The following is a 144,179-nucleotide window of genomic DNA, read 5'->3' as shown; positions in this document are numbered from 1 at the left end:
CTCATTATTCCTTCTATTCTTTCATCCGTTAAATTAAAATCCTTACTCCATTTATTCTTAATTTGATTCAGCATTTATTCCTTATCATCTGTCATTAATTTATATATCACCTTTACTCCTCTTATTGTTGGCTATAAGGCATTTTATTGAAAACTGGAATTAAACGCCAACTTTGTGAAAAACTGAATTGTAAATTGTAGTCACAGGAGACTGAAAATGACCAAAAATCCAGTGCCAAAATGGTTCTAGGGACTTTGGAATTGGGCTATATCTTTAGGGGAGATCCGTTATAAATCGGAATAATTGCTAATCAACTGGTAAAATATTAAGAGGTACTTGTATTTTATATATTTTGTTTCTCAATATTTTTGATATTTACAGAAGATAAACGAGTACTGTTAGATTCTCTACAATCTGTGAAAATATTATTTATTTTATTTTATTTATTTATTTATTAGATTTGTATGCCGCCCCTCTCCGCATGTCACTTATGTCACTTATGATAAGTCTCCATGAAGGAAAAGTAATGCTTCTCCCCACCCCAGCCAAATTTAATTTGTACTGTAAGCATTTTTGGACCACAAGTCTTTATCACTTTTACATAATTGTAAATTACATAATTGTGTGTAATGTTGAAGAATATTGTACTGCACTAAAATTGTAAAGTGTAGCTATTACATACTAAACTGAGGTGTTCAGTATTTTGATTTTTTCCCCCCATTACATGAACTCCATGAACTTCAGTGTTTTGAACTTTTATCCATTATAATTTGCCAGTCCCTGAAGGGCTTGGGTATGTCCTGAAACCAATTGGATATCAATAATTCCCAGAATCCTCAGCAAAGTTCAAGGACAAAGGAATCCCTGAAATTTAAAACAGCTGAATACAACAGCATCATACTCACCTAACTCCCCACCCCAAACCCCCCCAGTTGTAGACACAATTAAAGTTGTTTTAATTATATCAGCAGAAAGGATAATTAGTACGTTCAGCATTAAAAGTTTTTAAAGTTATTGGCCACATGATGCAGGACAATGCAGTAGTATACCACGCAATGTCTTATCAGGAACAAAACAATTCTACCATTAAATACCATCACAATATTTAGAATTTGAAAGACACTATCATGCCTGGACAAGATAAAACATCCTACTTTCCCAACCTTCAAGTAAATTGGTAGATCTCTGTCCAACTGATCCAGTAAACAGTGCCACGAAAGCTTTCTGCTAGAAGACTGCCGAAACCTAAAACAAAATTGTGTGTTTCCAAGGCAACCTATGCCAAAAAGGAAAGAGGAGAAAAACAGCAAAGGACTATACTGAGTCAAGAACATTTTAAAAAGAGTACATGTAACTAGCAGGTGCTAGTTACTATTATTATTACTAATATTAATTTTTTAAAATGCTCCTTTAATGCCAAGCACAATTCTAGGCAACTCCATGCGTAGAAACCAAACCTACACTATTTAAAAGGCCAAAGAAGCAGACAGTGGTATTTTTCCTAGAAGACTCTCTACTTGACAAAGTCCAAGTATGATGATGTCCTCTCTTGTTGAATAACACAAATACTATGGTTGCTGCAGATTGTACCTCTTTTTTCCTGCCAATAAGGGGTGTCCACAGATTATAGTAAAATAAAGTCTAGTGTGATCAAAGCTTGTCTGTTTTTAGGTGCAACCTACATTTTTTAAAAAGTTGTAGATATCCTTGCTACCAAGAAAATACAGGTATGTACCTTTAGGCTGTGACTACTTCACACTCTTCTGGTTTTCTATAGAGTAGTGAGGGCGAATCCATGGCATGCTGAGCCATATCTGAGGTCCCACAGAGTTGGCCTTCTCCGGGTCCCGTCGACTAAACAATGTCGGTTGGCGGGACCCAGGGGAAGAACCTGGTTATTTGATATTAATGTTTTTAATTGACTTTTAAATTTTATTATTAGATTTGTAATGTATTGTATTATTGCTATGTTGTGAGCCGCCCTGAGTCTTCGGAGAAAGGCAGCATACAAATCTAATAAATTATTATTAATTATTATTATGCTAAGGCATTGCCTTATGTCAGCTCTAGTGTGCATGTGCATGCTGGTCAGCTGATTTTCGGCCTTCTTTTCATCAATTTTCATTCGATAACAGAGCTACAGATCGATGCAGAGTTCTGTTATTGGCTACAGAGGCCTTCAGGAAAGCTTTGCCGGCTGAAGAAGAAATGGGCCAATGTGTGCGAGGCCTGGTTGCGACTATCTGAAAGTAAGTAGTAGGGCAGCTCCATTTCTGTTTCCAAACTTCTAGTTGGCCCATTGGGCCATTTTTCAGCCTCCCCAGGCTTTAAGAGGCTTTCTTGAATCCTGGGGAGAGGAAAAAACAGCCCAATGGGCCTATCGGAAGTCCAGAAACTTCAGTGAGGCCTATGCACATGTGCGAGGAAGAGTGCAGAGGGGGGTTGAGCGCATGCGTGGAGAAGGGCATTGCATTACGGGCGTGGGCATGCACATGCATAATATCATGCATGTGTGCACCCTTTTCGCACCCGAGCCAAAAAAGGTTTGCCCTCACTGTTACAGACATAGTTGGACATAGTTAGCATGTAAAGGAGGCCCGACTAAATTGGTGGAAAGAGAGCAAACGCCTAAATGACAATAATCAGTGCTACTGCTCTAATTCCGACTGCTTTTAAGTTCTAAGCCTTTTCCTTTGAGGTTCTACTAATGTTTTCCCAATAATGGTAATGAAGATCACTATTATTTTTGAAAAATTAAAAATAGCCTAAAATATTTACCAAATTGCTGGCAAAAAAAAGAAACCCTGTACAGTGTTCACTCGATTTTCGCGGGGGGATGCGTTCCGAGACTGCCCGCAAAAATCGAATTTCCGCGAAGTAGAGATGCGGAAGTAAATACACCATTTTTGGCTATGAACAGTATCACAAGCCATCCCTTAACACTTTAAACCCCTAAATTACCATTTCCCATTCCCTTAAAAACCATTTAGTCACCATTATTACTGGTACTCATAATTGAATAAGACACTTAGTGATTCTGATATTTATAAACATAATTATTTATTAACAATATTTCTTTTTTTGTTATTTATTTGCAAAAATTAGCTTGGCAATGACGTATGACTGTGCTGTAGAAAAAAAACCGTGAAGTATTTTTAATTAATATTTTTTGAAAAACCGTGGTATATTTCAAACCCACGAAAATCGAGGGAACACTGTAATCTATATTCCAGGAAAACATCCAAAGCATTTGTAACAACTGACAAGTATTTTACATTTATTTTAAAACAGTTTAATAATGCATTAATTTATAAACAGATTTATTTAAGTAACCCTATGCAGTCTTATGGTTAGGTCCCAATTTAAACTACTGCTCTAGGCTAGGGATTAATCTGAATCTTTTGAATATTATAAAATATTCTTAGCCACTGGTATCCACAGTTAACTATGATTATGCCAAAATGACACAGGTGCTTGATCTAATGACTCACGGCATTTGAGTGATTGCAAACATGTAATTTGCTTCTTCCCATTTGTTTCCTATGGATGTCCACATTCTTAATTATCATTTGTAACATTATGTGTTACCCTCAAAACAGTATAATTACCTTAATACAAACTCTACATAGTTTGAATATATATAAAATTTCGAAAATGAAAATTAAGAATTTTATCATACAAAATATTGAATAATCTCAGCGTTAAAAATCTGTAATTAGTTAGAGCAGTGGTTCTCAACTTGGGGATCAGGACACTTTTGGGGGTCGAAGGACCGTTTCACAGAGGTCGCCTAAGATCATGATTAAAGACAAATTTCCCATGGGGTTAGGAACTAAAGCTTTTGTTCTGGCCCTTTGGAACGTATTTTTATAATCCGACCGATCAGGCGTTTACAGTAGGGGTGTCCCTCTGACTTTCCTGCCAACCAGCTTAAAACTCTGTTGGGAGAATTGGCGCTAAACTTGTGGTTGGGGGTCACCACAACATGAATAACTCTATTTAAAAACAGTTTAATAATTCATTAATTATTAAATACATCACAGCATTAGAAAGATTAGAAAGAAACACTGAGTTAGAGCCAACAACTACAATTCCTTATGTAAAATTCCAGTTTTAACCACTACAAATAACTTCAAAAGTGGTTTTTCACGTGCACTACAAACATGTAAATTTTAAGCTATTGCTAAGTGATTTCTAATCATTAAGATATCTGCAAAAACTCTTACTCAGTGTAAACTGGAATTATTTTATTGAATGGACATAAGAAGTTTCTCCCGTACTGTATTGTGTCCATTATTTAGGAGCAGATCTCACGGATTTCAATAGGACTTGCTTCTGAATAGGTACACACAGGATTGTACATGCAATCTTTATTTCTAGGACATCTGCAGTGTATGTATTGGAGAGGAGGTATCAAAGAAATCAAAATGACAGGTGCAAAAGTGTAGTTGAAGCCACACCACTTTTGATCCTTTTGACATATGTTGTACATATAAAATACATTAAGAAGGAGTAAGGCTTTGATTGCCACATTGTCCCCACCATTTTGATACTACTGATCCTCCTCTGGATGCTTCTTTTTGCAGCTCTGCATTGGTATGGTTGAGTTTATACTCAATGCTAAGTTATGGTTAAAATAAAAAAAAATATATAAAAAAAAATAGTTACTGCACAGTTCTAGCTGAACATAAATATTTTATACAAATATATATGTAAGTAACACACATAATTGATTACCTGAATTGGAATCTGGGAAAGACAAATAGCAAATATTGGTTTTCTAGGGGAGAAAAATAAAAGTTACATTTTGAAGGGGAAGATATATTTTATAAATCTTTTCTTAGTGGTTTTACTCACCTCTTTATCAGTAAGTTTTGAATGCTGTGGATATAAAACCTGTAAAAGAGAATTTTCATCAGTTAAGAAAAAGCATTCTATTACTTTATCACAGCACCAAGTATCAATATGACTGGGCCCTGGTTATTACCAAAAAGTAGCACAGAGTTGCTAACCCATATTCCTAATTCTAACCAAATGCATCCAATAACTTTTCCAAATTAATATTTTCCAAATTAATATTTTCCCAAGAAAATTCAACAATCATGTCAAATTTCCAAGGGCTTCCTAACAGAGATTAATACTTCCCCTTAATTATTATAGTATTTTTTTTAAACTGCCATGCTTTTTATATTAAACCTATTGTATTATTTTGATTTATAAAAATGGCTTTTACTTTGATTTATAAAAATGGCTTCAACCAGTTTATTTGCTTTTTTAATTGGGGAAGAGGGAACAAGCTGGAGAAGTGCTCTTTTTAAGCCATCTTGACCTTAAGAAAAGCAAAAACAAGCTGCGGAAATTAAAGAGAATTAGGGGAATGGCTGGATCAATTTAACCAATTAGACTTCTGGAACTGATTATATATATGGGGAATTCCAAATCTGTTATCCAATCCAAAAGCTCATCAATTTGAGTCCTAGGCTACTGAATGCCCAGAAACTGGGTTAATAAATGCTGTTGAAACAAAAAGGCTGTTATGATCTTGTGACTTGTAATCACAAAATGCTTATAATTTCATTAAACTCAAATTTAAGACTTATTGAGTAAATACATGTCATAAGTCCCTTTTCATGTAACAGATCTCAGAGCTAATACTTTTAGTGGGTTGGGATTTGTTTAAACAAAAACAAATAATACAAAACAAATTTAAAAAGGGGCTAACTAATTTATTTACTGTGTGGTTGAAAATTATAGCCATTGAAATCTTGAAAGGGTATCATGTTAGGAAACATACTATAAAAATGATACGTGTGAGAAAATTGTATACAGTTTTTAATTTGTAACACAGATCTATGGGGACATTTTATAAGTAGAGACCAGGGCAAATAAGAATAAGTTTAACAATATATTAAATGTCAGCCTAAATTTATCAACACTATGATGCATTGAATTAAATTACTCTTCATCCTTATTCTTTTTCAACAACAAAAAGTGTACTTTTATTTCCAGCTAGGCCAGTCCAGAGCAAACTCATGTTTAGTAAACTAAGTATTGAAATTAACTCGCCTGATTAAAGCGAATTCATATTTAACTCCTGCCACAAGCTCAATTATTCCTATTTGAAATGCAAAATCTATCCAGTATAAATCACAAATGTTAGTTTTAAACACAAGTAGCAGCATATGGAACATTATTTATTTATTTATTTATTAGATTTGTATGCTGCCCCTCTCCATAGACTCGGGGCGGCTAACAACAATAATGAAACAACATGTAACAAATCTAATATTTAAAATAATTTTAAAACCCCTTATGCTTTCAATGTGGTTTCTAGACAATCCATTTGCAACCGCATATTCATGCACATCCCAGATTATCTTCTATTTTCCCCTCAAACTCTGTTCCATTCATTTGGCTATTCTTATCCCTTAACCTAAACTATGGTATGAAGGCTCGAAGGCACCGTGCAGTCATGAACAAAAGAATTTAATTTATTAGACTTATAAGAAGAAGAGCAAGACCTGCAAATTGCTGCCCGTGACTGCAACTGCTTGTCCTGGGAATTTAATTAAACACACACATATCTTCATAGCTGGAAGGCTTACCAAGCAAGCCTTCATTGTGGAATAACCATCAGCAATGAAATGTGTTCAGTGTGTTACTGTGTTCAGTTCTGGAGTTCTGGAGACCTCACTTACAAAAAGATATTGATAAAATTGAACGGGTCCAAAGAGGGGCTACAAAAATGGTGGAAGGTCTTAAGTATAAAACGTATCAGGAAAGACTTAATGAACTAAATCTGTATAGTCTGGAGGACAGAAGGAAAAGGGGGGACATGATCGAAACATTTATTATTATTATTATTATTATTATTATTATTATTATTATTATTTATTGGATTTGTATGCCGTCCCTCTCCGCAGACTCGGGGCGGCTAACAACAGTGGTAAAACAACATGAACAATCCAATTAATAAAAACAACTAAAAAACCCTTATTATAAAAAACCAAACATACACACAAACATACCATGCATAACTTGTAATAGCCTAGGGGGAAAGGATAACTTAACTCTCCCATGCCTGGCGACAAAGGTGGGTCTTAAGTAATTTGCGAAAGACAAGGAGGGTGGGGGCCGTTCTAATCTCTGGGGGGAGTTGGTTCCAGAGGGCCGGGGCCGCCACAGAGAAGGCTCTTCCCCTGGGGCCCGCCAAATGACATTGTTTGGTCGACCGGACCCGGAGAAGGCCAAATCTGTGGGGCCTTATCGGCCGCTGGAATTCGTGCGGTAGAAGAATATGTTAAAGGGTTAAATAAGGTCCAGGAGGGAATTGTTTTTAATAAGAAAGTGAACACAAGAACAAGGGGGCACAATCTGAGGTTAGTTGGGGGAAAGATCAGAAGCAACGTGAGAAAATATTATTTTACTGTAAGAGTAGTAGATGCTTGGAACAAACTTCCAGCAGACTTGGTTGGTAAATCCACAGTAACTGAATTTCAACATGCCTGGGATAAACATATATCCATCCTAAGATAAAATACATGAAATAGTATAAGGGCAGACTAGATGGACCATGAGGTCTTTTTCTCCCAGTCAATCTTCTATGTCTCTAAATGCGACGTGTGGGATTTTCACCCATGTTCCCAATTTTTTTCAGGGAGGTCTCTAAAATTTAAAGCCATTCTGAATACATTTGGACAAAAATAACCCCCTATCAATAAATCATTACCTAAATTGCTATAAGCAACCTAGCCTTGTTTAGAAGGGGAGAAATTTAAACCAAAAGGCAAATTGTTGTGAGTCTTCGGAGAGGGGCGACATACAAATCTAATTAATAATAATAATAATAATAATAATAATAATAATAATAATAATAATAATAAATCTATTATAGTAATAATAATAATAAATCTATTTGAGGTTTTTTTCTTTTTCCGAAGTAGCAATAGCATTTAGAGACATATATATATATATATGTCTAAATGCTATTGCTACTTCGGAAAAAGAAAAAAACCTCAAATATATATGTATGTATATATATATATGTATGTATTGCCCCCCAACAATGTGGATCCTCATGTACCGGTACGTATGTTTATTTCTCAGGCTGTGTGAAAACAACACCCGCTTGTATTAAAAAGACCTGCGACTCCAGGACAAGAAGGGTTCGTTATCGTTCAACGGCAGGCATTCTTCTCCACCCACCCACCCACCCATCCGTCCGGCTTAGCTCCACACGAAGGGGCGGCGGGCGGCCCTGTGGCTGCTATTTTCAGTGTTGCAGACTTGGCCAAACGCTGCGGAATTCCTGCGCTAGAGGAGTTCGGTGCGCGCCAAAGGGGGAGAAGGAAGAGCCTCCCTTCGCTTTCGGGATGCCCGGCCTCTGCAACGCGCGGTGCTGCCTCAGCGGTCCGGCATTTAATAAAAGCAGACCAGGGCTTCCCCTTCTCCTAGGGTTCTTCCCCGCGGCCACCTTCGTGTAGCAAAGCCGGCGCCGCTTCTCCGCAGAACGAGACATCCGTCCTGCTACCGAGGCCGGCCGGCAGACCGGAGAGCGAGCCCTCGCCGGGTGTCACCCACCTCCACGGCTTGGCCGAGCTCCAGATCAAAGCCCACCACGCACACGCAGTGCAGCCAGGCCGAGAAGCGGTCCCAGGGCAAGACCGGCGGCGGCAAGGACGGGCTGGGCGAGCCGTCTTCGGCTTCCTCCGCCCCCGGGGAATCCGCCAATCCTCCGCTTCCGCCCTCGGCCGGCTTCTGCAGCGACATGGCGCCCGGCGGGGTTGCACCGGCGGCTCCGACACCACCGCCGCCGTCTCTGCACTACAACCGGCCGAGGTCCTCTCGCCCTCGATTTAAAGACGCGGCGGCGCCGTCGCTCCCTAGCCCCGGCTCCAGACGAAGGAAGACCGCATGACGCACGTCTCTTCGGGGCCACCGCCTCCCCTCCCCACGCACTCTCGGTGGGAAAATCCACCGCGGCTCGAAAGGAGGGAAATGGAAGAGTCCAAGTTTAAACAATGAGAGGGGGGGATGGAGCGAAGGGTGTGAACTGAGTTAAAAGTCGTGCGATGGAAAGGGAGTTTCTTAAATCAGTGTGGTACAAAGGAAAGACTTTGAAAGGGTCTCTCCTTTGGAGGGAATGAAAGATTCTTGGGAAACACCCAGGGTGCTTATGGATGCAGCGGAAAGGCCTTTTGTTTTCCAGCATTTCGTTTCAGTTCAATCCAGAACGTGTGGGCTTAAGAATTTTTTTCTTAAATCTGATCTATTGGTACTCCAGCTTGGATAAGATAATTCGCCAGAAAAAACAATTGAAAATTAAGGGAGACTACAGTATGTATGTATGTATGTATGTATGTATGTATGTATGTATGTACACACACATACAACATAATACATACATACATACATACATACATACATACATACATACATACATATATTCTAGTCTCCCTTAATTTTCAAATTCAGCAAAAACATGTGACATGTAGATTGTTGTGAGTTCGGGTTTTTCCCCCATGTAATATTTTCAGTGTCTGCGACGTTACGGCGAAATCACATTCGCCATCCTCAGGCTGAAAATCTACGAAAACAAACATATATATATATAAACATATAAACTATATTTACAGCAGCATGAAGCTTACAACTTCAGCCTGATGATGATGAATGTGATTTCACCGAAACGTCGCATAGTCATGCAAAATATTACACGGGGCAAAACCCGAACTCAGAACAATCTACATACATACATACATACATACATACATACATACATACATACATACATACATACATATATATATATATAAAACTCAGAACAATCTACATATATATATAAATATATATATATATAAAGGAGCTGTGATGTTCCTTCAATATACCAGGGTGATTCGACACAAAATGTAACCCTTCCCTGGTACAGAGCTGAAGGGATTGGATACTGTAGCCTAGAGGATAATTCTCTGCCTTACAAGGCAAAGGTTGCAGGTTCAAGTCCCAGTGGGTATGGCTAGCTGATGAGGCCAAAATAAGGCCGAAATAGATCTATCCTAGTCTCCCTTAATTTTCAAATTCAGCTTAAACATGTGACACATACAGATAGAATTGTCAGCTATCAATAAAATTAACTGCCTTGGAAATGGCCCTGGGTTGGGCCGAGAGGCAAAAAAGGAGCTGTGATGTTCCTTCAATATACCAGGGTGATTCGACACAAAATGTAACCCTTCCCTGGTACAGAGCTGAAGGGATTGGATACTGTAGCCTAGAGGATAATTCTCTGCCTTACAAGGCAAAGGTTGCAGGTTCAAGTCCCAGTGGGTATGGCTAGCTGATGAGGCCAAAATAAGGCCGAAATAGATCTATCCTAGTCTCCCTTAATTTTCAAATTCCATACAAGGCAGAAGCCCCAGGATTAAATCCCAGTAAGGGTATGGCTAGCTGATGAGGCCAGAACAAGCCTGAAATAGCGCTATCCTGGTCTCCCTGAATTTTAAAAATTCAGCAAAAACATGTATATATGAAGGTCTTGGCATATTTGGGTTTCTTCCCATGTAGGAAGAAACCCGAATATGCCAAGACCTTCATACCTGTACCCATTAAAATCTATGAAAACAAATATATATGTGTAATATATATGTGTGTGTGTGTGTGTGTGTGTGTGTGTGTGACATGGTTTTTTTGTTGAATTTGAAAATTAAGGGAGACTAGGATAGATCTATTTCGGCCTTATTTTGACTTCATCAGCTAGCCATACCCTCACTGGGACTTGAATATATATTTGTTTTCATAGATTTTCACATACATACATACGCGCGCACACATACACAGCTTTCTTCTCCAGAGCATGAAGCCAAAAGCATCAGCCTGAAGATGATGAGTGGGACCTATTTACTTACCTCTGAGCCCTTTCCTGGTAAATGTTCCACTGTGGGTGTATCTTGGCTCAGGAAAAATTACCATTCCATGGTATCATAATTTGAAATTCCCCACTTGTGTTGATCAAAATGAAGCTTCTTTCAGAATACAGAAGAACAGACCTGGAAGGGACTTTGGAGGTCTTTTAATTCAACCCACTGCTCAAGCAGGAAACCCTATTTCAGAGTTCCCCAATCTTTCCAACTTTGCGGTCAGGTGGGGGTGGGAAGAGAGTATATGCACGCACTTGAGCACTACTCATAAGTGGGGTTGCGCATATGCACATTTGCCCGCCACTTCCAAGTCCAGGGTCCAAATGGTTCAAGGCCTGGTAGTGACCTCGGGGGTTGGGGACCCCGGAGAAATGATTGTCCTTAAAAACCTCCAATGATGCTACACCCAAAACTTCTGGAGGCAAGCCGTTCCACTAATTAATTTCTTTCTCATATAAATAACTGCAATTTTGGAATTCTTGAGAATAAACGTGGTACTGGATCTACTTGTGCTTTTTGCACTGCTGTGCTGTCTGACAAGTTTTCCTTCCCTTTTGTAATACAAATGAGGGTTTTTTTGAAAAGCAAAATTATTTTTTAAAAAACCAAGAAGTGTTGGTCAGTACAATTAGATACCACAAAGGTGCTAGGATACTATATAAAACAGAGGTGGGATTCAGCCGGTTCAGACCAGTTTGGGTGAATTGGTAGTAGCGACTTGTGGGTGGGCCCAGTGGCTCACTTCCTGCCCAAAGGCAATCCCATCCTATATCATTATGGTTTTGATGCTGCATACATGCACGGATGTCATATGTGAGCAAATTGCCATGTTGTTTCACATTGCACATGTGTGGACAGCAGCACACATGAGCAAATTGCCGTGTTTTGTGATGCTGCACGCATGCGCGGATGGTGAGTACATGCTCACATTTCCGGTGCTGTGTGAAACAGTTGTTACACTATGTGAAGCCCACCTCTGATCTAAAATAACAAGTCAGCAGCAAACCAGATCTGATTTTAGTTTCTGCATCATCTGACATTATTTAAATGGGTAAATGACTTACCCATTGCTGGCACCAGATGGAGCTTAATGTTTACTATCAATGTGAAATGTCAGAGGATAAAAAGACTAAGGCTTCTTAATAGTGCAATCCAGTGATGAATGAGGACATAGGTTAAGCCAGGGGTTGTTTGCTAAGCCCTAAATATTGGATTCAGAAAACACACTAAGCTAAAGGCACGTAATAAGGTGGAGTGTAATGTGTGAATCCAGAAAAAAAATAAGTGTTTTCCCCCAAATAAGACATCCCGCCAAAATAAGACATTCCTAAAAATATTTAAACGCATGCACAGCTGTTCCCTGCCATTTTCTCTAATTAGGGTTAGGGAGACAGAACTGGAAATCAGGTAAGACAGCAAGAGGAGCCCTGTCTTGCTCCATGCACTCCAAATTAACAAGACCTCCCCCAAAATAAGGTCAAGTGCTTATTTAGGGGTTCAAAAAATACAAGACAGGATCTTATTTTGGGGGAAAACACTGGACTAAATTATAAAATAAATTATAAAATAATTATCATCCAGCATACACATTGAATTAAATAAATCTGAACAAATAAAAGGACTATAATAAGATGAAATGTATATTCCCGATATTCTTGTTTCTGATAATCCTTCTAAAATTGCATTCATGATACATTATCAATTTTTGCTGTTGTTTACTCAATGTATTTTTTATTGTTATTGTGCCAGGTTGTTAGAATGGAGTTCAGTAGAAAGGAATTCTTCCAGCAATAATAATAATAATAATAATAATAATAATTATTATTATTATTATTATTATTATTATTATTATTATTATTATTTATTAGATTTGTATGCCGCCCCTCTCCGCAGACTCGGGGCGGCTCACAGCAATGATAAAAACAACATATAGTAACAAATCTAATATTAAAGTTTAAAATAACAATTTTACATTAAAAAGCCTAAAAAAAACCCCAATATATAAAAAAGCATACACACAAGCCTATCATACATACAGCTACATAGGCAAGGGTGCAAATAATAGTGCAAATAATAGTGCATAGTGCATATTGCAAATAATAATTTATATTTCTATATTTCAATCTACTCTTTCAAGTACAAGGTTTTTTTTAAATCCATTTATAAATGTTGCATTGTTCAAGGACTGAAATCATTAAATATTTGACACTTTAAAAGCAACTTACAATCAACAGTCCAAACTTTACAATTTTAAACATATGGCTGAGACCCACTACATGTACTGTTACACCTTTCACAGGGAGAATAGGGATGGGCAATGCCATGGACTGTAGTTGCTAAGGGCATACTATACTCCAAAACATAGACAGGCCTGGGAGGAAGACACGGGCAGAGTCAGAAAGCTAACAAAATTTGGATTGCTTTCAAGTTTGATTTTAAAATGATTATAATTTAATGTAATTAAATGCAATTAAACTTATTACTCTTCATGTTCTGTAATTATCACCATACAGCATTTATTTATTTATTTATTTATTTATTTATTTATTTATTTTAATTTGTATGCCACCCAACTCCCTAAAGACTCTGGACGGCTCACAACAACAAAGAACCCCCTACAAAACAAAACAGTACAAACAAATTGAATTTTTTAAAAAAATATACAGTATTTTATTGGTTTTTGCACACACATAACACAATACAAACAACATACAACAGTGCATGTGTCCCATCACCCGACTAAACATACATTCCCCACCACCAATTGGGGGGGGGTCAATTATTTACGAGTATATATTCTGTTATTTCCTCAGCTCTGATATGCATTTATTTACAATTCAAAGAGTGATTTGAGTTTATTTTTCACCTTTTGGTCGCAAATTTTACTCAACATATAATCCCTCACCTTGTCCCATCGTTCCATCAGTTTCTCCAGTTTGTTTTTATTAAAGTTGTTTAATCTTATTTCCATAATTAAAAAGTGAATGTGATCCACCATGTACCAGTACCAATTCTGTAATGTCCATTTTTTAGCCTCTTTCCAACCCAATACCACTACTGCTTGAGCGCTTTCCAGTGCTGCAGTTTCAATTTCTTTAAAATCTCTCAGTTCTCTTTGTATAACAAACAAATTGAATTTAAAATGATCCCCTCCCACAGTGATGGGCTACCAAAATTTTTACTACCACACTGTGGATGTGGCTTATGAAGGACGCCTTGCATTTTCTTTCAACATCTTTCAGTGCAAATTGGATGCTCTGGGGTGGAGCTCCATTTTCGCTACCCCACTGCGTTCCTGCCCATCCGGGCAGTAGCCCACCCCTGATTATTTACTATATAAAGTGTATGTACACACAGCTCTTCTAAAATTATACACAGCCTCATTTACTATGATAGGAAAAACATACCCAGAGCCCAGAAGGAAAAAAAAGAAAAATATCAAAATTTTGCTACCGGTACTGCATACCTGACCCTACCCGTAGGAGTCCACCACTGCCCTCCCACCTGGAATAAAGATCCCGTGCAAAGTTCAACTTTTAAATTCTAGCTGAAACCAATTCTAGAGATTCCACACACACTGCCCGGTGGATGTATGTAAAAAGTATATTAACTAAGCTAATAACTATGCCCCACATTGGTAATTGCTTGAAGAGAAACGTTTCCACAATTATTTTCATCTTTCATGTATTTACAAGTTCTGGCTGGGCCTGGTGAGAGGGAGCCCTCTTGGAAATATGCCCAAGTAGATTTAAAGTTTGGCATGAGCTGAGACCCCAGAACAGGGGAGGAAGGGTAGCGATTGTAATCCAGGAATCTCTAGTAGACATCAGGGCCCTACTCAAGAAGTTGCTAGTTGGAGACCCTGTCCCTGAAGTTAGGCTCTTGGGAGCAGTTGGGGTTGTTGCTACTGTACCAGCCTTTCTGCTGCAGAAAGGGGCGTGCATAAGTTCACTTTTGTGCCTAATGTCCCTGTCCTACTGTCTTATTATCCTTTCTATTACTACGTTCTACTTATGTTAATGTTATGTTATGTTAATATGTACTATAATACTATACTTGTTTGACAAAATAAATAAATAAAATAAAACTTCCATGCCTAAACTCCTTTTGGGCCATCTCAGGACTGTCTGTGGTGTTCTTTAGGCTTACAGTTCTGGGAGACTTCATTTTGCCATCCCTGGGGCAGATGTGTGAAGCTGCCCAGGAGTTCATGGCTTCTATGATGGTCGTGGGTCTTTCCCAAGTCATTCTTGGCCTGAATGGAGACAATGGCCTCATCCTTGGCTTGATTTTCTTGTCAGAGTAATGTCAGATCCAGTAGCGTTAAATTGTCCAAATCTTTTTCCATCTCTCTGTTTATCAACCTCTGCTTATTTTCCAAAATTTCCACTGGGACAATAATTTGTTTTAAATTTGTAGCTTCAGTCTTCTTAATTTCTTTCAAATCTTTTTTTATTCCTACAAGTCCTTCTTCCACTTCCTTTTTAACCACTGCAGTCATTTTTTTTGCCAAATTCTTCAAACCTTTTTTGAAATAAATCTGATGAAATGACCTCCTCTGCAAGTTGTCCTACTGAACCCTTGCCTCCTTCTCCTAATTTAGCAGCTTTTCTTGCAATTGTTACTGTGGAAAGCAAAAGTGTGTTGATTTTTAAAGTCTTGTTTTGTTTATCAAAATTTTAATGATTGACTGGCCTTGTACAATGCCTTAAACTATAATTAATTGTCATCGTGGGTGGGTTTGTATAACTTGCTAAATGAAAGCAAAACCACATTTTAAGTTACTGTGATATGCGAACCAGATCATAAATATGCACAAGAGTAAACTATTTTTTCTCTGGGTCTTCACATGCCCTATGTTCTTACTCTGAAACACAATAATATTTTGCCGACAAGTAAATTTTACTGCAGAACCACAGCTTATACTGTAATATATATTTTATTTTTAACCAAGATATATTGATTACTGTACTGTACAAGTCTAGTTTTAGTACTCTGAGATGCATTTAACCAACATATTTCAAAATACCTCTTTTCACTTTTCATAAGTCAGACTAATATAATTGTTTGAAAATCTGTAGCAGCATGATACGCCTAAATCATTTTAATATGTGTCTTATCTATTTTTTTTCTTTCTGAAAGTATAAAAATAGGTATCCCTTCAAAAATGCTGATAATTAATGGCATTGTGCCAGGCAGCAGCAAAGTCTAACTAGATTAGTGCAAGCAGATGTTTTAAAATAAATTATTGCCTAAATTCAATATTTCTTTCTGGAGCAATTGATTTGCCTTAAGTCATATGGCACATAATACCCTTTCTCCCACCAAAACAAGACATCCCCTGATAATAAGACCAATCGGGCTTTTGAGTGTTTGCTAATACGGGAAACACTTATTTCAGGGTTCAAAAAAATGTAAGACAGGGTTTTATTTTGGGGAAAACATGGTACTTTAAGAACTGATCTATTTTTGTACACAGCATTATGATTAATTTAGAATCTAAACACGGAGATATTCAATTATATATTTGTACATTTTAATCTACCCAACACACACACACACACACACACACACACATTTACACTGAATTTTCTTCATAGCTGACTACAGCTGAATATCAACTCTAGAACCTTTTTTGCGTGAAATGGCAATTCTCTTCTTTCTTTTATCATTTGTTTGTGCATATGGAGAGATGCTGTAATTAAAGAAGCAAACAGGAAATAACAAAAAATGTACTCAGATCAGCACATCTGGGAAACATCCATTCATCAAAATATACATTTGGTATAAATACAAACAACTGTGCATGTTTTGTATATGTCAAAGCGACTTTATTAATCTTTGTTAGAAACAAGCACATTTGTTCAACATTTCATTAAAAAGACACCAAAACAATCCAAATTCAAACTTTTTTTTAAACTACTGGCACATATTATAATATTTTAAAATGCACTGCTATCAGTAGGAAAATCTCATTTATACAAATATTGATATTAACATTTGAATTAAAATAAAATGAAATGTTTAATAAGGGAAAAACAGGAAACAGACTAATTTTTAATTTTCGCCTTAATCAAACATGATCAATTTCTCCAGAACAGAGGGACTTTTCATTTATACAAATATTGATATTAACATTTGAATTAAAATAAAATGAAATGTTTAATAAGGGAAAAACAGGAAACAGACTAATTTTTAATCTTCGCCTTAATCAAACATGATCAATTTCTCCAAAACAGAGGGACTTTGCAGAAAATGTGATTAGTATTTATTTAATTAATTAATTAATTAGATTTGTATCCCGAAGGACTGAGCGTGGCTCACAACAATAAAACCATAAAACAGTGTAAAAACAATTTATAACATTAAAAATAGTATAAAACGCTTAAACCCAGTCCATACAATCATACTATCCCACTTGTTTTGACCAGGGTTAAAAATTTGTCAATTCTCATGGCCCCCAGGCCTGCTAGCAAAGCCAGGTTTTCAAGGCTTTCCGGAAAGCCAGTAGGGTGGGGGAAGTATGGACCTCAGGAGGCAGTTGGTTGCAAACAGCCAGGCCCACCACAGAGAAGGCCCTCCCCCATGGGCCCACCAACTGCCACTGCTTAGAACCCAGGGAAGGCCAACCCTGTGGGATCTAATCGGTCGCTGGGAGGTATGCGGCAGGAATATCCCAATCCCATAAAGATGGGAATGTAACTTAGTTAAGAATAATATGCTTAATTTTATGTTCTTAAAGAGGTTTATTTTCAATTTCCAACTTTTCTGTGTGCCTGCTACACAGAACTATCAGAATTGGATCCTGATTTAGTCACTTGCTAAATATTTGTACAAGCTAGCGTATAATTTCCACAAAGCTATCTGTTTCACCCTATAAGGTTTAAAAACATTTTTGAACCCTCCTGCAAATGCCTTGTCTCACAGACCTGGGAACTTCTAATGGAATACCTTCTAACGGAAGGAATGCTACTGCAGGCAGCTGCCTAGTATTCCTTCCAGTTGAACAAAAAGGGAGTATAAGGATTAGTAGCCAGCCAGGGGCCCATACCAGCGGTGAGTTGCTCCTGGTTCAGCCTGGTTCTGTGAACTGGTTGCGGCAGCGGCGGGAGGCTCCGCCCACCCACCCACCCAGGACATTTCTGCACATGCACCAGTAACAATGGGTTTTAGAACCCACTACTGGCCCGTATTCTATTCTCCTCCTTGCTTTGCATTATTTATTTTTCATAGGATAATGATCAAATGTTGCTTAATCCATTTATCTGATTAGCTTCCTAAGAGCAGATGGAGAGGGGAACCAGGGAAAGCTGGTTTCCCACATTGAGAAATTACTCATTCCAAGTTCCAACCAAATTACATTATTTGAAACTGAGTAATTATGTTCTGTACAATTACTTATTGTGACCACCTTCACATCGCACACTTTGGCTCTCTGATGCCATCTGATGGTTGCCCTGATTTTTCCAACCTAATGTGATAGTCCTATATGGTACTTTATTGGCTCAACCTGAAAACAATGTTGAGATTTGCTTTCTCTTCCAGGGCTTGGAAACGATCATACACAGGGGTGGGCAGCAGGCAAGATGGGGTGGAACGCAGTTCTACCAGCAGAAATGCAGCTGCGTGCCCAGCTCCAGCTGACGGGTGGCAGTCACTTCCTGGATTATCAGTCTCAACTCAGTTCTTTTTCCCCCTGCTGCTGCACCTGTGCTCCTCGCTTTTTTCCTCTTTCCTTCCTGGCCTCAGATGAGATCCCCTCTCTCCTGCCTGGCTCCCCTCCAACCTTGCGCGCCACCTCCCAAGGCCAAGAAGGAGGAAAGAGGAAAAAAGCAGCAGCAGCAGGGGGGAAAAGGAGAGCTGAGCCAAGCTGAGCTGAGCTGTGCCCAAGCGGTCTGGGCTGTGGTCTTTTCCCCCTAGCGAAGCCCTCACTCTGCCTGCAGCTGAGATGAAAAGGTATTATGTGGCAATAATAACCTTGTAACTCTCCCTCAGCTTTCTAATATTTTTAAATTCCTCCATCCTCCTCCTCCTCCTCGGACAGTGGCAGGGAGACTAGCACTGGCAAGAGTTGCAGGGGGCCCTTTTCCCCCCACCTCTTTTCTCAATAGCTGATCGGCACTCATTTGCCTAGCTACCCAGCCTGAGGCAGGGAGCGACCCAGGAAGGAGAACGGAGGAAACGCAAAGCAAATTGTGACCCCAGCAAGCGACACTGGTGAGGTTGTAAGTTGAGGAGTTAACAGTTCACTTGAACGATGATGATTGTTCAAGCCACTCCCATATGGTCACATGGCCGACAAGCCACTCCTATCCAGTCACATGACCATCAGACAAGATGGAGTGGCTGTGGGTCTTGCCTCCCAAGGACAATTCCATCTGTCCGTCCTTTACCCTGGGCGGGGGAAACTACTGACCCCCTCAGAGAGGGTTCGCAACTTGGGCGTCCTCCTCAATCCACAGCTGACATTGGAACATCATCTTTCGGCTGTGGCGAGGAGGGCGTTTGCCCAGGTCCGCCTGGTGCACCAGTTGCGGCCCTACCTGGACCCGGAGTCATTGCTTACAGTCACTCATGCCCTCATCACCTCGAGGTTCGATTACTGCAATGCTCTCTACATGGGACTACCCTTGAAAAGTGTTTGGAAACTTCAGATCGTGCAGAACATGGCCGCGAGAGCCATCGTGGGGCTCCCTAGATTCGCCCACGTTTCTGCAACACTCCATGGCCTGCACTGGCTGCCGATCGGTTTCCAGTCACAATTCAAAGTGTTGGTAATGACCTTTAAAGCCCTACATGGCATTGGACCAGAATACATCCGGAACCGCCTTCTACCGCATGAATCCCAGCGGCTGATAAGGTCCCACAGAGTTGGCCTTCTCCGGGTCCTGTCGACCAAACAATGTCGTTTGGCGGGCCCAGGGGAAGAGCCTTCTCTGTGGTGGCCCTGGCCCTCTGGAATCAACTCCCCCCGGAGATTAGAACGGCCCCCACCCTCCTTGTCTTTCGCAAATTACTCAAGACCCACCTTTATCGCCAGACATGGGGGAACTGAGACATCCTCCCCCAGGCTTTTATATTTTATGTTTGGTATGTATGTGTTGTATGGTTTTAAATTGTTGGGGTTTTAGATATGTTTTATTTTAATATTAGATTTGTCTCACTGTTATATTGTTTTTGTATTACTGTTGGGAGCTGCTCCGAGTCTTTGGAGAGGGGCGGCATACAAATCTAATAAATAATAATAATAAATAATAATAATAATCAAGCCACACCCAGAAAATAAGCCACACCCACAGTGTGGCAGTAAAATGTTTGGCTGCCCATTACTGATCATACAGATGGATGCTCACAATGGCATCATAAAGGAGAACTGGTTCTGTAAAACTTTTTTTTTCACACATTGTATTTCATTATAATCCCAGTTATTTTAACCCCATTTGGACAACTATACTTTGAAAACTTTGACAAAATAATCAGAACCTTCATGATGTGTGATAGTGAACAACACAAGTTGGCTGTCTTTCTCTCCCATGGATTACCGGTAGCTGTTTTTAGCTAGTACATGAGGTAAATCTTTTATTTTACAATAATGGCAGATTCAATCAACTGCACTGTTTGAATTCAGCTAATATATAAACCTAATATAATTTTAAGTTACTGCTAGGAATCATAAGAAAATCCTAATTTGTAACTTTCTCTTTATCAGAGAAATGAATATTTTGCTAGCCAGTTACACATGATCTTGCAACAGGTATTATAGTAAACGGATGTCCAAGTGCCACCTCTATATTGGTTGAGGCAGGCAGGATTTCCTAGGGTACCATTTGTTGGGGGTCAAGGGAAAGGGAGGGTCTTGCCTTCTCGTTCTGCTCAAAATCCCCATGTGGGCCACTGTGTGACACAGAATGCTGGACTCGATGGGCTTTGGCCTGATTCAGCATGGCTCTTCTTATGTTCTTACTAAAACTACGGTAAATAGAGAGTTATTTTATTTTAGATATTTTTACGCTATCTCACTGTTCACAGATTGGCATATTTATCTCAAATTTAAAAATTGATATATTAAATTTCAAACTAAATATATTTTCTAAAGTTAGCTAATTATCTTGAGATTTTGAAATAATTTATGTCATTCAAATGTTCCTATTCTGTGACATACAATATATGGAGTCACCTTATCTTACTGAGCTGACTACTATGTTAATCTTATTAGCTTATAATTCTTGGAATGGGTGGCAAACTTCTCTATCTCTGTTTTGGCAGCTCCACCTGAATGAATGCGAACTAGCTATTTAATTATCGCAAATAGCTACTGAGATAGCAAATAAAAATCTGTTGAACAACATTTACCTGTTTTTCCACATTGGATATTATAATTATGTTCTACATGTGTTATAATTAGCTTCTTTAAATCATAGAATATGAAACTCCAAATTCTTAAGAATTTCCTTTATTTACATTTGTAATATTTTTATTTTACTTAAAACATACATTATGTTTTAGAATAGATAACTTTTTAAATAATGCTATTTCCCTGCATAGAGCCTGAGTATATATCTATATATTATCTATATCAAGGGATCATGTAGGTCCCTTGATATAGGCCTACTCACAACTCACTACTAGCGGTTCACCCAAACCGGTCTGAACCGGCTGAATCCCACCTCTGTTTTATATAATATCCTAGCGCCTTTGTGATGTCCAATTATGCTGATCAACACTTCTTGGGGTTTTTTTTAAATTAATTTTGCTTTTTTTTTAAAAAAAACCTCATTTTTATTACAAAAGGGAAGGAAAACTTGTTAGACAGCACAGCAGTACAAAAAGCATAAACTGCAAAAAGTACAAGTAGATCCAGTACCACTTTTATTCTCAAGAATTTTAAAATTGCAGTTATTTATATGAAAAAGAATAAAGGATCATGTAGGTGCCACAAAGTTTGATACAAGGTTTAACACAGGTATTCCTTTACTTTTGACCAATCACTTAATGACATTCAAAATTATGATGGTCTTACCTGGGGGCTATTTATGACCTGGATTCAAGGTTCCAATGATTGGGTTCCCCTTGTGGTCACATGATCAAACTTTGGCATGTGCAACAGCAAAAAAGGATGAAAATTGCTAAAATCTTGCCCACGTGAGCATTCTCACATGAGATTCTGCTTCAGGTGCATGCCTGCGCCGGCCTCGGCATCCTGGTACCATTAGGAAAAGGTAAGTGGAGCCCTTCACTGGTAATAGCTATCAGTGTAATCATAATTATCAAACTAACTATCATAATAATATTTGTGGTAATTTTCAATATATTCATCAGCATAGTCATTAATCTTCATTTCATTTCCAGTATTCTTTTCCTTTTCATTGCTGTGTATCTCAGTGTTATCATTAATAATCTCTTCTTCTACTGTCTCTTCCTCTACTTTTTATCCCTCTTGTGGTTCATCTTAACATCTTCCTTTACTTCAATTCCCCAGCTACCTCTCCAGTTATCAAGCAGATCTTTTAAAAATCCAACCAGTTCCGCATAATTAATTTCCTGCATATCTACAAGATCACAATAATCCAATCCCAAAGTTCAACAAACTTCAGTTATAGTAGAAAGTCTGTCTCCACCAAGTCCAAAAGCCTTTCTGTGTATGCCACCAGTCCTTAAGAGTCACTTACCTCCATTTCTCAAGGTTACACATCGTCCATTTTAAAAGCTGTCCAGCTGCTAAACACAAATGTATTTCACAGCCTTCTTGATTCTCCACACCAACAGATGGGGTTTAACCTTCTGACTCTATCTTTTTGATTTTTGGAATCAATTTCTACTTTTCAAAATATTCTCCTCGACTTATTATCTTCTCTATTTCTTGTATCTCCACCAGGACTTTTAAAACAAAACTCCTAAGTCCTTAGGCATTAGTTACAGTTCTTTTAAAGGTTTTTTTACTGTGGTGGTCTCCACTTGCTACACAGCCTCTCCTTAATTTCTGGTCTCTTTCTTTTTCCCCTTTTAACTGTTAAAATATTTTTCTAATATTTCTCAGCAAAGTCACTCACCAACTTCTGCTTTTTTCACACTCTCCAGCACTTTGCTTTAAAATCCTCTTCCCAGTTGATTCCAATCTTTCTATTTTAATCCTGCCATTTGTGGCCGCCGCAGCTAGGACAACAATTCACATCATCTTCTGTTTGCTGCAGGCCGAGAGGACAGAGCTGGTTCCCTGGGAGGATTGCCATCCCCAGCTTACCAACAGGTGCCTCTCTTTTCTCCCACCCTTGTAAGGTGGTTCTGGCCTAGTTCTAACAAAACTGGGTCTCTTGGCTGCGCTGATATTGGGGCACGGGGAACTCCGTAACGCCACGGCATTGGCCACACCCTTACTCGGGGATGAAGTGTTGCTCTATGTCAGTTTCAGCATGCATGCACTCACTAGCCAGCTGCTTTTCGGCTGTTTTTGCTCTCCCCAGGCTTCAGGAAAGCCTCCCGAAGCCTGGGGATGGCGAAATATGGCCCAACTGGAAGTTCACTTGTGTGCTCTCCCTCAACTTCCTTTTCATTGTCAGAGGCCTTCAGGAACTTCTTTGGCTTTGGACAGTTGTAGCCAGGCCTCGCACACATCGGCCCATTTCTTCTGCAGCTGACAAGGCTTTTCTGAAGTTCTCTGCAGCCGATAACAGAACTCCAGATCGATTCTGAGCTCTGTTATCAGCTAAAGAGGCCTTCAGGAAAGCCTTGCAGGCTGAAGGAGAAATGGGCTGAGGTGTGGTAGGCCTGGTTGCAACTATCTGAAAGTAAGTAGTAAGGCAGTCCACAGCTTCAGTGAGTTCTGTGCACATGGGTTGTGTGCATGTGTGGGGGGAAGGCATTGCATTATGGGTGTGGGCACCAGGGTGTACGCTATTGTGCATGCGCACCCTTTTGGCACCCAAGCCAAAAAATGTTCACCATCACTTCCTGGGATATTTCATTTTTCTAGGAAAAGGGTGGGTGCCAACTTCCTACAGCTGTGTGTTTTTGACTCACTTATTACTAGACAAGAATTTTAGGATTTGTGTGTAGAACAGATCGTGTTTTAGGTCATATTTATGCAAAAATATTGAACTTTTTAAAGTTTCACAAACTTTTAAGTACAATTGGCTGTTTAGCCTTTGAATAGGAGACTGAGATTATAACTGCCTGAAAATGTAGCCCGTGGAAGAATGCAGGACCTGTTTTTATTCTCCCAGAACCTGATTTAAGGTTAGGATAAAATTTCTGTACTCAAAGCAATAACCTAGAGAGGTGGAAATTTGGATGTATTCCAGGAAATTAATTTGGATTCCTGCACTGAGAAGGGTGTAGGAAATGCTGGCCTAAATTTTCTCTTCCAACGTTGTGATTCTTTGATAAGGGAAATTATACCTGTGGTATATTGTGCAATTAGTAGTGCGAATGTACTGCAACTGGGTTGCAGCTTCCCACACATAGAAAAGCATACTTATGGTAACATCTTTGAAACTACAAATGAATTTATAATGCAAAAGTGACATTTCAAATGCACAGTTCAAATATTGGAAAAAAACAAGTACAAGCACAATGCAGCCCAACATTTCTGTTGAGACATTTATTAAGTAAGTTTTCCTCCATTTTATGACCTTTCATGCCACATTCGTTAACTGAATCACTGGAGTTGCTAAGTTATTAATGTTGTTGTTAAATGAACTTGGCTTTCCCTTGACTTTGCTTGTCAGAAGGTCTCAAAAGGTGATGACATGATCCCAGGACACTGCAACTGCCATAAATATGAGTCCGTTGCCAAGCATTTGAATTTTCATCATGTGACCATGTGGATGCTGCAGTAGTTGTATGAAAACTTTTTTCAATGTTGTAAGTTTGAACGGTCATTAAATGAACTGTTGTAAGGCAAGGACTACCGGTATAATAAGTGCATGGTATATATGTGAAGACTAGGTTGAGATACCTTCAGCGATGGGTCAGAACGCTAAATGGCGCTCTCCACCGCATCTCGTAAGTGCTTGCGGGGCCAGAGTGACTTTGCTTCTTCACCTGTGGAGGTAGCAAAATCATACATGGAGCCACAGGTGTGCTCGTGTTTCGGCGAGGTTTTACCTGCAGCTCCATGGACGATTTTGCTACCTCCCCAGGTGCAGAAGGAAAATTGCAGTGGCCCCGCAAGCATTATGAGCCACGGCAGTGAGCGCAATTTAGCGTTCCATCTTGTAGCCCACCGCTGGATATCTTCCTCATACCTCGCTGTGGCCACTGAGGGTCCTCTAGGTCCTGTCCGGCAAACAATGTCGGTTGGCGGGACCTCAGGGAAGAGCCTTCTCTGTGGTGGCTCCGAGCCTATGGAATCAACTGCCGCCAGAGATTCGCATTATCTCCTCCTTACAGATTCTCTGGAAAGCTGTTAAAACCTGGCTTTTCCAGCAGGACTGGAATTAAGATTGATTGTTAGTATGCATGGTTTTTTAAAATTATATACATGATTTTAGTGATGTTTTTACTGTTTTTTACTTGTATTGTATTTATAACCGTTGTTAGCCACTCAGAGTCCATTTCAGAGTGAGTGGCATATAAATTAAATAAATAAATAAATAGTAACAGTTCATAGGATTTCTTAGGGGAGCACTTATCTTTACACAGTGTAGATCAATGAGTGAAGCTTGATAATTCATAGGAGACTACAATCCTACTGATACTGCTGATCAACTACTTATGACAGCCATCACTGCTAGCCATACTGGTTAGGAATGGGTGTTGTAGCTTGATAACACTTGATGTGACAACATTGCCTTATCTTTAGCCATGCTTTCATGTGTGTTACAGAATTATAAAGAGACAAACCAATGTTAGTTTATGATGGGGGGGGGGAATCAAAATTGTTTGGTACCACCTTTTCTAACACATTTTACTAAAGGGCAATTCTATCAGCAGGCATACAAATGTTTATGACTTTTAATAAGGCACAAATAGAAATGGTGCTACCAGACTCCTGATTTTAAGCGTAGCCTCAATGCAGCAGGGTAACAATCATAAACATGGAAGCAGAAATTAAGCAAAGTCATGGAGGCTATGGCTTTTAGACTACTAGCTGAAAATGTCTTGTTTTCAAAGGAAATATCTCTCGGTTAACATTTGTTATGAAACCTGCATTGTAGAGTGCTATTTATACCCTTATTTGTGCTTATGAGCTTTCAAGTTACAAATTCTGTGCTGTGCGAGTAAAACATTTGACTGGATCGACCTTTGCTTTGTGCCAACTTGGCTCTGGTAATAATGTGAGCTCATGAAGTGGCATGGATGTTGTCCAAAACATTCCCATTCTTTGGAGAGTAAAACAACCGGAATGTTTGCTAGGACTAACAGATCTGGGTAGGAAAAGTATGGATGATGCCTATGTGACAATGAAGAAACGAAAACAAACCCTATGTGCTATAATCTAGCAGTGCTGGGTCTTGCAGCTCAATTCTGCCAGCTATAATATTTGCAACGTGAAGGAAAAAAGTGGATTACTGGGTCAAAACCTCACATGGGATCTATAAGTAGTAGGCACTTGTTTCTTTTGCTGAAATTAGTGCATTCGTTTGCAGATTCCTTCCAGGTAGAATTCAAAGTTCTGGTACTGATTTTTAAGGTGCTGAATGACCAAGATATTAAGGGGTTGCTTTTTCTTGTATAAACTTGTTTGTTTATTGACATTACTGATGGATAAACATATTTAAAAACAACAGACAACCAATGTTTAAACCTTGACCACATGGTAAAAATAGGTCAATTGGACAATTGAATCACTATTAAAAAAATCATGGGTGAAGGTTATCACATCGCATATTATCAAGCCAGCATTTAAACTGGCTGTAATAAGACATTTTTCTTATCTTTGCTCTAAGTAGATCCAGTTTTTGATGAATGAATTCCAGATTTCCAGCATATAATTTAATGTATAATTCTACATTTTCTCTTTCTAGCAACATATGAATATTCATTAGAATATTTCAGAAATATGTCACAACTATAGAATAAATCCAAATTATATGTGTCATTAGATTAAATTTCCAACAAGCTGAAATTGTCATTTAGTCTTTTATAAATTTTCTTTAATTGATAAGCATCAACTAAACTTAAAATATTCTATTGAATTATTTTCATCTAAAAGTCATACACAGAAAGCCAGTTTGATCTAGTGCAGTGATGGTGAATCTATGGCATGGTGCCACAGGTGGCATGAAAGCCATATCTGCTGGCATGCGAGCTGCTGCCCTAGCTCAGCTTCAACATATATGTGTGTGCTGGCCAGCTAATTTTTGGCTCACACAGAGGCTCTGAGAGGGCATTTCTGGCTTCCAGAGAGCCTCCAGGGGGATGGGGGAGGCATTTTTACCCTCACCAGCACCAAGGAAGCCTTTGGAGCCTGGGGAGAGTGAAACACAAGGCTACTGGGAAGTTGGGAAACAAGTTGGTTCCGGCCTCCAGAGGGCTTCCGGGGGGTAGAGGAAGCTGTTTTTGCCCTCCCCAGGCATTGAATTATTGTTATTATTTTTATTATTTATTAGATTTGTATGCCGCCCCTCTCCGAAGACTCGAGGCGGCTCACAACAACATTGTGAATTGTGGGTGTGGGCACTCACGCATATGCAATAGCATGTGTGAATCCTCTTTTGGCACCTGGGGGGTGGAAGTTTGCCATCACTGATCTAGTGTCTAAGTCACCAGGCTACAAAGCAGGGGACCATGAGTTCAAGTCCTGCCCTAGCCATGAATGCCAGATATGTAACTTTAGGCTAGTCGCTCTCTTTTAGCCCAACTCACAGTAAAGGGCTGTTGTGGGGGAAAATAGGAGAGTAAGGTGTGTTGGATAGCTTCTCTACCTTATTTGTAAAAATAATAAAATGTGGGAAACAAATTAAATAAATATAGAAGAAGAGATACAGTTAGCTTTATTTAAAATTCTGTTTATTCATTTGTTAAAAGACAATATGTCAACTCTATACCAAATTTCTTGCAGATGTTCATTTTATCTTAATATTCCTCAATTGTCTTCAAAATATGGAGTTAGTTTGGTATAACTGAAAACTCTTAATATACGTTTTTGGTCATAAGGTATTTTTGTTGAATATAGCCTTTCAGCAATTTTAGGCAACCTAAAACAATATTTCTGTACTTTGCATGTCATTATGCCCCTCTCAAAAAAACCCACCCCACTTTTACCTGGATTTGGGAAGCATTGCTTAGAGCAGTGTTTCCCAACCTTGGCAACTTGAAGATATCTGGACTTCAACTCCCAGAATTCCCCAGCCAGCATTCGCTGGCTGGGGAATTCTGGGAGTTGAAGTCCAAATATCTTCAAGTTGCCAAGTTTGGGAAACACAGGCTTAGAGGATAGGTAGGATTTAAATGTTTTAATAAATTAATAAAAGACATAAAGCCAGAGTCAAGGGAACTGCAAGTTGAGCAACAGAGCATGAGTGAAAAGATCATGAAGGACATGAAAACAAAATGCCAGAAACAGTTAGACGTCAAGGAGAGGGGTAGAGAAGGCTTCATATATAGGTTAATAAAGCATAAGGAAAAGATAGGTAATTTGGTACTCTCTAGGTAGATATAGAGGGCACCAAGTTACCTATCCTTTCTCTATGCTTCCCTTTAAAACATCTGGCTCTATCTAGAGAAGATGTTTTAAAGGGGCTAATTTTCTCCAACATATCACAGCTATTTTATAACAATGCTTTATACCAATGACCAGCTTTTCTAGTGTTATATATCACAACACACCGTCAATTGACCTGTTCTGTCCTGCTGTCGGCCCGAATAATTAAATGTACACAGCTTGTCTAATTCATAACAGGATTTAATATGACCATCTCAGTTGACATTGCATAAAACACTTAACTGAAATGTAATTGCTTCAGAAATGATTAAAAAGAAGTGCTTTGGATCTCGAATGAGCACAACACCTTTCTGTAGCTCATTAAAATCTGAGTGTTGTTTTTCAGGGTTTTTTTTGTGGAAGTGTGACAATGATGTTGCTGCTCAAGAGCATCCAGAAGGAAAGACAAATGATGAAAATGGCCTTGCAGTGAGGCATTACAAGCTCTTCCAGTGAGGCATTACAAGCTTCTGTGCAAGCTGTGCCTGTTATAAACAAGCAGGCATGGAAGAGGTACAGGTTGCATTGCGATGATGGGATGGGATGTTCAACTTTTTGATAAAAGTGCTCAATCCTCAGGATGCCTTTGCTACTGCTGTAATGAAGTAAATTATTAAAGTGGTATATGTTTAATGCTATTTTTAAAAATAGCAGCATATTTCTCAGACTCTCATGGAAGCCAGAAAAAAAAGGCTCACGTGTTTTAATAAATCATGCAAAGATACTGTGGTTTGAGCAAAGTCCAAAGCAAAGCCTTGAGATGGAAAAGGGTGCAGCCGGCTTCCCTTGCCCTTCTGATCCACAGAGAAGCTGTTGCATAATGTGTGCATGGGCTCCTTGGCTCTGTCTCTGGAAAAAAAGTCTTCCACAAGATGGTGGTGTTCAGGTAGAAAGGTGAGGCTCTCGCTCTGATGCACCTACCGCATTGGATATGCAATAATCCGTATTGGATTATTTTGTATATTGTTTTATTATTGTTGTTAGCCGCCCTGAGTCTCCGGAGAGGGGCGGCATACAAATCCAATAAATAGAAATAGAAATAGAATAGAATCCCTATCTTGATAAGATTGTAGCGAAGCACCGTGAATCTCAAAAAGGTTCACTCACCATATCCCTACCTCAAGAGAGTCACCACAGAGCTCCGTAAGGCTTCGTGAGGCTTGAAAAACATCATTGGAAAGCTCCGGAGTGCTCAATCACCCGATGACTGGTGTGAGGTGAGATGGCGGCAGCCAGCTATGAAGGCGAAGCTGTATCCTGGCGAAGATTAAGCCATATCGCCAGACCACTGAGACAAGGATACTGCTACTCCCCACTGCCAAATCCCATCAAGCTCCCCGCTGCTATTATTTTGAATTCTCATCAAGTTTCCAGGGAAAGAGAGGCTGTATCTCAGAAGGTGAGGCCATAGCTCAGATCACTAAAACAACGCTACGGAGAGGGGCGGCATACAAATCTAATAAATAATTAATAATAATAATAATAACGCTTTACTGCTCCCCATCGCATAATTCCCACTGCCGAATCCACCATCAGTGCAAAGCTACTGTTAGAAATCCCGGCGAAGGTGAGAGACAATGGATCACTTACTCAAGGATACTGCTACCCACCACAGAATCCCCCTCAACCAAATCTCCCGCTGGAGCAAGGCTACCCAAGCACCCAGGCAAGCTTCCATCCACATCACCAAGGCTCTTCCTTAACATCAAGGCAAGTTTCCTGATCCCCATTTCTCAATTATCCTCAAAAACTCCACTAATATCCTCTATCGAACTAAGAAACAATCTAGCTAGAAATCAAACAAATAAGTAATCACATAAATCACAAAATTAAAGAAAACTCCAAAAGCCAAAACAAAAACCAAAGGAGTAGCCTTTCATTACTGACTCAGCCATGTTTACCGATCCGATCATGAAATTCTTAGAGGAGGTGGAGTGGCACTTTGTAACACTACCGACAATGCTGATACCCTTCAAAGAGACCTTCAAAAAGAAATTGTAAAAAATTGCATCATCAGTGGGTTCATACTAGTGCGGCGCTCTGGAATGCATCGGTAGAAACCCACTACTGATGCACTATATATTGGACATTAATACAATTGAGAATGTCCAAAGATATTCCACAAGAAGAGTCTTCTACTCCTCTGTTTGCAACAGAATACTATTCTGAACTAGGCTTCCTGATAAATCATACAGCACAAATGGCATCCAAAAAACCTTTTATTTTAACGGCTGTGAATTATGTTCATTCCCAGCTGTAATAAGTCCCAAACAATATAATGATTCTGAAGAAGGCAGATAAGCATACAAACCTTTATCTTTCTTGACACACTACCAAAGACCAGTTAGCAAGGAGCTTTGCAAGGCCAAACAGAAACATGGAGTGAGAACTGTAATTACACGAGTTGAACAAAGTTGCTTCCTGCAATGAGCACATCCATTTGCTCTACTTTTACAGCCTATGGGAGGGGCCAATCATCTTAAAGCTTTACTCCTGAATATTCCTTCTCCTCTGTTAACTGTTCTTGCCTTCTGGCAATTATGTGCATGCGCGCATTGGGAACAAGCTCTCCTTATTCCTCTGCCTCACTCATGTCAGCCTATGGAGGCTCTGGAATGAGTACAGACCTCCCAGATAGCCCTGGCTGGATCTCTAGAGAAGGCACAAAGCCTTCTCCAGACTCCAGGCCTGGCCCATGTTCCTCCCTAGCCTCCTGCTGCCATTTCTGCAGGCCACTGGTAGACCCCAACAAATGCCGCCAGACTGGAAATTTTGGGCTTAGACAATTTAGAACTACACTGCCTTAAGTCTAACCTAAGTGTTTTAAAATTATCTGCTACAATGTCTTACTCATCAATGACTATTTCAATGACTATTTCAGCTTCAACACAACAATACACAAGCACACAATAGATACAATTGAAGGTAAACCACTCCAAACTCGATTGCAGAAAATACGATTTGTGGTCAATGCCTAGAATGCACTACTTGATTGTGGTGTCTTCCCCAAATCCTCAAAATCTCCTTAGACTGTCTACTGCTGACCTCATCCCATTCCTAAGAAGGGGTGTGCATAGGCGCACCAACGTTCCTACTGTCCCTGTCCTAATGTTCCCATATACTCATAAACATCTCATGTACACATGTTTATACTTTTGCTATAATCTTATGTTTGACAAAAATAAAATTAAAAAAAAATTAAAAAAATTATTTTGAAACTGTGCATCAGTGTAATGCATTTAGTTAGTTTGTAGATTAATGCACTGGTATGAACACAGCTGGCTTGTTTATGTGACAAAGTAAGGCAAATTCAGCATTAATCATCATTAAGGGCCCCACCTAGAAAACTACAGACATGTTTTGACAATTTACTGTTTCACTTCGTAACCTAGTATATTTTGTTGCGCTTAGTAAGTCAATTATTAATTTTTATTTGTTTTTATTTACTGGAATTATTGAAACAAACAAATCATGATAGTTCAGTGAGGCAACATGCCTGCAAAACTAATTCACTCCCTAGCCTCTTTGTTTTGAAAATAGCTCCTTGTGCACCTGGGGATGGAAACAGCAGCGAAAAATAGACAGAGAAAATACTGCACAAAACCCACTCTGGATTGTGATTGTAATGATTTCTCCCTACTAAATTTTTCTGAAGAAATTAATTCTTAAATTGTAATTAAACCAACAGTCTAAGTCTAGTTGGCTTGCTATGCAACTAGCCTTCAATAAAATCATGATTATAAATTGTGATTAAGCTCTTCTTTTAGCACAATTTAACTTATAGTTTAGATTTGGATCCAATGGATTCAGAGAACATGCTAAGCCAAAAATGAAGTTGGCCTTTGATTTGATACAAGAAGTCCTCAACTTACAACCATTCGTTCAGCAACTATTAAAAGTTAAGACAGCACTGAAGAAAATGACTTACTACAACCAGTTCTTGCACTTAAAACTGTTGCAGCGTCCCCACAGTTATGTGATCAAAATTTGGACACTGGGCAACTGGCATGTGTTTAAGATACGTACTTGCATTGGCCAGAATCCCATGACTGCCATTGGCCACCTTGCCAGCTGGATTCCAACAAAGCAAAGCCAATGGGGTAATAATTCTCTTAATGACCATCTCACTTAGCCACAAAATTCCAGACCTAACTGTAGCCATAACTCATAATTGTATATGAATAGAAACTAGACAAATATGAATAGAGTCTAGACATTGTGATCAAATCATTTGGTATTCACACTAAACCATAGAAATACTGTAGATCAGTAAAGACCAATATGAATTCTTAATCATTTGGAGCTTTATCTGAGGCTTAATGCATTATATAATCTTAAATTTGTTACCATATTGTTGTTGTTTGACTTCTTTTTTTATCATTGTATTGTTTTTTATTGTTGTAAGCCGTCCTGAGTCCTACGGGATTAGGCGGCATAGAAATTAAATTAAATTAAATTAAATTAAATTAAATTAAATTAAATTAAATTAAATTAAATTAAATTAAATTAAATAAATTAAATTAAATTAAATTAAATAAATTAAATTAAATTAAATTAAATTAAATTAAATTAAATTAAATTAAATTAAATCTGTGATTTGGAAGTGAAAGTTTCAACTTGACTTTAAAGTCCAAAATTGGACTTGCTCAAGATTTAGATATATTAAATAAACTTCTATTGTTGTAAACAGTTACATATATCCCAGAAAGGGGAGAAGTAAGAAAATAGCATGCTTTGCATTTTGCTAAAGGATGTCTTACAAATGCAATTAGTCCCTGACATCAGGATTCTAATCTATATGGGAAAAATGGAAAGTGTTGGCAAGGAAATGAATTTTAGGAAGGACTGTGATTGAAAGAGGATGCTTAAATTTAAGGCCAGCTATTGTGATTTGAAAATACTTGAGCAACTGTAATTGGGATTTTATCATTGTTACAAAATTATATATATTTAAATAAGCGTGTTTACAACCATTATTACTTTATTGGATTCAAAGGATATGAACTATGTAATTACCCATTAGCAGAGCTCATATAATCTAGACAGATATTCCATATTCAATGTGTTCATGTCAACAGAGCCAGAGTTTAATTTTTTAATTAACTGGTTTGAATATTGAATATGAAAAAACAGTTTAATTGAAAAACAATTAATGCGATTAATAGTACCAAGTGACTATATTTGCATGAGTCATAAATTAGTTATTTTAGCCTAGCATGTTCTTTGAGCGCAGTTCCTTTTTGTTCAGTGGGACTTACTCTCCGTGAACAAAGCAGAATTGGAGTCTAGCCAGTGAAGGGCTACCAAAATTTTTACTACCACACTATGGACGTGGCTTATGCAGGACGCCTGCCCCCTTCTGACTAGCAAGACTTGAGTATGGTATGATTGTGTAATATCAATTGCTTTTTAAAGATAGTGGGCTTTTAATTTTAGTTTTAACTGATAGATTTGTACTGTATTGTTATTGTTGTTGTGAGCTGCCCCGAGTCCTCAGAGAGCGGCGACATACAAATCTAATAAATTATTATTATTATTATTATTAATAATAATAATAATTTTTTTTCTTTCAACATCTTTCAGTGCAAATTTGATGCCTTGGGGTGGAGCTCCATTTTCGCTACCCCACTGCGTTCCCCTCCGTCCAGGTAGTAGCCCACCACTGAGTCTAGCCCAACTAATTTAAATAATGTTCTTTAAAATAATATTTTTATTGTTTATTTATAAATATATTGAATACAGTGTAATTGTCCTGGCACTCCACCTTGAAAAAAGCAAAATAACACATATACTATTTTAGTGCTAGTGTTGTACAGTTATTTCTGACCATCATATTCTATGTCAACTTATCTACCATTTTAATATCCACATTTTAATACATACATAGCATCGGTGGGTTGTTCCCAGTTCTGTGAATCGCTAGCCGCAGGCGCAGCTGCAGGAGGCTCCACCCACAAGCTGGCACACGTTGCACTTGTGAACTGGTACCAAAGGGTTTTAGAAGCCACTACTGATATATAATATCTCTTTCCATGTCCACCAGTTCTTTTGCATTCCAACTTCTACCTTGTGCTTTCTAACCATTGATAGAATCTATTCCATGTGGCATACTATTCTGTATCTCTTTTCTCTTTTATTTTTAGCCTTATTACTTATCAACAAATACATGTTCTGTAACCAATTATCTCCTGCCCTTGTACAGTTGTTTCCTCAACATTTAAGTTTGACCTTGCTTTTGCTAATGTTGCTCTTGCTGATTTGTACTCAACCTCCCAGTTTGAGATAATTTTAAATACTGTTTTTGTTTGACATGTCTCCTCCTGGTATCATTGATGAAAATACAGGAAGCATTTGTGACAAAGGGAACGAAGGACTAGAGAACTATCTGCAAAACTGATCTGCACTTACACTGGAATAAATCTCAGTGAACGAATAAACTGCTTAATAAACAGATATACTGTATATATATCAGATCAGTTTTGCAGATAGTTCTCTAGTCCAATGTTTCCCAACCTTGGCAACTTGAAGATATCTGGACTTCAACTCCCAGAATTCCCCAGCCAGCATTCGCTGGCTGGGGAATTCTGGGAGTTGAAGTCCAGATATCTTCAAGTTGCCAAGGTTGGGAAACACTGATCTAGTCCTTCGTGTCCTTTGCCACAAATGCCTCCTGTATTTTCATCAATGATACCAGAAGACATGTCAAACAAAACAATATTTAAAATTATCTTGAACTGAAAATAATTGAACTGAATATATATACTGTATCTATAGTGTGCGTGTAATTACTCCCAGGTAAATGAATACTGTGCACGGTCTCCGCTTCCATTTCTTGCTGCAACAATTTCGCAATGCCTGTTTGGCATTTCCAAAGGTGTGAAATAAAACTTTTCGCACTCGTTCCTTGGAGTGACGGTTGGCTTTAGATTTCTAGTCTTCCTCAGGTAAAGCTATTGGCTGCCCGCTTTTCCACCCCTCACCATTCAAGGGTGACGCTTTCTCCCCTACCTCCCCTTCCTGGTATCTGCAAAACCTAAATTTCCTTTGAGGGGGAGCGAGGCCTTTCCATTTAGTCTTCCGTTGAGCTTTTACCCTTTTTTTAAACTACCCGGAAGCAGCGCTAGCAGCGCATTACGAGTCTACGGGCAAACCACGGCTTTGCCCTTCTCCAACCCAGAGCTTCAGCGGTTCCCTGTGCGCATGCTTGCTTGGCGCAGGTTCCCGGTTTGCGCCTGCGCGGAGCGCCTGGCTGGCCGTCAGCCTTTCTTTTGGTCAGGCCCATCGCAAGGCAGCTCCACCCCTCTCATTCCCCTTTTTCCCCTCCCCGGCAGCGCGGCGGCGGCGGCTGCTACACCGGGTAGGTTTCCAGTCAGTATGGCCGCTCCCGCTGTTGCTGCTCGGAAGGTAAGAGCAGGCGGGCGGGTGGCGGGCACCGAGGCTGGTGCGTTCCCCTGTCCTTTCCGCCCTGAGAGCTGAGAAACCCCCGGCGAGGGACGGCCGGGACGCGGCCCGCCTGCTGAGCCTCCGGAGGCTGACCGGGTTTGTTTTGATTTTACAGGTCGAGGGAAAGTTTTCGCGGACGGCGGCCGCTTGACACCGAGCTCGGAAGGCGCCCGGCCTCCAGGCCTCTCCCGGCGGCGGGAGCGGGACAGGCGAGCAAAAGGCGCCTCAGGAAAAGGAGTGAACCCCCCCCCCCCCCCGCTCTACTTTCGCAGCCACCTGCAGTCCCGACTCTTCGTCGCCCGCGGTTCCTCCACCGGCCTTCGCCCTCCCGGTTTCCTGAGGAGATTCCGCCGCCGTTTGCCCGGAGACCTCCACAGCGATAGCCGCCGGATGGCTTTCTCTCCTTTCCCCCCATAAGTTATCCGCGTTATCCGGTGGAAGGGACCCCAATAGAACGCTGCTTTCAACCGCCGTCCGAATCTCTCTCTCTCTGCTTGGGAAGCCCCGTGTGTAGCCAGGTGTATTGCGCTAAGATGTGTGGGGAAATACTTGCGTTTCCTTAACGATCGCACTGGGGTTTCCGTTGGCTCCTTGAAAATTGGAGTCTGGGCCTATGCTGTTTTAGAGAGGGGGGATAACTTGTTTTTTTGCGGGGTTTTTTAGCAAGGCGTCCTCCCTTTCCTGATCTTGCTAATGTGTGAAACGGATGAACCGCAGACTTATCCCTGGATCATTCTCCAGTGCTTAACTCCTGGCTTTGTAAACCTCTTCAGTCCGTTCTCTCTCTCGAAAAAAAATTGTTTTTTATTGTTCCTCTGGTGGTGAAGAAAAAGCTTGGGCAGTGATTACGGAAGAGCACATAAGAGTGCGTACATCCCAAACAAGTATTTTGTGTGTGAGTCATTCACTTTGGATTTATAACTATCTCCACCTTAATTTGAACGAGTTTGGTTTCTCTTTGGAGTGGGTCATATGCTTGTTCACATCATTGAGGGAGATGGATTGAAGTGGAACTTCTTAAACTTGCTACAAACCTTTTTTTTATAAAGAAAACAATGGGGCTTCTCTGTTGGATTATTGCCTGCCTTAGTTCACAGACAGGAGATATGAGTTGTTAGATCTTGATGGCAGGTAATGTTTGTCCTGCTTTAATGTGAGGTATAGGGGGAGCTTTGCTTATCAACTGTGGAAGGGGGCTTGGATCAAGAAGAGTTTCTCTTCTTTCCTGTTTGGTGTGGCACCACATATCTATCCTCAATGCCTTCAGCCTTGGCTATTTTTACTTGCCGCCCGAACTCTCATCCATTTCAAGAACGCCATGTCTACCTGGATGAGCCTGTCAAAATTGGACGATCAGTGGCTCGATGTCGACCAGCTCAAAATAATGCCACTTTTGACTGTAAAGTCCTGTCTAGGAATCATGCACTTGTCTGGTTTGACCACAAGACTGGAAAGGTAAGACATTTTAAATTTCTCAAGAAAAATTTATGAACATGGTAAACATTTGCCCAAGGCATTGGTTTTTAAGAAATTATTTATCAATAAATAGGCCACATTAGCTGGTAAAGTGTTTTTAAAAAATGTTGAATTTATACAACATTATATACTATATTATATACTGTACTTGAAACTGAGAAATGGCTTGTATGCAGATACTGGACATCCATCTCAAACAGTACTGTTGTCTTATTGTCTCCCAACATTGCTTTAGTACTATATAATTTGATATCTGAAGAATAGCAGATATTTCCATCCTGATCAGAAGTACTTTAGTCATTAGTTCTCTGATAAATCTTTTAATTTAAAAAAGAAATCAACTTTTGTCTCCACTATCTATGGTTAGATGGGTTTTTGGATTGTAATATGGCTTAAAATTGGATAAACGTCCCAGTTTTTTAAAAATTGAATGCTGTAGCTAATGATGCAGCTAGTTTTTTGCTTGTCATTCTGAGGAAAGCAATACTTAAGTGAAGCAATTTTTAGTATTCTTTTTTTGGGGAGGGGGATTTCCCCCCCTCTCCATGTGGTGTTCTGAAGCTATTATTTAAACCGCGACATGGCAAACAGATATACAGGTACATCTTATTGAAGAGTGCTTTAGGTAATTGTTATATTCTTCGTAAAATATAACTGATTGTATCTGAGCAATGTATCTTTATTCGCTTTGTATATAACAATAGAGGGACCATGGAGGTCTTCTAGTCCAACCCCTGCTTAGGCAGGAAACCCTTCACCACTTCAGATAAATGGTTATCCAACATCTTCTTGAAAACTTCCAGTGTTGGAGCATTCACAACTTCTGGGGGCAAGTTGTTGCACTGATTAATTGTTCTAACTGTCAGGAAATTTTTCCTTAGTTATAAGTTGCTTCTCCCCTTGATTAGTTTCCACCCATTGCTTCTTGTTCTATCCTCAAATAGTTTGACTCCCTCTTCTTTGTGGCAATCCCTAAGATATTGGAACACTGCTATCATGCCTCCCCTAGTTCTTCTTTTCATTAAACTAGACATACCCAGTTTCTGCAACGTTTATGCTCTTATCTGCACTCTCTCTAGAGTCTCAATATCCTTTTTATGGCGACAAAACCTGAATGCAGTATTTCAAGTGTGGCTTTACCAAGGCATTATAAAGTGGTATGAACACTTCACATGATCTTAATTCTAGTCTTCTGTTTATGCAGCCTAGAACTGTGTTGGCTTTTTTGGCAGCTGCTGCACACAGCTGGCTCATATTTAAATTGCTGTCCAATAGAACTCCCAAGATCCCTCTCACAGTTACTACTGTTGAACAATGTACCACATATAAGGAAGCCAGGGTGGCGCAGCAGGTAGAGTGCTGTACTAGAGGCCACTGAAACTGAATGTAGATCTGTAGGTCAGCGGTTCAAATCTCATCACCGGCTCAAGGTCGACTCAGCCTTCCATCCTTCCGAGGTGGATAAAATGAGGCCCTGAGTCTAAGGAGAAGGGTGGCATTAAAAAAATTGAATAAATAATACTGTACCTGTGCATTTTGTTTTTCTTGCCTAAACCTTACTTTTTTCACCATTGAATTTCATTTTGTTAGATAGCGCCCAATGTTCAAGTGAAGAGCCTTATGTATCTTATGCCTATTTTCTGGAGTGTTGGCTATTCCTGCCAGCTTAGTGTCATTTGCAAATTTGATGAGTTCCCCGTCCATCCCCTCATCCAAATCATTGATGAAGATGTTGAAAAGTACTGGGCCTAAAACAGAGCCTTAGGGTATTCCACTGCATACTTCCCTCCATGTAGATGCAGTTCCATTGAGGACTACATGTTGGTTGATCAGCCAGTTACAAATCCATCTGGTGGTGATTTAAAATGTATTTTAAAATATATTTAAGCAAGAAGGTTCCAGTTTTAAGTATACACAATTTAATATTAAGTATTTAACAAAAACGTGGAAATACCTATAGAGGTTTTGTAGTTTTATATTCCATTAGTACCACAATGGAATGGGTAGAGTGGTTGTATACAGATTAATCTTTTTAAATCAATGGTACCCAAGGTAAGTCATAACTAAGTTCTCAATTGATTGGCTTTAGTGTTACCAAGCCTGTGACTAATATCATCTAAAACACGTTAGTCATTTCCTGAAAGGTACAATGTGAAGTCTATGCTTCTTGTAAAAACTTCTGTTTTCAGTATAAGACTTAGGTTGCATAGGCATTCTATATTATTTTAGCTTTAGCTTATATTGGAAGTTTTTGTGGTATAAAAGCATAGACTTTAAATGATAAGCATGCCATAATACCTATTTTTCTCAATCAGAAACTAACATAAAAATATTCAGATGTTGTACTATGTTCACATCAATGCTTTAGCTATTCAAATTGTAATTACTGTATATTCATTAAAGTATGGATAGTCCTCAATTTACGATCACAGTTGACTCCAAAATTTCCCTTGCTTAAACAAGAAAGTTGTTACGTTTTGCCCCATTTAAAGACCTTTGTTGCCACTGTTGTTAAGTGAATCACTGTTAAGTTAGTAACATGGTTGTTAAGTGAATCTGACTTCCCCATTGATTTTTCTTGTCAGAAAGTTCCAAAAGGTGATCACATGACTCCAGGACACTGCAGTGGTCATAAATATATGTCAGGTGTCAAGCATCAAAATTTTGATCATCAAGTGACTGAAGATGCTACAATAGTCATAATATGTAAAAAATAATGAAGTTACTTTTTTTAGTGCTGTTTTAACTTTGAACAGTCATTTAGTGATTATAACCAGTCACTAAATGAATGATTGTAAGTTGAGGATTACCTGTAATATTTTTAGTGACTATAAAATAAGTTTTTAGTCAGGTATTAGTATATATTTATTATTTCAAAAACACTTTCACTCTTTTGGTTTATTTTAGTGAAGCCTATTAATATATTAGCAAAAATTACCACGTGGCACTGTGGCATGGACATGATAAGGATGTTTATTGTCCTGTACATTATGCAATAGGAAAAAGAAAACAAACAAACTGAAAGTTGAATAAGTTGTAACATGAATGTCATGTGACTTTAATGTAGAGTAACTTGTATTTAAGGTGCAAATTAACAGTTCAAAATATAGAATCCGGTCACATTTTTTGTAATATTTTGAATTATTTTTAATAGTGAAAATTAACATTAAATAAGGAACAAAGTATTAAAATAATACTGCTTAATTTGTCTGTATAGCCTGTCTTCAGCCATAAAATAAATCTTTCTAGTTAGACTGAATAGACTGAAATACTTTCTGCACAAGTGTGTCTAGATCTTTGTCATAATTTATTCTATACATTATTTTAAAACTATTCTACAGTATTGCATAGTAGATTGTTCAGCTGAAGTACAATTTCTAGTTTCAATATGGCTACTACAATCTTGGTACAAATAAGAGATTTTGCATATTCTGCTTTTATCTAGTCCGTTTTCACCTCAGACTCAAACGAATGCACTTACTTGACGTTATCTTCCTACAGGTTGTCACAGGTATTTATCTTGGTTCACAGTGAACTTCTGTGCTACATGTATCCTCCTTATCTTTGCCCTCTGAAACGTACCATATTTTCCACGCTATAAGATGCACTGGATCATAAGACGCACATTAGCTTTAGAGGAGGAAAACAAGAAAAAAAAATCTGCCTCTGTCTCCCAGCATCCATCTGGTATTCATCTGGCTAGCATCCTTGCAGCAAACAGCCTGGTCTGCTTCAGCACATTATTGCAGCCCCAGTATGTGGCTTGTCAGGGCTCTGCTCCGTTGCACTCATCACTGGTCAACAGAACTGCCGGCAAACACTGGAGCCTTTATTGCTGAGCAGCTGATTGGTGGTTGGTTCGGCCTGCAGGAATACCACCAATACCGCCAATTAGCTGTTGTAAGTGGGGATTGCCCCACCGCTTGCAGTCATCTGGTGGTGGCAATCAGCAGAAATCAGCCATGGTAGAACAGCTGATCAGTGGTATTACAGAAGATAGAGCCAACCGCCAATCAGCTGCTCGGCAGTGAAGGCTATAGCGTTCAGTGGCAGCAGCAATGGTGACCGGTGGCGGTGGTGACAGGCATCATGGAACGCCACCTCCGCACGCACACACTTCTGCAATATTCACTCTATAAGAGGCACAGACATTTCCACCCACATTTTGGGGTGGAAAAGTACAAAAAATATAGTAATTCAATATTATGAACTCTTGAAAATAGGAATGGAAAACAGTGGCGCTACCATATAGTTGTAAACAGTTAAATTTGGAAAGCATACATAATAGTTGAAATGAGACTCAAAGCTGTTTAATCTGAATTTAAACATTAGGCCTTTTAATGCTTTCATAGTTGGTATCTGCAGGATTGCTGTCCTCCATTATTGCCTTGAAAGATAATATGGCCACATTTGTTCTCTGTTCCATCTGGCATAGTCACAATAGTGATAAAGAATATTAGGTGCTAATCATAGTTTTAACTAGCAGAATCATCCTTGAGATTTTTGACCTTACACAAGGGTAAAAAGATTTTACATTATTATTTGGAGTCTCTGGCATGCTTTGGCTCAAGATATCCCATTGGCCTCTGTGAGTGCTGGCACTAGAATGATTTGTCTAATCTGTATTCTCTATTGTGTAGCAGAGATGTTGGCAGAAAGGTGATCCTTGCTATGCTTATGTTTACATACTTAGACTCAGAAAGCAGTCTGAGCAAATATATTGTACCTTGTGTAATTGTATTCTATGATCTATAGTCAGTTGCTCATTATCAAGACTGTAATAACCCTGGAATATCATTTGTCAGTTACTAAATACAGTATTCATATACTGTATTACATTTGAATACTTGTGCACAGTAGATTAACATCAGACAGAATCCAGGCTTTTGCCACATTTATACCAAATCTGATAAAACATTTTAAGAGTTGAATATGTCTGATTTAGTATTATTTTTGGGAACTCCTTACATGTAAAGCACTACAGTATCTTAAATAACCAAAATTTCATCAATAAAAAGTCAGTAAATATTCTGGGATAAAAAGTACAATATTTTGGTCAGATTTAATCTGTGTTCCTAAGTGTTGAAAGGGGTTTCTTTTTCCAGATATTGAATATTCTCAGAAGCAGTGTCCAGTTAGTAATTTACAGAGAAAGCATTAGTTACAAGAGGAGAAAATTGTCCCTCTTATATTAAATTAAAACAGCTTTACCGTTAATGGTATTTTATTTTAGAATTTGGAAGAGAAGTGACATTAGCAATTAATAGCTGGGAGATGTTACTGCCTACTGATCAGGATTTTCCTGCAGAGATACTAATGTAGTCATTGCTGCAGAGCTAATACTGTAATTGTTGGAGATGCTCCAGCATATTCACATAGCTTTAGTTTTCTTGAACCTGGACAGTTTAATGAAATTTTATATACTGTATCTCTCAAAAGGCCACCTTTTAGTTTTCCAGTGTTGATTTAAAGTTAACGTTAGCATTTTAATTAATGTCAATTCAAGTGTTGACTTACAGTAACTATTTATTGGAATAATAGAAGGCTATCAATTTTAATTGTTGAAATGCATGTGTTAATTTGCATATGCATACATTGACATTAGGAGAAGAGAATAATTTCAAATAACTAGTCAAGGCTATACACATTGTTCTTGAGACAACAGTGGACAGGTAAAACTGATAATATTTAGGCACCAAGTCATAAAAATTGCTACAAAAATATAATTAAAATAGTTTAAAGTAACAATGCTGTATGTGCATCTGGACATATCATCTCTACTGCACCATTTAATACTAGAAGTAGAACAAAATCTTATTAATATGTATGGTTTTTTTCTACATATAGTATTCTGTGGGGTAGCCTTTGCTAGTTTATGCTAAAACCTGTGAAGAGACTGTTTTAGTTTCAAACTATGATCAAGCACAATGAGTTGAGTTTTATAGTACAGCTTGAGACAATCCAATGAGTTCAGTGCAGAAATAGAATATACATAAATGTATATTTCTGGTGTTGTAGAACTAGAAATTGGTTCTTTTAGGTAAAAAGCATTAAAATGAGCTCTGTTTAGCTGCCTAGAGTAGAAATGCTTACATTTAAAGAAAAAAATATTATTTTTTTATATACTGCCTTTATAAACAACTTAAGGTGGTGAACATATTTTACACTCCTTTTTCCTTCTATTATCATCACAACAAACCTGCGATTTTGGTCTCAGACAGAGTGACTGGTTCAGAGATAATGTTTTAGGGATGCATACTTCATTGTTTCTGAGATTGGTCATTTTTTAATATTAATCATAGTTACTTTAGTAATAAGTTTATTTATATACAATTTTTCCACAAATTGTTCAAAGCGGTTTTTATTAGGCAATTTAAATATAAAACTTGTTTCTCTTCATATGTATGATATAGTTACATACAAAATCTAAATATGCCCTTACCTCATTTTTCATTTAAAACATAATTGTATATAAATCAGAATTGCAGAAAGTAATAATTAGTAATATGGAATATTATTGATATTCAAATTAATTATTACTTTCTGTAATTCTCATTTGTACATATCATTACTGATGTTATCACAATTTATTACTAATACTAACAGCACCAATAATATGACAAAATATTTCATCCAACATTTTATATAACCTAACATTAAGATTCTGTGCCCAATCCAAACAGGAAGTGACAGTAAAATGAAGCTTAGTAACCACACGTAGTAATCCAGCCTAGCCTCATGCAACAGGAAGGGATTATTATGGAAGCTGTCAGTGCTTATTGTGGTGCAAGCAGTCAAGTTCTGAGAGAGCATCTCTTAAGAGCATTGTCCCTACCATCCTTAGTACAGTAGCTCAGCAAGCAACAAAATACGAGTACATTTGTAATTAAATTGTTGTCTAATGTTCTTGCTTATGTCTGTATACATATTGGAATATATTGAAGGTACCCAAAATGTTGAGGTCATATTATATTTAAATGGGAAAATTAAATGAAGGTAATAATTAACTACAGAGGTTTCCTTTAAAATTTTTTTTTTAAATTTTATTTTATAATACAAAAATTCTATTTTCAATTTACATAATGTGTTGTCAGAGTTCTTATACATACATACATCAATATTATACCTTCCGACTTCCCACCACCTTTCCTTCTCCTTTCTCTCTGCCATTTCCATCTTACCTTTCTTTCTTTCCTTCGCTTCTTTTCCCTCCCTACCCCCTTCTTCCTTCATTATCTCTTCTTTTTTCGGCTTTCTCTCCTTTCCCCTACTTCCCTCCAATCCCATCCACTCCTCCATTCTTCCCAATATTACTTTCAGTTATTTACCATCTACAATTTATTTCTCGATATATTACTAAAATTAAAACAAATTTAATATTATAAATTACATTGACAACATTAATCATCCTCATTTCTTTCAGTTTTATTTAATTTTATATTACCTTTCTCCAATGTTCCTCTTCTTTCCCTTTTCTTCATAACTTCATTGTGAACAAGATGTTGTCCAAGTCTCTTCTTTTCATTTCAACTGTACTTTTTATTTTCCTTATTTTTTATCTTTATTTTATTTTTATACAAACAATATCACTACAAATCCTTAAATTCTCATCTCTTACTATGTTAACCACTGGTAGAAACCTTATACATCTGCATTTCTAATTTAGTATACATTATATAATTTATATAAAAACATTTAAGTTAATTATTTAAACACAATAACATTAATACATTTAGTTTTTCTAATATCTATGTCCTACATCATATATTAAATCATCATGAAAAAGTAAGCCATATTACTAGTTTTCATCTTTCACATTTATATATTTTTAATCTTAATTTGAATATATATTTTATTCTATTTCTAAACATCATGATGTTATATGCCAATCTTATTTGAAAACCACTAAAAAAGATCAAATACAATTAATCACATTAATACAATTCACTCAACCAGAATGTCTCTTCAACCTTTTTCTTTTGGTCTTTCAAAAATTCCATCTCTCATAACTTCCTCTTTTATCCCCTTCTGTTGGTTTCTTTCTTTCTTTTTTCTTTCTGTTATTTCTGCATCTATACTTTCTTTTCTTTTTAATCCTTTTGTTACCTTTTAAGTATATTGTTTGATTAAGTTTCTTCCAACCTTGTAAGATCTTCCCACTATTACTTTGTAATATCCAACCTTGTAAGATCCTCCCACTATTACTTTATATGAGCCAGCAATGTGTAGTGGCTGCCAAAAAAGTCAACACACAGTTCTAGGTTGCATTAACAGAGGGACAGAATCAAGATCATGTGAAGTATAATGCCTTGGTAAGGACACATTTGGAATATTGCATTCAGTTCTAGTTGCCATGATGTAAAAAAGATGTTGATACTCTAAAAAGAGTACATAGAAGAGCACCAAAAATGATTAAGGGAATGGAGGCTAAAATATATGAAGAATAGTTGCAGGAAATGGGTTTGCCTAGTTTAATGAAAAGAAGGACTAGGGGAGATATGATAGCAATATCTCAGGGGCTGCCACAAAGAAGAGGGAGTCAAACTATTCTCCAAAGCACTTGAGAGTAGAACAAGAAGCAATGGGTGAAAACTAATCAAGGAGAGAAGCAATTTAGAACTATGGAGAAATTTCCTGGCAGAACCATTAATCAGTGCAACAACTTGCCTCTAGAAGTGGGTGCTCCAACACTGGCCGTTTTCAAGAAGATGTTGGATAAACAGGGTGTTGGACTAGAACACCCTCAAGGTCCCTTCCAACTCTTGTTGTTGTTAGAAACATAGAAACATAGAAGACTGACGGCAGAAAAAGATCTCATGGTCCATCTAGTCTGCCCTTATACTATTTCCTGTGTTTTATCTTAGGATGGATATATGTTTATCCCAGGCATGTTTAAATTCAGTTACTGTGGATTTACCAACCACGTCTGCTGGAAGTTTGTTCCAAGGATCTACTACTCTTTCAGTGAAATAATATTTCCTCACATTGCTTTTGATCTTTCCCCCAACTAACTTCAGATTGTGTCCCCTTGTTCTTGTGTTCACTTTCCTATTAAAAACACTTCCCTCCTGAACCTTATTTAACCCTTTAACATATTTAAACAACATTGTTGTTGTTGTTGTTGTTGTTGTTGTTGTTGTTATTATTATTATTATTATTATTATTATTATTTCTCAGTTGGTTTTTTGCAATATGTACATCCCCCTGTCTATACCACTGTAAATCCTAGTGAAATCATTTATTTGTTTTTTGCTTTCTATTTTTTGTCCTTCTGTTTTTTCTTGTTTCTCCAACACTATATTTTCTACATATTTTTTTTGTCATCCAACATTACTTCTAGTTTCTCATCACCTTTTACCTTTTAAAACTTCACACATAGTTTTTGAGATCTCTATAGATTCTTCATATATCCACAGTTACATTTTATCTATCTTAGTGTTTTTAGGATTTTGTTATTATAACTTTCTTGATCCAAACTTAATGTCCATATAGTCTCTTTAAATTTTCATTTTCTAATATCCAAATGTTCAGTTTTATTTGCTGCTTTCCAAGTCAAAGCGTTATATCTTCCACTAACATTGAAGTCAAGATCATATTCTATAGTTCAAAGCAATAAATCCTTGAAGATTTTCAGTTTCCAAAATATTTTTCTGTAAGCAAGGTCAGTCTAGAGCTGCACATCATTTTTCCTTTTTTCCCCTTTTTCCTCCTTTGTCTTCCATCAAATTATTATAATGTTCTCTTTCCACCAGCAGATGGCATCCTCAAATTCCCCATAGACATGGATCAGTTTTTTGTTAAAACTTCTCAAAATACTTTAAATCCAAATATAAAAATCGTATTCTTTATTTTCTTTTTGAATTATTCTCCTTATTTTCACCAAATCCAATTGTAGCAATCACAATCACAATGCTTTACATTTTATAATCTCTGTTTCCCCCATCTCCTTCCTAGTCAAATTAGCTGCTAATTTTCGCTCCAGGCTCTCTTACAGTCTCATTTTAAAGTTTCTTTGAATCTGTAAATTGGTTAATCACTCACACAGTGTCATCACCTTTTTCACTCACCACTCCTGCATAGTACTCAAAGCAATCTTCACACCCCAACTATCCATATTTTCTTCTTGCTTCTTTCAGTGTGGCTGCCCTGGCTTCATAGCAGCTCGTAATGGCTGCTTTCCTCAACTGCTGGTTTCTGAGGCTTCAGTCAACTCTCCAGGGAAATTGCCTTTTCCCTGTTTATGTCAGCTCATGTCTCTTTATCCACTGTTTCTCCAGACAGTTTAGATCAAATAAAGACCCTGAATCAGCTGGGATTCGACCTTTCTTCAGGAACCCCGAAGTATTCGTTGTGTTGCCATGACCGTGGCCACAAACCCCTCAACCATAGAGGTTTACTACAAATGTTGCTATAAGCTTTCAGAGGAGAGAAGAAAGATACATGCCTGCTCTGTATGATTATATTAATCAGATTGATATAACTGCTTTATAATTATGATGGAAATAGTACTTCTGTCAACATTGGAGTACTATAGGATTAGCTTCAGTGTGGTTGGAACAGCCTATTCTGAACTCAGAATCATGAAATGTTTAATATTTTTATTTTATTCAAAGTAAGGGAAAACAAATATCTTTTTAATTCTGATTGACATGTTGGCTAATGTTAGATATAGGGTATCCTCATATATTTAACATTTGGTATGCTGAGTTAACTTATCACCAGTGATGGGATACCAAAAGTTTTTCTATAACACTGTGGGCGTGGCTTATGCATTTTGTTTCAACGTCTTTCAGTGCAGATTGGGTGTTTTGGGTAGAGCTCCATTTTCGCTTCCCCACATCCGGGCAGCCCACCCCTGATTATCTACTATATAAAGTCTATGTACACACACACACACATGCACAGCTCTTCTAAAATTATACACATTCAACCTCATTTACTGTGATAGGAAAAATATACCCAGAGCCCTGAAGGGAAAAAAAAGAACCCCCCCCAAAATTTTTTGCTACCGGTACTGTGTACCAGACCAAACTTTTGCTACTGGTAATGCATACCTGACTCTACCCGTAGGAGCCCACCACTGCTTATCACACACAACTATATTGTGATATGTTTAAGTTCACACATTGTACTGCTAAACCTAACTGTATTATGAACACTAGGTTCATGATTTAGTGCTTTGCATATAATCCAACCAATTTTAGTCAACAGAATTAAACAAATTACTGTAGATTAGCTTTGTACATTGTACTAAGCTATGACTTTCAGCCATGATTTATTGAACAAACCGTAGTGGGTTTATTTGCACATAATGGTAAACTATAAGCTTTACCAAAAGCTGGTAGTATAAATTATCAACTTCAGTTACAAAATTTTGATGTTTCCAGATCTGGCTGTTATCAGTCAGCGATGAAGAAATGATAGCTGGTTAGGTCATTATGAAGTTATTTTTTTTAAAAAAAACATATTTATATATGTATAATATACAGTTATGGTTTTCAGATGCAGGTGTAACTAAGATATGCCTATTCTGAAGAATGATTTGCTAATGAACATTGGAATTGTGTAATTAAAGATATGTCTATATTGAATATAATAATTGAAAATTGTCCAAAGTACCTAATCCAAGAAGAACTTCAGATTTCACTTAGGATTGCAAACATGCAGCAGTTGGGATAGATTCAGGATGTGGTTCAAGAAATGTATCTCTTGTAGGATAGGAGAAGAGAAGACAGAGCTAATGAGCAGAGTTAAATATGTCATCTTTACAGATGCCACAAACTATTCAAGTCCACCCCCCCCCCCCACCTCTGAATTCTGCTGATCTTACTTAATGCCTATTTAGGGCTGACCATTAGTTGATGAGATTGAATAAATCTTTTGTACTTCAGTTTAACATATGGTCTTGATACTTCGGATCCAACACCTCTGGAGATAAGTTAGCATTGGATTCTTTCCTTTAATGTTGGCTAATTAAGTCTCCCATGGACAAAAATGTATGTTAGTAGCTTGAAGGTGAACAAAACAACAACAATCGTAGGACTGTAAAGCAGCGATCACCAACTGGTGGTCCGCCAAAAAATTATTTGCAATTTTAATATTCATTCATTCATTCATTCATTCATTCAATTTTTATGCCGCCCTTCTCCTTAGACTCAGGACGGCTTACAACATGTTAGCAATAACACTTCTTAACAGAGCCAGCATTTTGCCCCCACAATCCGGGACCTCAATTTGATATTGCACTATTATCAACAGTCCTCAAACTATAACCCCTGGGCCAGATATGTGCAATGAACGTTTGTGTTGCAGAGAGTCTCCCCCTTTGGGATCCTTTTGTATGGGTCGGAGGGGGACAGAAATTCTGACTTTAGTCTCCTGGTGTGGGGCTTTGGGCGAAGGCTGGAGGGAAGTGCAGCTGGTGATGAGAGCCGGAGGGTCTTGTTCCAGTGGGACTGCATCATGGCCTGGATCAGGCTGTCCATCTCAGCCTGCTGAACTTCCAGGCACTGGTACCTGGCCTTGCACTCCCACAGGTCTTCTCTCTGCTTGGAAAGCCTATGGTCCTCAGTGAGGTGCTTCTCCTGAGCCTCCTTCTCATTCAGATCCAATTTGAACTGAGCCAGCTGTTTTGTTGTGGTGGCTGCTTAGTTCCAACAATTGCTTCCTGTTGGGGCCCTAAGGACCGTGGGTGGCGAGGAGAGAATGGCTGGCAGGGGAAGTTTGAGTAGAAGCCGGCAAGGCGCCCCTTCATGTGAGTGACATCAAGTTGACCATGCCCACCCACCTAGCCACACCCACCCCGTGTTTAGGCAAATCATATAAGTGGTCCACGGGATTTAAAATTATTAATTTAGTGGTCCCTGAGATCTGAAAGATTGGTGACTCCTCAAAGGTCTTCTAGTCCAACCCCCTGCTCAAAGCAACTTTATACTATCTGGGTCAAATGGTTGTCCAGTTTATTTTTGAAAACTTTCAGTGACAGAACACCCACAACTCTGGGAGGGAAGCTATTCTATTCTCACTGTCAGAAAATTTCTCCTTCTATGTTGGATAGGGAATATTATTGTCATCATCATCATCATATCCTCAGAAAGACCTTGATTCTGAATCATAGTTAAACAAGTGATACGAGTTCAAAAATAATGCTTTAACATAAGGAGATCAAGTTCAAAACATCACTCACGATGCCTGAGCACTGGTTCATTAGTGTAAAGATAACATTGAAGCCTTTTTGTATGTTGATACAAAAGTCCTTACTAAGTCAAAATGAAGAAATATATATCAAATAGTCCATTAATCATAAATATAATAAATAAAGCCACATTTCCTATAAAAGAAGGTCATTTCATTTCGGCAATTTAGCTGGCAGCATTTTTAATTAACTACTAGAAGAACATTTGGTTTTATATCCTGAGATGACAGCATCCTTAGTCTCGCTTGCAATGTCAGCCATGACATCAACATTCATTTGTCATTTGTTAAACATATAGTTTCCAAACACTGCTAGTATTTTTTGCAGAAGTAGTATATCACTTGGCAACGTTTTCTGAAAAGAAAATTGTAGAAATCTGTCCGTCTATCTGTCTCTTTCTCTCTCACACCTCCCTTCTCCCTTTCCCTTGGAGAGTGAAAAAGTATGGACCATCTGAGGAGCTGCTGCCATGCTGCTTCCTTCTCCTTGCTATGACTTCAGAGAGGTGCAGCTCTGCATTGAGGCACTAGCACAGCCAGGGCTGGGGCGTGCTCCAATCTCCCTTGCCCCCTCTTGTGCAGCCAGGCCTGAACAGTATAGGCGTAGTGGTGGTCCACTATAATTAGAAAACTAGATTTCTGATTCACAGCAAGTTAATAGAGAAGACAAATCTTTTTTGGAAAATAGTTTGAAATTGCACAGAGGGTTCTTACTTGCCCTGGGAAATATCAGTAGGAGAATGATTAACACATTATAACCCTCAGAAGCAAAAAAGAAAAAAGAAATTAATGCAGTGTCTAACTAGAGAAGCTATCTGTTTCTTAATTCAGTTAAGCTGAGTTATGTAGTCCTTTGTCCCTAGGCTTACCCTGTGTACTTGGGATCCTCCAATCATTTATCAACCCGCTGAAGAGACATTGCATTCTTCCTGCTTTCTCAACTCAGGCAGAAAAACTTCATTTTTCAAATCTCCAGAGGTCTTTATTTTCAAAGATCAAAACTTTTTCTGCTACCTAAGAAGGGGAGTAGGTTTTATATATACATGGTAAAGGTCATGTCTAAGAGTAGGTATGCATTCAGTCTCAAACACTTCCTAGACTAGCAAGGAAACTAGTATTATGAATGCTGGAGGGTTATTTACATCCTAGGTATTTATTTATTTGTTTTTTTCTTTACATTATTTATAAAAATATATAAATGTATATGCAGCTGATATTGGGTTATGTAAATGTCTTCTCCCAGTTGTTTCTCCCTGTCTAATTCAGTCAGGAAGATTTGACATGCTGCAAGGGTTGTTCATTGGTGACAAGAAGTGCCTTGCCTGCTATAACCCTTTCTCTTTGGAATATCTTCTCTTCAGATATCAGGATGACCCCCTACCCTATTGGCCTTTTGTAAAAACTTAGAAACTTGGTTGTCTACCTGGGGTTCCAGTGTACTAAGGGCCCATTTTATGTTCGTATACCTATATAATACCCATAGTAACAGTTTTACATAGTGCCATATATATTGATTTTGTATTGTTAAAATTTTAAAAATTATTTTTGTGTATTATGACATTTAGACTTATATACCACTTCACAGTGCTTTACAGTCCTTGGTTTACAGAGAGTAAGCATATTTTCCCCAACAATCTGTGCCCTCATTTTACCGACCTTGGAAGGATGAAAGGCTGAGTCAACCTTGAGCCTACTGAGATTCGATCTGCCAAACTGCTGATCAGCAGAAGTAGCTTGCAGTACTGCACTTTAACCACTGTGCCACTGAGACTCTCTATAGAAATCAATAATACTGGTTCATGTAATTGTGCTATCAAATTCACTGCAGTTAGTACTCAGACATGTATTCGTCATGTAGTGATTGTTTGATGGACCTCCTAAAAGCTACTTACAACCCAGTTCCAAAATGGCTACACTTTGCATGCTCTGCAACTGGCCAAGCCTTTACAGCTGTTTGGACATGTCCTACAGGACTTGATTGTGATTTATGAAGTTTTTGGCAGGAAAACTGTATTTACTTTCCATTTCTGACAAAAATGGGGCCATGGTAAACAATGGATTTGCTTAACAACTGTGCTGCTTGCTTAACAACTGTGGTGTTTGCTTAACAATCACGGCAAAAAAGGTGGTAAAATTGGTCAGTCACATGATGACCCTCTTTATGACTGTCATTGCTTATTCATAATTGCCAGGCTCACAGCCATAATTCAGGGATTTCCTGTATCCTTTGGGAACAGGAATTATTGACTGATAAATAAGGCACTCAATTCACTTTCTATTTCTGTGAAATAAACATTAATTCTCCCCTTTTTTCTTCCATAATTTCCCTCCTCCGCCTCCTCCTTCCCCCAAGCTATTGACACTTTTAATCTCTAATCCTAACCCATTTATATCACTCCATTATGTAACAAATTGCTTAAACGGCAGAAATTATTTCTGACTTAGATGTATGAGGCTAGAAAAGAATGGTCTGGAGTTCAGTGCAAATGCACAATTCTGTTTATTTTTTCAATGGTGCTGTTGATTAATAGTAAGTTGTGCTTTCTGAATAGCAGTGCTAATATCAGCAAAAGCTAGCAGAGGGGATAATACTGGCAGAATTTGTCTGTGCCTTTAGAAGTTGGGCTATTCAATAAATATTAAGGGGTTGGTGTGATAGAATGGCCAAGTATGTTCGATAACATTGATAGTTGGGCATGTGTTGGACAAACTCTTGTGTGGAGATAAATGAAGTCACCTATTCTCTTTGCTCTTGCTTTGTTTTCCTGTGCTGGAATTATTAATTGTAATATTGGTCTGCTGCAAAACACCCGTAGGGGATAAAGAAGTATGATTACCTTACAGCTTCAATCAGACACAGGAACTGTTCATTGTCATTGCCATTCCTGCTACAATCCTCCAGATAGGATTGGGACCTTTCCAACTCCCTTAGCTCTATTTTATGTGGCTCCATGTGTGAGTAGCACGTTGACAGGCTTGGGCATTTTATTGTGAGGCTAGCTTCTGTTGCCTGAATGTTAGGTTTCCCATTCTAAGTCTATAATAGGGAGGAGCTATTGCAGTGGTGGTAGGAAATGCTAGTGTTGATTTGCCCCAGCTAGGGTTGCAAGTTTGAGATCCTTGCCATGCTTTTTTCTTAGCCTAATTGTTATACAATCAACCAACCAACCAATCAACCAACCAACCAACCAACCAACCAATCAATCAATCAATCAATCAACGAATCAATAAAGTTTAATTACAGCAAAGACTGGTTATGTAGCACATTTCTTTTGGGTCATTTATGTCTTGGGTCATGTGTGTGGAACCACTCCTCCCCTTCCAGTACAGAAATCATGATGAGACTAGTAACAAGGAAATAATTTGCAAGTAATGGTGTCTTTTGGAACAAGTCATTAGGGCAAAAGGACATAGTATATAATGATTTTATATGCAGTTGCTTTCATTTTATCAAAAAGCATGGGTTTCTGCAAAAACCTGATAAGGCTAAAGTCATTTAAAGACTGTGAGTTGGAATGGGGATGGGCATAAAGATATGGCATCAAATGTTTTTGAGGAGAGGCCTTTTGGACCAATCCATAGCTGTTTCATCCTCCACAAACAGAACGCTGTCTTATCTCCCATGAAACATTCAAAAATTGACAATATGTTTTTCTTCTTAACTCCGTCAATTAACAAGTAATAACTGCTAATAGCAAAGTAACATTAGGAAATGAATTTGTTAGATACATTTGAAATGGCAGGAGAAGAAGGAGTATATTTATGTACATTTTAGCATATAGTTCCAATAGAAAAGAATATCTGTAACTCTGGGCTGAATTGTAGAGTTCTTGGACGTGGTCTCTGTGCTTGATTGTTTGCTTGCTTGCAGTTACCATCATCAGTTATTTAGCTCAGAAATGAAATGTCTGGAAACAAACAAGTCCAGAGATCACCAAGAATTCCATATAGTTTATTCTTTGAATGTACATATTTAAATTATATAAAGGTTTTTGCTTAAGACTTGAACAATCATATAATATATACATATATATATGTGTGTGTGTGTGTGTGTGTGTGTGTGTGTGTGTATATAACACATACATACATACCTATAAGTACACAACACCTAATTAAAATGCTTATAATCTATATTTAAATTTTTAAAATTAAAGCAAAAAGTGGGATATAAAATTAATATTAAGGATGAGAAAAAATCAGTGAAACAAATGCTTACAGGCAAAGTGCTCACCTTATATTTGATTAAATTTTAAGTGTTCTGTCATTATGAAGAGCAAGATAAAAAGGGCAAGGATTGAAGTTTCAGATAAAAGAAAAGGAATACTTGTTTTCCTTTGAACAAGCTAAAATTTATAGCTAGCTGAAGAGGCATATGATTGGAACAGGACAAACACTACCACTATTTTTAAAGGGGGAAAGAATAGTCAGGGATTACAGATCAACCAGTCTAAAACAATCATTCTGTAAGGATCTTGATTTTTAAAACATTTTATTACTTGATTTTTTTTTAAGCCTACCTAAAATTCAGGTGACATGTATACCTAATGTTCCTATCTTCTGTTTTCCACACATCAACAAGCCAGTGTGGTCTTGGCAAAGTGACTGGCCCAAAGTAGTACCGAAGTGGGACTAAGGTAGAAGGTGGATAGGGTGACAATTTCTTTATTTCAGCAAAACATTTCAACATTAACATGCTAGTTAAGTGTTCACTAAATAGTATGAAAATGTAGTTTTCCTTTTTAGTTCTCCTATTCAGTCATATTTGAAACTCTGAAACTATCTGGATAAGTCTCTGTAGTTTTCTTGGCATGAATTTTCAGAAATTACCCTTGCCGCCTTTCTACAGCTGAGAAAGTGACTGGCCAATGGTCACCTAGCTGGCTTTGTGTCCAAGATGATACCAGAACTCCAGGTTTCTCGTCTAGTGCCTTAACCATTATACCAAGTTGGATCTTAGTGGATATATAGCTAGCTAAAAATTGTAATCACCAGCCCTAGATAGTCTATAAAATGAGTCTGTAATAACAAGAAAAAAGAGTTAATAGACCTGGTCAACTAACCTCCACAACTTTAATTTCAACTTAGAATATATCTGATCATTCACACAATTACGGTAAACTAATTTCACCAAGTCAGTTATGCTATGAAAACACCTAAACCCAACTAGTTAGACTGTATTTCATACTTATTTCACCAGGAAGACTAGCTGTAAAATAAAACTGGTAGATAATTAATTACTAAGGCCCGATCTACAGAATATGCCTCTTAATACAAATTACTTACAATGCTTAAATCTGTTGCCTGTTAGGCCAGTGTAGAAGAAGATAGCATTTGAAAGGGTTTTTTTCTGGTTCAGAGGCCAAAGGGTTATTGGGCACTTCTTGAAGAAAGTAGCAGGAAATATATATTCTCTGATTACTTTTTTACCTAGTGACTGATATGTCAGCCCAGAACCATTGGTAAGATGATTGATTCGGTTAATGACTTTCATGGCCCCGTATAAGTGCTGACATTTTTAGATATGCAACATTATATCTAAACTATCATAAATTCTTTGCCCTGGGGAAACCAATAGGACTTCTGCTGCTATAACCTATGACTTCTACTGCTATAATCTATTGTATTTATATTTGTGTTTATTAGACTTGTATGCCGCCCCTCTCTGAGGACCTGGAGCGGCTCACAACATGCAACTACGTCTAGACCATGGTCAACAGTATCTCTAGATTCATCACTAATTTATGAAAATCTGGGGGGCAAACATATTACTTGAGGCAGAATTGGTGCCTCAAGGATTCTATAGATTTGCAGCTTCTGCTCAAAGAGAATAGGAACCTCCTGTGATCAGGAAGGTTTGCAAAATTCGTTCATGCACAAAGTGTATTAGCCAATTTGTATAGTTACATCTTGTGTGCCAATTATATTTATTCCTTAATTATGATGTACAGCTCATAGTCACCTGTGTTGTAGTCATATTTTAATTAAATTGTTGTAATTTGCATGACATGTCCTTGATGAGTGTTTGGAAGTGAAAACTGGTCTAAAACAGTGGTATATTGGGGTTTATCCACTATTGTTATATGAGCAGAACTGGTTTTAAGTGGGTTTCTGGGTTCAATTCAGTATGATAGTTGACCTCTAAAAGCCTTTATGGGCTAGATTACTTATGGATTGTTTATCCCTAGTGGTTTCAGTATATCCTTCTAGATCTATAGCATGGGTGTGTTTTAGTTCCCATTTGTGAAGCAGAAGCATCTTATGAGCCCCAAGAAGCAATTCTTTTCTATCATGACTTCTGTTTTGTGGAGTTATATTCCCTCCAAGACATAGCTGACCCTGATACTATCATGCTTTCGGAAGGCTGTGAAGATCTTAATTCACAATCAGTTGGATTGGGAAGTTGATGGAGGTCTAGCATGGCTATAGTTTTGTCAATATGTTGACAATGTAGAGCCGGGGTGGCGCAGCAGGTAGAGTGCTGTACTGCAGGCCACTGAAGCTGACTGTAGATCTGAAGGTCAGTGGTTCAAATCTAATCACCGGCTGAAGGTTGACTCAGCCTTCCATCCTTCTGAGGTGGGTAAAATGAGGACCCGGATTGTGGGGGCAATATGCTGACTCTGTTAAAAAGTGCTATTGCTAACATGTTGTAAGCCACCCTGAGTCTAAGGAGAAGGGCGGCATAAAAATAGAATAAATAAAATAAATAAATAAATAAATAATGTAATTTTTAGGGTCCTTAACCTAGTTTCTGAATCACCTGGCTCTTAATGGTGTTTTTACTTGTGTTTTAATCTATTTTTATTTATTTATTATTAAATTTATCTTGGCATGGGTTACCCTGGCAGATTACAATAGTAGAATTTAAATTGATAAAAAGTGTAAGTATAAAACAATGAAACAGTAAAATAAATATTGAAAGTACTGCAATATGAATTAAAAGATGATCATGGAGGGAGCAGCATGCTCAGGGCGGATGGGGTCAGCTGTTAGTGTAATATCTGTCAGCCATGGTTATTGGACTAATGTCCTATAGTCATAAATATGTGTCAGTTGCCAAGCTCCCAAAATTTAAGTAATGTGACTTGGGGGTGACATTTTGCTTTGTTTGGAAAACAGCTGCTATTGCCTGCCCACTTCCAGATGGTAAAAATTTATCCATTGTGATAGTTATGTATCTAGTGGTAAGTTTTTAAAATTCAGTATTTTTAATTGGAAAGAACATTAGCATTGGAAAGAACCTTAAATATTTGTTTTGCTATAGTTTTTCTCCTTCCTCTGTGGCTATAAAGGGAAGAAGGCATGCACCTGAGGGGAGGAAGAATAGCCAGTCTTGAGGTAATCATCAGATAAAAGGAGCAAAGGGCCTGATTATGAGCAACAACGAATAAACTTCCCAGACAACTACCCTGTAAATCACACACAAAAAAGGGGAAATTCAGCGATGAAATCTACCTTCTTTTCCTACCAAAATTGCGTACTTTTTTTACCCTCTGCAAATGCACAACAGGTTAAAAACAAAAAAATGACAATGTCCGGGTGAATTGGCAGAGCCTTGTGTTGTCACGGCTACCAGTTTTCTGAACCACCAGCGGCCACTGCTACCAGTACGTTCCAACTGGACTGAACTGGTAGCATTTCACCCTTGGAGAGATTTTTAGCTTGATCTTCCTTGAAGAACTGATAGTGGTTGGTTTCATTTGTTGTGGATTGGCAGGGAGACATTCACACTTGGCTATCATTCCCTTTAATATCTATATGAAACTGCTGGGTGAGGTCAATTATTGATTTGGGACCATCTAACATCAATATGCTGATGGTATTCCATTTGTATATATTGACCCTGAGCTGATCCAACAGTGCTGTCAAAATCTGGAGGCTGTGATGGTCTGAATTGAGAGGAACAGAAATAGGCTCAATCTTGAAATACTAAATGCCTGTGTTTATTTGGGCCATCCCGTTCTGGGGATATTCCAACATTGGTATTTAATGGACCATGCTTTCCCATTTGAGACTTATGTGTAATCTTAGGGACCTCTTGGACTTACAGCTCCTGCTCAAAGAGCAAGTGGCAACTATGGTGAAGAGGGCTTTTGTACAATACGTTCATCTAGTACTCCAGTTGCTCCTGATTCCAAAGGTCTTTACACAGTCACCTCCTGATCATCTTTTTATTGGATTACTGTACAGCTAGTATTTAGGTGTTTAGGACCATAATCGCCCCTGAAATTTCTTTTGCTAAGCAAGGCAGTTGTTAATTGAGTAATGCCTCTTTTTACATTCTTCTTTTCACAATTGCTACATGAATTGCTGCAGTTGTTAAATTGCGAGGGTCGCCCAGAAAGTAATGCACCACATTTTTTCCCTCAGCCTACAATAATGGTTTGAATGCGAAACTTTTGATATATATCATTTGAATTGTCAGGAATGCATGTGTAAATTTTGCATTTCTTCAGACAGATAGCATAGCTGCAGCAGCGTTTCGAAATGGCGTCTGTAAGTAATGTATGTTACAAGGAACGTGTCATTGAATTTCTCACTGCGGAGAAGGAAACTGTTGGGAACATTCACAAACGTTTGTGTACAGTAGAGAATAAACTGGGCCATTAAAGGGTGCCGTTTGCGGAAGACATTTTGAGAATGACGAAGAGGTGATTCGCATAGTACAGAAATGACTTCGTGACCAGAACGAGGAATGGTATCGACAGGGCATACACACCCTTGTGTCCCGCTGGAGGAAGGCCATAGAATGGGACGGAGATTACGTGGAAAAATAGGGAGTGTAGAAGAAACACAATTCTTTCTTGTGTGTAAGCTTCATTGTGTTCAATAAATAATTGTTGAAGGAAAAAAATGTGGTGCATTACTTTCTGGGCGACCCTCATAGTAACATGGTTGTTAACAAGTCAATGGCTTCCCCATTGACTTTGCTTGTCAGATGGTCAAAATAAGTGATCACATGACCCTGGGCCACTGCAGCCATCATAAATATGAGCCAATTGCTAAGCATCTGAATTTTTATCATGTGACTATGGGGGCGCTTGCAGTAGTTTTAAATGTGAAAAACAATAAAAAATTACTGTCTGGTCCCATTGATTAACAATGTTATTTTTTGAGAATCTTTATCTATTGTGGTTCATGCCCCCCCTGATCCGTACAACCTGTATAGGTATGGGTGTTTTTTTGATTTTTTTAAATAGATATTTTCATTGACTACAATATTTTTATATAACCTTTTTTTACAGGTAGTCCTTAATTTGCAATCATAATTGAGGCCGAAACTATGATTGTAAGTTATGCTGGCGATTAAGAAGGTCACCATGTATCTGCACCTAATTTTACAACCAGCTTCCAGTGCTTGCTGTAGTTTTTGTTTTTGTTTTTTTGCCAAAAACAGAAATAAATGCAGGTTTCCAGCAAACATTGTAAAGTGTGGTCACATGATCACAGGATGCTGTAAACAGCTGTAAATGCAGTTTGTTAACATCCTTTTTAGATAGTAGTGCCCAGAATTTGTATGTTATACCAAGTGAGATTCCTGTTTAAACAAAGTAGAGAGAGACAATTACTTTCCATTCTTATGTTTATACATATCATGTATATTATTTGTTTGTGCTGAAAATGGGTAATACATATATTTGTTATATGAAACAGCATAAAAGGGAAAGTAGTTATTCCACAAAACTATTTATAAAGTTCTGATAAAATATTCCCCATGAGTACCCAACATTACCAAGTCTTTAAGGATTTTTTCCTTATTGAGTATCAGAAATATGTCAGGAAATTATAGTTCTTCTCTTTAAGAATTACTTATGATAAAGGAGTAAAATCAGTTAAAGAAACACATCATTTTCAAGATATTCTAAGTTGCATTTTTGCACTAAGAAATGTATAATTGGAAAGGCCGCACCCTTCTTTACTTGCCTCTGTTTCCAATTAATTACTCATATTCCTGGTGGAATGCTTAAATTGCAAAAGACAGGATGGAGAATGATTACAGAAGTTAAATATCAAATCTCTTTTGAAATCTTAACATAAAGGACATAATATAAATATGTTTGAAGCTAATAAACACAGCAGGAATTCAGTATTGTATTGTATATGGACAATAATATACACACATACTTGGTTTACAATATGGTCTTGTCACATCTGATTTTTAAAATCTTTAGAAAGCTGTAATTTAAAAATGTCACTGTATACTGATTAACAAAAAGTTTGCAGGCAGTAAAGAAACAATCTAATACCATGGGTTCTTCCTGATCACAGGGATTTTTTGGTCAAATATAAAGATTTCAAGACAGGCTGGCTAGAGTAGACCCTTCCCTACAAAACGGCGCTTTTGAAGAGGAGGATGCTGCTCCTTTCCCTACATCAAGTAGCTCCCATCAGAGGCTGCCTGGCCCTTTTTGCCAACCGATGAGAGGAGATTACTTCAGACACTTGGGTCAGGGAGACAGTGAGATCAGGTCTCTCCCTGGAATTCCTCCCCCCGCCCCCCCTGAGGTTCTTTATACACTCAAAAAATGCTTCACAGAAGGCCCTTACAGATTCAGCCATACAGTACCTGCTGGACATTTGAGCCATGCAGTGGTTTCCAGAGAATCAACTAGGGCAGGGGTTCTATTCAATTCTCTTTGTGGTTCCTAAGACCACAAGTGGGTGCAGAGCTATTCTTGACCTCAAATGACTGAATCACCATCTCGTTTAAAGGCGGTTCAAAATGCAGTCACTTCAGTTGATCTTTGGAGGCATGAAAGAGGGTGACTTTCTAGCCTCGATTGACCTAATGGAGGTCTACCTGCATATACAGATTCTGCCCTTATTTCACTCCATGTAGATGCAGTTCTATTGAGGACTATACTTTAAGTGTGGTTGGTCAGCTAGTTACGAATCCACCCAGTGTGATGCTGTCTAACCCACCTTTTCTACTTTATCTAGTAGTAGATTATGGTCTACATTATCAAATGCCTTACTGAAGTCCAAGTAAATTATATCCACAATATTCTCTTGTCATTAATTTTGTCACTTTGTTAAACAATGCAAGAAGATTAGTTTGGTATGATCTGTTTTTGACAAACCCATGTTAGCTTTTGGTTATTACTTTGTTTGATTCTAGATGTTCATTGCTTGATTATATTTTCTAGAATCTTCCCTGGTATTGCGGTCAGGCTGATACATCTGTAGTTTCCTGGATCCTTTTTTTAATTTTTGAAGATGGGAACTACATCAGCTTTTTTCCAGCTCTCTGCAGTTCCCTGGTGCTGCAGGATCTTAAAAAATTATACCTTATTTTTTAAGAGTATAAGATGCACTCCCCCTCCCCAAAAGAGGGTAGAAATGTTGGTGCATTTTACATACAAAATGCAGCCAGTTTTGGCCTCCTGAAGCCCTACCCTGTACAAAAACGGGTGTACGTAGGGTTTCGGAGATCTGCAGAGTGCTCCTGGAGGCTGGGGTAGGGCAAAAGGCCCACATTTTGTGAAAAATTAGTAAAAAGCAGCCTGCTTTTCACAGAAATGGGATGAACAGAGGGTTTGGGAGGTTTGTAGAGTGCTCTGGGGGCTGGAGGATGGCAAACATTTTTTCTTCTTACCTCTACAAAATATTGGTGCATCTTATACACTGGTGCGTCTTATAGTTTGAAAAATACAGTAGTTCAGTGGTTCTGAAATCTCATCTGCCAATTCCTTCAGAACAGTGGGGTGTAGGCCATCCTGTCCTGGTGATTTAAACTCGTCTAGGGTAGGCAGTTGTTCACTGTCTACAGGGGGCATGGGCAACCACAGAGAAGGCCCTTCCCCTAGGGCCTGCCAGCTGGCATTGTCTGGCTGATGGGACCTGGAGAAAGCCAACCCTGTGGACCCTAACCGGTCGATGGGATACATGAGGCAAGAGACGGTCCCGTACATAATCAGGTCCTAAGTCATGTAGGGCTTTAAAGATCAACTCCAACACTTTGAATTGCATTTGGAGATTAGTTGGCAACCAGTGCAGCTCGTGGAGTGATGGCAAAACATGGGCATATCTGGGAAGGCCCATGAGAGCTTGTGTGGCTGCGTTTTGGATCAATTGTAGTCTCCGAACGTTCTTCAGAGTTAGCCCCATGTAGAGAGCATTGCAGTAGTCGATCCTCGAGGTGATGAGGACATGAGTGACTATCAAGAGAGCCTCCCTGTCCAAATAAGGCCGCAACTGGTGCACCAGGCAAACCTGGGCAAGCGTCCCCCTCGCTACAGCTGAGAGACGATGTTCCAGTGACACCTGTGGGTCGAGGAGGACTCCCAAGTTGCAGACCTTTTTTTGATGGTTTTCTTGCAGACATTTCATTATCAAACTAGGTAACATCAGTGTTAGAAGGAAGTGGGAGTTTGTTCTTTTTTTCCAAACTTGACCTAACAAATATTCTCTTTTATTGGCACCAATACAAGTAAATAGCTTTAGTGTGAAAATATTGGATGATCTTGGATGAAACATTTTACCTTCTTTAATACTATGTTTTATAAAATCTCTTTCCCTTCACAATATTTTGTCAATGGAAGTGAAAAAAAATTGGGTGGAGGACATTAATCTCTCACAGAGTACAGTGATCCCTCGATTTTCGCGATCTCGTTCTTCGCGAAACGCTATATCGCGATTTTTCCCACCCGATAACGTCACTCTCTTCCTTCCTTTCTCATCTTCCTTTCTCTCTCTCTTTCTCTATCTTGCTTCTTCCTCTCTCACACTCTCTTCCTCCCTCTCTCATCTCTTTCTTTCCTTCTCTCTCTTTCTCTATCTCTCCCCCTCTTGCTGGCGGGCGGCGGGTGGGCGGCAGGCGGCGGGCGAGCGGGGGCATCAGCGAGGAAGACCCAGGGAAGGTTCCTTCGGCCGCCCAGCAGCTGATCTGCTCGGCAGCGCAGCGAGGAGCCGAATCGGGGTTTCCCCTTTGCGTGGGCGTCGGGGAAACTCCGATCTTCGTCTGCTCGCTGCTGCTGCGCTGCCGAGCAGATCAGCTGCTGGGCGGCCGCAGCAGCAGCGAGCAGATGAAGATCGGGGTTTCCCCGCCGCCCATGCAAAGGGGAAACCCCGATTCAGCTCCTCGCTGCGCTGCCGAGCAGATCAGCTGCTGGGCGGCCGCAGCAGCAGCGAGCAGACGAAGATCGGGGTTTCCCCGCCGCCCACGCAAAGGGGAAACCCCGATTTGGCTCCTCGCTGCGCTGCCGAGCAGATCAGCTGCTGGGCGGCCGAAGGAACCTTCCCTGGGTCTTCCCCGCCGCCCACGCAAACTCCACCATCTGAGCATGCGCGGCCATGAAAAAAAGGGCGCGCATGCGCAGATGGTGTTTTTACTTCCGCAACCTTACATCGCGAAAAATCGATTATCGTGAGGGGTCTTGGAACAGAACCCTCGCGATAATCGAGGGATCACTGTACCTTTATTCTTAATTTTTGTTTCCTTTCACTTTTTAAACATTTAAACATGCTTTAATGTTAAACATACTTGTTACAAAGTGAAAATAAAGAATGACTATAGCTCTTTCATCCATGAATAGAATTCCCGATACATATGGTATATTGTTTTTAAAACAAACTTCTACAACACTAATACTTTGCTGAGGGACAGCACTATCACTCAGGGAAATGATGGAGAGTTTGGGTAAAGAAGAAAAGAAAGACAGTCATTTAAATGGTACATAATTTATTAAAGGTTAATAATTAATTTAAACATATACTGTATTTCTAGACAACAGAATAGAAGTGAATGCAATCCAATGAATAGATGATCAATTGTGGGATTCTTCCATTCTCAAAGTATAAGGAATAACCTCATTTATTACTCAGCTGCAATTATAATAGAGACATCTGCACTTGAATCCTCATAAATATTCTCTTTTAATTTTCATATTAGTGAATTTCTCTCATTGTAATCTTAAATTTGACTTAAACTTTAAATAACATGTCAGAAAAAGTTACAGGCTTATTTTATTTGTCTTATAGTTCTACCTTCAAGACACTAAGAGCAGTAATGGTACCTTTATAAATAGTCAGAGATTGAGCAGAGGATCTGAAGAGAGTCCACCATGTGAAATTCTTTCTGGAGATATTATACAGTTTGGTGTAGATGTAACAGAGAATACAAGGAAAGGTAAGAGTATGGATCACTTTCTTTTAGTCTGCCATTGTACATTTCAAGTACATTTTAATGTACATTTCAAGTACATTTTAATGTACATTTCAAGTACATTTTATCACAAAATAAGCTTTAAACAAATGGAGAATATGGGTGTTTGAGTTTGATATTGTAAAGAATTATCTACGAGTTTCTTCAAGAAGTGAGGCAAGTATACCATACTTTCTTGGATGATGATGCTCTTCCCATTTTCCAGTGGTTATTCTACCTGAAGTAGTTGGATAGGCGCAGTGCTGATTTAGAAATCACCTACATTGGAGCAACTAAGATTTTATAGACTTTTTGGAATTCATGAGGGTTCTCTTAGGTTATATCTAGCTGTGCTTATAGTTGGACATTTTCACTAGACCAGGAGTCAGCAACCTGCAGCTCTGGAGCCTCATGCTGCTCTTTGGGCCCTCTGCTGCAATTCCCTGTCACCCTGATGTGGCAGTGGCATGGTCGGAGCCCTGGGGCAGGAGCAAAGTGCCCCTGGACTTGACTTTCCACCTGCTCCATTTGCTGTTGCCACCAGCAAAGACTGCTGGGAGAGAATGGTGGGGGCGGATCTTGCAGGGTAGGGGACATTCCTCAATCTTGGCCTTCCTCCTCCCTTATCGGCAGGGTCAAGAGAAACAAAGGGGCGGCGTGGGGAAGTGCTCCCCTGCCTTGCCGAGCACAACAGCCCAGTGGAGGAGGGGGAGAGATGGCCCGGCAGATGCACCCCCATAAGCGAATTCGATGACGGAAAGATGTGGTCTGGTCTTGCAGTGGAAAGCACCATTTTCTATTTCATGTGCCTTCCCCGACGTCGGCTCTTTCAGCAAGAGCTATGTTTCTGTTTGTCTTAGTTTCACTGGGCAATGATAGCTGAGACCATGGGGGGGGGGGAGGCATCAGGGCTGCTCTCCTCCCTCAGCAGGACGGGCCTGGAGGAGCATGGAGAGAATAGGGTGAGAGTAAGATAGAGAGAAAAAGAAAGAGAAGAGGGAGAGGGAGATAGAGAAAATGAGAGATGAGAAAGAGAGAAAAAGATAGTAGGAAATAGAGGGAGAAAGAGAGGAGGGGGAGGGAGGGAGAGAGAGAGAGACAGAGAGGCAGTTACCTATTTTCCATAGAAAATACAGAGCCACAAAACCTGGGTAGGCATGGCTGTGGTGGTGGTCATGTGGCTGGGTGGGAGTGAGTGACATCGAATTGGCCATGCCCACCCAGGTTTTGTGGCTCCTAGTGCTTTGTTTTCTGTGGGAAACGGGCCCAAGTGGCTTTTGAGTGTTTAAGGTTGCTGACCTCTGCAGTAGACCTTTTAATCTGTGCCAAGTCTACCTATAGGTGAGAATGGGTTTGGGAGGCATCCTTTTACATTAATTTCTTTCTTTACTTTGAAGTCAATTCCAGAAGGTGACACTGGAAGCCTCATATTCAACCCTCTGAAGATTAGAATATCATAATGAAATTATTGGGATAAGCTAGAGAAATTGATCTTTTCAAGGTGGGAAGTAGCATGGGGCTTAGGTCTTCTTGATATTTTTAAATAGCCTGCTACTTTTATTTCTTGGAAAGAAAGACTATTTAAATTTTCTTCCCCCCCACCCCTGAAATGTTCAGTTTTCATTTGTGTATTGCTTTTGTTTCTTCTTGTTAACATTATTGCAATTATCATAAATTGCTTTAGTAATGTAATTATTAGAAACTGGATACTTAGAACTTAAAGTATTTTTTTTTATATACAGTCACTCATGGATGCATTGTCTCAACAATAAAACTATTTCTCCCTGATGGTATGGAAGCTAGGCTACGGTCAGAGTAAGTGCAGCTTCAACATTATTTTAATATTCAGATATTAGAGAAATTTCCTATATATAAGCACAGCCTAATTTTTTTCGTTCAGGAATTTTAATACATGAGCCATGGTTGGCAGCCATGCAGCTACCCCTTCTATTTATTTATTTATTTCCATCCTATTTTTTTCTTTTTGATGTTTCTTGATAAAAGGAAGAAGTTAATTTTGTAATTTTCCTTTTCTATGTGCAATAGGTCTGCATTTGTATGTAAGGCAATGGTTGATATGTGCAGATAGAAATCAATGAACCTGATATCTTAGTTATTCATTAATATGCTTTTTCTCTTAACCCTGTCCTCTTCTTTTGCATGGGACTTCTGGCAAATATACAGGTGAAACTAAAAAAAAAAAAGAATTTCGTGCAAAAGTTCCTTTATTTCAGTTAATGCAACTTAAAAGGTAAAACTAATATATGAGAGAGTCTCATTACTTGCAAAGCAACATAATTTAAGCCATGATTAATCATAATTGTGATGATTATGGGGTACAGCTCCTGAAAACCCCAAATCCACAATCTCAGAAAATTAGAATGTTACATGCAATCAATAAAACAAGGATTGTACACACAACAATATTGGACCTCTGAAAAGTATGAGCATGCATATGTACTCAGTATTTGAGTACATATGCCCTTTTGCCACAATTACTGCCTCAGTGTGGCATGGCATGGAAGATATCAGCATGTGGCACTGCTGAGGTATTATGAAAGACCAGAATGCTTCAATAGCAGCCTTGAGCTCTTCTGTATTGTTCGGTCTCATGTCTCTCATCGTTCTTTTAGCAATGCCCCATAGATTCTCTATGGGGTTCAGGTCAGGTGAGTTTGATGGCCAATCAAGCACAGTAATTCCATGCTCATTGAAGCAGGTTTTGGTGCTTTGGATAGTGTGGCCAAGTCCCGCTGGAAAATTGAAGTCAGCATCCCCATAAAGTTCATCTGCGGAAGGAAGCATGATGTGCTCCAAAATCTCCTGGTAGATGGCTGCGTTGACCCTGGACTTAATGAAGCACAGTGGACTAACACCAGTAGATGACATCACTGTTCCTGCTAAGGTGCGCCCTGCGCGCTAACGCACGCGATAATTGCTGCGCAGGATTTTCAACTTCAGCGTAGACACCCGACATAAGGCTCTGCGGAGGAGATTCCCTTCCGGCTCCTTACAGAGACTGGTGAGCCTGAACTCACGTTACTCGCCCTTCCACTGAGCAAAGAACTCCAGGGGTCCGAGTGCCTTTTACCCTTTATTTGCTTCCAGATTGCTGCTGCTGCTACCCACTCGCATCTTTTTCCCCTAACACAAATCCCGCCTCTAAACCGAAAAAAAATTAGAGGGAACATTGGATGACATGGCTCCCCAAATCCCCAAATTCCACAGACTGTGGAAACTTCACACTGGACTTCAAACATCTTGCAGTGTGTGCCTCCCTCCATTCTCCCTCCATACTCTGGGTCCTTGGTTTCCAAATGAGATGCAAAACTTGCTCTCATCAGAAAAGAAGACTTTGGACCACTGAGCAACAGACCAGGTCTGTTTTTCTTTAGCTCAGGTAAGACGCTTCTGACGTTGTTTGTTGTTCAAGAGTGGCTTGACAAGAGTAATACAACATTTGAAGCCCATGTCCAGAATCCATCTGTGTGTGGTGGCTCTTGATGCATTGATTCCAGCCTTAGTCCACTCCTTGTGAAAGTCTCCAACACTTTTAAATGGCCTTTTCCTGACAATCCGCTCCAGGCTGCAGTCATCCCTGCTGCTTGTGCAACTTTCCCCCCACTCTTTTCCCTTCCACATAGTTTTCTATTAATGTGCTTTGATACAGCAGTTTGGGAACATCCAACTTCATTTGCAATTACCTTTTGAGGCTTTCCCTCCTTATTGAGGGTGTCGGTGATGGTTTTCTGCACAACTGTCAGGTCAGCAGTCTTTCCCATGACTGTGATTTCTACTGAACCAGACTGAGAGTCCATTTAAAGGCTCAGGAACCATTTGCAGGTGTTATGGCTTAATTAGCTGATTAATTTGGGACACTCTGAGCCTGGAATATTGTACCTTTTCACAATACTGTAATTTTCTGAGATTGTGGATTTGGGGTTTTCATGAGCTGTACCCCGTAATCATCACAATTATGACAAGTCACGGCTTGAATTATCTTGTTTTGCATGTAATGAGTCTCTCCCATATATTAGTTTCACCTTTTAAGTTGCATTACTGAAATAAATGAACTTTTGCACAATATTCTAATTTTTTGAGTTTCCCCTGTACATGTGCACATATATACAGAGCATTACGTTCATGCTTTTATTGTTGATTTCTCTATAATTGGCATCACTGGTGTTGGCAGCCATAATATGTTTATTGCATGTAGGATTTTATTGATTTTAGAATGCTGTGTGTGGGTGAGAGTGGGAGTGGGAGAGACAAATGATATGAGAAACGGAGAACTGAAGGTTCATTTCTTCTTTGTAAATATGGTGGAAATATTTTTAATTGATCGCTTTTTCCCCTTATAGTGTCATCCATGCTCCATTACCAAGTCCTGTTGATAAGGTAAGCCTCTTAGAATATTTCTCCTTCAGTATCCCAGTTTTGCAAGGGAGACATTATATTTCTCACAGATCAGAGCTATGATTTATTGTCTTCTATAGTTCCTTAACTCTTCAAACTTTAGTCACTATTAAACAAAGTAATGATACTGTAGTATAAATGTAGATGTCTTTTTGTGGTAATCCTGTTTAAGATAAATACACATTAAAAAAAATTCCGTGACCAGTGCTTCCTGTTGTGCTTTTTGTCTATTGTCAAACTTATGTAATTATTTCAGATTAGTTAATGAAGGCAGATTAGCATCACTTAAATAATTGTTTCATTTGCTGTGGCACAAAAGACATTAAATTGCATGTGATAGACTTGAATTATAGGCAGACTATAATTTATGTAACATATCATTGGTTAATTAAAAGATTAAATTTTAATCCTGAATTTTGTTATCTGCTAAGAAACTAAAATAAAGGGTTAGTATCATTATAGTATACTGCTTATGTTTTACATTATTTAGAATGTATGAAGTATGAAGAGTTGTAGCAATAACAATCTAATTAGAAGTACCTTTGATTTCTAATCTTCATACTAATAGAAGCTAGGTTAAAGACCAATGTGGATTTGAAAGTTAAATTTTGCAGTGCAGGTACATTCTTGTGTACTTTTGCAGTTGGCTATGTAAAAACAATATCTTGAACATTAAACATTCCAGAACAATGACTAATAGTATATTAAGTACTCTACCAAGGTAATAAGCATTTTACTAGGTTATTTCTTCCATATAAGGAAGAAAATTAAGCCCAGAGAAAGCCACATTTTTGTAGTCTTTTATTAGACTTAATACTATATATAAATGGCTTCTCTTGGATTTATATTGTCTATATATCTAGACAAAGTTCTCCAAACTTTTTCTATATGATTAAAAAAGAATTTTGATAGGCTTGTGATGTAGAAGTCATTGTTCGAATTCATTTTTACAAATGTTGTATGTTACATTTGATTTTTCCTGTGTTTATATTGCTTCATAAAAATTACTCTGAATGCAAATAATACTAACCCCATTTTTGAGGGGTAAATATTTACAAATTCAAATTGATTTTTATTTTTTTTCTTATTGAATCCAAATATATACAGTGGTATATTAAGTTTTGAGAAAACGCTTGAATTTTGATAATTTCTGCATAAATATACTCAAATGTTGTCTGTTCCCCATACAACTAGATCAAAGATGTCAAATTCTCTGTGTCATGTTGCCATCACGTGATGTTTCATGACATTTTCCTCATTCATGGAGCTAGGGTGACACATCTGGCCTGCAGGCCACCAGTTTGACACCACTGAACTAGATAAAGAGAACCCAATTAAACAAATGTGTCAAAAACATTACATGTTAATTCATTTAATGAGGACTTTAGTGATTTTTAAAAAATCGTATCTTGTAATATTCTAAACAGTTCTATCCATTTTCTGTATAACGTTTATGATTTACTTAGCCTGGTAATGAAACATCCACAGGAAAATAAACAAGCAAAAAACTAAAAATGTAACCATTAAACACTAATGTATACGCTAATATTGGAACATAACACAGCCCTTTATCATACACATAACATCAGTATTTCCAACCATTCTTTATGGGTTTCTGTTTCTAGGCTCTTACCTAATTTTAATTACAGTCATGTGACAATCCTTTGAATGTGTTACAATTTGACAGTGCCCTTCCTATAATGTGGTGTCCAAAATTGAATGCAGTATTCCAGGTGTAGTCTGATGAATGAAGAAAGCAGAGGATCAGTGACTTCTTTCAATCTCACACTATATTTCTTTTGAAGCAGCCCAAGATTCCCCACCCCCCCAGCTGTCAGCATTCCAATTAACATTTAAGTTTAAATCAGAGTCCGAGGCAAAGACTTACTCAAAGTTGCAATTTATTCTTAAAGCCATCTTGGTATGTCTCTATGGAAACCTGGATCTGATTTCCCCAGGATTTCGCCTTCCGGGTTACAGTTTTCTGTCCCACACCCACAAGTTTGCCACATGGACCACAAATTTTCTGCAACTGGGTCCGTACACTCCCATCTTCTTCTGGCCCGGTGCTGACAAAAGACAACCTTGAAACTCTGAAATGAAATTATTTTGTCTACCTCTAACTCCTCATGCAACCGCTCCTCCCAATTCCCACAGCAAGAAAGATTCCAAAAGAACATAGCATAATATGGCAGGCCAAGACCTCCAAGCATTCTGGCTTCGGACTGACATCAGCTGTATCAGACTGATCTGCCAAGACACCCAGATCCTTTGTGAATATACTCCTGTCAGTATCATTCTTCCATCCTATATTCTTGCCTTTGATTTTTCCTAGGCAAATGTGGATCTTTCTGTTTTATTCCTATTTAAAGTCTTACTGATATCTGCCTTTTGTTACAGTTTATCACAATGTTCCTAAACCTTGAAACTGGCCTATACGTTATTTGCTACTTGTCCATGTTTGTGTCATCTGCAAATTTCATGGTTATATTTAACCTCTCGCATAATTCATAAATATGTTAAACAGCATGGGGCTTAGAATGGAGCAGGGGTGGGCTGTTGGGGGTTCGCAGGAGTTCAAGAAAACTTCTAGCTAAGATTCTTGCAGTTTGGAGAACCCCCAAATCCCACTTCTGGCTGGCCCTGCCTCCTCTGACCCACGTGGCCTGTTTTGGATGCAGGTAAATGCAGGACATGCTTGAAGGCTCAAGGAGGGGGCAGAGCCAGCCAGGAGTTTTCACCCTCCCAGAAGCTCGAAGAAAGACTCTGGAGCCCAGGGAGGGCATAAATTCTAACCCCCCCCCCCCGCCATGGTACAGGAGGCTGACTAGGCCACGTCCACCCAGCAAGTGGACAGAGAAACCCTTGCTAAGATTTTTGAAACCCACCCCTGAAATGGAGCTTATGGGATATCATTTGACTCTTTTTTTCCAGTCATTATCCTAGAGTCATTGGTACAGTCTCTTCTGCATCATCCATCCATCCATCCACCTACCCATCCTTTATCCTGTCTTTTTCACACACAGAGAGAGTCTAATGTTTCATCCTTCTTACTACAATCTCACAGGAGAATAAATCGGCATTACTTGTTTTAATAAATCTCAATTTTGTTTTCTACTAAACAATACATTTCTCCCTAAAAGTGGGCAAATCAATCTAATAGTCTGTTCCAGAGCTCTCTCTCCTCCCATTATTTGTGATTACCTAGTTCTCCGTACTGAAGGAGCGGGTCCAGCAGTCACATGGGTTGCTCATGTCCAATCCGGTGGAACTGAGCCTAGTATTAAAAAAGCTTGCCGGATCCGCCCCTTCCCCAGAATTCGCTCAGTTCGCATATCCTGCGGTTGTATTGTGATAGCTCGTTCAACATTCTAACACCTTCCCTTCGATCTTTTCCTTCAAAAGTAGTAAGAATTGTTTTATCATTATTATTTACTTGCACTAATAGCGCCAGCCGTTTGCGGCTCGGCTTTTTTCCTTTGGAGAAGTTGCGGTTTCGTTTTCCCCCGGCGGTTTTGCCGTGTACGATCCCCGCGGCCGCTTGTGGATTCTTTTAATCCTTTGGCCTGGAGGTTCTGGTGCAAGTATTAATCTATTGATTTATTGATTCTTTATTGTATATATAAATATTAAAGGGCTTAAGAATACCTCCTGCGGAGTGAGACGCCTCTATAGTCTCCTGGACTTAGTCGATCGCTTCCCCTTTAAGAAATTTTACGGAGCGATTTTTCGGCGCGAAGGCCTTCGCGCCCTTTTTAAATCTAGGCCTCTCGTGTTGGCCTCCTGCCAGCCGCGTAGGCCTCAGTCCACCGCGTGGATCCCGGAGCGGGCCTTGGGGGTCCCAGGCTAAATTCTCCACCGGCTAAGCCTCCAACCAGAGTGCCTTGGTTTACTTAATTAATAAGTTTAGGGAGGCTGGCCCCGCTGGATCTGGGGACACGAACTCTGGGTTTGCCCAGATTGTCCTCAAGTCTCAGCAGCTTCGAGGCCTCGAAGCAGGATCCATTCCTCTTGGGAAGTCCTTGAAATTCTTCTCCTTATTTATTCAGTTATTGGGTCAGCCTTGTCTTCTGTTAATTGTCAGACTATGGCTACCTTTCCCAAGAGAGGCACAACTAAAGGTCCCAGAGAGGCCAGGCCTACAGGCGATGAGATTACTAGTATCCCCCAGGCCTCTTCCTCCTCTTCTCCAGGGGCCCGCCCCTCGACCAAGGTCACCAGGGCCGAGAAGAGAAGGGACCTAGCCCTACAAAGAATCCATGACAAATCAGCTAAACGTTTGAAAGTGCAGGCCCAAGTAATCAGTAGTCAAGACCCCCCAGAGGCTGCTAGTCTACCTCCTTCTGGGGTCCCTGTGTTATCTCTGGATGAGCCTAACCTAGACAGACCCCAACCTAACCTATGGGGCATAGGTCCAGAGGAACCAGATATTATTGAAGATTCCCCCCAGCCAGGATCTTCCCAGGCCTTTAGGGATTCTTCTGCCATCCCTGCTGATATTTCCAGTTTACCTCCTGAGTTCCAATCTATTTTTGCTGTGTTGTCTAAGGCCATTGATGCCAAACTCTCCACCATCAATGAGCTTCCCTTACCTCCTCCTCCTTCTCGTCCCTCCCGCCCCTTGGGTTCTTCCCCAGCGGTTAGAGCTCCTATTCAGGATGATTCAGATTCCTCTCAGGACGAATATGAGGATATGGAGGATGATGAGGATCCTTTTCAAGGCCTATCAGATGATGAGGAATCCCAAATAAAGGTTCCTTCTCCAATTACCATTTTTCCTTCTCAATTATTCAAATCTCTCCTCCTCAAAGCTAGGATTTCTACGGGATTAGCGGCCCAGGAGAAACAAGCCTCCACTTCCACTGATCCCCCGGAGGAGAATTTACCTTACTTCACAGAGGAACAGGAGGATAACGAGGTAATTCCTATGCCTAAATTGTTTAAAGATGCTTTACTCAAACAGTGGGATTTCCCAGCCTCTGGCCTTAATCCCTCCACCAAGGACAGAAAGTTGTACAAACTTTCCTCTTCTTATGAAGAGCTTCTATCCTTTCCCAAACCGGATGAACCTGTCAAAATCCTTCACTCGGCAGCGGCTGTGCCAGGCGAGGCGGAGGAAGTCCTCCGCCCAGAGGACAAGCGCATTGAACAAATGCTCAAAAGAGGATTCACCGCAGATTCCTGGGCCATTAAAAGTTCTGCAGCGGCTTCCTTTTTCTCCAGAGCCATGCTGCTGTGGCTTCGCCAACTTCAACAGCATATTCCTCCCGATGACTTGAGAGGTCAACAAGACTTCAACAAGGTCTTTGCAGCTGCCCAGTACGTGGCTGATGCCACCTTGCAATCTACTAGATTTTCTGCTAAGTCTATTGCAGCTTCTACAACGGCAAGAAGACTCCTATGGATTCGCCCTTGGCAAGCGGGAGTACGCCAGAAGTGGCAGTTATCCCAGGGACCCTTAAAGCGCGACCTTCTCTTCGGTGATCTTCTGGATCCACTCCTCACGGAAACCACGGACAAGAAGAAGGTTTTGGGTCCAACCACAAAAAAGGTTACCAAAACGCAGTCCTTTCGTCGCCCAGGGCGCCAACAAGATCAAACGGCTTCCTATCAGAGATCTCCAGGTCAGTATTCCCCCCGCTTTCGTTCCCAAGGTAGGAACTCCAGGGGTAGAGGTTTTCGCTTCCAAAGGGGAGCTTCCTCTAACAGGGCTTCAAAAAAACCTAGATGGTAATCTCTCCTCTATTCCCATAGGGGGTCGCCTAGCCCATTTCGCCTCTAATTGGCGTCTCACCTCCAAGGACCCCTGGGTCATTGACACTGTTCAAACAGGCCTTCTTTTAGAATTTATTTCTCCTCCCCCTAAACGTTTTATTTCCTGCCCTTCTCCCAGGTCCTCCTCAGATTGTAATCGTATGGAGGAGGCCATTTCTCATCTATTGTCCATCAGAGCCATTCAACCGGTTCCTTCCGGTCAGAAGGGCCAAGGTTTTTACTCCATCCTATTTATGGTTCCAAAGTCATCTGGAGGTTGGAGAGCTATTTTGGATTTAAAGAAACTAAACCTATTCATCAAATATAGGAAGTTTAAGATGCACTCCTTATCTTCTATTCTGGCCGCCATTCACACGGGAGATTTCATGGTCTCCTTAGACCTCACTGAGGCCTACCTTCACATTCCTATAGCCAAATGCCACAGAAAATTTTTACGTTTTTCCTTTCAAGGCAGGCATTTCCAGTATAGGGCGATGCCATTTGGCCTTTCCTCGGCCCCTCGGGTCTTTACAAAGCTCTTGGGGTCCCTGGCGGCCTATATCCGGGCGTCTCCCATCCACATTTTATGTTATCTTGATGATATTTTGATTCATGGGAACTCCCTAGAGAAAGTAAAAACAGACCTTTCTATCACCATGTCAGTCCTTCAGGACCATGGTTTCTCCATCAACTTTGAAAAAAGCCACCTCCAACCTTCCACATCCATTTCTCACCTGGGTTCCATTATCGATTCAGAATCCTCCCAGGTTTTTCTCTCTCCCGAGAGAAAACTCAGTATAGGGGAGTTAATTTCTAACATTTTATCTAATTCTTCAGTATCCATAGTAACTCTGTCTTCCCTTTTGGGGAAGATGGTGTCATGCATAGGCATTATTCCCTGGGCTCGCCTTCATGCTAGGGAACTCCAGTGGCTCCTATTACCCTTTCAGAGATCGGGGCACAGCAACTCAAATCGGCGCATTGTCATCCCGCCAAGGGTTCGCAGATCCTTCAAGTGGTGGAAGTCTCCGGCCATGGACAAAGGATCCCCGTTCAGGTGCCCGGATCAATTTGTCATCACCACAGATGCCAGTCTATCGGGATGGGGCGCCCACGCCCAGGGGATGATAGCCCAGGGCACGTGGTCCCCGGAGGAAGCTTCCAGGCCAATCAATTGGCTAGAGTTAAGAGCCGTTTCCCTGGCTCTGAAGCATTTCTCTCCTCGCATTCCCAACCGGCACGTTCTCATTCTCACCGACAACATTGCCACAAAAAGCCATATTTGCAGACAGGGGGGCACGAGATCCAAGGCTCTCATGAGGGAGGCCCTCAAGTTAGGCCTTTGGGCGGAAAAACATCTTCGGTCGCTCCTAGCCGACCACATCTCGGGGAGCCTCAACGTCCAGGCGGACTGGCTATCTCGAGCAACGATAGACCCAGGAGAGTGGAACCTCCATCAGGATCTGTTCCATCAAATCAGCCTCAGATTCGGCCTACCAGTCCTGGATCTCTTCGCGACCAATGCAAACGCCCAACTCCCTCGCTTCTTTTCCAGATTTCCATCCCCGGGAGCGGAAGCAATCAATGCCCTCCGGAGTCCATGGCCCCCAGGCCTACTCTACGCATTTCCTCCAATTCCAATTCTCCCGGACGTGATTCACAAGGTCCTCACCGAGAGGGCCCGAGTAATCTTAATCGCCCCTCATTGGCCCCGCCGGCCCTGGTTCGCGGATCTCCAACAGCTGTCCGTCCAGGACCCTTGGCGACTCCCCGTTTCGGGGGATATGCTGCGGCAGGGGGCCTCATTCCATCCAGACCCGGAGTGGTTCCACCTCACCGCCTGGCTGTTATCAGGAGAGACTTAGAACTGCGTGGCCATGACCCCGATTCAGTGGAGGTCATCTTAAAGGCCAGAAGGGGTTCGACCAATCGAATCTACGACCACACGTGGTCCAAGTTTCACCAGTGGTGTCTACAGGAAGGTCTCTCCCCTCTGTGCATCCCCATACACAGAATTATTTCCTTCCTTATGCAAGGCTTCCATAAGGGACTTTCCACCAGCACCCTCCGGCGTCATCTGGCAGCCATCTCATCTGTCCTAGGGGGTCCCCGCAGACAGCCTCTCCGATCCTTCCCTGAAGTCCAGGAATTCCTCAAGGGCATAGCCAACCTCAGACCTTCCAAGGTCCACAGGTATCCATCCTGGGATTTGCCACGGGTTCTCCATTCCCTCACGCAGGCACCATACGAACCCCTAAAATCGGCGTCCCTCAGGTACCTATCCTTTAAGGTAGCATTCCTGGTGGCTATTACCTCTGCCAGACGCATTTCGGAGCTGGCTGCCCTCTCAATCAGGCAGGACCTTTGTCAATTCCATCAGGACAAGGTAGTCTTGCGACTGGACCCCACCTTCTTACCCAAGGTCAGTTCCATGTTCCACAGATCTCAGGATATTGTCCTACCTTCCTTCTGCCTCCAACGAGACCATCCCTTGGCAATTAGATGGCACACCCTGGATCTCATCAGAGCGCTGAGAATCTATATCCAACGTACAGGACCCTTTCGGAGGTCAGAAGCACTTTTTATAGCCTATCACCCCAGAGTCATGGGGGCCAAAGTGTCTTCAACAGTAATAGGCCGTTGGATCAGAGGGACTATATCTAAGGCCTATGAGTCGGCCTCCCTCTCAGTTCCAAGGAACATCACAGCGCATTCCACCAGGAGCGCAGCCACCTCGGCCGCCTGGGCGACTCAAGCCCCGTTGGAGGAGGTCTGCAAAGCAGCCACTTGGGCCTCGCCAAATTCCTTCATCAGGCACTACAAGATTGATTTTTACGCTTCAGCGGACGCTGCCTTCGGCAGAAGGGTACTCCAATCCGTTATCTCACACGATAGCAATCTAATCCCACCCTAGGGACCATCTATTGGGTATGTCCCATGTGACTGCTGGACCCGCTCCTTCAGTACGGAGAATAGGCGTTGATTGCTTACCTGAACGCCTCTTCTCGTACGGTGAGCGGGTACAGCAGTCACTTCCCGCCCTTGTATGTGTCTTCTTTACCTTTCTATACCTTCTTTCTCTAACAATGAGAGTTGAACACTACAGAGCTTCACAGCTGAGCCTAGTCTATGGATTCGCGAATTCTGGGGAAGGGGCGGATCCGGCAAGCTTTTTTAATACTAGGCTCAGTTCCACCGGATTGGACATGAGCAACCCATGTGACTGCTGTACCCGCTCACCGTACGAGAAGAGGCGTTCAGGTAAGCAATCAACGCCTATTTTCTTTTTATTTTCCGTTACTCTTAGTCATGTAATTTCTAGAGTAAAATGCATAATGGAAGATAAAAATTATGCGTTTGAAGTCTGAGAGCTCAAAATATAATAGAATGTGCCTAACTGATAGTATATAATATACGGTACCTCCATAGTGATTACGTCCATAATCGATTTCCTATGCATTCCCTCAGTTCACACATATTACCATGCTTTAATTTCTTTTTTAAAATAATATTTTGATTCCCAAACTAGCATCATTTTCTTTCATAGTTTGCCATTACTTTTAGCCCTTGAATGCTTTTCATTATTGTTTATCAGTGAACTGGAAAAACAAATCCTCTTGTATCTTCTTCAGTCTTTTGTAAATAAAACAATTTTAGGGACCTTTCCATCCTGGTTAAGGTTGTCAGTCTACTAGCAGAGATCCAGGTATTTAAAGTTTACCATTATTATGTTTTGCCTTCATAAAAATTCTGGGAAGCATTGTCTGGTCAGTAAGGACATTGTCCAAATTATGTGCCTAATTTGGTGATCAGTAGCACATCTCTGTAATATAACCTTTTTTTGTTTTCTAATTTCTTGTATATTGAAGAATTGCTTCAAGTTTTGCACAAGAGGAGCATTACCTGGTTATTTATTAAAATAACCTGATTCCCCTCCCCCCCAAATATTCTTCTATTTTAAGAGTAATCTTTACTTTATTTAATGGATATTTAAAGTAGCAGCATCTTTTTTACGGGCTCATGCTTTAAGAAAAAGCAGAGATCTGTGCTTGATCTTGAGTGAGCTCTGAAACATTTCTTGCAAATAATTTCTGCTGTATGTTTTGGTTTAATTTGAGAGAATGTCAACAGTTATTTGTAAAAACTAAAAAAATGGAAGCTACAGAGTCAAAATAAGGGAAATGTTAATATAATATTTTATTAATGTAGTATTTATACACATAGAAGTAGAAATATAATATTTTAAATTCCTTGCTGCTATCTGGAGGTTTTCTGAAATTTGACAGTTGAGATCTGGTAGCCCAGAATGTATTTAATATGAAAATATTAATATATGGCACTAAAGAAGTTAAAATCTGACAGGAGATGAATAATAGAAATTTTTGTTTTCCATTTTTGTAGGTTGCTGCTAACACTCCCAGCATTTACTCTCAGGAACTGTTTCAGCTTTCTCAGTATCTTCAGGTAATAATATATGTAAAGTTCTGCATAAACTCATAAGCATCACACTTATAAAACTATATTATAAAATTTAAATAAGAGCTTTAATATGATAGTTAATGTAGTTGATGTTCTGACAATAGAACTTGAAAGACTGCTAATCTAAGACCCCAGGTGCACAGCCAAATAATAGCATAGCATTAATCATGGTTTGTCAAATTATATTAATCTAAACATGTAGCTATCATGTTAATAACTACAGTGATAAAATGGAAGCATTCCAGTCTCCCCCTTGCTGGTTACATTTTCAAAGTAATGCATAGTATGTGACTTGTTGTTTGAGGGACTGTCTCTTTTCTTCTTGATGGATACATCTAGCGATCCTATCAGATTCAGCAGAGAGGGTATGTGGGTCCCATCTAGTGGGGTATTTCATCTGATGGGACTCAAGAGAAGAGCCTTTTCTGGCATGGCATCCACCAAGTTTAGATTGGGCCTGACTTTACTGATTTCCCAGAAATCCCTTAAAACCTGGTTTTGCTATTGGGCCAGGAAATCTCATGGAAACATGAAATCTTAAAATAGCTGTATTGTCTCTAAGATTTTGATTACGCTTTCATGTATTTTATGTGCATAATTTTTAAATGGTTAAATATTTTCTAACATTTTGTTGCAATTGTTGGGCTCTCTTTGGTTTTGCTATTTTAATTGTGTTAGCCCCCTAGACATGTATTTGAAATGGGTGGCTTTATAAATTCAATAAAATACTTTTTAAAAATGATCTCCATATTAATGTCTTTAAAAGGGTATTACATTTCTGCTTTCTTTTGGTGGAATCCAGGTAGTGGTTATATATTGGTCTAGCAGCTATTTATTGTAGTTGAAATCATAAAACCATAAAGTTTTGTTTCATTTCGTGCTAATTTTAAGGATAAATTCAAAGTATTATTATCGAAATGGCCTGTAGAAAAGAAGAGAGTGACATATGCCATCTAGTGGCTGTAATCCTTTCAGAGGAAATGGTTATTATTTTCAGAGTGGTCACATTTGATACCTGAACTGCTTTTTCCCCCTTGTAGTAGAAATAGGCTGATATATTTTTAATTATTAACATGAAATGTTTACAGCAAAAGGAACACAAATATTTTAAAATGGCCCAAGCTTAAGTTATACATATATATTAGGACTCATATATCAGCAATTTACAATTTCCTTAAACCACCCGTATCTTTCCCTGGGTTGTTAGTCTATTGACTGCCCAGTTCCAGTGGATTCCAGGGCTGTGCTGTTGTCTTGCACAGCTAGAAGTCATAATGATTATATTGAGCTTTAGCATGTGTAAGGTATTTTGAATCTATGAAGCAAATTAAAATAGTGTATCCATTGTATTGAAGTTATTTTGATCATTATACTAAATAGAGGAAAAAGAAAAGCTGTTACCAAGATGATACTTATTACTATCTCCAGCGATGCTTATGCAGATAATTATGGGTATGCTGAAAAACAGTTAGGTATATGCTGAAATTGTCATTGCAGCATTTTTGCACAAAAATACTGTGTTTCTGAATATCATGTCACATAAGATTGATTATATAAAATGGATGTCTCTATAGATGTCATATATGATGTTACCTGCTTATTAGAAAGATGGGGACTTTTCATAGCTGAAAAAAACCTGTTCATGTGCAAAGTATTTGAAACCAACCAGAAAAGAAACTATGTATTTTAGGCATGAGCAGTGCGTTCTAAAAGACAACATTCCCATTTCAAACTCTTACTTTTAATTTTTTCCTTAAAGTAAACATCGTAAATATATAAAAGAGAAAGTTAAAACAATATTCATGCAGAATTTTAAATATTGAATAATGTTATAATTTGCTGCTGTTAAAACTAAAGAGTTTTTGTTGTTGGTTGTTCAATGCAGGAGGCCTTACATAGGGAACAAATGTTAGAACAGAAGTTGGCCACCTTACAGCGGTTGCTAGCTGTTACACAAGAGGCATCAGACACAAGCTGGCAGGTATTCTCTCCCCTTCCATTCCTCTTTTCATTACCTAAATAGCATATTTGCTTATTTATTAAAATCACAGAGTTCTGCTTATTAATTTAAACTTTGTAGTGATATTATGTGAATTTGCATTGTTAATATTGTTTCTATGGTATTGCCGGTATTGATTTAAGGATATGTCTGGATTTCTTTTTTAACAGGCTTTGATAGATGAAGATAGACTTCTATCAAGGTTAGAGGTTATGGGAAACCAGTTACAAGCTTGTTCAAAAGTAGGTTGCATAATCAGTTAAAATATCTAGCATTTGGGAACGTCTAATATGAAAATATTTATTATTTGTTTAGTGGCAAACACAAGAAGACCCTTGCTAATTTAGTCCAAAGATCTATCTGTTCCCTTTTCCCATAGTGACTACGTAAGTGCTTCTGAAAGATTTACATGCAAAGAATGAAATATTTCCATACTATGCTGTCTTCCCTTTAGCAACTGTTATTAAATATCGCAGCATCTCTGAATATGGAGGTTTATCAGTAAAAATGCCTAATATTCCCTAATAGATATTTCCTGTTTAATAGTTAGTTTTAATCATTTTAAATCCATCCAAACCTGTGAGTATCATCATTTCCAGTCACCATTTGCCATACTAACAGAAGTATTCATATGAAGTTGAGCTTAAAGATCCTGTTCCTGTTTCAGTATTTTGTATTTACTCTGATATTTTAATTGTAAGCCACTTTAAATTATGTTGTAATAATGAAGAGTTTGAGTCAAAACAGCCTCACTATCTGAAATGACTTGTCCCTGGTGATGAACAACTCCTGAAAGATTAGGTCTTCTTGCTGCCATTCCCACACCCCTTAGTTACAAACCATCTTCTCCCATTACCACCAACCTTTTGGAGACCAGAAGAAGGCTGAAGGAGAAACCCTTGCTTTGGTCTGGCTAAATGTCAGAGAGAGAAACCAAACAAACTCTGGGAATTGGTAATTTAGCTCAACCCTGGTATGCTGGAAGGTCACCAGCTATATCCAGGATTGACAGAGAAATCAGCTTTATTAAAGGTTCCCAGAGAAGTTAAGGTTTCACATACACAACACATAGTTAAAATGAGATAAAACCACTCTGTCATTATACTATTATAGCTAAAGCCAAATCATTTCCAATCTTACTAAGGTAATACTTCTCATCCAGGACTCCAATCAACTCTCTTACCCTCTCTCTAGTCTTCCAAACCCTTTCATTTTCTTTTTTGGAAATTTCCCCTTCATATCAATTGGTAATCCTAATTATTCAGATACTTTTCATATATACAAATATGTAGTTTAGGATAATTTATCTCATAAATGAATAAGTCTAATGTTCTTTTTAAAATTGAGTTATCTTTAGTTTTAGGACCTGGGTAGAGAATAGACCATACTTTAGATCACATTTATGCAGCAGTATTGAAAACTCAAACTACACTACACTAGAAACATAGAAAAATAGAAGACTGACGGCAGAAAAAGACCTCATGGTCCATCTAGTCTGCCCTTATACTATTTCCTGTGTTTTATCTTAGGATGGATATATGTTTATCCCAGGCATGTTTAAATTCAGTTACTGTGGATTTACCAACCACATCTGCTGGAAGTTTGTTCCAAGGATCTACTACTCTTTCAGTAAAATAATATTTTCTCATGTTGCCTTTGATCTTTCCCCCAACTAACTTCAGATTGTGTCCCCTTGTTCTTGTGTTCACTTTCCTATTAAAAACACTTCCCTCCTGAACCTTATTTAACCCTTTAACATATTTAAATGTTTCGATCATGTCCCCCCTTTTCCTTCTGTCCTCCAGACTATACAGATTGAGTTCATTAAGTCTTTCCTGATACGTTTTATGCTTAAGACCTTCCACCATTCTTGTAGCCCGTCTTTGGACCCGTTCAATTTTGTCAATATCTTTTTGTAGGTGAGGTCTCCAGAACTGAACACAGTATTCCAAATGTGGTCTCACCAGCGCTCTATATAAGGGGATCACAATCTCCCTCTTCCTGCTTGTTATACCTCTAGCTATGCAGCCAAGCATCCTACTTGCTTTTCCTACTGCCCGACCACACTGCTCACCCATTTTGAGGCTGTCAGAAATCACTACTCCTAAATCCTTCTCTTCTGAAGTTTTTGCTAACACAGAACTGCCAATGCAATATTCAGATTGAGGATTCCTTTTCCCCAAGTGCATTATTTTACATTTGGAAACATTAAACTGCAGTTTCCATTGCTTTGACCATTTATCTAGTAAAGCTAAATCATTTACCATATTACAGACCCCTCCAGGAATATCAACCCTATTGCACACTTTAGAGTCATCGGCAAATAGGCAAACCTTCCCTACCAAACCTTCCCCTATGTCGCTCACAAACATATTAAAAAGAATAGGACCCAGAACAGACCCTTGTGGCACACCGCTTGTAACCTGTCTCTGCTCAGAATACTCGCCATTAACAATAACTCTCTGATGTCTATGCTTCAGCCAGCTTGAAATCCACTGAACTATCCAGGGATTAAGTCCAATCTTCACTAATTTATCTATCAGCTCTTTATGTGGAACCGTATCAAAGGCTTTGCTGAAGTCCAGATAGGCAATATCCACGGCACCACCTTGATCCAACACCTTTGTGACATAGTCAAAGAAATCAATGAGATTAGTCTGACATGATTTGCCTTCAGTAAAGCCATGCTGATTTGGGTCCAATAAGTTATTGTTTTTTAGGTACTGATTTATCCTCTTTTTGAGTAGAGTCTCCATCATTTGAACTATAACTGATGTGAAGCTAACTGGCCTGTAGTTACCAGCTTCTCTACTGCCCTTCTTGTGGATAGGCACAACACTGGCCATTCTCCAATCCTCAGGAACATCTCCTGTTAACAGGGATTGGTTAAACAAATCAGTCAGGGGGGTAGCAAGGACAGATCTGAGTTCTTTAAGAACTGTGGGGTGGATGCCATCTGGACCCATTGCCTTATTTATCTTTAATCGTTCAAGTTCTTCTAAGACATCGGCTTCTAAGATCACTGGAGCCGAATCCGTACAGCTGGAAGCAATGCTATATCCCTCTATAGTATTATTATGTAAGGTGTCTTTTGAGAAAACTGAACAGAAGTAGCTATTGAAATGGTCAGCGATCTCCTTATTCCCATCAATGCATGTATTATTCCAGGTACTAAGCTTCGTGATGTTGCAGTTTTTCTTCTTCCTATCGCTAATATATCTGAAGAAGGTTTTATCCCCCTTCTTTACAGATTTGGCAATTTTTTCCTCTTTTGAGACTTTAGCAGCATGTATTATCTGTTTCGCCTCCTTCTGTCTCATTTTATACACCTCCCTATCAGCTATACTTCCAGACTCTTTATACCTCCTGTAGGCAGCCTTTTTTTCATTGACTATAGCCCTTACATCATTGCTAAACCATAGCGGTTTCTTCTTCCTTTTACTAATTTGTAACTACCACTGTACAAAAATTGAAATTATTTTACATAAAATAGAAAGTTGAGATTAGATGTACGCAGTTCAATACATTCTGATTGTTTAATATTTGTATGTAAAGAAGAATGGAGTGATTTATGTTATAGCAGTTTTAAAATTTTCAGCCATAATTAAGATAATCAAATAATGCACTGCTGATTTAATCATTAATTCAAATAGAGTTTTCTCTTTCTACAACTTACATTTGAAGTAACATTTGGACTTACGCATCAGAAACAAAAAAACAAAAAAACAAAGGAATAAGCACATTTTACTATAAGCAAATCAGAGAAAATCAGTTAAAAACACCTCATGTATCAGTTCAGTCATATAATTGTAATAGAAACAATATATGATTTAATCTTAATGCCTCCAAGAAGTCATATTCTGATGTTCGGCTATATCCAGGGAAACTGGTTGTTTTGGTGTTTATTAGGTTACTAACTCCAATGCTCTCATAGAATGGAAGACAATGGTAGAGAGAGAGAAAATTATCACACAGAGTCCTATAACATTATTATTATTATTTATTGTTTTGATTCTGAGTTTCAGAAAACATTATGGACTAGTGCAGATCTAACATTGTAGAGAAACTGGGAATATATATTTCTCTTTCATTCTTGTTTACTAGTTAATTATAACCTTTTCAATTTAAAATTAAGGAAAATTCAAATACATGTTAATTATGGTTAACTTTAAACTTAATTAGCATTCATTTAATCCAAATGAATTAGGATTACATATAATTCAATTAGAATTCAAAATTACAAGTAACATTACTCTGTATTCAAATTTAGGTTCATTGAAATCTATGTTAACATTAATAGCAGTTAAGTCTGTGTTGATATTTTTCTTAATCAGATTTAAGAAGTGTTTATTTTTCTGTCAAATTTCTACACTGCCCATCTCATTTATGTAATTACTTCTAGATTTAAAAGTATATATTTGAGAGGAGCAGGAACTTACAGTGTATTCTTAACATTGATTGCTGATATTTAAACATGTTTAAGGAGAAGTCAGTATTATGTGTATACCATTATGTTTAGCCTGTTTTCATAGTTTTTTAAATAAGTGACAAATACATGGGAATTTGAAGATTTTATTCCTTGGATAAACCTTTTAAATGAAGTTTCCAAAAGGATCATATATTTTATATTTATAACATTGAGAATATAAACAAATACATTTTATAACATTAAAAATATAAACAAATATATGGGGTTATATAAGAATTATGGCCTTAAAATCTCTGCTATGTTATATTTCAGAATCAAACAGAAGACAGTTTACGAAAGGAACTTATAGCATTACAAGAAGACAAGCATAATTATGAGACAACAGCCAAAGAATCCCTGAGGCGGGTCCTTCAGGAAAAAATTGAAGTGGTCAGAAAACTCTCAGAAGTAGAGGTATTTTACTAATTACATTTTGCTAGATTTTTAAAATATATGAATACAGTGTTGAGATCCTACAAGTAAATTTTAGTGTGTTTACTTTTCATAGCAATTTGTTTGATTTGTGTTTGTGTTGAAAATTCTAGAATGCTCGGGAGATTTTTCTATCATACGATTTTCAATTCAGTTGTTAGTGCTCCCAGAAAATATTGGCTCTTTATGTTGGGCTTATATGGCCTCTGATTTTAATTGTTTTTCTATTTAGGTAAATACATTCAAATCCTTCATTTATTTTTATGTATTTAATCTTTCACAGTCACGGGATTGCTGTTAATTCTTAGGATTGATCAGATCAGAATACAGTATGCTAAGACCTTCCAGTGAACAAGTTGGGTGTTTTGGGGTGGTGGTGGTGAGGATAGGGAGCACATCAAGTCTACAAAGATATTTGTCTGCAAGATTGTTTCAGTCAGATAATTATGCAAGCAGTACTTAGCTCTGTGTACAAGATAGGCTTTCAGTTCTCCTCTCCCTCTTAGAATATGCATTTGTTAGAAATATACATTTCCAACAAATGTGTATTGATTTATGGCCTAAGTGCTACTTTGAGTCTACCTATTTGTCTGCAGTAATATTACAGTTTGCCTTGCTGTACTAAATACAGCATATTTATGATATTAAACATCCCAGAGTTTTCAGTTTAAACTTAACTGTTCTGGCTAGTCCAACTTTGTTATTTTCTGCTTTCAGTTCTTTTCCAGCCTGTAGATATCTTTGGTGGGTAGACAGATTGCATGCTGCTTTGCTCTTTTACCTTTTACAAAGGTTGTAAATTTATATACATACATTCTAAAAAATTAGGATATTACATTATGCATGAATTGTTACCATCAATTTTGGATGGTATACCTTGGCAAAGGAATGAATTTCTTGGAAAATTACAGTAATTCTTGATTGCAAAAGTTAGATCACAAAATAACTTTCCTCTTTAAAGTGCAGTTTCTTTTCTTTCTCCTTGCAGCGAAGTTTAAGTAACACGGAAGATGAATGTACTCACTTGAAAGAAATGAATGAACGGACTCAGGAAGAATTGCGGGAATTAGCTAACAAATACAATGGAGCTGTAAATGAAATCAAAGATCTTGCTGACAAACTAAAGGTAGAAATTAACACTTTTTATTTATTATGCTATAACAATTAATCAATGAGCACAGACTAGGAATATGGCCACAGGTAGGATTAAAAAAAAAATTATTACCAGTGCTGTTGCCCTGCCTTCGTGGGCATGGCTTGGTGTTCATGTGACTGGGTGGGTGTGGCCAACTCCACATCACTGAAGTAGAGGCCTCGACCTGCTTGCCTGGCATCCCGAGCTCTTCTGATCTTTGTTTATTAATTTGTCTACTACTACAGTGTCTGGTTAATTAATGCCTACCTGTCTTTTTGGATCCAGACCTCTCACAGATTCTTAGCTCTATTATTCTCCACTATCTTCTCCACAAACTCCTTGATGACTGGTTGGAGAATTCTGGGAGTTAGTCCCAGAGGTGGGTTCCTCCTAGTTCACACCAGTTCACCCAAACCAGTATGAAGCCACTGTTGATGTCACAATGATGTCACGGAACCGGTTCAGTTAGTGCCAGTCCTTGGGCAGTGCTATCTTTTTTTAAAAAAATACCCCCCCCCCCCTTTTTTTCCTGCACATGTGCTGAAGCCAAGTTTCTGGCACTGTGCATGCATCACTACCTTGTTTTTGCCCCTCCCCCCATTTTTTACTGGTTTTTGCCTCTGTGCATGCTCGCCCTGACTCACCTTCACCACGTACATCCACAGAACTGCTGCCTACTGCCTACCCACAAGTAAGCATTTGTGCTAGCCTACTCCCCTTCCCCACTGGGCCAGTGTCTCCCAAAGGCTGCAGGGAGTGGGGGGGACAGAAGGCAGCCTGGCAACTTCGCACAGTGCTTAGAAGCCTCCTGTCCCTGGCCAGTGTCTCCTGAAGGCTGTGGGAATGGGTGGGGTGGGGTGGGGGAGAGGGCAGCTTTCCAGGCCAGTGGCTTCTTCCTGCCCCTCATCAGCATCCCTGAAACCCCCTCCTTGCCGTCACTGTCCTACTACCCTGTTCTTCTGCCACTGCCCTCTCCTGCATTAGGGAGGGTCAGGCTTGTTAATTAATTAATTAATTAATTAATTAATTAATTAATTAGTATGCCACCCCTCTCTGTAGACTCGTGGTGGCTCACAACAACTCGGGGCAGCTCACAACATCAGGGCGGCTCACAACAGGCTTGGCGCAGGAGCCAGGCCGCATGGATCTTTGTTGGGTTGGCCTGAATTGCATGCTTCGGGGGAGATGACAAGAGTTGGATTAGGCTTCCCAGGAATCCTATGAGGACTTGAAACTTGAGCAGGTGATCCCGCTGGTCAGACCAACCAGCCGGACAAGCAGTGGGCAGCTGAAAATGGTGTGGAGGTGTGGGCGAGGGCTGGCAGGGGTGAGGGGGTGTATCACATGGGAGGCTCCCTATAGTTCCTCAGCTCGTCTGGGCTGCAGCTGAATCTGTGGCCGTGAGCTAGAGGTAGCACAACGCGTGACTTGGAGCATGATAACTTTGCCCTCCCCGAGTGCTGGACTCTATAGTTGCCATTGCCCCTGGCTTGTCTGGTTCACCTCCGGCTGGCTCCATGCTCTTGTGGGCTAGCATGAGAGTGGCTCTCCAGGAGCTCAGCAATAAAAACACTGAAAAGTTCTGCAAGTGCTTTCAACTATTATTGTGCACACAATAATCCAAATACAGTGATCCCTCGAGTTTCGCGTCCTCGAGCATCGTGAAAGGGCTATATCGCGAGTTTTCAACCCGGAAGTAAACTCCACCATCTGCGCATGCGTGCCCTTTTTTCTATGGCCACGCATGCGTAGATGGTGGAGTTTCCCGCCGGGCAGATAAGCTGCTGGGCGGCTTCCCTGGGTCTTCCCCCTCTTGCCCCGGTAAGACCCCAGCGGCGGCGCGAGCAACGGTGTGGGCGGGCGGGCGGCACGCGCGGGGACACCCCAGCTCCGCTTCCCAGCTGGGAAGCGGCCCCAGCAACAGCATGGGCAGGCGGGCGGTGCGTGCGCGCTTGGGGAAACCCCAGCTCCGCTTCCCAGCTGGGAAGCGGCCCCAGCAACGCGCGCGCGCTTGGGGACACCCCAGCTCCGCTTCCCAGCTGGGAAGCAGCCCCAGCAACGCGCGCGCGCTTGGGGACACCCCAGCTCCGCTTCCCAGCTGGGAAGTGGCCCCAGCAACGGCGTGGGCAGGCGGGCGGTGCGCGCGCGCTTGGGGACACCCCAGCTCTGCTTCCCAGCTGGGAAGCGGCCCCAGCAACGGCGTGGGCGGGCGGGCGGTGCGCGCGCGGGGAAACCCCAGGCGCGAGCAACGGGGTGGGCGGGCGAAGGGCGGGCGGCGGTGGAAGTAAAAACACCATCTGCGCATGCGCAGATGGTGTTTTTACTTCCGCACCGCTACTTCACGAAAAATCGATTATCGCAAGGGGTCCTGGAACGGAACCCTCGCGATAATAGAGGGATCACTGTACTGCATTTTCTTTCCTCCTCCTCCTCCTCCTCCTCCTCCTCCTCCTCCTCCTCCTCCTCCTCCTGTCTTTCATATATTACTCACATAACTTGCAGCTATAGTTAAAACTAATGTGGCTTCCTCATAAAACTGCTAGACTGATAACTTCATAATTAACATGGGATATTTAAATGCAACAGAGGAAGCATAGGTCCTCATAAACTCTACAGCTAACTTTTCTATTAATTTATCAGATTTTTTTATAACACAGAATGTATTCTGGGACTATGGCTAACAAATTATTTTATTTCCTTTTTAATAGTATAAAGATTATTATTATTATTATTATTATTATTATTATTATTATTATTATTATTATTATTAATTAGATTTATATGCCGCCCCTCTCCGAAGACTTAATCTTTTCTTTGTTTTTCTTTAGTTGTATGTTTGTATTTGCTCTTGGAATTAAAAGCTTAGCTGAAGGAATTAAATGAATTGTTTTTAAAAATACTTTCCTATTGGTCAGCTGGAAAGACACATTGACTTATTGTGTAACTTGCCTGTGTTCTGATACTGCAATGATGAGGATGCACATTGGCTTCAAATTATTTAGAGGTTGAGGGAATATTGACAGTTCCACATGGAAATCTGAGACTTGAAAACGAGTATTTAATGTTTGATTAAAATAAAGCAAGAAGAGTATTGTTTCATGGTATAACAGCATATACTTTATAGAACCATCGTTTCAGTTTTATCTTCAGCTCTAGAAAATGAAAATAGTATTAGGTGATTTTCTTAAGAGGTGATTACTTTCTCTTGCTTTGAATAGGTAGCTGAAGGTAAACAAGAAGAAATCCAGCAAAAGGGGCAGGCTGAAAAAAAGGAATTGCAACATAAAATTGAAGAGATGGAAGAAAGAGAGCAAGAACTTCAAGCAAAAATAGAGGCTTTGCAAGCAGATAATGACTTTACCAATGAACGGCTATCTGCTTTACAAGGTAAGTCCAGTAGTCCAAATATATTGATGTTACTATTTTTCCTTTAAATTGTGAAATACATATATATTTTGGAATTCTGTTTTCAGTCCGGTTAGAACATCTTCAGGAGAAAGCTCTTAAAGAACACAACAGCTTAGGTAGGTATGACCTTAAAGTACTTTGCTTAATCAATTTTTATAGAATAATTACATATTGTTATAATTCTTGAGCAGTGGGAATATTTTAAAAATATTCTGGTTCTTTATACCTTCATTTCTGGGGCATTGATAAATAACAGAACAAACAGTAGAGGGCTCTGTTTTTAATTTGTCTTAGTGTTAGCTCATGAAACTTATGAAAATATGTTAAATAAGAATAGAATATTTTTGGATATAGCAAAGAACCTTGATTGCAACTGTTTTTGTGGCAATAATGACATTATTTGAGATCAGGAAAAGGAGCAATTAAGTCAAACAGTTTAAGAACCACTAGAAGAAAGCTAAATTTTCAAAGCTAATTCATTCATATAGAAAGGCATAAGTGTGCAAGTGAATATATTATGAATAGTTAGAATTAATATAATTTGTTAATTCTAGGCATACAAGTTGATGACTTCGTTCCTAAAATTAATGGAAGCACAGAAAAAGGTAGGGTTTTTTTTTCTTACAGTGTTTTGTGCATTTTAGGTTATGAACCAACTTTGTTCCATATAAAAATAAATGCAAATATTATATTTTATATTTTAACAATTAAAATATTAAGCATGGACATTTTAAATTATATTTTAAAATACTTTTTAAAATAAGCATGGTATTTTAAAATAAAATCAAACGTACAATGTCTAAATATTCTGCTGTGGGACTGATCCTGCATCTTTCAAATGCCAGTAGAAAAAAAGTTTAAAAGCAAAAGTTTGTATCTATATTAAAGAATGTGTTATAGTGAGATTGGAATGTACTATTTAGAAGTAAACCTCATTGAATTCACTTGGGCAAGTGTATTCCTAGGCACAAGTGTATGAGAAGTTATCTTTTATTTGGTTCTTAATGCTGCATTGCTAGTTACGATGTGGGGAATATATATTGTTAATAAAATAACTGGAGGGTTTTTTAGCTTTTTAACTTCTACCTATATTGTTTTTCGGGATTAGGATAGATGTTTTATTTACATTTGGGTTTTTTTAGTTTCTGATAAAAATGTATTCCTACTAAATTCCATTGAAGCTTTTAGTTATCTAGGCCTTCTTCATAATATTACTGCCATGCTTCCATACTTAATGCAGCAAAACCTGTTTATAATCAGCTGTAGTGATAATATAGTTATAAAAGAATGAAGATGGCAGAATCAAGGTTTTTTGTACTTCCTCTAGCTTTTTGATATTGTTTAACTTTCAATCTTGGCTAAAATGAATCTTCATTCTTCTTTTACTTACTTATTAAAAGGCTTGATTAAAACCATATCTGCATTCAGTTTTAAAGTGCATCTGGGTTCATTTAGCTAGAACTGATAATTTGTTGAAAATGCGTAATATGCTTATTTAGGGGAGAATAATTGGTATATGCATGAAAACTGCTAAATAAATATAGTAATAAAAATGAAAGAGCATGAGTCAATTACTGTCTGAAATCCGGATCCTTTTATGTCCATACTTAACCAAAGCAGAGATAAATGTTACTAAAAATTAAGTAATAGTGGCTTCGATTAACTAGGGTTTTTTTGGGTAATTATTTTACATAGTTTCTTGATTGTTCAAAAAGCAAAGAAGTAAGAGATTAACGATGTAGATAATCAATAACAACACACAAATACTATTTTTATATCATATATTTGCAGTTTGACAATTTACTTTCTAAAGTAAAAGATATTTAAAGGTACCAGTAATAGGATTTGCTATTTGCTTTCATTCTGAAATCTTTGTATATCCTTACTTATTAGCAGATATATTTACTTGTTTTGCTGAGTAAAAAGAACTGACATCTGACATTTCTCAGACTATTTTACTCCATTCAAAACTTGACTGTTTGTTTGTTTATTTGTTTATTTATTTATACTTCTATGCCGCCAATCCCGAAGGACTCATTCTCTTTCTCATTAAGTATTATTAGGCAATTTCTGTTATTCTTTTAGTTACATTCTACTGGCATCCCTTTGTCTACTGCTCTTTTGTTGTTCATAACTTTTCTTAACACTTTACTTGCATATTGTCCTTCTCCCTGTGGGACTCATTGAAATATCTTCTGCCTTAAATTTTTTTCTCACTGAAAACTGACACGACCAGTTTTCTTATTAAAATATTTTGTTTATCGCATTCTTTTCTTTACATTTTCATTACCTTGGATTTTATACCTTATACAGGTTATAAGTAACACAAGTAACACAAATGTGATCTGAATTATTTTAAGAACACTAACCCAACTATCAATCCCATCTTCGTCCGTAGGAGTTACAGATGCCTATCTTTTAACCTTATTTTTTTAAAAGAATTGGCCACATTCTGGTCTGTTGTTGCCTCAGAACTCCCAAGTATTTTACTTCTGTTATATAATATTAACTAGGTACCATCTTATAGGATTTCCTTTGGATTTAGGCATTCTATACTGTTCTATCCCTTCCATATCACCACTTGTTATCAGGCCTTGTATTTATTTTACCAAAACATCACTACTGTTTTCTATTACAAGAAAAGAGGTCAGTCTTTAGCACCAGAATTAGGACTCCACATTATAGTAATTATTTGCAAAAAATAAGGAGAGAAACCATGAACATGTGGAATGAACAGAGTCAGGTTTCTGCAATTTTCTTGGCAACGTTTCAGAAGTAATTTACCATTGCTTTCTTCATAGGACTAAGAGAAAGTGAGTATCCAAAGGACTCAGCTGTTTCCAAATTAAGGCAGAAGTAGAATTCACAGTCCCCTTGCTATTTTCTAGTGCCTTTAACCACTATACAAAACTAGCTCTTGACATAAACATTAGTATAAACATATACTAATAGACACAACTAATTGTGTAATGTATACCGAATAGGATGTTGTACAGTTGAAATTAGAAACTTGAGAAAATGAGTAAACTGAAATGTATAGATTTATTTCTGTAAATGAAAAATATATAATCATATTTATTATGGGTATGCATGTTAAAATGTGTAATACATAAAATGTGTAATTGATACATATGTATCAATTGGAGCAAAATGAGAAATTTGGATAAGAGATATTTCATTTATAAACTAAATTCTGGTTAATTAATATAAATTGCAGTACTGTATTATGAAAGTGATTTAGACCAAATATCAAATCTCTAAGTTTTTGCACTGTTGAGGAAGTGAAGTTTTTCCCCTCCAATGACATGTGGATCAGAAATCAAGTTCAATGCATGGTTTCAAGGAAAAAAAATATTTCAAATGGAGAATGAATGACCTCCATTCATTCTCCATTTGAAGTTGTTACTCCAAGAAAGTATACAGTGGAACCTCGACATACGAGCAGCTCTACTTACGAGCTACTCGAGATAAGAGCTGGGAGGGGAGCGACATTTTTGTTCGCCTCCCGAGCTCACATTCGGGATACGAGCGCCAAGGAGCTGTCTCCTGAAGCCGAAAGCTAACTTCCGCGTTCGGCTTCAGGAGACAGCTCCTTGGCGCTCACATCCCGCGTGTTTTAAAAGGTTGCAGCCGGCCTGGGGGGCTCGGGGGGGTGCTGGCAAGCCCCCCAGGCTGGCTGCAACCTTTTAAAACACGCGCGCCGCTTCGCAGCTGTCTCCTGAAGCCGAACGCTAACTTCCGCGTTCGGCTTCAGGAGACAGCTGCGAAGCGGCGCGGGTGTTTTAAAACGTGGCAGCCGGCCTGGGGGGCTCGGGGGGAAGCAGCTGTCTCCTGAAGCCGAACACTAACTTCCGCGTTCGGCGGCAGCGGGTTTTTTTGTTGTTGCACGGATTAATTGACTTTACATTGTTTCCTATGGGAAACAATGTTTCGTCATACGAGCGTTCCGACTTACGAGCCTCCTTCCGGAACCAATTAGTCTCGTAAGTCGGGGTTCTACTGTATTACAATAGTATAATGAAGAACAAAAATGTTACACGTATTCCTTGACTGTGAACTATTTTGCATAGTTAAAAGAATGGATACAAACTCTTAATAGCACAATACCTTTTAGGTATTATTTTGGGGAATTTTAGAAGGAGAAAAGAATTTCACAGACATTTTACAGTATAAAGAAACAAAAGATAAAAAAGTAGAAGGAACTTATTGTGAGAGAAAATCTGCTAAAATTTGACACCGGAGCATAAAGATAAATCTAGTAATTTCCCCATTAATATCACCGTCAACTACTTTTTTATTTCAATATTCAAGAAAACATATTGAAGATAAGGCAGGAATTGATTAATAAAACTTGGTATTTACCATGGTTAAAGAAGTTTAGAATTTATTTAGAAGTTAATAGAAGAATAAAAATGATCACAAGAAAGAAGGAAGTACTTTAAGAAAGATGAGTTTAAAATGCTTTTACAGAAATAAGACAATTTGTTGGGACACATCTACAAGTTGTTATTGAAATATAATGCAGACACTGAACAAATTAGAAACTTTATGATTAAATGGTGTAACACTTCAAAGTTGCAATTACAGCAGAACCATGGGAAGGGTTATGGGAAAAAAACAATATGTACCCCAAGCCACAGTTGGAGATGATAAACAAGATGGATAAATCATATAAATGCTGGACATGCCTCAATAAAAAAGGAATATTCTACTACAATGTGGGGGTTATGTTAAAAAAAAAAGCCACAACCAGAAGTATTAGAGGAGAATACACATAGAAACATAGAAGACTGATGGCAGAAAAAGAGCTCATTGTCCATCTAGTCTGCCCTTATACTATTTCCTGTATTTTATCTTAGGATGGATATATGTTTAAATTCAGTTACTGTGAAATAAATTCAGCTACTGAAAATGTACAAGTTTAAACTTCAGTTATACTGGAATGTTCAGAAAAATTTAAAAATAAAAATTGAAATGAAACCACAACCGTTTTATTAGGGATAATTTCAGAGAGCAATCATGCTAACAAAAACAGCATTCAATTTGGCACATTAGAAAAGTGAAACTGTTTACAATACAAGAATGGCAGATCAACATTGGAGTTTATGCAATAATGGCATACCATATATTTGTAGTCATATTCAATCAGGAATACCTCTGTTACCTAAAATACATCACATAGCGAAGAAAGTTCAGACATTTGGAATATAATTTTAAGGGGAAAATGGTGTTAAGAAATGAATTAAAAATAATAGATGACATCTATTTATATTTAAATAAATATAAAAAACAGCTTTAACTCTTCAAGAAAAAGACGAATACAGTGGTACTTCTACTTAAGAACTTAATTCATTCCATGACCAGGTTCTTAAGTAGAAATGTTCTTAAGTAGAAGCAATTTTTCCCATAGGAATCAATGTAAAAGCAAATAATGTGTGCAAACCCATTAGGAAAGAAATAAAAGCTCGAAATTTGGGTGGGTGGAGGAGGAGGAAGAAGAGTAGGAGGACAGTTGCTGCTGAAGGAAGAAGGTGAGGTGAGTGTCCCCTTTTGCCTTTCCGCGCCCAGAGGCTCCAAGAAGCAACTTTGCACCAGGTGTATGGGAGGCAGCCCGAGGGTGTCACCACAGTGAAGTGGTTTATTCCCTCTCCAAGCGCCCAGAGAAAGGAAAACGCTCTGTTTGCTTTGGGCTGCCAAAGCCTCCTTAAGCGCCACTGAAAGGCCCCTCTGGCAGCCTAGAAAAGCCTGAGATGGACGGGATTAAAAGGGGAATGGCAGGAAACTGGCGGGGCCTTTGTGCCGCTCTCAGATTTCCTGGGAAATTGAGTAGAAAATGGTTCTTAAGTAGAGGCAAAAAAATTTCAAGTACCGGTTCTTATCTAGAAAAGTTCTTAAGTAGAGGCGTTCTTAAGTAGAGGTACCACCGTATTTAAGTAATGATTAGTGGCTAGGGATAATGGAATGTAAGGATAAAGTAAGCTATTTTATAGCTCCCTTTTAATTTTTTTTTAAATATTCAAGAATTTTTTAAAATTCTTTTTATTTTCTTTAGCTCTACTAATTTTTGCTGTATATGTGAAATGGCCCTGCTTATAATAAAGCTTCAAAAGAGGAGATAAATAAATAAATATTTCAGAAATAAGTGCCCTATTTACAGATTTCATTGAATAGTTGTCCAGTACAGACATTCATTTGTTTCATTGAAAAATGTCCAGTACAGATGTTTATTAAATTCATTTGTTAAATTATGCACTCTGATCATATAAACATATTACAGATCAGTTCATTTATTTGATACATGGTATATCACGGAACTTACTGCAGAAGTATTTTTGTTTGTGCCTTTTTCAGGCATCCCTTTCCCTTTACCTCATATCTGAGGCTTGTATGTTTTGATTTGAGTCCTCAAAGATGGAGATATAACCTACAGGTTTTTCTTTCTTTACTAGAGCACTTTCTTTCAAAGAGTGGAGGGGACTGCACTTTTATTCATCAGTTCATAGAGTGTCAGAGTGAGTACACAGCATTCATCACATTCACTAAAAAGTCTATCCTATATAGAATGGAAATAGTGATAATTTTGTTGAGCAAGCAAGCAATGACAAACTTTTTTTAAAAAAATGATTACATCGGTTTAAAAATCTCAAGTCCCTTTAATTAACAGAATATGTTACTTCACACATTTTAAGGTGAGCAACTATAATAGCTATGTAATGCTGTAGAAATACAACCTGTAATCTGAGTAAAATATGCAATATTAATAATTATCAAATACCAGTGATAGGCAATAAAGTGCGTGAGAGCTTTATTTTTTCCCAACCTTCATACAGTAATTGTGATATAGGTTAAAGAAGGGATGAATTGTTATTTGATAAACAAATCTTGAAAAGATTAGGGATTTGTTCTGGCAAACACTTGGTTTTACATTATACATTCAGTAATGCTAAATCCCACAATTTAATATTGAATCTTTTTATTTTTTCTGTTCAATTCTGCCTGATTATTGAGGATTACCTGCAATTTTCTTGGCAAGGTTTTTCAGAAATGGTTTACCTCCTTCCAGCTCTTGATTAAAGTAGCTTAAAGTCCTCTATCTGCTTTTGTACCCAAAGAAGAGACTAGAGCTCATGGTCTCCAGGTTCCTAGCCTGATGCTTTAATCACTATATCAAACTGGTTGATGAAATTGCTTAATACTATTTGTATATTTAGAATAGCTACTACATATACCAAAACATTCAGCACAAGCTGATTATTATTTGAAAACACATGGCCCTAATTTATATATTTAACTGTAATGGAGTACCCGAAGGCTCTGTTTTAGACTCTGTTTTAATATCTTCACCAATGACTTGGGTGGGGGGATAGATGCGGAACTCATCAAATTTGCAGATGACACCCCACTGGCAGGAATAGCCAACTCTCCAGAAGATAGGCTCAAGATACAGAATAATTTTGATACAGACTTAAATATTGGGCGCTATCTAATAAAATGAAATTTAATGGTGAAAAAAGTAAGGTTCTACATTTAGGCAACAAAAACAAAATGCACAGGTATAGTATATGTGGTACCTTGCTCAACAGTAGTAACTGTGAGAGGGATTTTGGAGTTCTAGTGAACAACCATATAAATATGAGTCAGCAGTGTGCAGCAGCTGCCAACCCCCCCCCCCCCAACACACTTCTAAGCTGCATAAGCCGAGGGATAGAATCAAGAACATGTGAAGTGTTAATACCATTTTATAATGCCTTGGTAAGACCTCACTTGGAATACTGCATTCAGTTTTGGTCGCCACGATGTAAAAAAGATGTTGAGATTGTAGAAAGAGTGCAGGGAAGGGCAACAAAGATGATTAGGTGACTGGAGGAAAAACATATGAAGAACAGTTGCAAGAACTGGGCATGGATAGTTTAATGAAAAGAAGGACCAAGGGAGACATGATAGCGGTGTTCCAGTATCTCAGGGGTTGCCACACAGAAGCCGGAATCAAACTATTCTCCAAAGCACCTGCAGGTAGAACAGAAAGCAATGAGTGGAAACTAAACAAGGAGAGAAGCAATTTAGAACTAAGGAGAAATTTCCTGACAATTAGAACAATTAATCTGTGGAAATTCTGAATTCTACACGGGAAGAAACCCGAATATACCAAGACCGTCATACCTGTACCCGTGAAAATCTATGAAAACACACACACACACACACACACACACACACACACACACATATATGTAGATTGTTCTGAGTTCAGGTTTTGCCCCGTGTAATATTTTGAGTGTCAATATTCACTCAAAATATTACACGGGGCAAAACCCGAACTCAGAACAATCTACATACATATGCACGTGAAAATCTACGAAAACATATACACACACACACACACACACACACACAAATTATAATATATTTTAGTTGCTCTACATTAAGGAAAACCAGATGAAGGAAAATACAGATGATTACAAATTACAGTGGTACCTCGGTTCTCGAACGCCTTGGTTTTTGTACATTTCGGATACCAAACAAAATTTTCGGCAAAAATTTGCTTTGGTATCCGAACAAAAATTCGGATACCGAACAGCCACAAAAAAATTTTTTTATTATCTGAAATGGCCGATGTCTATGCCTCCTGCATGTTACACCCCCTCTCTGCAACATGGGGTGGGGGCTGAGTCCAATGAGTCCCAGGACGACTTGGCAAAGCAGCTGCCACAAGATCTGAATGGACGGGGTGAGACGGAATGGGAGTCGGAATCCGACACGCCCATTCTGGCCGCCCGCTTAACAGCCTCCCAGTCTCTTTAGTCTAACCGTTCCAAGCTGCAAGAAGGGTGGGGGCGGCTGCAATACCGGCAGCTTCAGTGTGTTCCTTTCCTCAGTGCTTCGTCTTGTTACCTGCAGGCAGCTGCACCAACTTTCTCCTTCCCAGCGGCAGCGGCTTCCCTTTGTGGAGCAGCAGCGCCAGGAACATCACATGGTGAAGGGAAGCCGCCGGAGCCATCTCAGCAGTTGCCGCCGCTCCAGAGGCTTCCCTTCATTACGTGACGTTCCCGGCACTGCTGCTCCTCGAAGGGAAGCCGCTGCCGCTGCCGCTGCCGCTGCCACTGGGAAGGAGAAAGTTGGTGCAGGTAACAAGACGAAGCACTGAGGAAAGGAACCCCCCGAAGCTGCCGGTATTGCAGCTACCCCCACCCTTCCTACAGCTTGGAGCGGTAGAGCTCCTCAGATTTTTATCCCATAGGAAATAAAGAAAATAGATTTAATTGGTTCCCAGTGAGTCAACAGGGGCTGGGAACCAATTAAATCCAGGTAGTCCTTGATTTAACAACCATAATTGAGCCCAAAATTTCTATTGCTAAGTGAGATAGTTCTTGTTAATGTTGCCCCATTTTACAGTACTTTACAATGTACCTCTTTGAAATACTCTGCATAGCCCTAATTTCTAGATGCTGCCAGATAATAATTAGATAATTTGATTGCAAATAAATTAAAATAAATTTGTGAAAGAAAAAAATGAACTAGGCTAGTTAAACTAGTAATTGTGATTTTTTTTTGGGTCTCCCAGAAATTTAGGTCTGTGTGATGATACATTTATATTTAAAATTAAAACCAGTTTCTTATCTCTAGGAACCATGAACCTTTGCTGCTAGAAATAATGATATCATTTTATACGTCTAAGAACACAGTTCAAAAGCATATGGGGATATTTTTCAATAATAGTTGCATTTATATTCAGGAAAGGCATATTACACATTTACAACTCATGCTTCTGCTATATATTGGAGTTTCTTAGTGATCTGTTCTTCAAATGATAATATACTGTCCCATTTTTTTAAAAAAGTCCCTTAGAATTGTCATTGGAAGAATTGTTTTACCTGAATCGTAAAGTAATATATTCAAATTCCTTATGATTGAGCATAAGTATCAATTTTGACCAGTGTTTATTTCAGTAACAAAACTTACACATTGAAATATATCTTGTACAGTACTTTCTTAATCCTTTTATTGTAAAACCTTGAAATAGTGTTTTTTTTAGTTTTGAATGTATTTTCATGGACTTTGTGCATCACATGTGAGTTTGAGCATCACATCTGCATTTTTGAAAAAGTTCTAGAGCTGAATACCACCAATCACATTCTTTACAGTCCATTCTGGACTAATAATTGATTTCTATGGTTTTATTCTTTTCTTCCTGTTCATATTTCATACTCTGAACTATCTTTTTTGTAATAATGGCTCTTTGAGTGGTCATCTGTATTCATCGAACCCATTCTTCTGTCCTGCTACATGTGTTCCACAGACCACTGCAGTTGTCATTATAAAATAAACAGAACCACACCTTTCAGAAGGTGAGAGAGAAGGGCATTTCTCTCAAAAACAACAACAACAACAACAACAACCAAAAAACCCTCCCACAGAACAGTTCAAAAGAAGTTTTGTGCAAAAGCATTGGCGTTTATGCCATCCATTTGTAGCTGTAAACTTTTATTATCACTCAGCAAAACTATACATAGAATTGCTTAATGCCTACTAAAATTTTAACTCTTATCTGCATTTTCATCTTACAATTATATTTAATTGCTCCAGTACACTTAGGCATAAATAAATAAAGCAAATTTATATGGAAATTTTGTTATATTTCATAAATTTGGTGGTTTGATTATATTTAATTTGATATCGATCATTAGTATTTGTAAGTTTTCAGAATTATTTCCACAACTTCTCACACTTTATAATTTTCTTTTTCTGCTTGTTGTGACTTCACCACATTACAAAATGTGTATTTTGTTCTGCCCCATTGTCTTATGCTACAAATGATTATGTCTTGTCCTTTTCTAATTCACCAGGTTACTACTTTCCATCTTTGTTCTTTCCACTGATATTTCCTTTTTGTTGCTTGATCTGAAATTTCTCTCTACTTTTGTGTAGTGCTTTTCTGACTGTGTAAATAAAGAAGAAAGCTATCAAATTCCTACATTTTCCTAATTGTCTTAAAGGTCCTATTTACAAGGCTTTTTAGTAATCATTATTCCAATAATCAAGATACTACAGATTATAGTCTCTCCCTTCAGTTATATGAGACAATAGCTGGAATGCTATATATTCCAACACGATAGGAATATAATATAATTAGTGACATATAAAGGGCTAGGCAAATAAAAATGGATATCTGTCTATGGAGGAGCTATACATTACATCTGCCTCTTCAAAATTATTTATCTTTACTTCTGTATTCTTAGTGTCAAAAATTAGCTATCAGTTAATTAGTACTATTTCTAATAAAGAAATGTGACCTGTGTTCACTATGTTGAATAATGCTATATTTTTGTACTAATATCTAAAATCTTTAGATAAAATTCCGTCTGTGAAATCAGTTAATGTGTACATGCATGAGCATTTCATGGGGATGGGGGATTCCATAGAAACTGTAGAATAATTATTAACAAGTATTTTATTTCTGTATAAATTATTTTTTGTACAATGGCCTGAACTCTTCTGTTCTGAAATTAAAAAGTTTAGATGTGTTGCTTAATTCCTTTTGAAAAGATGTTAGCTCATGAATCATGGATTAGAATGCTATCAGCATCTATTAGTCCTGATGTTCTGTCGGGCTCTCTGGTAGACTCCTCCCAAAAATTCACAGGTACAAATTTCAGACACACAAATTTCAGACACACACACGTTTATAATGAAAATTCACTTAAACTAAGCCCTCTTTTGGTATAGCAAAGAGCACTCCTCTCCAAACAAACTGGTAATTTGTACAAGTCCCTTATCAGTTCTGTGATACTTAGCTTGCAGCTGTGAGGCAATTCACAGTCCTTCTTCTTTGAGCTGTCTGCCACACTCTCCTCCTCCCTGTCACTCGTGTCTTCTTGGTCAGAGGAGCCTTCATCATCAGATTCCACCGGGGGGGGGGCAAAACAGGCCTGCAGCATGTGGATGTCTCCCCCACATCCACAGTCCTTGGGGCAGGAGCTGGGCCAGAGCTACCCACAACACCTGATAGCTCTAAATTATTGTTATTTTTACAGACAGTATGCTTTTAAACCAGATACAGAATTCTACCAATGAAAAGGTCCTTTTATGTTTCGTTCTTAGGAGTTTTTCATGGGTCTTTACAGTGGTGTGATATAATAGAAACAGAATGCTAGGCTAGTAATCCTCGTATCATATGTTGCAGGATTCTGACAGCTGCCTGTTAGAGATTCTTTAATTCTTTGAACTGGGGATAGTATTTGGTGGCCTAGATGTCTTCTTCCAACACAATGAATCTATATTTTTGTGTTTCAGTTCAGTGTTTTAATATTTCACTTCTGAGTAGATAATTAATGCTATTTTTATAATTATTTCATTCAACTGAAAAAGTCCATTAATTCTTGTGCAGGGAAGTATGAGGTAATACTGCCCTGTTTAAATTTGGGCATGGAATGTAGATTAGAGACTCGTACAAAGAATTTGAGCTTCGATAGTAATCCCTATTTTGTTCAGCAGACAAGCTCAGGGACGAAGGACATCTTTCCAGAACGGATGAAACAAAGATACTGAAAGGTCAGACATTATAATATTTGTGTTTTGAAATATGTATTTTATCTTCAGACCTAGACATTGGACATTTATTTCATGTCAGGGAGACATATTTGAAGAATTAAGAGAGGCAAAATATTTAACTTCTTATCACGTAATCTTAAAGTGCTTCCAAATAAAATATATTTTAAAATGTGAGCTTGGAATGAAGAAAAGTTTGAAGCAGACATTTTTTGCTTTGGGTTATTGTTTTTCTTTTTAATTTAATGTTTACAATATGGAATTAATCGAGTTTAAACAGTTGCCTTTTACAGATTGTACTGAATTATGTAATATTCTCATGTTAAGATTTTCTATTCAGTAAAAGTCAGTGATTGAATATTAGCTTGTTATGAATTAAATGTTCCATATTTTAAGCTTTTGATTTTGTCAGATTTATTGCCTTTTGATTCTAGAAAAATTACAGTTCAGATCCTGACTGGATCTGCTCTTCCGTTTTTTGCAAGTGCAGGGAGCATGCCATATTTGGAAAAGAATGCAGACAATAAATGCAAGTGTAATTTAATGCTTGCATGCTAGTATTATCTTGTAGAATGTTGAAATATTTTGCATTAATATGTAGTATATTCTGCTTTGAAAATAATTCAGTCATGAAATTATGAATTTTTTATTGTAGCCTATATTTTATAAGACTATCCTAGAGACAATAAAATTATGAAGTATAAAACAAAATAAAGTATTCTACTATGTATTATGTACATAATTATTGACAAATTATATCTATTATTTATTATATTTATAACTACGGTAATAAATATATGAAATATAAAAGAAATTGCTTTCAGATTAGTAGGCAAAAGTTATTTTTTAATATAAATACATTAGATGCCAGAGCTCTTTCCTGAAAAAGAAATTGGAAAATTATCAGCATTGAGAAATTTTTCTAGAAGATAAGGTGCTGGTCAATGGACTAACTGACCTTGTAAGAGAGATTGCTATTTTCTTAAGTTTAATATTGATAATTGAATTGAGGATTAAATCATTTTATACTAGTAATAGGTATCACATTGATAAAGTTTAGCAATGTATAGTGCGCTAGCATTTATTAAATTCTGGGGTTCATTCTTGACTCTGAGTTTAACTTCTTATAAAATATTTTGTGAGTTGTAACAGCAATCTACAATCAAGCTCAAAATTTTGAAAGTTTAATCCCAAGCCTGTATTAGGTTAATAATGCAGAATTCAGATAATTTAAACAATTATAGTTATCTTTTTTGCATATTTATTAGCTGTGTGTATTGCTGACTACAAAAAATTATGCAATCAGGATTGTTAATCCTGATTGCATAATTGTTAATGTGGAAGAAAATTAAATAGACTTATGTGATTCACTGTTTTTCATGCCTTTTACTTAAATGACTCATCATTAATTATACTGAGAGACCAGTTTTTCTTTTATTTCCATATAAGGAAGTATCAGTTACCCAACAGTTACTCACTCGAATGTCCAAGTGCCGCCTCTATGTTGATTGAGGCAGGCAGGATTTCATTGGGTACCATATAATAATAATAATAATAATAATAATAATAATAATAATAATAATAATAATAATAATAATAATAGAGTTGTAATTTGTTGGGGGTCAAGGGAAAGGGAGGATTTTTGCTTTCTCTTTCCGCTCAAGATCCCCATGTACAATTGGTGGGCCACTGTGTGACACAGAATGCTGGAATCAATGGGCTTTGGGCCAATTCAGCATGGCTCTTCTTATGTTTTTATGTTCTTAACTACATGTAACATATTTAAATTAGTATTTTCAAATTAATAGGCAAGCAAGGAGCATTTTTGGTTTTTGAACTTGTTTGCAGTAAAATAATTCCAAACAATAAAGATATTTAAGACTGATAGGTCCTACCAATATTTTAATTATAATTTGTTGTGCAAAAAATTCCAAGGTTGTTTATAGCCCACAAATAAAGCAAGCAAATAAGTACAATTTGAAAGAAAACACATTTTTGTTTAAAAAAGTACAATTTAAAACATTAGATTAATGAGAAACAGTAATAATTAATAATAATCATTTATTAGATTTGTATGCCGCTCCTCTCCGAAGACTCCGAAGTAATTTTGCATATTGGGCCTTTTCAAAAACTATTAAAGTTTAAAGGAAAGATGGGTTAATATTTGAAAGGTAGTCAAATAAGTGCAAAGGAAGAATTTAAACAATTATAGTATCTCTGTATCTCTGTATTTCTGTAGTAATTGTACAATTAATTCCAGAAGTAAAGGAACCAAGAGAAAGGTTTATGAGCCCACAGGAGTTAGCATGGTGAAAAGTAATTTATATTTTCCAGAGCCAAGTACAAGCTGTTAAGTTTTAAAACTCTTAGAAATTAGAAAATACTTGGCTTTAACTGAAAGCTAAGGATTGCTTAAAAGAATTCATATGCTCAATGCTGTTTCACATTACAGTATTCACAGCTAAATGTTTTAAATAGTTTGTTTTGTGAGCATGGGTTGTTGTAAAAAGATTTCTTTCTGCATGATTGCAGGACGCATACAGTGAAAGTGTCTTCATATTTGCAAATTGCCATATTTTGCCAGATCTTATCAAAAGAATTCTCTTCAGTATTCATCGGTTTTCTTTAATGTCAGTGTATCAATTTTTGACATTTTGATATGTTTTGGGGGGGGGACAGATATGGTCAGTGGTTCCCAACCTTTTTCTGGCCCTGGCCCACTTAAGCATTTCTAAAATCTTGATCCCCCCTCCCTGTGACATATAATTTTTACTATTCAAAAAGTGAACTCCTACTCACGTGGAGGAAGCCTAAAAGCTCTCCTCCACGTTTAAACAAGGTTCCCAAAAACATGGCATCCATGAAAGAGAAATATAAAAGAATGAAAGATGTAGAAATATTGAGAAACTTAAAGAATAATATTATGAATGAATAAGAAAAAACAGCAAATAAAGTTTCAAAACATATAATAGAGAACTGAAATGCATAAATATAAAATAATTTTAATGAAAGTTTCTGTAATACTTTGATCATATGAATTACTATGCATATTAAAATACAGATAGCTAACAAATTCAAAATACAATTTGAGCTCACCTCAAGATCATATTTACAATGCAATCCTATGCATGTGTACTCAGAAGTATCATTGTCTTCAAAGGGGCTTGTTTATTTATTTATTTATTTATTCGACTTTTATGCCGCCCTTCTCCTTAGACTCAGGGCGGCTTACAACATGTTAGCAATAGCACTTTTTTAACACAGCCAGCATATTGCCCCCACAATCCGGGTCCTCATTTTACCCACCTCGGAAGGATGGAAGGCTGTGTTGTGTTAGTGGTGAAGTCTTGTCTGTTTCTATGTTTTTTTGACCCATCATGACCCCATGGACAATGTTCCTCTAGGCCAGTGATGGCAAACCTTTTTTGGCTTGGGTGCCAAAAGAGTGTGTGCACGCACGATAATGTGTGTGTAGGTGCCCATACCCATAATGCAATGTCCATAATGCATGCACGCAACCCCCATATTACATTCCCTACAGGCGCACAGGTTTCATTAAAGTCTCCAGACTTTTACTGGCCTGTTGGGCCATTTTTGCCACCTCCAGGGTTCAGGAGGTTTTCCTGAAGTCTGGAGAGAATGAAAATGGCCGAAAAGAAGTCCGGAAATCACCTGAACAGCAAAAACATGCACGCTGGAGATGACATCAGGCAACGCCTCAAGTGCCCTCAGATATGGCTCCGTGTGCCACCCGTGGCACCTGTGCCATAGTCTCGCCATCCCTACTCCAGGCTTTCCTGTGCTCTACCATCCCCTGGAATCCAGTTAAGCTCATACCAACTGCTTCAGTGACTCCTTCCAGCCACTTCATTCTCTGTTGTACCTTTCCTCTTTTGCGCTCAATCATTCCCAGCATTAGCCTCTTCTTCAGTGAGTCATTCCTTCTTATTAGTTGGCCAAAGTATTTGAGTCTCATCCTCAGTTTCTGGCCTTCTAAAGAGTAGTCAGGTCTGATCTCATCTAGGACTGACCGGTTTGATTGCCTTGCAGTCCAAGGGACACGCAGGAATTTTCTCTAGCACCATAGTTCAAAGGCCTCAATTCTTTGGTGCTCAGCCTTTCTTATAGTCCAACGTTTACAGCCATACATTGCAACTAAGAAAACCATAGCCTTGACTATACAGTGATCCCCCGGTTATTGCGTCCCCGACCATTGCGAACAGGCTACATCGCGATTTTTCAACCCAGAAGTAAAAACACCATCTGCGCATGCACGCCCTTTTCCTATGGCCACGCATGCGTAGATGGTGTTCCCCGCCGGGCAGATCAGCTGCTGGGCGGCTTCCCTGGGTCTTCCCCCTCTTGCTGGCAGGAGGGCGAGAAGCCCCCCCCAGCACCCGCTCGCCCGCCGTTCACCCGCCCTTCGCCCGGCCACCCGCCATTTGCTCGCTGCTCGCCCGGCCACCCGGGTTCGTTTGGCTTCGGGACTCAGTTGGGAAGCGGCACGGGTGTTTTAAAAGGTCTCCGCCGGCATGGGGGGCTTCTTAGCACCCCCCCAAACCCGGGTTGGGGGTTCGGGGGTGGTGGTAGGAAGCCCCCCATGCCGGCGGAGACCTTTTAAAACACCCGTGCCGCTTCCCAGCTGAGTCCTCAAGCCAAGCGCAGTAGTTAGCCTTGAATCCCTTTGAATCCCGCCGCTTCTGCTGGATACGGGCGATGGGTGGGGCGAGCTGCCACAGCCCCTGGCTTCCGCGCCGCTCGTCCCACCCACCGCCCGTATCCAGCAGAAGCTGCTGGATTCAAAGTGCTGGGGTGGGGGGCTGTCGGGACACCCCCCACCCCAGCACTTTGAATCCAGCCGCTTCTGCTGGATACGGGCGATGGGGGGGCGAGCTGCCACAGCCCCTGGCTTCCACGCCGCTCGTCCCACCCACCGCCCGTATCCAGCAGAAGCTGCTGGATTCAAAGTGCTGGGGTGGGGGGCTGTCGGGACAAGCCGCGCACAAAGGCCGAGGCGAGGCTGAGCAGGAGGAGAAGCCAACCAGCGAGGCGGTGGGCTGGGAGCCGCAGGCGAAAGGAGCTCGGGCATCGGAGCGCGGCGCCAGGCATTGTTCTCCGGACCCCGCCCGCTCAACCCCGCGGCGGCCCTTTCCCTCTCCAGGCTGCGGGCGGGGTCCGGAGAACAATGCCCGAGCTCCTTTCGCCTGCGGCTCCCAGCCCACCGCCTGTCTCCTGCTGCCCGGTTTAGCCAGGACACGAGCGGCGAAATGACTTGGAGGAATGTGAAGCTGAAACCGGCCGGTTTCAGCTTCACATTCCTCCAAGTCATTTCGCCGCTCGTGTCCTGGCTAAACCGGGCAGCAGGAGACAGGCTTTGAGTTTTTGGCTGCGGGGGGAGAAGTAGGACTTTCCTAACTCCCTCGCCCCGCAGCCAAAACTCAAAGCCTGTCTCCTGCTGCCCGGTTTCGCCAGGACACGAGCGGCGAAGTGACTTGGAGGAATGGGAAGTCCAAACCGGCCGGTTTCAGCTTCACATTCCTCCAAGTCATTTCGCCCCTCGTGTCCTGGCTAAACCGGGCAGCAGGAGACAGGCTTTGAGTTTTTGGCTGCGGGGGGAGAAGTAGGACTTTCCTAACTCCCTCGCCCCGCAGCCAAAACTCAAAGCCTGTCTCCTGCTGCCCGGTTTAGCCAGGACACGAGCGGCGAAGTGACTTGGAGGAATGGGAAGTCCAAACCGGCCGGTTTCAGCTTCACATTCCTCCAAGTCATTTCGCCGCTCGTGTCCTGGCTAAACCGGGCAGCAGGAGACAGGCTTTGAGTTTTTGGCTGCGGGGGGAGAAGTAGGACTTTCCTAACTCCCTCGCCCCGCAGCCAAAACTCAAAGCCTGTCTCCTGCTGCCCGGTTTAGCCAGGACACGAGCGGCGAAGTGACTTGGAGGAATGGGAAGTCCAAACCGGCCGGTTTCAGCTTCACATTCTCCCATGCCTCCTGGAAGGAGAGTCCAGCATGGGTTTAGCTCAAGTCTTATTGGTAGGACTGAGTTTCAAATTAACATAAATAAATAATAATTAGGTACCGCCCCCTTGCTGCCCCAAGTAACCAGTTTTAAAAAACTCAGTCGAGGTTAAGGACATGAGTTTTTTCCTCTCACCTTTAGGTTGAGTATTTAAAGTAATGTAATGTAATTAAAATTGTTGTTGAACCTTGTAATTTTTCTCCCTTTTGTTTTTGTATAGGTTCGAATTCTTCTGATGGGGTCTCTGCCCTCCGCGGGCACCACCCCCACCTTTTCTCCTTTTGGGGCCTCTTCTCTTCGCGGGTACTGCCCACCGAGGAGCAACTGGGCTGTTTTTATTGTTAAAAATTGTGACTGAAAGTCCAATTAAAGCCCAATCACCCCAGATGGGGGGGGTCCGCCCCTCCCCATTATCGGGGGCGGCGGACGCTTCAGACGCCGGAGTTGGCAACCGCGGCGGCCATTACGGCCGCCAAACAGCTGAGTGAGCCGGAGGGGGGCTTCTTAAGCCGCAGCGAGCAGACGGCGGCGAAATGAGCATTCCCGGCCGAAACGGAAGCCGCGGCGGCCATTACAGCCGCCGAACAGCTGTTTGGAGGCTTCGCAGCAGGGAGCAATGAAACGAGGCTTGGCGAGCCGCACGGGCTCGGTTACAAGCAAAGCTGCTGTTCCCGCCCTTTTCTAATTGGTGTGGTGCCCTATGAGGCAATTTCCCTGCGAAGCCCTGTAAACCGCCATGTTTGTCTGTTGGCTTTATGCCAGACATAAGGTGCCGTTTGAATTGGCGCGAACTGGGCAGCGGGCCAAGTTGTCAGGCTCTAAGATCTGCCCAGATACAGTTGACAAGGTCACGTGGGCGGCTAACAGCCAATCAAGAACCGTTTAGCTGTTCAGCCTGACTGTCTGTATTTTAATGCGAGTGAGAGCCTTTATTACTGTTCAACAGTCTTGATTGCCTTGTGTTTTGAAATTCAATCGTGAGTACGCTGCCCCATATCCAAATAAGATATGGCTGACCAACTTATCAGTGGGGAGGAGCAGGCCCAACCAGCTCAAACACCTGTTAAGGGGAAGGATAAGGCCAGCAAGCCTAGGAGTAAGTCCTCCCAATCAAGCTCCTCTCTTCGTGAGGCTGAGAGGAAGATCAAGGCCCTGGAGCAGCGTTTGGAGGCGGCCTTGTCCCCTCCCATCATAGGTGGACTGTCCATAGGCCCTTTCCAGCCTCTTCCTCCATCGCTTTCTGTGGGATCCCAGGGCACAGCAACCGAGAGGGACTGGTCCCCTGACAGGCAGGCCCCTCTTCCCTTGCCATCAACTGCTGCAAGGCCTGAGAGGCCTTCATCTTCGCATTCCCAGGCACTGCTTCAAGGGGAGCTACAGACACCATGTTATGGGCCTTCAGCTACTTTCACCCCCACAGCAGCCGGGCTTAGAGACAATGCAGATGCCTGGCAGGCCTTTGCCCCTGCTATACAGGACATTGTCGCCAATGCATATACGCAGGGCATAGCTGCAGCAACTCAACGAGCCAATACCTTTCCATCTCAGCCTCCCCAGCCCAGGGATATCTGGTCAGTTCCACCGCCCCCTACTGGGTTGGGTTCTATGTCTATTGACCACACCGACTTTGAAGAAGACAGTGACCACGGAGATGGCCTGTCAGATGACGAATTCTCGGTTCCAGAGCAGCCAGCAGTGGCAGGTCTGTTTAAACCCTCTTTGTATAGGGTTTTGTTACGTAAGGCAAAGCAAGCCTTAGATGTACCAGGAGCAACACCACTGGTGGAATCATCAGACGGGCCACGCACTTCAGCTGCTCTATGTAAGGAACCCGCCAGAGAATCGGACAAGGTTCCTGCACTGGAGATCTTCCTCGAGAATGTCAAGCGCCCGTGGCAACATCCGGCGGCGGCGCAAGGGCCTTCAAACCTGGAACGCAGGTTTTATACCTTTGATGACAGCATGGAGACGCTACTCCAGTTTCCTCCTGTGGACAAACCAGTGGCCACATTGGTTTCCCGCACGGTTGTGCCTTCGGAGACGGCGGACAACTTGAAACCGGATGAAAGGAGAGCGGAAAATCTTCTCAAGAAGACCCACCAGATGGCCGCTTGGGCTCTGCGAGCAGCCTCCACCGCCTCCTTCTTCAGTCGGGCATCCATTATGTGGATTCAGGAGGTTCAGGCGAGACTGGCTCCTGAGGAGACTCGACTGCGGCAGGACTTGAATAAGCTCCTCGCGACGGCAGAATTTTCCACGGATGCCACCCTGCATGCCGCAAAATTTGCCTCCAGGGCTATGGCCTCCACCATTTCATCAAGGCGCCTGCTTTGGCTCAGAAATTGGCAGGTGGATGCCAAGTCCAAGTGGACTTTGTCTTCAGCTCCCTTTGAGGGCACTAAATTGTTCGGGGAGGCCCTAGATCCTGTCCTGGTGGAGGATAAGGATAAAAGAAAGGTCCTCCCAAGATCTTTCCGCCGCCAGGACCGCAGGGCTGGTCCGTACTCCCGTAGGCAGTCCTTTCGGTGGGACTCATGGTCCGCCCCTTCACAGCAGGCCAGACCTTACTCGCAGGGGGCCTTTTCCTCATCCTACAGGAATGACCGACAGTATTCCCAGGAACGAGGCAGAGGTTTCTCCCAGACGAGACGCCCATACCGGGGATACCAACAACGTAACGCCAGACGTGCCAAGTGACTGCCCGGACGACATTCCCTTGGGGGGCAGGCTACAAAGGTTCTGCGACAGATGGCGAGCTACCACCTCAGACCCTTGGGTCTTAGCCACTATCTCCCAAGGGCTAAAGATCGAGTTTCTACACGATCCTCCAAACCATTTTACTGCCTGTCCGGTCCCCAGAGATTTCGAAAGGAGGTCTCTGTTGGATCAGGAAATTCTCCACCTTTTACAAATCCAGGCGATCGAACCTGTTCAGGACAATTCCAAGGGTACGGGGTTCTATTCAAGGGTGTTCCTTGTACCCAAGGCCTCCGGGGGTTGCAGGCTCATCTTGAACCTCAAACGTCTCAACCAGTATATTCGGTATCGACGGTTCAAGATGGCCTCCCTCCGCTCCATCCTGGCCTCTGTTCGGGCAGGGGACCTGCTTACTTCAGTAGACCTGAAGGAGGCCTACCTGCACATTCCCATACACCCGTACCATCGACAATTCCTTCGATTCTGTCTACACAACGTCCATTACCAGTACAGGGCCATGCCCTTTGGCCTATCATCAGCCCCACGTACCTTTACGAAGGTACTGGATGCACTACTGGCCGATCTGCGGTCCCGCCCTATACGGATTCTCGCATATCTGGACGACATCTTACTTCTGTCTCCAACCCGCCAGAGGGCGCACAAGGACTTACGAACCACGATGTCTTGTCTACAGCGTCATGGTTTTACCATCAACACGCCAAAAAGCCATTTGACTCCTGCCACCAGACTCATTCATCTGGGTGCGGTGATCGATACGGTCTCTCAAAGAGTGTATCTATCTCCGGACAGACAGCACCGCATCTGTTCCCTCATAGCCGGCCTTCAACAGAGCCGAACGGTGCCGTTGTCTTTCCTGTCAAAGGTACTCGGGACCCTGGTATCCTGCGTGGACATTGTCCCTTGGGCCCGTTACCATTATCGACTTCTCCAGTGGACCTTGCTCCCGTTTCAGCGTCGCAGATTGAGTCATACACACCGTCTCACCGTCGTGGGATGCGAGTTACAACACTCCCTCCGCTGGTGGAGATCTGCAGCACTGCGGCAGGGCACTTCCTTCGGACCATGCCATCACACGATCCTCACCACAGACGCCAGTCTGCTGGGGTGGGGGGCTCACATCCAGTCCCAGGTGGCTCAGGGCTTCTGGAGCCCCCAGGAACTATGTCCAATAAACATCAATTTCTTGGAGTTGAGAGCTGTCCGCTTGGCCTTGCTGGCCTTCGCCACCTTACTGGAAGGTCACCACGTCCTTGTACGCACGGACAACGTAGCGACCAGGGCGCATTTAAATCACCAGGGCGGAACGCGCTCTCTCAGGTTAATGGAAGAGACGGTCCTCCTCTTCAACTGGGCGGAGACTCATCTTTCCTCCCTCCATGCAGAGCACATCGCGGGGGAGGACAACAAGCAGGCGGATTGGCTCAGTTGCCAGGAACTGGACCCGGCGGAGTGGCGGCTCGATCCGGACCTGTTCCAGGAAGTCTCGCGTCGGTTCGGGGAACCGGTGGTGGATCTCTTCGCTACCCCCCAGAATACCCAACTCCGGAGGTTCTACTCCCGTTTTCCAACTCCGGGAGCCGAAGGAGTCAATGCACTACATCTTCAGTGGCCAAAGGTCCTACTGTACGCCTTCCCCCCGATTCCACTCATCCCATCAGTGGTAAGGAAGATCCTGTCGGAGGAGGCGGAGGTGATCTTGCTAGCGCCTCATTGGCCTCGGAGACCGTGGTTTGCGGACCTCAGAGAACTGTCAATTTCTCCACCGTGGAGGATACCGGACGACCGGATATGCCTCAGCCAGGGGTTCGTGCACCACCCGGAACCTCAATGGTTTCACTTAACCGCATGGCATTTGAAGGGGACAGGTTGAGGAGCTGTCTCCTTCCCGAGAATGTTATCACGACTATTCAAGCGGCTCGACGCCCTTCCACAGTCCGTATTTATCAGGCAACATGGGCAGCCTTCCATTCCTTCTGCAGTGACAGGAACCTTCGACCACAGGATTCCACAGTCATCCCGGTCCTGGAATTCTTGCAGAAGGGTTTGGAGAAAGGTTTGGCGCCAAACACGCTAAAACGCCAGGTCGCAGCGCTTGCCACCATTATAACACGGGACGATGGGGGACCTTTAACTAGTCACCCTTGGATTAAGGATTTTCTTAGAGGGGCTACCAACACGCATCCCCCTCCTGTTCGTCGTTTTCCCACATGGGACTTGACCTTGGTCCTTCAGGCCCTCACGGGACCACCGTTTGAACCGTTGAGAACTGTTCCATTGCGTTACCTTTCCTTTAAGACGGCCTTTTTGGTAGCGGTCACCTCGGCTAGGCGGGTTTCCGAACTGTCCGCCCTGTCGGTCAGATCAGACTTGTGTCAATTTTATCCAGACAGAGTTTGTTTACGTCTGGACCCCACCTTTCTTCCAAAGATTAACTCTCACTTTCACAGGGCTCTAGAGCTGGTGTTACCGGATTTCTGTGCTCACGGTACTCACCCTTTAGAGCTTAAATGGCACAAGATAGACGTACGCAGAGCGTTGAAGCTTTACATCAGGCGTACCGGCAGTTCTCGCAAGACTGAGGCTTTGTTTGTTTCGTTTAGTGCTAGCAAACTGGGCCTCAAGGTATCATCGAATACTATCAGCCAGTGGGTGAGACTATGTATAGTTGAGGCATACAAAGCGAGCGCAAGGACTCCACCGAGTGGTATACAGGCTCATTCGACAAGGAGTGCGGCTTCTTCGGCAGCGTGGGCGTCACAAGCCCCCCTTGAAGATATCTGCAGAGCCGCGGCCTGGAGTTCACCCACAACTTTTATTCGCCATTACAAATTGGACACCTTCGCTTCAGCTGAAGCTGCTTTTGGCAGACGGGTACTCCAGAAGGTGTGCGGGGAGGTACCACCCATGGTTCACAATCTCCCTCCCTGAACCTTGGACCTTGGGTATATCCCATGCTGGACTCTCCTTCCAGGAGGCATGGGAGAAGAACCGTTGTACCTACCTGAACGGTCTTCTCGATGCCCTGGAAGGAGAGTCCATACCCTCCCGAAGAACCATGGGAGTTTGGTTTGATGAGACTGTTTCTTATGTTATTATGGTTGTTAATAAAGTTCATTATCTTTACATCTTTTCGTTTTTTAAAACTGGTTACTTGGGGCAGCAAGGGGGCGGTACCTAATTATTATTTATTTATGTTAATTTGAAACTCAGTCCTACCAATAAGACTTGAGCTAAACCCATGCTGGACTCTCCTTCCAGGGCATCGAGAAGACCGTTCAGGTAGGTACAACGGTTCTTCCTCCAAGTCATTTCGCACCCCCAACCCAACCCGGGTTTGGGGGGGTGCTAGCGAGCCCCCCATGTCGGCGGGGACGTTTTAAAACACCCGCGCGGCTTTCCAATGAGTCCCGAAGACAAACGCGGAAGTTTGACGTTTGTCTTTGGGACTCATTGGAAAGCTCCGATCGTTTTAAAACAGTTGTGCCGTTCTCCGCTGACTCCTGGCGAACTTCCCCGCTTTAGGAGTCAGCGGAGAACGGCGCAACTGTTTTAAAACGATCGGAGCTTTCCAATGAGTCCCGAAGACAAATGTCAAACTTCCGCGTTTGTCTTCGGGACTCATTGGAAAGCTGCGCGGGTGTTTTAAAACGTCCCCGCCGACATGGGGGGCTCGCTAGCACCCCCCCAAACCTGGGTTGGGGGTTCGGGGGGGTGCTAGCGAGCCCCCCATGTCGGCGGCGACGTTTTAAAACAGCCGCGCCGCCCCCAATCTTCGGCTCCTCGCTAGCGCTGCGGAAGTTAAAAACACCATCTGCACATGCGCAGATGGTGTTTTTACTTCTGCAGCGCTACTTCGCGAAAACCCGCTCGTTGCGGGGGGTCCTGGAACGGAACCCTCGCAACGAGCGGGGGATCACTGTACACACTTTTGTTGGCAGGGTGATGTCTCTGCTTTTTACTTAGTGGGGCTTACTCCCGGCAAAATATAGTTTAGTCTACTGAAGTTAGTGAGATCCTGTAAATGTAACAATTTCTTACTTAAACTTGGGTCCTGCTTTTGTATCCTCACTGCTGGACTTCCCCCGGCAGCCATCCACTCTGCCTTCCCACAGAGCAGCTCTCCCTGCAACCACCCTACAGCAAAGCCCATAGGAAAAAGAGAGAGAGAAAGCGGGACTGCCAGCCCATGATCCTTAGTGGCAACACTTCTGATTGACTGGCAGTTGCTCCCCCCCCCCCAAAGCTGGGATATCCTTTACAGACCGGACCCTAGGAAATGCACTTTAACAAAGACAATAGATAAATGAAACACAGCTGTTTTATCGCAAATATATAAGAACAATTACCGGGCTTTTAAAAATTCCATTAATTCAGTTTTGAATTGCTCCCATTAAAAATCAAATTGCCCCCTGTGGGGCATGGGACCCACGTTGGGACCCAGTAGTCTAGGACTAGGTGTTTCACTTGGGAGGGGGAAAACCCAGGTTCTGATCCCCTCAAAAGCTCACTGGTCCTTTTTGAGTCTATACCCGTAATTTCAGACATGGAGGAGGAAGTACCGGGTATAATTTCTTGGGCTCCTATACAAAAGGCACGATAAAAATCTAATAAATATATTGGGAGCTTTTAATACGGTAAAGGATTTTCAGGGAAAATATTTGCAGCTATGAAAAAACAGGGACAGAAGAACTACTTTGATAATTTATCCATTATGCCTAAAAGGAATTACAGTGGTACCTCGAGATACGAGTTTAATTCGTTCCGGACCTGCGCTCTTAAGTCGAGCAGCTCTTATCTCGAACGACTTTTCCCCATAGGAATTAATGTAAATAATTTTAATTGGTTCCAGCCCTCAAAAAACTCACAAAGTTAGTCTAAATTATGCAAAAAGACATTGCAAGAATAAATGTAACTTTACTTATTAATAAGATGATAAGCTGAGAGCTTTCCTTCCCTTCCTCTTTTTACCCAAAACAATCAACATGGCAAACTTTTATTTTTATTCATTAAACTGTAGTTATTTATTCAACTTCACTGCCACCCAATCCTGTAGAGGGAGGAAAGAAGGGAGGAAGGAAAAGGAAAGCAAGAAATGGAGGGAGGAAAGGAAGGAAGGAAAGAAAGAAAGGAAGGAAGAAAGAAAGGAAGAAAGAAAGAAAGGGTGAAGGGACAGGAACAGAGGAAGGAAAGAAGGAAACTTATGAAAGGGGAGAGTAACTTCACTGCCACCCAATCCTGTAGAGGGAGGAAAGAAGGGAGGAAGGAAAAGGAAAGCAAGAAATAGAGGAAGGGAAGGTAAAAGAGAGAAAGAAAAAGAGCAAGAAAGAAAGCAAGCAAGAGAGAAAGAAAGAAAATGAAAGAGAAATAAAAATAGAGAGGGATAATGAAAGAAATGGAAGGAGGGAAGGAAGGAGAGAAAGCAAGAGAAAGAAAGAAAGAAAGAGAAAGAAAGAAAGAAAGAGAAAGAAAAAAGAATGAAAGAGCAAGAGAGCAAGAGAGAAAAAGAAAGAGAGAGAGAAAGAAAGAAAGAAAGAAAGAAAGAAAGGCAACTTCAAAGAAAGGCTCACTGAGCATCTCTCACTCTCTCTCTCTTTCTATCCCTCTCTGTTTCTCTCCCCCCTCTCCCCCCCTTTCCCTCTCTCCCTCTCTCTCTCCCTCTCTCTTTCTCTCCCCCCTCTCCCCCCCCAGGCCGGCAGCGATGTTTTAAAACAGCCGTGCCGTTTGCGAGCTAACTCCTGAGGTGCGGAAGTTCGCCTTTGGCGTTTGGGCCACTCGGAATGTGAAATTCAAAACAGCGTTCGGATCCCCCCACCCCCAGCAGAAGCCAAGGACCCCCAGAGTGGGGCGGCAGGGGAGGCGACCGCCTCTCCACTCACCAAGTGCCGGGATACGAGCCGAGAAGAGCCGGGCTGGCTTACTTTCCTTCCTTCCCGCGCTGATGCAGAGCCACTCGAACAAAGCGTCACGCCCCCCTGACGCTTTTGGCGGCAAAAGAGCCCAGCGTCGCTTCGGAAGCCGCCAAAAGCATCAGAGGGGCGCGACGCTTTGTTCGAGTGGCTCTGCATCAGCGCGGGAAGGAAGGAAAGTAAGCCAGCGCGGCTCTTCTCGGCTCGTATCGCGGAGAGGGGCGGCATACAAATCCAAGTAATAAATAAAATAAAATTAAAAAATGTCTCTCCTCTCCCAGCTCTTATCTCGAGTAGCTCTTAAGTCGAGCAGCTCTTATGTCGGGGTTTCACTGTATTCTATAAATGGCAGATTGTAGTTATTCTCTGCAAATATATTATAGTGAAGTTAGATTTTGAATGCTTTGAGTTTAATATGTTAATAGATGCTTCACTGCTATTTGATTCTGTCTTTTTGTTTTAACATGTCATATAATTGATGCGAAGCTTTTGTGATAGACTTCATTATAAGAAAAAAATGGGTTTGCTGAATAGCATTAAGGAACATTAAATATTTTCCTAATCAAATTCCGTTTCTTTTTACTGATGTCAATCTTGGTCAATTGTAATGGCTTCTTTAAACCTTAAAGCTCTTTCTAGTATCATGTTTAGTTTAGTTTACCGGTAATTGGATTTGTATGCCGCCCCTCTCTGAGGACTCAGGGCGGCTCACAGCATATATAAAAGACATAATGCAATTGATCCAATTAATATAATTAATTAATGTATATAAATATTGTTATATCTTTGTATACTATCAATATGTACTTGACAAAATAAATAAATATGAAAACTTGTAGATGAATCAGAGGATATACTTAATAGCTCACCAAGAAACTAATGGAGAAAGAATAGGTTTTTTTATCAGTGTCTTTTTAAAGCATTTCATTTTAATTGTTGTTTAAAACATTATGGGATTATATGTAATGCATCAATTTATCTACTTAAGTGCTACAAAGCAACATTTATTCCTAATTGTAGCTTTTTTTTCAAGGTTACAATGTAGACACAGTTTTAAAACCTCTTTCCTTTGTTCTGCTTTGTTCTGCTTTCTTGATTTATACTCAAAATTAGTAAACAAAACAACAAATTTCTCAGTGGTTTTCAGCTGGCCAAAATACATTACATTATACGTTTTAGATACAAGGCTAAGCAACAAATGAACGGACTTCATCCTACAAGGGCTGGTTTAATATTAAATGTATATTCTGAAAACATTTAATCTAGTTTGAAGAGTAATTTAATCCACTTGTTAGAATTTAAACTGAAAGTACAGTATGCATATAAACGTATGCAAATAAATGTATGCAAATACATTTATTTGAATGGAATTGCTATTTATATTTTACAGAAAATCAGGCAAAAGCTAAAGAAGCTGAACTTTCAGATACTTTGAGCCCAAGCAAAGAGAAAAGCAGTGACGACACTACAGGTAGGGTTGGGGCATATCTTTCAATGGATCTGGATTACAGTGATAATTTGTAATGAGGCCTTTTTTGCAAAAACAAAAACAAAACCCCATTTAAAACAGTTTATTAATTTTCTAATCCAGGTGAATTTGTATATTTTTGCCCTATACTGAGTTTTTAATTGCTGTAAAAGTCAAATTCTAAAATAATTTCACTTTTTTTAGATGCTCAGATGGATGATCATGAATTAAATGAGCCTATTGCTAAAGTTGCTCTCTTAAAAGGTAAATCATTATTTTCTTCGTATTTAATGTATTTCAGTTAGCAAATAAATGTAATATTGGAATTAATATTAGTTGGAAACATGGATTGAAAATTTAATTTTGTTCTCTGTGATTTGCTTTTGATGGTTGTTGCTAAAGCACAAGTTGCTACTTTTATCTATATATGAAATGTAAGTAGAATCCCTAGAAGAAACAAATTAATTTCAGTGTACCTTATCCTCTAATTTTAATTTTGCACACGAATCATTAATTTCTTTAATACATTCAGTCCTTAGGGCAGTAGGTTTCGTTATTCTCACCTCTCATAAATAAAGATTGCTGTGTCAAAGGTGATAATTTTCAGTCCAAAGTTCTTTAAATTTGTTTAAAAACAAAAAAAACCCACAATATTTTGTTCTTGAATAATAAACTGTAAAAAAGTTTGAAATGAAATATCAGCCGTACTAGAATTATTTTTAAATATATGTATGAAAAACTGTATTTAAAATCTTAAGACTGCTAAGGTTAGAATTAGCAACCTGTACCTGTCCATTTATATTTTACAATTTATTGCATGGCTTGGGTAAATAGATACTTGTCTTATTTGTCTCCTAACCTTTCCCTAATTCATAATGTATAGTTAACTAATTTTATCAGATTCCTATTACTTCACAAAGTAATAGAAATTAAGCTACTGACAATAATAATGCTTTAAAGAAAAATGTTCTTTTAGCAGATGAATTGCAGGGCGCACAATCAGAAACTGAGACTAAGCAGGAAATTCAGCAGCTGCACCATGAACTGATTGAAGCCCAAGAGCTAGCTAGGACCAGTAAACAAAAATGCTTTGAATTGCAAGGTGAGATGAAGAGTCCTTTGAGCTGTAGAATTCCCAGAAAAACATTATACACAATACAGTGATTGAAGAAGGCATTTAAGTCTGTGATCTGCACCCTTTTAATCTAGATGCCTGGCATATGATTATACCATACTTTCAGCCAAGGGGGAAAGGCTGCTATTTTATCAGCACTTAATTGGGAATAAGAACTTAGAAGAACTTAATTCAGAATAGACATGTATAGTAGTACCTTTTGGTTTACATTTTCAATCAACGTTTAGCATAAGCAATTAAAATGGAATCAGTCATTTTCCTTGTAGTCAGTTTTTTCTTCAAAGTAAAATGATATGAATGTATTAAAAAGTGCATGATATTTTAAACAATTTTAGATAGTTTATTAACTAGCACACAATAATTTAAATATGGTAATTTACTTACAATTGCTTACGACAAATTTTTAATGACATACTAAACTAAGTTATCTGTTTAATAACTAATGCCTAATATATACTGTAAAATTGATAGTGGAAGTCATAATAAATTGGTATGTTGAGTATTTTTGTAATACCTACAGCTCTGTTAGAAGAAGAGAGAAAAGCATATCGATTGCAAGCTGAAGAGTCCACCAAACAAATCCAAGTTCTCCAAGGTAAAAAAATATAAAGAATTTTCAAAAATATAATAGAAAAATGTATATGTTGTCATTGAAAAGAACAGAAACTATAATAATTTTCCATACAAAATTATTTAAGTAGAATGAAATGTCTGTTGCTAAAATGGTTTATAAAATCAACTACTTTCAGTGACAGGATATAAAAAAGTGAGATGGACAGCAAAATAAATGAATAAATGAATGAATATTTAAATTAACTAGAATACAATGATGCAAATTAATGATTGCCTAGCGTATGTTATTATTGAAGATACTCTAAAAATCTGCCTAGGTTTTATTATCAGTGTTGATTGTGCATGACATTTGCAGGTCCGTATTATGTGGTTATTTATTGCAACTGCTTCGGTGGCAGTTTAGTCCTCTAACTTAAGTGGTTTACAGTTAAACAAGAATATTTATAGTTTATTGCAACAGTTCAAACAAGCAGCCACATCCAAGCTAACTCAGGTATCTCTCTCATTCATAGTCCAGTCCTCAAGGGCACATTTAAAAAGCTGTGTCTCTAAAAAAATTCCTGAATACAGTACTATGACAGAGGATACGGTTCTTATATCTGATAGGAGAGAATTTCCAAGGAGGAATCATACTCATCCTCCATAGTGACATTTGACATTGTTTTGAGATTAGCCAAAATTCCCCAGACATTGTCCAAGGCAAAGGTTGATATCAACTGTTATTGTAGTAGGAGAAAGCCATTATAAATAGTTGATTCACCTCTGTCAGATGACATTATTTAATCCATTTAGATAATCCATTTAAGCTATTTTTCTTAATAAGTTGCTGATATATTTTGTTTTGCACTTTTCACTCTTAGACCATTTAATAGTAAATATGAAACTGATTAATCTTTAAAAAATATTGCACTATAAAAACATTGTTAGGTTTCTGGCATAATATTTGCTTCAGCGGTGAATTTGAATCTGAATTAAAAAGTAACACAAAGTTTTCATTTTAAAAATAATTCTTAGTCTGTTCTGTGTCTTTCTGGTCTTGTTCAAAATTTTCATTATATAATGAAAATTATTATTACCTTTGAACTCTGAGAAAAAAATAATTAGGACTACTATTGCTCCACTCTTTCATAGTTATATCCATTTTTAACAATATATTTTTATAATAAGAAAAAATAAAATATATAACTGCCTTGAGATCTTTATCCTCTATATTGTTTAAGAACAATAAGGTAAATTACAAATATAAGCATTTATTTATTTGTTTATTTGTTTTTATTGATTGATTGATTGATTGATTGGATTTGTATGCCACCCCTCTCCTTTGCTCTCCTTAAGTAGCAGCTGCTCATTTATTTAATAATTACAGATAACCTGCAGGAGATTGGTTGCTGTGGAAGCAAACAAAAGTGTTATTTAAATAGATAAACATAGCTACAAAGAAGGAAGATTTGCAACAGCTGCTATGGCTTTCTTGAAGTGCAGGACAAGGTTATACTATAAGTAAACAAGCTGACTTCAACCAAGTTCAGAAACATCTCAGTGAGTTAGTTTTTAACTCACTGAGCTGCTTCTGAACTTGATTGAAGTTCAGAACTTCAGAACAGATTGGCTGATTTTGGGTCAGCCTACATCTCTCAGCCCAGCCTACTCTCAGGACTGTGGCAGGGAAAATATGAGGAGGAGGAGGGATATTTGGAATGTTTGCTGCTTTGAATTACTTGTACAAATAATGATGGAATATAAATAAAGAAATTTTTCTGGAGGTTTATGGCAAGTCAGCTTCCCACTGGCCCTCTGGATGGTACAAATGGGGACCCCCAGGCCTCAGATAATTGGTGGAGATAAATGTTGACTATGAACAGTTTGTAGAAAAAGATATCATATTAGCTTATTTAAATAATTGGAAAACACGATATAAAGTAATTGTGTGGAAACAGGGTCGAATTTTTTTTCATTCTAAATTCTAAGGTACTGCTAGGGATAATTCAAGAAATAAACAGCAGTTTCAGCTCCTCCAAATTTCCCACTCCCTAGTGGGGAAAGTGTTCTCCCAGCCAGTGCAGCCATGTGACTTCCCGGCTAGGGAGGAGAGCATTCTCCCAGTCAGCACAGCCATGCAGCTTCCTGGGGAGAGGGGTGAGTGTCGTCTTGGCCAGAGCAGCCTTGCGGCTTCCTGGTCAAGCAGACTAGCATCTTCTTGGCTAGCGCACCCATGTGACTTCTTGGCCAGGGAAGCGAGCATCCTCCCAGGAAGTATGGCCATGCTGATTCTCAGCCCGGGGGGGGGGGGAGGGGCACGAGCGTCCTCCCAGCCAGTGTGGTAGTGCAACTTCTCGGCTGGGGAGCAGGAAGTTCCGGTAAGCGCAGGAAGCGCTGGGAACAGTGAGAAGCTCCGGGAAGGGGTGGGAAGTTCCATGCATGAGCGGTCAGCGTCCTGGACAGTGTGGGTGAAGGAAAGTCCACACTTAGCTGGATGTGCTTGCTGGCAGGAGGGGCAATGGGGCCATTTTGTTCCTTCTTACCTTGTGCCAGCTACTTCGTTTCCCATTTCGCCATTGCAGCCCCACATCGCGGATCTTTCTCCACCCACCACCGTCCAGTTGCCTTAGCTTCTCCCAAGCATTTCTTTGCCTACCTGGTTTCCAGCTCTATTTATTTATTGATGATTTGAGTTGAGTTGAGTTGATTTGATTTGAGTTGATTTGATTTGTATGCCGCCCCTCTCCGCAGACTCAGGGGGGCTAACAACAACATTTCTCACCATCGTGTGCAGGGAAAGAAAAGTTTGTGGGACTAAGAAAAAAATTAATTTGATCAATTCCAATTTCACAAGATCTTTTTTTTTCCACAAGAAGTTGGAATTGTTTGAATTTTTTTTAGCTCCACACAAACTTTCATTCCCTTGCACACGATGGTAAGAAACGTGATGGAGCTGGAAATCATATTGGCAAAGAAATGCTTGGATAATTTGAGGAAAGCGAGGGCATCTGGGTGGTGGTGGGTGGGGAAAACTCTTCTGCACACAAAGAAGAAACGGGGGAAGAGAAGAGACGTCTGGAGGAGCTCTGTTTCACTCCATGTGCCCCAATGAAAGGCAGCAGCAGCTCAGCTGTTTCCCTTCCCTGCAAGGAAGGCAGGAAAGCATGGTGGGACCAGGTGGGAGAGAGCAGTGAAGACAGGCAAGATGGCCCAGTCACAGGGACCACTGGGAAGGCCGCGTGGAAGGCAGGCAAGATGGCTAGCCCTTGGAGGAGGCAGCTGGAGAGAAACGAAGGAAAACTCACCAGGCAGAGATCAGCTGGGTGGCATAGTTGAGTCAAGTAGCCAAGGGAACCAGAGAGCAGTGGCAGCTATGCCATGGGTGTGACTCTAGGCAGGCGAGGCACAAAAAGGAGTGGGCCAGCCAGTGGTGGCATTTACTGGTTTGCCGAAATGCACATAATTGTTACTATCGGTTCAGGAGAACTGGTCTGAACCGGCTGAATTCCATCTCTGATTAACTCCCTTTTTTCCTATATTGTCTAGGAATATATCTATATAGTAAAACAGATTCCAAGAAACAGTTCTAAATTTAGAGTGTTGGAATAAATGTACTAGCTTAATATGATGATAAACCTTTAAACCTTTAAAACCTCAAAAAGTGCCTCCCATATTGATATTTTTGTAATTTTGTCTAAATATTTCAAATATAAGAGTGAGGGACACATAAACTTTTGTAAAATTTATGCTAAAATATTGTAATTTAATGCAAACATTTCTTTCATTGTAGACAGTAATATTACTGTCATAAAAATATTTTACAGTTATATTTGAATAAAATGAATTTATGTACTTACAATTTTAAAATGATATAATTTCTAATATTATAGCTCAGTTGCATCGATTGCAAAAAGATATTGAACGTCTTCATGAAGAAAAGGAAAATGTGATCTCCAGTACACGTAATGAATTGCTGAGCGCTCAGAATGAGATCCTGTTATTGCAAGACATGGCAGAAAAGGCCACATCAGAAAGGGATACAGATGTCACTGTTTTACAAGAAGAGCTTCAAAAAGTACGAGCTGAACTTGAACAATGGCGCAAAGAGGCTTCCAGATATGAAAAAGAAATTGTCAGTCTGCAAGCCAGTTTTCAGCTACGATGTCAGCAGTATGAGAATCAGCAGAGAGAGGAAGCCACCCATTTACAAGGTATACACAACTGTCTTAATAATAATTTGTTTTTTGGGGCTACATTGATTTTTTATTAATAAAAATTAGGTTAATTACAGAAATTGAGATAGAGTAAATAAATATTTGAATTTTAGTTACATTGTAGTAAAGACAGTAGTAGATTTGGTGAACTTTAAAGTTTGGTACAGTAAACAATTTCTTTAATTCTTTACTGTGGTAATGCAACATGTAATTTGATGGATTTCTACACTCCGCAGCTGCTTATTACAAATTTTGGAAAGGAAGCTGGCTCAAAAATTAAAATCTCTAGTGCACTTTGCTAGGCCAGTGATCAGTGTATAGGTCAGAAGTACAGCCATCTTATAAAAGTACCTGAACCAAAACTCAATTGTCTTGTAAGAAAAAGTTTTTCAAGTATATTTTCCAGGAATTGCCCACATAAAAATATTCAAAATTGTAAATTATAATATAGGTCCTGCCATAACAACTTCAAATTAAAAGTGCATTATATACAAAATACTGTGATTCTGGCTATGGCTTGTTAGATAGAACTATTACTAGAATCAAAATGGATGAGTTTTGGATTTACTGTGCCACCTTGGAGCCAGTGTATTGTGACCTAACTTGTAACATATAGAGGTTCAGAAAATGGAATAAAATTGGGAGAAATTAGGTTTAAGTTCACCTTTAACCTGGAAGCTTATTTGGTGACACCAGGCCTGTCAGTAAAATGGCCCATGTTTCTTATATATGTCTTGACAGTAATCATGCCATAAGCTCACTTCAGTGTATATCTATGTTTGCATATTTTAATAATATCCTTTAAAGTTATAGAACAATAGAAAAATGAGTTTTTGAGTCTAGTTTTCAAATGATCTGTTCATTGTATTATGATGGTTTTTTTCTAAAAGTTTATTCTTTCTATCAAATTACTGATGAAATTCCAAAGGTTATTATATTGTAAAACTCTTATTAGGATCTTTTCATGTTCTTTTTTAATCAAATCATTCAGTTCAGATTGATATTATGGAAGAACAAGCAGTGATTAATTTTAAAATGTAGTGGTGCTCTTCAGACTGTGTGAGAGGTTTCAAATAAGGATGTACAAAATTTACTAATTCTCCAGATTGTCCCTTAGAAGTAAGCCAGAACTATTCTGGACCCAAGCTGTTCTGAAGGTGGTTTCTGGAAACAAATTATTTAGGAAAGAAGCAATTTGATATATTTTAGATATGGCATTCTGGACAAAAGAGAACTATTTGGGGGATGAATTACCCATGGAATATCTGGAACCATTTTTCATTTTTAGAATTTAATTCTGGAAATTGCTGAGCCTCCCAGATCCAAAGGAGAAACAAAGTTCCAGAATTCTCCCAAATGTTCATTCCCAAATCAGTGGGCTTTACACATTACTAATTTCAAGTTGTTTTGTTTAAGAAACAAAATGTTTAAGAAAACAAAACACTAATTTGTCATAGTGAAAAATCAGTTTTTAATACCAGACATGTACATTCAGATATAATTGTCACTAATAAATCTTTTTAAATAATTATTTCTTAGCTAGCTTCAAGAATATTATAGCATTCTTTGCTTTGTAGGTGAGCTTGAAATATTAAGAAAAAAGTGGGCGGTTCTTGAATCTGAATGTCTCTCATTAAAGAAGGAGAATTCTTTGCTTGCATGTGAACTTCAGCGACAGGAGAAGGAGCTGCATAAGTAAGTGCCACTGAATCAAATGGGAAAAGGCCAAAGGTGTTAAATTTAAAACAGTGTTTTCTGAGTTAGGGGTTGTTACTTAATCTATAAGTATAATCTATAAGTACCGTATTTTTCGATGTATAAGACGCACTGCTGTATAAGACGCACCCAGATTTTAGAGGAGGAAAACAAGGAAAAAAGTATTCTGAACAAAATGATGTAGTATTATATTGTTTAATAAAATATCAGTGTAGCAGAATACTTTTTACAACCATGTATACTTATTACAAACTTCAAACTTGACAGCTTCAAGACTTGTGGACTTCAGCTCCCAGAATTTCTCCACCAGTCATGCTACCTTAGGAATGGGAGTTGAAGTCCACAAGCCTTAAACTTGCCAGGTTTGAAGACCAAAGTCAAGTTTCACCCAAACCCAACTTACTTGACCCCTATGACAATCATTAAGCATTGTATCTCATGATTCTTGACAAGTGTGTCTTTTCTTTTATGTACACTGAGAGCATAGGCACTAATGACAAATACTTTGTGTGTCCAATCACACTTGGCAATACAGATTTCTATTCTACTCTACACTCTATTCTATTCTGAAACCTTGTGTAAAGTCTTAGATGATCTTGAAAAAGCTAAACAGGGTTAGATGGGATTATGCTGCTTATTTGGATGGGAGACTACAGGGGGAAACTCTAAATATAGACCCCCACCTGGAAATAACACATAGGCCAGAAGAAGGTAATGAAAAAGCCCCCAATTTCTCCATTGTTTCCAAGAAAATAACCTAAACCCGTCCATGTGATCCTTCCTAGAAGTGGTGCCCCATTTTGAAGCCTTGTCTGCTTTTAACCACAGGCATTCCCAGGCATGAGTCATTCCCTTTCACATGTTTTCTTTGACCGAATTCATGGAAAATGCTTCATTTGAACTAGCTGAAACCCACTGCAATTCTCCGCCTGCTGGGAGGGCTCCTCAGGCAACGCCTGCCGGACCCCTGCAGGGAGGGAAGCAGTTAAGGGCTGCTGGGCGACCTTGGGGACAGCCGCCGAAGCATGGGAAGGCTGTTGCTGCCACTGCTGAACCCTACCCAACTCCCCCCACACACACGCAGCATTTGATGTGTAAGACACAGCCAGTTTTTGAGGCACTTTTTTGAAGTAAAAAGGTGCATCTTATATCCCGAAAAATACGGTATTTCTATTTCTTGTGAATGTTACAGTTCCTCTAAGTCTTTCCTCTTATTCAATTGACTTGTTTTAGCTACATTTCTCTTTCTACTCATCCACCTCGAAGAAGTGTAATTATGTAGGATCAATATGCCTTCTATGCTGGGAAATACATAGATGGTGCCCATATCATTCGTATAATTTTATATAAGCTTTGCTTTACTTAACATTATGAAAATAAGCCTTCTAGGTTCACTCAATTTCCTTCTGTTTTCTTCCAGCATAATCAACAATTTAAGCTATGATTATATTTGCCTTTATTGTTACAACAAATGAACTTTATAAACTTAGATTTTAAATGTTGGGATCTGCTTGGCTGGGTTTTGGTTATAAACTGATAGGAAAATATTGGCTTATGCTGTTGCTGCAAACCTATACATCTACACAGTAGCCTGTACACCAGAACGTTAATTATAAGGACATGCAGTAGAATAATATGATTACAAAGAGCATACATTCACAATGCATTAGTTTAAAACTCTTATTTTTAAATATGAAGTATTGTGATTTTTTTAAACTTCCTTTTATAGCTCTCAGCAGCAGAGTTTAGCACTTACCAGTGATCTGAGTATTCTGGAGGTAAGCCGAAAGGAACTTGAAAATAAAATGGGTTCTTTAAAAGAAGAACATCAGCGCGATGCAACTACTCTAAAATCACTTCTTAATGAGGCAGAAAATCAAGCTAAGGGTGCTCAAAATGAGGTAAGCTTCAAACTTACACGGATGTTTGAATTTCTTTAAAGAGGCCTAGAATTGGGATACTATATTGTTCTCCTAATATTGGCCCTTTTATTTGATAAATTTGAATGAAACTCAATGAAACTGAGCTCAGACTTCTCTGCCAGTATTTCTTTGAGCAAGACATTTGAAACTTTTGTTTCAATATTCAGTTAAAGAGAATTGTTCTTTTCATTAAACAGAGATATAGCTAGTGCCTGGGTTATTCAGGGCAGTAAACTATATACTGTTTTAAAAATGATACCATTTTATTTTATATAAAATGGTTAGACATAAAGCAAATTATCCCTAACAATGTAGCAAAATGTTGCTAGTTTTAGAGAAATCGTTTTTTCTTCATTGTTTAACAGATCGTGCAAATCAAAATTTGGGAACTGTGATACTATGTGAAACTAGTTTAGGCATTAAAATTTGGTAATTCAATTCTACTAAGAGAAAAATCGTCCATTTCTAATTGACCTATACAGTGTTCCCTCGATTTTCGCGGGTTCGAACTTCGCGAAAAGTCTATACCACGGTTTTTCAAAAATATTAATTAAAAAATACTTTGCGGGTTTTTTCCCTATACCACAGTTTTTCCTGCCCGATGACATCATATGTCATTGCCAAACTTTCATCTGCCTTTTTTAAATAAACTTTAATAAATAAACATGGTGAGTAATGATCTAAATAGTTACTAAGGGAATGGGTAATTGCACTTTAGGGGTTTAAAGTGTTAAGGGAAGGCTTGTGATACTGTTCATAGCCAAAAATAGTGTATTTACTTCCGCATCTCTACTTCGCGGAAATTCGACTTTCACGGGCGATCTCGGAACGCATCCCCCGCAAAAATCGAGGGAACACTGTATTTAAATCTAAACCTTATATATTTTTGTTTTAGTAATGATATAGCTTAGTCTAATTCTGAGCTTTTGATGGCATCCCTGGAGAAACCATAGAGGCCGAGTTTCTTTTGGAATGCTATTTCCTAGGAAGATTTGTAATTCTCTGCCAGTATTAGATGCATCAGTCCATTAAGCTTGCATAAAGCACATGAATCTCTAAATCCCTATTCCAAACCCTTATATTATAATAGAAATAAATTGTTAAATAATTTAAAAAATGTCCAGAAGTTATTTTAAATTTATTTTTAAAGTTTAAGTATGTTTTTGCTTCTGCTGTTTTTATTTCCTTTAGTACGAAAAGACACAAACCATGCTTTCAGAGCTGAGGTTAAAATTTGAAATTACGGAGCAGGAAAAGCAATCAGTCATGGATGAACTTAAGCAGTGCAAAGAGAACCTGAAGCTACTTCAAGAAAAAGGAAAAACTGTAAGTCAATAATGATTGTGTATGCCAGATTTTATTTAATTTCCACTGTGACAATGTTTGGACAAGATAATATGAAAGCAGTTGGTTCATATTTTCCTGGTATAGATAAGAGCATTAAGAAAGTAATTTTAAATTGTTAATTATCCAAAAATTGAATATTTTTTCCAGATCCAGTTGGAAGGCTCCAAACCTTGATTTTCCTTCCTAAATCTGCCCACCCTTATTTTCTTTCTTCTGAATATAATCTACATTACAGAACCCATTTTGCAGGTGCAAAGAAATGTTTTACATTGAATAAGAATGGAATTAAATAGATGGAGATAAAAAAACTAAAAAAGAGATAGAGATGCTGATTGGGATGATCTCACTCACTCACTCTCACAATTGCCCTTCCAAACTTTCAATTTTGAGGTTTGAAAAACAAGTGTTTTCTTAGGCATGACTTAAATAGTCTCTGATTTTTGTTCTTTTTCACATTAACAGTTTGGCCAATGGTGAAATTTCATCTTGTATAAATATTGTAATAATATTGGTATCTGAACTGTCTTGCTAATATTGAAAGCCATAGACCTTGAATTTTTAAAACAGTTAGTTTTTAAAAATAATTTTAAATTAACCAAATAAGGTATGTGAGATTTTAGTTCTAGCGATATCAAGATTTCACTATGAAAAAATATAGAATTATTTATTTATTTGTTATTTTGTTTGTGTTTATTTATCAATAAAACTTCTTAACTATTCATAATCCTCACAGAGGGCTCTGGGCAGTGTATAATTTAATCAATGCAATAAAACATTCATATTCTAATCTGCTATGATCCTAGTATATCCTAGGATCAATTGATAGCCCTAATAAGCACGTACTTTTAGTAAAGCAACCAATTTGCTCTTTTGCATCTTGAAAAAATACTTCATATATTCTATAAAAAAGCGTTTTAAAGCTCTAATTATACAAGGAGACAATGGTAAATAAAGAACAGGTACAAGATCACAAATACAAACAAGTTTGTATGTTCTTGAAAACTGATAATTGTTTACTAAAATGATTGTTAACGCCTACTGGGGTCAGTCTCAAAAATAGTTTGAAACTTAAAATTTAAAAATTATATGGTCTATTGTATCCTAAACCAGGTGGTTTTTTTCAGCAAGGGGAAAAAATTGGAATTTTGAAAGCATATGATAGATGTGCTTACAGAATGACTGATTACTTCATCCACATGCTTAAGTAAATGTAGGCAACATAAACAACAGTACTGTGGAATTCCACTGGATTGCACATGATATGCCTGCTCTACCTCTAAGTACGTCTTTGAAGAAGTTGCATCTTTTCTTGGACTTGTAAGGTAGCTTTACAAATACACGTGAAACTCGAAAAGTTAGAATATTGTATAATAGTTCATTTATTTCAGTAATGCAACTTAAAAGGTAAAACGTAATATATGAGAGAAACTCATTACATGCAAGGCAAGATAGTTCAAGACGTGATTTGTCATAATTGTAATGATTATGAGATGATGATGTTTGTCCATCGTATTCGAGGAGGACCTTGACATCTAATGGGTTGTGGGCTGTACACGATGTGTTCGCAGATAGTTGGTAGGCCTATACGGGCACGAAAAGGTCTGCCACATGTTGGGCAGACATGTGTGGGCACCATTGTCACAGCATTTGCAGCCCCGGCTTTGCGGAGTGCTCGCTTCTCTACTGCTCTGAATGTACTTTTCGCCTCAGATGTCTGGCAGCCTTAGTGGATCATCATGCGCTAGGTTGGTCGATCCTGTGCCAGGGTTTCCCAGGACTTGAAAGAGGTTTTCAACATATCTTTGTAACACTTCCTTTGTCCCCCATGTGATCGCTTTCCTTTAGACAGCTCACCATAGAGGAGCTTTTTAGGGATGCGATGGGTCTGGCATCCTAACAATATTTTACTACCACACCGTGTGTGTGGCTTATGCATTTTCTTTCAACATCTTTCAGTGCAAATTGGGTACTCTGGGGTGGAGCTCCATTTTCGCTACTCCACTGTGAGAATTGATGGCAAGCCTGCTCTGGAGAGGACCTCAGTGTCAGGCACCTTATCTTGCCACTGGATCCTCAGGATTTTACAGAGGTAGATCATGTGGAAGTGGTTCAATGGCCTAGCATGTCTCCTGTATACAGTCCAAGTATTATGATATTATGATTATCCACAATTATGACACATCACGTCTTGAACTATCTTGCCTTACATGTAATGAGTCTCCCTCTCATATATTATGTTTCACCTTTTAAGTTGCATTGCTGAAATAAACGAACTTTTGCACGATAATCTAATTTTTTGAGTTTCACCTGTATAGCAAAATGCATATGCAAGCTAAGATGCAGGTAGAATTTTAGAGACAGGGAATGTTCCTTATATCAGAAATGCATATGTAAGCTAAGGAAGCTCTTACAAGATACATGTAGAGGTTTGAGAGACAGGGTATCTTCCTTAACTCAAATATGTATTTTTCTAAGATTGATGGGCTATCCAATGAGGTCAGGAAAATTGCAGTTATTTTTAAGGAGACCAAACTGATGCTGTGTGCATGTGTACACCCATTCCAAAACATTGCATATACTTAGTCATAAGTGTATTTTATTCAGTAAATATTTTTGTGCGAACCACATCTTGTTGCCAAAATACTTTCACTAAGTAAGTTGCTGGCAGTATTTTTTTCTTAATTGATAACTGCCTCATACAAGTCTTGCAGTTTTAATCTTATAATCCATAATTTCTGTTTACCTTCCTATTGTTCTGATAAGAAATGGATGCAATTATGTAAATGGAACTACATTTTTAGAAAACTACTACTAATAGATTAACAAGATTGGATTATTAGCTGTTGTGAGCGGCTCAGAGGGGGCGGCATACAAATCTAATAAATTATTATTATTATTATTATTATTATTATTATTATTATTATTATTATCTCTAAGTGTGGGATTCAAATTTGGATCCCTGGTAAATATTAAACATACACAGTGCAGAGATAAAATATACAGTTGTTATTTTGTACCTTTGATTCTCCTGTGGTTTGGAATGCACACAATCTGATTTTTCTCATTCTGTTTAGGACCATATATTAATTGCTGACAAAATAATGCAGTGTAGTATAAGTTATTTTTCACTGCCTGAATGCTATATTTTTCTAATTGTCTTCATGTAAAGCAAACTATCCCATTATATTTTTTAAGTTTTCAAGTCGACCTTTAAAATCAAAGAATCTAACCAGTAAGGTTCTAATTAGTATTAAATGCCATTCAGAATTTGGGCTAAATTGAAGACTCAAACAAAAAACCAGCAACAAGCAAAATAAAGTAATGACAAACTTACTTCTGTATTGTTTATAGGAAAACTACTTGAATATGTCTCTGTAGTCTGCCAACAATTGAACTTGACTTAGAAAGTCTTTGCTTTTTTATTTTAGAGAACATAATGAGAAACTATATCAATGAGACTTGTGATAAGAGTTGCTGACTCAGAAGTAAATCTTAGGGTGCAGTTGTTTCATCTGTTGCTGCAACTCCATTATCATGAGTAATTAGTTGCTATTTAAAAATCAGATTTAGAGGTTAACAGCATTTTAGATTCAGATAGTACTATACAAAATGAAATAATATTGCTTGTGAAAGTGATCTGAATATGCTTGTTATTCTTTTCCCTGTTGAAAAGTATTGTGCATAAGTCCCTGTTTAATCCACAAAAAGTATTATCAAAATTACACAATAAGGCATCATTTTGAAGAACATGTATAGCTATACAAAATCAGATTTGTTTGTTTGTTTTTATGGTGGATATTGATATCCATCAGAGATACTTTTTCTTTTATGGAAATGATATGGAAATAATATATGTTAAAAAAAATATGCAAGTTACCTCCACCAATAATTTGGCTATAGGATTTGTATTTTATTACAAGGATAAATCGGTGAAGTGAAATATATGTTTGAGGAAGATTATTCTATGGACAGAGTTCTGGATCAGTATTTGAAGTTTTGGATTGAGTATGGGTGAAACTCTGGCATTTGTTGTACATGTAAAATGTACTGCACACTATCATCAAGTGAAGCCTTCCAACCTAGTCTCTCCAAATATGTTGGACTTGCTGGGTAGTGAGATGGAAAGTCCATGATTTCTGAAGGGAGATAGTCATCCAGCCAGTTGAAGAAGGCTGCTGTAGCAAATTCCTTGTGACAAGAAAATGTTTCATTTTTCATGATCCATGTTTATTCTGTACAGTGGTGTACTAACTTTGTATGCCAAAGTAGTTGTGTCTTGTTGGATGTCTTTATGTTTCAGTTGGAACAAGAATTGCACTTTGAACTATCCTCCCCTATCTAAATCATCTTTACCTTATTGGTTTTTTATAGCACAAAATGAACTTAATATCCCTTCCCTTCCCTTTAGCCTTCCATATTACCACCCGTCCCAGCCGTATTCATCGGCCTTATCCTGGCTTTCCTGTTTTGGTGTTACAGCCCATTGTGGTAGAGAAAGGTACTACAAGCACTATTCAGTCCGTGTGTGTTCGTCCCTTGTCACTTGTTTGTGCTATTTTTGTAAATTTAAAAAAAAAAAAAAAGCATGATGAAAAGCCAGTACTTGTTTACCTGACTCAAGTCAATTCTTCATTTAATAAGCCATTATTCATAATATTGGCAAACCAAGCAAACTAATCATTTAACATCTGTCTGTTTTCCGTGTGTTAATGCTAACAGTATCCTATTGTAAACATTTTTTTCTGTTCCTTTTCCAGTTCACATTTGTCTTGCATAAGATGCTATAGTTAGGGTCTGGAAGGAAACCTAACTATTTACTTCACTCTTAGCAAATCAGATGTTTGCTTGCTTCGATTTGGTTCTTAAATTCCTTTTTTACCATTAACTAATTCCAACATTTATCTCTGAATTTGATTGCTCCCCCCCCCCTCACTATTTTCTCACTATTTTCTCACTATTTGATCTCCATCTTTGTTGCCAAAATGTTACCAAAGATGGAGGGGGAAGGAAAAGATAAGGGAAGTAGGTGAATGGTTTGCATTTCCAATTCTAATCTTGCAGTGTTTTCTATTACTTTTGAAAATTAATTTTGTAACATCATAACCATTTATGTAAAATAATAATAATAGTTAATGTTTTAAGGAGTGGACATGAACAATTATACATGTAATATTAACATTGCAGTATTTCTGACTCATTTTAAATCTAGGCAAGAAAAGTGAAACATGCATTATTTCAAGGCATTTGAAGACGTTTTTGAAGAATTCATAATTTGGAATGGGGTTTGTTTAGGACAAAGCATAAATGCTGTTAATGAATTCTCAGAGAACGAATAGGAAATATTTGAAAGCAAGAAAGGGCAGTATGCATGCTACAAATACCTTACATTATTCCTGGACAGCATAATTTATAACAAAAGGAACTGAATTGCAGATCAAATGGAAGATAGTAGGTTACTTAATTAAGTTATAAAACTCATGCACTATAAAACTATAAAACTTATATAGAGAGCCAATTTGGTGTAGTGGTTAGGTACCAGACTAGACATTGTGAGTTTTAGTCCTGCCATAGGCATGGGGACAGTTAAATGACTTTGGGCCAGTCACTCTCCTAAAAAGAAGACAGTGGCAATCTTCTTTCTAAAAACCTTGCCAAGAAAAGTGCAGGGACTAGTCTAGGAGTCAACATTAACTCAAAAAGCAAACAAAAAAAATTAAATCATGGACATTTGTGTCCACTGGAATTTCCTTTTAATGAAATTATATTTAATTAATTGAAATGCAGCCAACATTTTCCCCAAACCTAAATCGGACGGAAAACATTCTAGGCTTGCCAAGAAAGTTAAAGAAGTAATATCAACTAAAAACAAATGAGAGATTGATTCTTTTCTTTTTTCTTTTTCTTTTTTTCCCTACACAGAGCCAATGGCCTTGGATGCCTGTGATGGCAGCTTTGGTAGCTGTGACAGCCATGGTGCTGTACCCAGGCCTCACCAGAGCTTCTCCATGAGAACTGTTGTTGAATCCCTACCCCACCCTCCATCTAGAAGCTGGCATCATTCACACATTGAGGGAATCAGAGAATCATCCTCTTCCTAACTCTTTTTTTTTTACCTCTTAGTCCTTCAGAGTTTGGCAGCAGCAGGGTCGTTGCTTTACACTGTACAAAATGTATCTGTTATAAAGAGGGAATAAAATAATTATTTCATTCTATGGCGAGCAATATTATTGCTCACACATATATGTAATTCTTAAGATTATATGTTGGAGTCCTAAATACTGTTATGGTGGCCTCAATTAGGCTTCTTGGTACCAAATTATTTATGATGGTTAGGTGTGGGGGTATTTTACATTAAAAAATTGATTGCCCAATTGAAAGCAATGCATTTTCCCTTATTTGGATACTCATGCCAAATATCCTTGAAATACTTAGAAGTTGATGCAGTGTGCTCAGTGCCTTTCAGTTTGATGTTATTTGTACATTAACATATCATTATTTTTACTTGCTGTGAGTCACTGAGCTATTGGGAACAATTTTCTTTTTTTTCCAGATCTTCTGATAAAAAATATTTTTGTTCAGTAAAAACCCTATTTTATCGATGACTTGGAGCTTGTATAATTCATTGTCAGCCTTAAAGAGCTCTAGAAAAAAATGAGTGAAAAGCATAAGTCTAGACTGTTTTTGTGTGCATGTGTGTGCCTGAGTGAATTAAGGTTTTTCTGGGAGCAAAATCTTGATTTTCTGATGAACATAGTGCAGTAATCCAATTTTTAGTTTGAATGTAATTTATTAAATTTCATGTATATAGACACTATAAAAACCCAATATATTTTCTCACATACCACCTTAAAATGATTTTTTAATCAGTCACTTATTTGCAGAACCAAACTGGGGAAAGTAGTATTTGTTCCTTTCATTGTATTTGTGTTGGCATAACTTCATGATATGATGTTTTAGTGTTAGGGAAAGGAGGAAGAAAATCAAATTGATTTAGCTTTCAAGGAAGTTTGGAATATCTTGATTGGTCCTCTGTGCACCAATTTATGCAGAAAGGATGTGCTATTCATAATTAGAAGCTTCACATCACAATTTGCTTGACCTTAATCTGAATGTTTCCAGTTGAGTATTGGCTTATGAATAGGAACAATCATAACTTACACCTGACTGCTGGTTTTCAGTACATATCAGCTCAGTTTATTAAAATCTGTAATAATATAAAAAGAATTGAAAGATGAAATCATTCAGCTGATAGAAAAATTCATAGGAAGGTTTTTCTCAACTAAAATTTCAAGGATTTAATGGCAATCAAAATCTAGTTCAATATTTAAATAGAATTTTTAGATTATTTGCCTTTGAGGGTCAATTTTCTTTTAAAGGTTCTGTCTTAAACTATTTGGAATTTGTTAATGGGAAAATCATTTAGATTTAAGGGAATGTTAGTTCACAAATGTAGGAAATGTCATTTTTGTTCATTTCATTATTTTCAGTTGCAGGAAACTGTAACTCACCCACAACACACACATGCCAGTGGTACCCAGTACCTTTTGTATATAGGTTATTGCAAATATTATTCTGAAAATGCTTAACTTCAGAATTACATTTTTAAAAGTAAATAATTGTTTTAAATCTATTTTGTAAAGATATAAAAAAACAATAGAATTTCTGGAGTACAGATTGAACTATTTGCACTAACACATGTGATGTGCATGATTTAATAAAATAACTTTACTCTCCCTATGAATCTCATTTGAATCTTCTTTAACAACCATATATTTTATTTTGTACATCAGGGAATGATAATCAAAACTTATCATGGGGTTTGTATATTACATCTGCTTATAATGAAAAGGTGTATTTATCTGCCATATTGGTTTATTAGCTGATTGTGAGATTTATTATAGGTGATTCATCATTAATTTCTATTATCACATTTATTTGCCTCTCATCTCGCAGTTTGAAGTGACTCTGAGCATGGAAAATGAAATCTGATTTCATTTTTACTAGACTCTTAGTAGTTAATAATAAAGTACAAGTAACATAAACAAGTGTACAAATAAAACATCAATTGAAAGGAATACTTAAAAAGACCCATAAAATAACTTTTAAAAAATCAAAAACACCCCAATGATGTCATGGGAACCTTCATAGATGCTTCAAAATAATTTAATTTCAAAAGATCAACAATGTGGAGGCAAGTCTGATTTCCAGAGGAAGGCTGTTTCTTAATATAGGTGTAGTTATTCAAAAAGAAGTTCCTCACAGAAGTGGAGGACCCTGTACAGTTTCTCTCAGGAAATATTGCTCAGGGAGGTCAGTTAAAACAGGCATTTTGAACTTCACCTAGAAGCCAGAGGTAGCCAGTAAGAGATCGGATGCAACAGGTAATATGTTTATGTTGAGAAGCATTAACCAATACCTGAATTACTACATACTGAACCAACCAAAGCTTTGAAGACATCTTCAGATATCAAATATAGCCATAGTTATGGCATCTAAACACACTAAACAAAGCTTCTGGCCAATTGGCCCCCTTGACCCAATTCACTAGAAGTAATGACACTTAACTTTCTATCAACATGATACAGATTTTAAATTGAGCTCAAAGCCATGCTCAAATAAACCCTCTTCCTCTGCTGGCACTTCAGGGATTGTTTACACTTTATTTTTATTTATTTATTTATTTATTTTGTCCAATACACAATGAGGGTTTTAGTGGGTATATATCTATATACACATAGTAAAATACATGATGAAGGTTATAGAGGAGATACTCATAGTAAAATATAAGAAATAATAGAAAAGAAGATAGTAATAGAACATATCAATGAAAGAATAGAAGAAGAGATATAGGAATAGAAGAAAGGTATAGGAGATATAGGAGAGCAATAGGACAGGGGACAGAAGGCACTCTAGTGCACTTGTATTTCATTTCGCAGAGCTCAGTAAACTAGTTTGGCTCAATAAAATAGAATTCCTTATTGGCCAAGTATGATTGGATACACAAGGAATTTGTCTTTGGTGCATGTGCTCTCAGTGTACATAAAAGATACATTTGACAAGGATCATGAGGTACAACACTCAATGAGTGTAATAGGCATCAAATAAGCAATCAGGAAACAATATAAATGGTAAGGATACTAGCAACAAGTTACAGTCATGGAAAACCCCACTCTGGAGAAATTATGTCAAAATGCACTGAGTCCAAGAAACAGGGCAGCATAGCAATCAAACAAACAAACAAACAAACAAACAAACCCCTATTGTCAATGGGGCACTTAAGAAATCAAAGAACTGCTTCCAAAGTTGTTGAGGATCTCCCCAAGTCCCTGCCAGAAAATATTAAATCCATTATTTTTGTAGGCTGGTGAATAGTGAATAGAATGGAATGTAGTAAGAAAGACTTTACTCACACAAAACAAACCTTTGCGTCAACATCATTTTCTCTGCAATATAATTAGGTCCAGATATTAAGAAAGATGGCAGATATTTTGTTAACATCTGGCATCTTATTATCTTGATTGTTATGTTGGGGTTTTTTAGAAAAAGAAAGGGTGATATACGTCACTTCACTCTAAAACAAGGTCTTGCCCTCCTGTGGTTCATTATCTAAAACGAGTTACCGTACCTTTTTATTATGGGCGGCCATGGCCCTGCTGATAATTAAAATTTTCTTCTGCATAGCATGTGGAAACCCAAGGGATTTAACGAAGTGAGTTATTTTGATAGCAAATATATTTTCATGAAGGTCAAATATTGAATTAAATAGATGAGTTTCAAGCACCTTTGAGAGCCGTCTTTGTTGCTCATCTCCAATTCCTAATTTCATAGACACACAGAAAACTGATGGAAGAAAAAGATTGGTGTATTGAGACTGCCCTTTGAGTTTGTTTTTCTTTTTATTTAGTTTTAAAAAAAATATTTTAAATTAATTTAATTTAATTATTTAATTTTAATTTAATTTTAATTTTTTGTTAAGAGTTCCTTCCATTCCTGTCTGGCCTTGCTTAGAAAATTCAGTATTTAAACAGACTTTTCTCCCCGTGAGACAACTGCATCATGCAGAAAAATCTGGTAGAATATGTGAAAATGATATAAAAAGAGTGAGCTATAAACATACTGTTATTAGGATTTTTTTCTCTTTTTTTACTAATTTGAATTTGTATACTCTCAAAATGCTGTGAAATATCAATGCAAAGTATAGAGAAGAACTTTAGATGTAGGCTTCACATTGCTTAGAATATGTACGCCTCAACATACACTGCGGTATATGTGAAGTATTCAGATAAAATCTTTCAAATACACTTTGAATAGGAATTTGTAGCCTTTTTGTGCTATGACCCTGAATATTTTCAGTCTCATAATCCCTGATTCAGTTTTATTTTTGATTTGTTTGTTTGTCAAACATGTATAGGATAATTTCTCCTATTCGTCCTTTTACTGTTGCGTACAAAAATATTACTATGCTTCTAAGTTATAATTAATGATTAAGAAATGGGAAAAGTCCCGATACATCACATGATACCGCCATGACGATGCGAGTTTGACACCCCTTTACATTGACCATAATGAAAAAAAAAGGTTGCTTATGCATAGTGTAATTAGTTCTCTGAATGAATGTACACCAATGGCCTCTATACCTTTTCAGATATTCCCATGACATTTAATTGATTCTCAGATGTCTTCATGGAAATAAGATATACAGTGATCCCTCGATTTTCGCGGGTTCAAACTTCGAGAAACGGCTATACCATGGTTTTTCAAAAAATATTAATTAAAAAATACTCCAGAGGTGTTTTTTTTTATACCATGGTTTTTCCCACCCAATGATGTCATACGTGATCACCAAGAGTCACTTCTCTCTCTCTCTCCTGTCATTCTCTGCTTCAATCATTTTCTCATTTCTCTTTTTTCTCCCCTTTTTCTCCCCTCTTGCTCTCTCTCTCTCTTTCTCCCTCTCTCCCTCTCTCCTTTCTATCTCGCTCTGTCTGTTGCTCTCTCTCTGTGAGAACGCCTGCCCTGCCTCTCCTGCAGCCCCCTCGCTGACAGCTGGGACGAAAGTGCTCTCAGCTAAGGGACTGCGAGAGGGGCGGGGCGGGCATTCTCAAAGCGCTCAGAGCGGCTAGCGGCCGAATGAGGAGGACAAGAAGCCATAGCCGCCAGCGCTGCTGCAGGAGGACCCATGCCCCGAGAAAGCCGACGAGAGGAGCGGATCGGGCAGGCAGAGGGTAGCGGCGAGAGGTTTGGAGGCGCTGGGGGGGGCGGGGGGCGACATTCAAAACAATCTTTGTCGGCCTCCGCACTTTCGTCGCTCCCCACCCCCAACTTTAAGCCCGGCTCCTTACGTGGCCTTGGAAAAGGGTGCGCGGGGGTAGTTTTTGGCTGCCAATAGCCAAAAATGGTGCGTTTACTTCCGCATCTCTACTTTGCAGAAATTCGACTTTTGCGGGCAGTCTGGGAACACAACCCCCGCAAAAATCGAGGGATCACTGTATCCCCCTTTTTACCAGTCTCTGAACAGAAATTCTGTTCAGTTATACCGAGCCTTGCCTACAATTCACCATACAGTGAACTAAATATAAATAAATTATTCATGCAGGCAAATAATTTTGATGGATATGGAAATACCTTGTTCCTAAAACTCAGACACAAAAGAGTTAAAACTAAAACTTTATCTGATATTACTTTGAATATGTCACTTTTTGATTTTATGTTACAGAAAATCATTTGAACTATTCATTCATTCATTCATTTGGATTTCTATGCCGCCCTTCTCCAGGGGACTCAGGGCAGCTTACAGCATAAAAAATATAAAATCAATAATACAAAATCCTACGTTAAAGCTACATTTAAGAATCCAAATAATTAAAACCTACTCTTAAAACCCAAAAACATTTAGACCATTCAGCCTACATTTGCCTCATCAAAACATAATATTCGGCCGGAGCAGGTATCAATGTTCAACGGCCTGCCAGCAAAGGTGTGTTTTTAAAGCCTTACAAAAGGCCAGGAGAGTGGGGGCGATACGAATCTCTGGAGCGAGTTGGTTCCAAAGGGCCGGAGCCACCAGAGAGAAGGCCCTTCCCCTATAGGGCTTGTTTCTTATTTCTTCTACTTATTCTCTTGCCACCCCTTTCCATGGGTGAGGAATAGCTGCAGAAAAGCCCTGCAGATGTCACTGTAGCTATTCCTTCCTTTGGATTTTATCAGACCCTTAGTTCCAACAGGCAGGTAGGCAAATAGACAGATTTGAATTTTTATTGAATTGGGACACTCAAAAAAGGATGTAAACTTTAATACAAACATCTACCTTGTCTGCTAAGCTACAGGAAAGGAGGAAAGCAGGGTGGGCAGAGTTTCCTCCAAGGAATTCAGCATCGGAAAAGAGACTGGCTGCATTTATAAGAAGATCCTCTTATGACTGTGGAGCTGTGCAGAAGGGAGGGTAGTAAGAGGGGCTTAGGAAACCTTGCTTTAGGAAAACTAGAAGGGCTAGCCTAGGTACCCCACTCGTGCCTTGGTGAACACTCCACTAAATTGATATAAAAGAAAAAAGCAATCTATTATGCTCACTGAAGCCAAAGGAACATTATTGCTGGAGTATAAAGCACTGCATATCATTTTATAGATAGTTAATGACTGACCGCATTGTAGAATGCAGCTGAAACCAAGCCAACTTCCTTATGGCGTAATGTAAAGTGTTAACATAATCATAACTCAGATGCTCTCAGCTGTAAATATAATCTGGAAATTCCTGTGGGTCCCGAGATTTTCCTATCACTGACTCAATCTGCGATCAAAAATCCTTCCATTTATAAACATACGCTGGAGGTGGATGAGGAACAGAGCCAGTAGATGTTGCTTTTCCCCTTCTGCTCAACTAAAAAAACATGAGCAGAATAGTGTCTCCAAAAGGCTTGAATTTCGATATCTCTGCCCAGCCCAACCTTTTTTTGTTAAGTCTGAAATATACATCCCATTAGCTCTGTGTCAGATATAAGTTGAAAGAAAATGGGATTTCCTTCTAATTTACAACCCCTTGTACTTTTAAACACCAAGGTAATCCATGTCTGTACAGAAACTACAAGGAATAGGAAGATAAATTAAAAGTAGGATGAAAAAGCAGTTAAAATAATTTACTGAAATAACTATACCCTTCCACACATTTTTATATTTGCTTCTACAATGTTAACACTGATATAAACATTACATTTGTTCTTCACTCTGCTCACTTTCCTATTTCTGAAATTTTCATCAGCTCCATAAAATTACAAGTTTCCTGATCTTCACCCTTCTTTCATATGTTTGTGAGCCTGTGATAATTTTTCCTTATGACCAAATCACCTCAATATACTTCATACTGGTCATTCATTTTTGTTTCAATCCATATTTACTCAGCACCAATTCATTTTTGGCTTTATTGGCATCTGAAGAAATGAGTATGCATTTTGGTGTATATTGAAGACAGATAAACAAAGAGATTAGAATTAAATTCGCTCCCCCCCCCTACTCTAAAGCAAATTTCCCCAGAGTTTATGATAGAGAAATCATTATTTTAGCCTTTCCAGTAAATTTGTGAGCAACAACCTTTTGCTTTCAATGCTTAAAACATTCCTGATGGCTTATTCAGGAAATTGTTTTAATTAACGGGGGAATTCAGATTATGCTGAACAAGAAGCAAAGAAAACAGAGTATGCAGTCCTAAGCCATGACTTTGGGGGATTTGTTTTCTCTCGGGTT

At 39.1% G+C, this 144,179-nt stretch overlaps 2 protein-coding genes across 30 annotated transcripts in view; one reads left to right on the top strand and one right to left on the bottom strand.

The window, feature by feature from the left end:
* The window catches only part of DENND6A (DENN domain containing 6A), a 31,080-nt gene extending 22,091 nt beyond the window's left edge, over positions 1 to 8,989 (bottom strand). Inside the window, exons 1-4 of the mRNA XM_070738465.1 lie at positions 8,581 to 8,989; positions 4,858 to 4,896; positions 4,738 to 4,780; positions 1,164 to 1,276 (exon numbers count right to left, since the gene is read on the bottom strand). Coding sequence (XP_070594566.1) covers positions 1,164 to 1,276; positions 4,738 to 4,780; positions 4,858 to 4,896; positions 8,581 to 8,769 — 384 coding nt within the window. The 5' untranslated portion in view covers positions 8,770 to 8,989. The remainder of the gene's footprint in view (positions 1 to 1,163; positions 1,277 to 4,737; positions 4,781 to 4,857; positions 4,897 to 8,580) is intronic.
* A 26,796-nt stretch (positions 8,990 to 35,785) lies between these two features.
* Positions 35,786 to 138,177, top strand: SLMAP (sarcolemma associated protein). 29 transcript variants are annotated; one of them, XM_070738441.1, is made up of 25 exons: positions 35,786 to 35,961; positions 36,116 to 37,455; positions 64,651 to 64,798; positions 66,556 to 66,628; positions 69,175 to 69,211; positions 79,385 to 79,447; positions 81,348 to 81,443; positions 81,632 to 81,703; positions 86,203 to 86,343; positions 87,350 to 87,487; positions 90,715 to 90,883; positions 90,970 to 91,020; positions 91,459 to 91,509; positions 97,354 to 97,416; positions 103,391 to 103,450; positions 119,479 to 119,559; positions 119,761 to 119,820; positions 120,536 to 120,658; positions 121,212 to 121,286; positions 125,134 to 125,454; positions 127,035 to 127,152; positions 128,903 to 129,074; positions 130,287 to 130,421; positions 134,851 to 134,940; positions 136,362 to 138,177. In XM_070738441.1, exons 2-24 carry the CDS (start codon positions 37,258 to 37,260, stop codon positions 134,932 to 134,934), a joined length of 2,529 nt encoding a protein of 842 aa, XP_070594542.1. In that variant the 5' UTR covers positions 35,786 to 35,961; positions 36,116 to 37,257; the 3' UTR covers positions 134,935 to 134,940; positions 136,362 to 138,177. The 29 variants fall into 29 exon arrangements, with proteins under 29 accessions (XP_070594542.1, XP_070594550.1, XP_070594537.1 ...); XM_070738442.1 differs by having other exon boundaries at positions 35,870 to 35,961; positions 103,394 to 103,450; XM_070738440.1 differs by having other exon boundaries at positions 35,874 to 35,961; positions 103,394 to 103,450; positions 120,533 to 120,658.
* Positions 138,178 to 144,179: the final 6,002 nt, after the last annotated feature.

This window comes from Erythrolamprus reginae, chromosome 2 (assembly GCF_031021105.1).
Source record: "Erythrolamprus reginae isolate rEryReg1 chromosome 2, rEryReg1.hap1, whole genome shotgun sequence".
NCBI classification, from domain to species: Eukaryota; Metazoa; Chordata; class Lepidosauria; order Squamata; family Dipsadidae; genus Erythrolamprus; species Erythrolamprus reginae.
The sequence above is the reverse complement of the archived record's forward strand: the minus strand, read 5'-3'. Positions and strand labels throughout refer to the sequence as shown.

Excerpts from the sequence above, each read along its gene's own strand:
- SLMAP (XM_070738434.1), top strand. The coding sequence starts at position 37,258 with ATGCCTTCAGCCTTGGCTATTTTTACTTGCCGCCCGAACTCTCATCCA. Across the intron at positions 64,799-66,555 it reads AACAGAGAATACAAGGAAAG|TCACTCATGGATGCATTGTC; the intron begins GTAAGAGTATGG and ends TTTTATATACAG. Across the intron at positions 81,444-81,631 it reads CATCAGACACAAGCTGGCAG|GCTTTGATAGATGAAGATAG; the intron begins GTATTCTCTCCC and ends CTTTTTTAACAG.